Source organism: Dromiciops gliroides, chromosome 4, assembly GCF_019393635.1.
Source record: "Dromiciops gliroides isolate mDroGli1 chromosome 4, mDroGli1.pri, whole genome shotgun sequence".
Classification (NCBI taxonomy): Eukaryota; Metazoa; Chordata; class Mammalia; order Microbiotheria; family Microbiotheriidae; genus Dromiciops; species Dromiciops gliroides.
This window is the reverse complement of record NC_057864.1, coordinates 432,279,264-432,423,442: the sequence shown is the minus strand read 5'-3', so window position 1 is coordinate 432,423,442 and position 144,179 is coordinate 432,279,264.

The following is a 144,179-nucleotide window of genomic DNA, read 5'->3' as shown; positions in this document are numbered from 1 at the left end:
GGAAGCTGTGGGCCACAGCTGAGCAACTGAGGTGCCTGGATCCTGGCTCAACAAGCTGCTGGCACAGCAGGACGGTAAAGAACTCCACCTGCACCAGCCTAGAGGGCAGGTTGCCAGCTGGAGTGCCACTGACAGGATAGGTACGACTAGGCCCACTGATCCCAACGTGCTTAGACAGGAAGTCCAGGGCAGGGGAAATCCACACACCATAGAGACCTCAGTGTAAAAAGCCTGTGATACAGCCCCTATATCCCAGCACAAGAAGCTCAAAACAGGGACCCTGGTGCCCCCAGAGCAGACCTCAAATTTAAAAATAAAAATAAATAAATAAATAAATTTCAATATGAGCAAGAAGCAGAAAAGAACCCTCACCATTGAGAGCTTCTGTATCACAACGGAAGAGGCAAACACAAACTCAGATGAGGACAATACTCTCAAATTGCCTACATGTAAAGCCTCAAGAGGGAAGGTGAATTGGTCTCAAGAACAAAAAGCCTTCCTGGAAGAGCTCAAAAAGGATTTTAAAAATCAGTTGAGGGAGGTAGAAGAAAAAATGGGGAGAGAAATGAAAGCAAAACAAGAAAATTACAAAAAAAGAATCAGCAGCTTGGAAAAGGAAGAACAAAGATTGATTGAAGAAAACAATTCCTTAAAAAATTCATCTGGCCAAATGGAACAAAAAAAAAGGTGCATAATCTCACTGAAGAAAACAATGCCTTAAAAAATTCATTTGGCCAAATGGAAAAAAAAGGTACATAATCTCATCGAAGAAAACAATGCCTTAAAAATTAAAATTGGACAGTTGGAAGATAAGGAATCCATGAGACACCAGGAATCAGTCAAGCAGAATCAAAAGAATGAAAAAATAGAAGAAAATGTGAAATAGGTCATTGGAAAGACAACTGATATGAAAAACAGATCCAGGAGAGACAATTTGATAATCATTGGACTACCTGAATGCCATGATCAGAAAAAGAGTCTAGATAGCATATTCCAGGAAATTATTAAGGAGAATTGCCCTGCTATTATAGAAACAGAGGATAAAATCATCATTGAAAGAGTCCACCAATCACCTCCTGAGAGAGACCCCAAAAAGAAAGCCCCAAGGAATATTGTAGCCAAATTCCAGAATTATCAGGTGAAGGAGAAAATACTCTAAGCAGCCAGAAAGAAGCAATTTAAATATCATGGAGCCACAGTCAGGATTGCTCAGGACCTGGCAGCTTCAACATTAAAGGACCGCAAGGCTTGGAATATGATATTCCGGAAGGCAAAGGAGCTTGGCTTGCAGCCAAGAATCTATTACCCAGCAAAAATATTCATTATCTTTCAGGGGAAAAGATGGACATTCAATAATATTGGGGACTTTCAAGGTTTCCTGAGGAAAAGATCAGAACTGAATAGAAAATTCAATCTTAACATACAAGACTCAAAAGAAGTTTAAAAAGGTAAACAGAGGGAAAAAAGTTACTCAATTAAATTAAACTGTTTATATCCCTACATGGGAAGATAATACTTATAACTCTTGAGAACTGTAAATGTATTTGGGCAGACAGAAGGACTATACACAGAGGGCATAAATATAAATTGTCTTTGATGTGATGATACAAAGAAAATTAAGGGGTTAAAAAGGGAGTCTATGGGGAGAAGAGGAAAAGAGATGTGGAATGGAGTGAATTACATCATATGAAGAGGTGAAAAAAATTCATTACAATAGAGGGAAAGAAGGGAGGGGTGAACATTGTTTCAACCCAACTCTCACCAGATTTGATTCAAAGAGGTGTGGTAAAAAATGAAAGTTTTTAACTAACATTTAAGAGTTGGCTAACAATAACTGAAAGACCGCCAGTTTTTGAAGGACCATTCTTTCAGGGAGGAGACCGTGAGGAACAGCCGTGTGCCTGCTGATGCTCGGGAGAGCGTGACCAATCACTCCACTTCTGGGGTGCGAGCTTAAAAACAAGGAGAGAACGGAAGTGGTCTCTCTTGCTCTCACTCTCACTCTCGGCACATACAGGCTGACTCAGTTTTGACAGTGTGTTTCTGGTGATTGGCCCTGGTCCTCGGTGGCAACACGTGCTTAATGCTGGTTCTCAGCCTGAGGGGTAACTTTGGGATTCAGTGAGTTTTATAAGGAATTTAGACTAAGCTTAGATCTAAGACTATTTATTTGTATTTCTACTTTCCTATTTCCCTAATCAGCATCACCTTGTTTGTTGGCTAATTAATTCCCAAACAATAAAAGCTAAGTAATCCATCTCTAATTAAAGCTCAGAGGTTTCTTTCTCTTACTGGTCTGGGATATATATAAAGGAAAGGTTAAAGGGGAGTTTCATCCTCTTATATACAATTTTAAATCTCATAGAGGGAATAACATATACATTCATTAGGATAAAGAAACTTAGCTCATTCTTTAGGGAAGTAAAAGGGGAAGGGAAAGGGGGGACTGATAGAAGGGAGGGCAAAAGCAAGGGAGAAGAGAGTAAAGAAAAGGGAGGGGGTGACAAAAAGTGAGGGCAGATTGGGAGAGGCAGGGGTAAGAAGCAAAATGTCCGTGGGGAGGAATAGGGTGAAAGAAGGGGGGAAAAGTACAAAGGGTGTAAATAGAATGGAGGGGGAAAGACAGTAATAATAACTGTGAATGTGAATGGGATGAACTCTGCTATAAAAAGGAAGTGAATTGCAGAGTGGATTAAAAACCAGAATCCTACAATATGCTGTTTACAAGAAATACATCTGAAGCAGAGAGATACACGCAGAGTAAAGGTAAAAGGCTGGAGTAGAATATATTATGCTTCAGCTAAAGTAAAAAAAAAGCAGGGGTAGCAATCCTTATCTCAGACAAAGCACAGGCAAAAATAGATCTCACTGAAAGAGATAAGGATGGAAACTACATCTTGCTAAAAGGTACTATAGATAAGGAACTAATATCAATATTAAATATGTATGTGCCAAGTGGTATAACATCCAAATACTTAGAGGAGAAGTTAAATGAGTTACAAAAGGAATTACACAGTAATACTATACTAGTGGGGGATCTGAATCTCCCCCTCTCAGAATTAGATAAATCTAGCCAAAAAATAAATAAGAAAGAAGTGAAAGAGGTGAATAGATTACTAGGAAAGTTAGACATGATAGATGTCTGGAGAAAATTGAATGGGAATAGAAAGGAATATACCTTTTTCTCAGCAGTACATGGCCCATTTTCAAAAACTGACCATGTATTAGGGCACAAAAACATAATAGTCAAATGTAGAAAGGCAGAAATAGTAAATGCATCCTTCTCAGATCATGATGCAATAAAAACTACATGTAAGAAAGAGCCATGGAAAAGTAGACTGAAAATCAATTGGAAACTAAATAATTTCATTCTAAAGAATGAATGGGTCAAACAAACAACAAATCATAGAAACAATCAATAACTTTAACCAAGAGAATGACAATAATGAAACAACATACAAAAATCAATGGGATGCAGCCAAAGCAGTGCTTAGGGGAAAATATATAGCTCTGCTTACATGAATAAAAAAGAGAAAGAGGAGATTAATGAATTGGGCATGCAACTTAAAAAGCTAGAAAAAGAACAAATTAAACATCACCAATTAGATACTAAACTAGTGATCCTGAAAATTAAAAGAGAAATTAATAAAATTGAAAGCAAGAAAACTATAGAATTAATCAATAAAACTAAGAGCTGGTTTTATGAAAAAACCAATAAAATAGATAAAAAATGGTTAATTTGATTAAAAAAAAAGAAAGAAGAAAACTAAATTACCAATATCAAAAATGAAAGGGGTTGGGGCAGCTAGATGGTACAGTGGTTAAAGCACTGGCCCTGGATTCAGGAGTACCTGAGTTCAAATCTAGCCTCAGACACTTGACACTTACTAGCTGTGTGACCCTAGGCAAGTCACTTAACCCCCATTGCCAGCAAAGAAAAAAAAATGAAAGGGATGATGTTACCACCAATGAAGTGGAAATTAAATCAATAATTAGGAATTATTTTCCCAACTGTATGCCAATAAATTTGACAATCTAAATGAAATGGATAAGTATTTACAAAAATACAAACTGCCCAGGTTAACTGAAGAGAAAATAAAATCCTTAAATAAGCCCATATTAGAAAAAGAAATTGAACAAGCCATTAATGAACTCCCTAAGAAAAAATCCCCAGGGCCAGATGGGTTTACAGGTGAATTCTACCAAACATTTGAAGAACAACTAATTCCAATATTATACAAATTATTTGGAAAAATAGGTGAAGAAGGAGTTCCACCAAATTTGTTTTATGACACAAATATGGTGGTGATACCAAAACCAGGCAGAGCAAAAAGAGAGAAAGAAAATTATAGACCAATTTCCCTAATAAATATTGATGCTAAAATCTTAAATAAGATATCAGCAAGGAGATTACAGCAAGTGATCACCAGGATAATACACTATGACCAGGTAGGATTTATACCAGGAATGCAGGGCTGGTTCAACATTAGGAAAACTATTAACATAATCAACCACATCAATAAGAAAACTAACCAAAATCATATGATTATCTCAATAGATGCAGAGAAAGCTTTTAATAAAATACAGCACCCATTCCTAATAAAAACTCTAGAGAGCTTAGGAATAGGTGGAGCTTTCCTTAAAATAGTAAGCAGTGTCTACCTAAAACCATCAACAAGCATTATATGTAATAGAGATAAGTTAGAGGCCTTCCCAATAAGATCAGGGGTGAAACAGGGATGTCCATTATCACCTCTATTATTTAATATTGTACTAGAAATGTTAGCTTTAGCAATCAGAGAAGAAAAAGGAATTAAAGGAATTAGAATAGGCAAGGAGGAAACAAAACTATCACTCTTTGCAGATGAAATGATGGTATACTTAGAGAATCCTAGAGAATCAACTCAAAAATTACTTGAAACAATTAACAACTTTAGCAAAGTAGCAGGATATAAAATAAATCCACATAAATAATCAGCATTTCTATACATGACCAACAAAGTCCAGCAGCAAGAGATAGAAAGAGAAATTCCATTTAAAGTAACAGTAGGCAATATAAAATACTTGGGAATCTACTTGGCAAGACAAACCCAGAAACTCTATGAACACAATTACCAAGCACTCTTCACACAAATCATATCAGATCTAAATAATTGGAAAGATATCAATTGCTCATGGATAAGGTAGAGCTAATATAGTAAAAATGACAACTCTACCTAAATTAATTTACTTATTCAGTGCCATACCAATCAGACTACATAAAATTTTTTTATAGAGCTAGAAAAAATGATAACAAAATTCATCTGGAAAAACAAAAAGTGAAGAATATCAAGGGAAATAATGAAAAAAAAATGCACAGGAAGGTGGGTTAGATGTGCCTAATCTGGAGTGCTACTATAAAGCGGCAGTCATCAAAATTATCTTGTACTGGCTAAGAAACAGAGTGGAGGATCAGTGGAATAGGCTAGGCACAGGAAACACAGCAGTAAATTACATAAATAATGTAGTCTTTGATAAACCCAAAGACTCCAGCTTCTGGGATAGGAATTCAGTATTTGACAAAAACTGCTGGGAAAACTGGAAGATAGTATAGCAAAAATTAGGCATAGACCATTATCTTACACCTTATACTAAAATAAGGTCAAAATGGGTACATGATTTAGACATAAGAGGTGATACCATAGGTAAATTAGGAGAGGAAGGAATAGTCTACCTTTCAGATCTTTGGAAAGGAGAATAGTTTATGACCGAACAAGAGATAGAGAATATTATGAAATGCAAAATGGATGATTTTGATTACATTAAATTAAAAAGTATTTGAACAAACAGAAGCAAAGCTTCCAAAATTATTTGGGTGGCAGAAAGCTGGGAAACAATTTTTATGACCAGTACTTCTGATAAAGGCCTCATTTCTTTTTTTTTTATTGAATAGAATTTTATTTTCCAAAATATATGTAAAAACAAATTTTAACATCAATTTTTTTTAAATTGTGTTCCAACTTCTCTTCCTCCTCTATTCCCACCCCTTCACCCACTAGAACTCAAGCATTTCAAAATAAGTTATACATGAGTAGTCATGGAAAACATTCCCACATTAGCTAGGTTGTGAGAGAAAAACAGTCAAAAAACTCCCCAAACTTCAGACTGAGGAATTGTCAAAGAGAAAAAAATTTTTTTTTAAAATGTGTTTTCAGGGGCAGCTAGGTGGCGCAGAGGACAGAGCACCGGCCCTGGAACCAGGAGCACCTGAGCCCAAATCCGGCCCCAGATACCCAATACCCACCAGCCATGTGACCCCGTGCAAGCCACCCAACCCCAATTACCTCACCAAAAAAAAAAAAGGAAAAGAAAAAAAATGTGTTTCCATCTATTTTCAGATACTATCACTTCTTTCTCTGTAGATGGGTTAAAAGAGGTTTTATGTTGTTGTTGTTTGTTCTTGTTTTTTAGTGAGGCAATTGGGGTTAAGTGTTTTGCCCAGGGTCACACAGCTAGTAAGTGTTAAGTATCTAAGGACGGATTTGAACTCAGGTACTCCTGACTCCTGGGCCAGTGCTCTATCCACTGCACTATCTAGCTGCCCAAGGTCTCATTTCTAAAATATATAGGGAACTAAATCAAATTTATAATAATCCAAGTCATTCCCCAATTGAGAATTGGTCAAAGGATATGAACAGACAGTTTTCTAATGAAGAAATCAAAGCTATCTATTCCCATATGAAAAAATGCTCTAAATCACTATTGATTAGAGAGATGCAAATTAAAACAACTCTGAGGTACCACCTGACACCTATCAGATTGGCTAAAATGACAAAAAAGGAAAGTTGTGGAAAAATTGGAACACTAATGCATTGTTGGTGGAGCTGTGAACTGATCCAACCATTGTGGAGAGCAACTTGGAATTATGCCCAAAGGGCGATAAAGCTGTCCATACCCTTTGATCCAGCAATACCACCTTTGGGTCTTTTTCCCAAAGAGATCATGAAAAAGAGAAAAGGACCCACATGTACAAAAATATTTATAGCTGCTCTTTTTGTGGTAGCAAGGAATTGGGATTCTAGGGTATACCCATCAATTGGGGAATGGCTGGACAAGTTGTGGTATATGAATGTAATGGAATACTTTTGTGCTATAAGAAACGATGACCAGGAAGAGTTCAGAGAAACCTAGAGGGTCTTCCATGGACTGATGATGAGTGAGATGAGCAGAACCAGGATGACATTGTGCACAGTATCATCAACATAGTGTGTTGATCAACTGTGATAGACTAGATTCTTCTCACCAGTCCTATGGTACAAGAAAGTTCTAAAGGACTCATGATGGAAAAGGCTCTCCAAATCCAGAAAAAAAAAATAGAAACTGTGGAATATGGACGCTGATTGGACCATACTATCTCTTTTGTTTTTGGTGCTGTTGCTTTTCTTTTTTGAGGTTTTTCCTTCTTCCTCTGATTCTTCTTCTATAACATGACTAATGCAGAAATATGTTTAATATTATATATCAAATTACCAGCTGTCTAGGGGAGGGGGAGAGGGAGGGAGAAAAATTGGAAATTGGAAATTTTATCTAAACAAAGGTTGAAAACTTTAATTAATTAATTTTTTTTTTAATGAAGGGAGCACAGTTTCCACAAGATGACTTATATGATTAAATATAATTTAGATCTAATCAGAAAAGTTAAAGTTATATTTGGATTTAAGTTGAAAAAAATCATTTAATATTAGTCACTTGGCTTTCTGGCAACTCTTAACTAATTAATTATATTTGCACAAGGTAAACGATGAAGCCAAAAAGTCTTAAAGCTGCCAGTTTTCCTAATATGTAATCCAAGTGTATTCTCTACAGGGACAATTAACTTAAAGAGCAGTAAGAAATGGGTGCTCATAAACTGGGGCCAGCTAAGCAAATTGTGGTAGATAAGTTTGTCATATTATTGCCTCAGAAGGAATGGTGACTTTGAAGAATTCAAAGGAATGTGCAAGGATTTGTATAAAGTGACAGAAGAGAACAGAAACAGGAGAACAATGTACATTATAACTACACCAGTGTAAATGAAAACAACTCTAATTGATCTCAAATGAAATTCACTTCCTTTCTTCTGGTACTTAGCACTGTGCCTAGAAGACTGTAGGAGCTTAATAAATATTTATTGAATAACTGATTCCTTTCAGAAATAGAGGCTCCAAGGGGAAAATGTACGCTCAGATGTAGTCATTGTGTTGGTTAATTTTGCTTGATTGTTCTAAACAACTAGGGACCACACAGTGGTCCTGTGTGCTGTGCTGGGTGTGTGTGTGTGTGTGTGTGTGTGTGTGAGAGAGAGAGAGAGAGAGAGAGAGAGAGAGAGAGAGAGAGAGAGAGAGAGAGAGAGAGAGAGAGGGAGAGAGAGAGAGAGAGAGAGAGAGAGAGAGAGAGAGAGAGAGAGAGAGAGAGAGAGAGAGATGGGCTGATCAGGCGATGATGTGTAAAAAAAGAAAGAATAAAATATTAAAAATAAAAGTAGCAGGGGGCAGCTATGTGGTGCAGTGGATAAACACTGACCCTGGATTGAGGAGGACCTGAGTTCAAATCCAGCCTCAGACTCTTGACACTTACTAGCTGCATGACCCTGGGCAAGTCACTTAACCCTCATTGCCTCACAAAAAAATAAAATAAAATAAAAGTAGCAATTCAGAAATGTATAGCATTTGTAACACCTTATCACTCTCACCTAACCTTTGGACTTGTGGCTTTCCATCTGTTAAACAATGAATGAACACCCCAGTTAAAAAGAAATCAAATACTGGCATCATCCAAGCATTCCAACATTTTTCCCTTGTCAATTATACATATCGAATAGGCCTGCCTGACTCCATTAATATTTAGTCAGCTATGTAAGTTCCCTACTTCCAGAATCAGAAAATGATTTGAGAACACAGCTGCCATAGTAAGCAAAGGGCACATAAATAATTTGTATACCTTGTTAACTGGATGATCACTTTGCTGGGTCTCCCTGGAAGCCATAGAATCACTGTAGAGTATGTCTGGCTCTAATAATATTCTTTTTGCATGGCCTCTTCTTGTGATTGAAGAGGAATGTTAGGGGTCAAGGGGGCAGAGTTAACATACTATTGCAGAGAGGATTTTAAACAAACACAAAAGAATAGAAAATTAAGTCTTTGAATAAGTGTTCCTCCAGTCTGGGGCCTATTGAATACATATGCCACAGCTGAGTGAACATGCATTAGACCCATTTATGATGGATACTGCTCTGTGTGCTCCTTGCAGGAGAGTATGATGATGGGTTAATTGGATGATAGCAGGGCAAGTAATCAGGGTTACCTATGATGACTGGTAGGATACTGGCTATAGACAGTACTTCATTATTAGAAGTCTTTTCTTCTACAAGCAAAATCAGAAATGGTCTGTTTCTTGGGGAAAGAAAAGCAGTAGTGTTGGTTCAGAAATGGTCAGTGTCTTATAAATGAGAGATCTTTCTTTCAGGATAAGTTGATCGATTTTTTTGTTTGTTTTTTTCTTCATCCTTTTTATTAACATCATGGGTTATAGCATCAGGTAATTCAACCTTGCCCTCTCCTAATATTATGTAAAGATTCACTTTAAAAAGCTGTCTCAAATCATCAGCCTGATTGAATAATGTCTAGTCTCACTTTGTTTCTTTAGTACATTGTTTCTACATAAAAATTTTAAACATGTAGAAAAAAGCTAAACAATCCTACATCTTCTGTGCTACCTTTAAATATTTGGAAATATCTGGATTTTGTTTTTAGTTTCAATCCAGATGTTAGGCACTGTGATAACAGAGTGACCATGTCTTTCAATGAATTTTTGAAAAATGCTGTTTCAAGGCCACTGTGAAAACAGAGAAAGATTTATGTGCCACCATCATAAATTCTCCCTTATCTAGATTTTGTCTCTTACTAGTCACCCCATTTAGCCTTCATCTTCTTGCATCAAAAGGATAAATACATTTAATCTTTGTATCCATTTCCCCTTGACATCAATTTAACTGCTTTTAGGATGTTGGTTTTTTGAGTCAGAATATTTTACCTGACTGCTTTCCCTTAAAGGTAGGTCTTTTCTTTTTCTTTCTAGCGAAGAAAATTAGTTCTGCTTAATCTTCCCACATACCATCTGTCCATTCCCTAAAAGTGTTTTTTTTTTCTCCCAGCTATTTTGCTTGTCCCAAAGAACCAAAGGAAAAATGAAAAGAAGAGAAATAGACTCAAGTTACTATTTAAAAAAACAAGCACATTGCTACTTGGGAGAATAAGTCGTAGGAAGAGTTTCCTTTAGCTGCAAAAGAGCGCTTGCTATAAAGATACATTACCAGTGGTCACAGAATTTAAAGCTGGAAGGAACCATAGAGATCCCTCGGCCAGTCTAAGCCAGCAAAGTGCTAACTGTGTCAGCTATGTCAATCCCGATGGACTTTTATTCAAGATGTGGGCTTGAGCCAAGGTAGGAGTCTGCAGTCACCACTTGGTTGATCAAGAAATATTAACCAACAATGGTTTTTCTTTTAATTTTTATTTTTTCTATCTTTTCTTTTATATCACATTAATCTCTGAATATATAGTCCTCCTTTTCCCCTTCATAGTCACAAATCCCTTATAAAAAGGATTTTAAAATGAAAAAAAAATGCAGTTCAGAAATAATAGCTAAATACATCAACAATATTTGACAGTATATGTGATTTTGCACACACATAGCCCCTTCCCTCTGTAAGGAAGGAACAAGGGGGAGAAGTGAATTATATAGTATTTATTGCACTGTCTCTCCTCCTTCCTAACTTCCATTTATATTGTTTTATTTGCTGAATATATTATGGTTGTAGGTTTACTAAATTTACTATGTAGAGCTTTCAACTATTTTGTGTATTTTTATATTTATTCACTTTACATTTTTTGCTTCATATATTTGTGTATGAATTTCTTGCCTTCCCAATTAGAATCCAACCTCTTTGCCAATAAGGATTGTTTCACTCCTTGTATTTTTGTCCCCAGAGCTTACGACAGAGTAGGGACTTAAAAAATACTTGTTGATTAATTGATTGATAGGAGGATATTTAGAATCTGTTACTTGGTCATAGAGTCACTCAACAAAACTCATCAAGAATTTATTGCTATATGTAGAACACCAGTAAAGGACATGAGGGGCTTAGGGAAAGGAAAAATCAATTATTAAGTGTCTACTATGTGCCAGGTGCTATGCTAAGTGCTTTACAAATATTATCCCATTTGATTCTCATAATAACCCTGCAAGGTAGGTGCACATGTTTTATCCATTTCTATAGTTGAGGGGAAAATTGGCAGACAGTGGTTAAATGACTTGCATAGAATCAAATAGCTAGTAAACATCTGATGCTAAATTTGAACTGAAATCTTCCTGATACCAGGCACAGCACTCTATCCACTCTGTCACCTAGTTGTGAGCTAAGAAAGGAAAAGGAAGGATCCTACTCTCAGTCAATCAACAAACATTAAAGCACTTGCAATATACAAGTTATTCTGCTGAGCACTACAGATATAAATATAGAATGAAACATACTGTGCAGAAATTGATAGTCTGATAAAGAAGTTTATCATCTATACAGTTTAGCAAGGCTTTTTTTAAAGCAAGGCTTTTGCAAAAAGAAAGTATCTTAATGCTTATCTGAGTATCTTAATGTAGTAATTTTGATGTTCCATATTTTGACTCTTTCCCAACACATTCCTTCCTTGTAATCTAGGAGTCTTCCCTCCATTTCAGTAATAACAGTAGTTCTTGATCCAAAGCTTCAATCTAGGAGATTAATTCTGTAACATATCTTTTGTCACTCTCAAAAGTTATTACAAAATTGATGAAGAATTCTAAAAATATATTTAATTTTAATTAATAAATGCCAAATGAAAAATATACATATATTTATTTGGAGGTTCTGTATACAAAAAGATGCACTCTCTGAAATATGGCTGAGAATGAGAAAGTAAGCAGAAATAGCTTCTGGAAGCTAAAGATGTCACAGTGGCCATGCACTTGTGACATGAAATTTAACCCACCACATTCATACAACTTTTGGACCTTGAGTGATTCATTTTGAATATGTAGGACATCCCTTTGAAACTTCTCATGGTATAAGGTTAATCTTTAGGCACCATCCTAACAAACTTATTATTTTGATACTGCTTAGAGGAATAGCTAAAATACCAGATCACAGATTTAAAGGGTGGGTAGAGGGAACCTTAAGGAACAAATGATAACCTAAATTTAATAAGCAATTAATTTACACTACTTTTGATGGATTCCTGGTCTCAATTCTAATACTTCAGATTACAATCCATCAGTGCCTTCTCATTCATTCTGTGTGATACTTTTCCCTCATTTCCTATAACTTCCATTATATAGTTATATACCCAGTGCTGTAATTAGGTTTCCTGGCCTCAGGAGAGAAATCAACTGCATGTAGGATAGAGCTTCTTCTATGGGTCAAAGGTCATGGGTGTCAAAGAAGTTGTAGAAATGGAGTGCAGGTGTTTGAAGGAGCTGATGGCTGAAATTGAAAAGATAATAATGAGTCAGGTATTTAACTTTTTAGGGAGGTAGGAGAATGATCTGGAGTTGAATAGATGACAAGAGCAACAATCTAGATTTAATGGGATTAAGGTTAAAGCATGAGAGTAATTAGAGTGGTGGTGGGAATTGTTGTTCAGTGGTTTTTTCAATTGTGTTCAATTCTTCATGACCCCATTTGAGATTTTCTTGGTGAAGTTACTAAAGTGGTTTGCTGTTTCCTTCTTCAGCCCATTTTACAGATGAGGAAACTGAGGCAAACAGTATTAAGTGACTTGCCTAGGGTCATGAGGCTAGTAAGCATCTAAAGCAAAATTTGAACTCAGGAAAAGAAGTCTTCCAGGCCTGGTACTCTGGTACTCTGACACTCTCACCTAGCTGCCGAATGGTGGGAGAGGGAGGTGTCAAAAGTAATAAGGAATTATTATTATTGTTATTGTTACTATTATTATTAATGTCTGTATTTGTCAAGGGCTATGAGAGAAGCACCAGGCAGTCTTCAGGATTTGAGTGGTAGGATTACCATGAGTGTTGGACAGTGGAAGAAATGTGAGAAGATGAGTTCTAGGATAAAGTCTGTTAAGTCCCTGGAAAAAAAGTTACACAGGACAAATGGAATGCAAATGGAGGTCAGCAGAGGATAGGGACCTGGAATGCCATGGGTTGAGAAGATTAGTAATGAGATTGTGGGAAAGAGTAACAGAGAAAAACTTTCAACCAGACATCAGGTAATGGAGGAGTATACCCCAGATCACAGGGTTGAAAGGAAGTGGTTGTAGAAATTTGCTAGTCATAATGTAGATCCTCTCTGATATTTCCTTGTGACATCTTGATGATCCCAGATTCTCAAAGGCTATATATACCAATGAAGTGCAAGCTCTGTCAGAATAATCCTACCTTGTTAGAAAAATTTTACGTATGTTCCCAACAATAGACTATGTCTGAATTCGAAAGACTTATGTGCAGAGGATCATAACTAAGTACGAAAATTTCACAAACCAAAGAAATATACAAAATGGTACTGAGTGCTCCTCAGTTGTTTCTTCAGAGACAGTGGCAGAGTAGAAGAAAAGGAATTGTATTTTGCAAAGAATAACATAGTTTTTTTTTTTATCCCATATTAACATTACTTGAGTTCTTACTGTGTTTAATTTAAGATCCCTGTCTAGTGTCCTTCAAATTGACAAATTGACATATTGACAAAGTATATTATTTCAGTTGTGACATTCTTACCATAAATGAAAGCAGTAGAAAATAGGATGTTGTCACTAAAAGATAAGGTGGTATATATCCATGGAGAGACAAATAAAAGAGTTTGGTAGAGTTAGTTTTATATGGTATCTAAATAAAACAAGAAACTTGATTTCATGACACATTTAGTCATTGTATATTTCAATACTTTTGTGTTAGCAAAATGATCACCATAAACAATCTTAGTTTATGAACTAATACCAGTTTGGAGAGGATGAGGACATAGTAAATTCTATGAAAAACTCAGTAAGATGTTATAAATTAAATCAGAATACATTGTGATATTTGGTGATATCCATGCAAAAGTAGGCATGAAAGAAGATGGCAAAAAGGTGTTAAAAACATGGCTCATGTCTAAGGAATAAAAGAGACCAAAGGTGTGTAGATTAAAGAGAAGCCTACCACCTATCATGAATACTGTCTTTGAGAAAAGAATTGGAAGGTGCTATACATGGGTATCCCCAAATAGCATTACCACAAATTAAATTTATTTTATTCTAATTGAAAAATAATGACTTCTTAATAATGCAGATGTCATTTCTGACTTAATCAAAATATGAAATTAGAGGAAAATCAGAATTAACTCAAAACTAGAACAAAACCTAAATGTGAAAAAATGGATGATGCCCAATTAAAACAACTCCAATTTGACCTTTTCACACCAGGTATTAATGCTGATTTAAAAAATGCAAAAGAAAGAGTAGACACCAACACTAATTATAGCATTTTTCATCAAAATTTGATCAAAGACATAATGAGATGAATAAAAAGATACAAAGACTTAGAAATCTATACCGTAATTATAAAGGAGGTGCATGCTAGAGAGCCTAAACAAGTTTGGAATTACTGAGTATCCATGTATATGTAGATTCCAAAGTTGTGGGTGTTCTATTATTTTTATTTATTTATTATTTATTATTTTACATTTTTCCATATAAATATTTTTTCATTTTCCAGTTACATTTAGAGATAGTTTTCAACATTTGTTTTTATAAGATTTCTGGTTTCAATTTTTTCTCCCTCCTTCCCCTACTCCCTCCCCAAGACAGCAAGCAATCTGATATAGGTTATATGTGTATAATCACATTAAACATATTTCTTCATTAGTCATGTTATGAGAGAAAAATCCGAGCAAAAAAGGAAAAACCTCAAAAAAGAAAAACAACAAAAACAATAGAAATACTATGGTTCAATCTGCATTCAGATTCAACAGTTCTTTTTTTTTTTTTCTGAATTTGGAGAGCTTTTTTCTATCATGAGTCCTTTGGAACTATCTTGGACCATTGTATTGCTGAGAAAAATCAAGTCTATCACAGTTGATCAACACACAATGTTGTTGATACTGTGTATAATGTTCTCCTGGTTCTGCTCATCTCACTCATCATCAGTTGATTCAAGTGCTTCCAGGTTTCTCTGAAATCTTCTTGTTCATCGTTTCTAATAGCACAATAGTATTTCATTACATTCGTATACCACAACTTGTTCAGCCATTCCCCATTTGAAGGGAATCCACTCAATTTCCAATCCCTTGCCACCACAAAAAGAGCAGCTATAAATAAGTTTGTGCATATAGGCCCTTTTCCCTTTTTTATGATCTCTTTGGGGAAAAGACATAATAGTTATTTTCCATTAAAAAAACATAACCCAGAATAATTAATTTTGGAGGGGCTGTCATGTGGCAGAGCAATTTTGTTCCAGGTGGCAGAGCAATTTACAAGTGATGGGTATTGCAAAAAGGAAGATTTGGGTTTTTTATAAGTAAAAAAAATCTAAAACTTCCTGACAGAAAAAGTGCCCAGAAATGCAATGCCCTGAATCTGGAAGTAGAGAGATTTCTCCCATTAAAGAGTTTCAAGGGAAGGTTGGATAGTTACTTAGTGGAGATACATAAAAGATGTTCATGGTAAAGAGTTCCCATCATACACACAGATTCTGTTATTGTCAGATCTAATGGACTCTATCATTCCCAGTTGATTCTTAGTCTACCTCATTATCTATCTGGAGTTCGTATCTTGTATTACTTCAATAGACCACCTAGTCAATGTCATGTCCTTCCATTTTTGATAAATCTGGTTTGTGTTTTTTTTTCCTTTGTTGACTCTCAGCTTGTTCTTTTTAAAAGTGACTGGATTCACTGAAGAAGCTTAATGCAAGAAGGGCAATGCCCTTTAAAAATGGGAACAGCTGGAGGACTTCACTATCCATCTATCCATATCAGGGTTTCTTTAGCTTTTTGTTTTCATGGACCCCTTTCACTTCCTGGTAAATAGAGGGAAAAGAAATGGAACCAGTGTCAGGTTTTATATTCTTGGGCCTAAGGATCACTGCAGACAGGAACTGTAGCCATGAAATTAAAAGATGCTTGCTTATTGGAATGAAAGGTATGGCAAAGCTGGACAGCATACTAAAAAGCAGAGACATCAGTCCTTGTTCTGACCTCCTGAATCAAGCAAAACAAATATAATTATTGTTCTACATCATAGCCTCTCAAATATTTTAAGATAACTATCATAGTCCATCCCCAGGATAAACATTCCAGTGCCCTTCAATTGACTCTTTTTTTAATTTAATTTTTTTATTTTTGGGGAGGGTAATGAGGGTTAAGTAACTTGCCCAGGGTCACACAGCTATTAAGAGTCAAGTGTCTGAGGCCGAATTCAAACTCAGGTCTTTCTGAATCCAGGGCTGGTGCTTTATCCACTGTGCCACCTACATGCCCTATCAATTGACTCTTATATGGAATGATTTCATGTCTCATCATTCTAGGTGTCTTTCGTTGGACACCTCATGACATATCAATGCCCTTCCTAAAATGTGCTGTCCAGAGCTGAACTTAGTAAGTCAGCTATAGTTTAAACAGGGTAGAGTTTAGAAAGGCTATACTGTCTGTTCTTTTGTCTTTCTATTAATGCAATATATGAGATGGTATAGTCTTTTATTTTTGGGTTGGCATATTATACTTTTGACGTATTAAGTTATATATAGCCCACTAGGTCCTTTTCTTGTGAACTATTCTTTAAATACAGCATTGAGCCTTGGATCTGAGAACTTGATTTCTTGAAATCTAGTATAGGGCATTATGTTTATCCTTATTAAAATTGATAAACAGCCCTGCCCCACAAAATAGTGGGGGGGGGAGGGAAAATGAGTCTGCATAAATCTCATCCAAAGATATAATCAATAATAGCAATCCTTTCAATAGCATTTAAAACTTTGTAAAGCACTTTACATATGTTATCTCACTTGATCTTCACAACAACCCCTAGAGCTAGGTACTTTCATCAATTCCATTTTACAAATGAGGGGAAAAAACAAATAATCTGAGATAGTTTAAGCGAATTGCCCAGGGCTGTGAAGATTCAAGTGTTTGAGGCAAGATAGGAAGTTAGCTTTTCCTGATTATAAAACCATTACTCTCTCCAATATACTCCCCAGCCCTCTCAATGAAACCAGAATAAAAGCCCCAAACGCTTAGAGATACAACCAGAGGGAGTATACTCAATGCCACCTTTGAAGTCTAATACTGCAGTACCCCAACTTGTTATGAAATAAGTCTGAAATGGCAAAAAACAAACAAACCCTAAAACTAAAACTAAACCATTCAAATGAGGGACTGGACCTGAAACAAGGTCATATAGAAAATTACATCAGTAATGGAGTTGACAATTGTGAAATTGTTAAGGGATGTGTTTTCAAGATATTTCAAAAATGAGAAGAAAACCAAATAAGTTTAAAAACAGTAGTCATATTATCATGATGAGAGAGAGAGAGAGAGAGAGAGAGAGAGAGAGAGAGAGAGAGAGAGAGAGAGAGAGAGAGAGAGAGAGAGAGAGAGAGAGAGAGAGAGAGAGTATGGGGGCAATGGGCAGGGCTAATTACAAGGAGCAAACACACTTTAGATGTAATTAACAGCTAACTGACAGTGTTTTCCTCTCTAATTCCACACTTTCCTCATTCTGGATAAGTGGCTCTCCAGTTTAGTTGCACTGTTCCCTGCCCCTATACTCTACCCTACGCAGTTTCCTACCCAAGAACAGGGATTCTTAACCACTTTTGTGTCATAGTGTTATCTTTAAACCACCATGAGTGGTTTATCTTTTTTTGTTTATCTTTCATTTTGTGAAGTTGAGTTCCAACTTCTTGTAAATCATCTGATAATACGAAAGTCATAAGACTACCTCTACTCTCTCTCCTCAATGACTCCTGATTCTCTGGACAATAAGGAACAAGGTGGATCAACTCCTACATCCTGTTAATTGCTCCTTTAACTGTATGTTAACTGTGTAGAAACCAGTGTTTTCCTTGGACTGGATTTGTTTCTGCAACCACATGCACTGCTAAATAATTTGCTTTTGTGAATATAAATACTCTATATGTTTATTCCACCATAACAAAAGACCCCTTTGGCATTTTGATGAAGCTTAAAAACAATCATGTCTTTAAATGCATAAAAAACTAAATAGACTTTGAAAAGAAACAAATCTTACTGTAATAGTTATTAAAGTATTTTTTAAATTTCATAAACCCCAAGTTATAACCCCCGTCCTAGAATCTTGGGCTCCCCAAATGTTTGCCTCTGGTCACTGAATTAAAGGCACAGTTTGTAATGCATGGCACAGGAGCAAAAAATAATAATAATAATAATAAGCTATAGCTAGGGTGTACCAGAGCTAACTCACTGGCTTATGACCCCAATGATTAAAATTTTAGTGTGAATAGTCACACCTGGGAAATTAGCTACCGATAAGGGATATATATATATATGTATGTATATATATATATATGTATGTATGTATGTATGTATGTATATAAATTGTCTACACTTAAGAAAGTAAGGAAGAAATGGTAATAATGGAGATTAAACTTAAAAGTATGTTGTTCATACTTTATTTCCCCCCACCCCCAGAGAGCTGATTGTTAAATATATTTACCTTTGATTATAGTTATAATGCATTGGCTCTGATATCATTCTTTAGTCTATAAGTAACTCATTATCCATATGGTCTGAGTGCTTTTTTGATTTTTGGAACCCAGATTCTAGTGAAGTATTCCTTACCCTCAGAGAAGCCTGACATGTCACTACATTTGTGACCTTTGCAAGAAGGTTCGTTTTAAGAAGAAAAGATGTTGTCATAGACAATAGACTTTGTTTCACTCTCTTAGTGGCAACTGTGATTTGTCTTTATGATTTTTTTCCCCTTCCAATCCATTCAAATTTTCCATTTAGATGACTAGGAGATGTTCATTTGATTTGCATATCAAGCCAGAAGCATTGCTGGCAAACCTGATGAGTTGCTCAGAATGCCTCAGTGAAGAAAGGGACCTTAGAGACACAACAAATGGGGGTGCATATCAAAGGCCGATAAACAAATGCTATTAGAACACTGCCTGCTGTTTAGTAGGGAACACTCATCTTATAGGGTGGGGCTATTTCCTCTGTAATACCAGCTGTTGCACCCGCCATCAGCCCACCCTTGTGGCCCCACATGCATTACATTGAGACAATGTTAATTTCTTTATATTTGCTTTTCCTTGCCTCTACCCTCTCCTTAGATTCCACACCTCCCAGTTGAACAATCTAAAGTGATACAGTTGCACTATCAGAGGAGGTTTAATGAACAGCAAGCCTATTGAATTTAATTAATTCCTGTGCATGGTAAGCTCTTTGCTGCCATCATCCCCTCCCCTTTCAAGAACATATTATGGAACTGAAGAATGAGTAGCATGCACACTATTTTTAATAAGGCCCTTGGTGAGTAATTTGAAAATAATAAAGTTTGCATATATAAAGGTGATTGTAATTAAAACTAAAGCCAGGAGAGAGCCTCACTTGTTTCCCATTTGCAGAGTCTTAAGAACACTCCTGTGTCAGTTTTAATTCATTTGGTTTCATTGAATTTGGCTTACCAATTTGGTTTTCTAAAATGTGAATTGGTTATAATGACCAAATGCCTTGAAAGGAGTTTTGATCTATTTTAATATGCTCCTTCCTGTTTCATTCCAAACCTGAGTGGGATCAGGGACCCATCCTAATTGTAGGATAAAATGATGCAGCTCTTTCTCTACAGCTGGGATTAATGTGAGCCAGATAGTCTGAAGTGTTTCCAGCCCCCTGATGACATGTTACTGTGAGCCTGAGATGTAGTGACAGGTGGGGAAATCTGGCTGCTAGTATTGCAGGGAGGAGTCCATGAGGAAGAGAAGATACTGCCAAGCAAATGTGTTAGAGTCCTTAGGGATGCTACCTCTGCTTTGTGAATGTCAGGGGGAGACAGACAGGAGATTGGGGTTTAAATGATCTTCAAAGCCACTTGGGCCTGCAAGCATCCTTACCCAAGTCCTCGGAATACTGAAAATAGAGAATGACTCCATATCTTCATCATCATCACCACCACCATCATTAAAAATTGAGTATCTACTGAATGCAGCTTATTGAGGTTGTAGCTAACATTTTGGGGGGGAAGGGCAGGGGAGAGCAGAATAGTGATTTCATTTTGTCTCGAATGGAGTCAATACGTGTTGGGCAGCATGGTAGTTTTAGAAAGGGGACTGGGGCACTGAAATGTTAAATGTTTTTATCATAGGTCCATAGGCAATATGTGTCAGAGGTAGGGCTTAAAAGTAGGGCTTCCTAACTCTGAGGCAGACATCCTATCCACTACTACATACTTCCTTTCATGGCTATTATTTCTGTAAGCTCAAATATTTTAACTAAAAATACAAGACAATCAAAAGACTTTTCTATAACATCTTAAAATCTCTAGAATGATCTCCATCATTTACCAGAGAGCCATCACATTAGGACTCCTCCAATAGAACACCTGTTCCTTGAGATTTTGAACCCAAGTCCTCTGACAAAACCAGTGCTCTATCCACTACATGAGAGCTCTAAATATTTGAGTGCACTTGTATAGGGAGAATTTTAATTTCTGTCCTTATATCCCCAGTGTCTAGTAGTATAGTTTTTATATAGTATTGCTTAATAGATATTTGTTGGATTGAATTCTATATTTTCCTATATACTGCATAAAGAAATAGAAATGATTATCCTAAAGCAAACAAAACTTAAAAAGCTGTACATATTGTTGCTTTTTTCTTTTTGTTCTTCATTTTTTAAGAGGATCAATAACATCACAGGGTAAAGTCTTGACTCATGGGTGAGTTGGCTTTAAGTGAGGCAGAGTTACACAAAGTCATCAGCCTCACTTGCTCTTCCAAAGTCCAGTGGTAAGACAAAAGTCAGGACAAATGGCCATGACCCAGAATGCAGTGGATGACATTAGCTTCTTAGATGTCTGATCAAGCTCTAAACGACTCACAAAACCTGCTTCGGCCACCTTCATGGCTGTTGGAACAAATTGTTCAAATCTGCCCATTCTTCCAGAGAAAGTCTTCCCATGTTTGGGGTAGATGCTCCCCTAACTCATACGATGGACTTGAGGCCTATTGGTTATCTTCAACCTGGTTTAGTCCATCTACTAAGATGATTTCTGGGGTGTGGCCACTGTGTGCTACAACTTCTTGGAGTCACAGGTGAAAGTCAGGTGGCAGGTAGCAGCCCTGAAAAGGATTCAGCAAGCCCTCACACCAGAGGTGAGAGTCCTCCTTGGGCACTCCTTATAACGTTAGATTAGACTGAATATAAAGAGAAGAGATCCATGCTGGAAGTAAAACAATTTTGAGGGATTGAAGAATTGATTCTCAAGATACCTCAAGAGGGGAAGACACTAAAGGTTTACAAAGATATTATATATATTATTTTTGCTCCCTAAAAAGACTATGAATGAAATAATAATATTTTTTACCTATCTGCTTACTTTCCCCATGCCTTGCATATGATAAATGCTTAATGATGCTTGTGATTTGAGTTATTGTTCCTATCTCCATAAAATATTTTTGAAAATAAAATATACACGTATCAAGGATATCCTTGCTGAGGCATGAGAGAGGAATAAGCAGACACATTTCATCTTTTCCATCACATAATTCATGGAAAAGTATAGAAAGTATAGAGAATGGAAATTCTACTCTACTGACTCTTCTTGATTTTTTTTAAAAAGCACTCTAATTTGGTAGTGAAAGATGTTTTCTGAAAGGTTTTTCTCCAAGTTATCTTATGTACTTTATAATTTGACAGTTTAAAGCATGCCATTCCTATATTTATCTATCATCACCTCATGTCCAACTATGCAGATTCCACCCTATCCATGCCTTTCTCTCCTGTGTGACTTTCATCCAAGTCTTCTAATAAGTCTTCCATAGGGATCTTATGCTTGAATTCTTCCATCTATTTTCCTGACAGTCATGCATTTGGGATGAGAGGAACATATATTTGGAGCCAGAAGAGACCTTGGAGAACATCTAGGTGTGGAATCCCTTCTTTTTATAAATGAGGAAACTGAAGCCAAATGATATTAAGAAAACAAGTCAACAAACTAACAAGCATTTATTAATGGCTTATTATGTGCCAAGAAAAAATGACTAGGCCAAGTTCAAACAGCTAGTAAGTGACAAATCAGGATGTTAATTCAGGTCCTATACCTCTCTCTGAGGACATCTTTGGGGCAGTTTTTCTTTTATAATATGCTGCTTCCCTTTCATTGTCCTTTGTGTGACCCTCAAATTGAATTCTTTGGAAACTGAAATGATTCATGACTTGGAGCCAAAGAATATCAATAGTAGAATATTAGTATTTTAAAAAATGGATGTAGTACAGTTTTTTACAAAGGCAATCCAGCCCTCTCTCCTCTCTTGTTTATTTCAGGTTCGTTGTCCACTTTCAATGCCTTTGCAATATTTTCATACTAATGAACACATTCTATGGGGAGCCCATCCAAATGTATATCCTTGTCTTGAAAAGAAGCACTCCTGCATTTTTAATAGATTGATCAAAATCTTTTGAGTAGCAGTGAATTTCATTTAGGAGACTCTTTGGTGTAGAGTTTGTATTAATTAACACATGAATTGAAACATCTGGATGACTTTATCTTCTTGACTTGGACTATGCTCTAGGCATTCATCATAACAAAGGCTAATGCCTCTGACAATCATGAGTTTCCCTGCTTCATGCCTGAATTGATATTTATAAACAGGGACATCACACAAAGTTAGGTTTAATATATTTCAAGGAAACTTGTATGAATTTGACATAAGCATAGGAGGCAGCTTGTTGGAAGAGAGCCTTCAATGTGGCAATTTGTTCAAGATCAATTAAACTCTTCTTGATAGGAAACAAAAAATAAATATAGGAAGATGAATCCATCAATCAACAAGTATTAGGTACCTACTGTGTGCAAGGCACAGTAGTATGTGTTGGGGATTCAAGTACAAAAAAAAAAAAAAGAAAGAAATGATCCATACTCTCAGATACCTTATATCTACTGAAGGAGAAAAGGGCATATAAAATACATTCAATATCAATACAAAGTGAATATATAAATATATGCAAAGTAGTTAAATACAGGATATTTGGGGAGTGAAGGTGCTAGCAGTTGGTAAGATCAAAAAATACTTCATAAAGAAGATGGTGCTTGAGCTGTGTATTAAAGAAAGAAGGAGACTCTATGAAGAGGAGGGAAGGAGGAAGTGCATTATACACATATGAAACAAACAGTAGAAAGAGACTGAGATGGGATATATAATGCCCTTTATGAATACCAGAGAGCAGGCTTGCTTGGCTGCATCACAGAGGAAAGACAGTATTGTCCAATGAAGATGGAAAGGCAGAATGAGACTAGGTTTTGTAGAGCTTTAAAAGGTAAATCTGGGGAGTAGATGTTTGTTTTTATTTTAAATAATATAGGAAGCCACTGTAGTAGATTGAGGATGGGAGTGATGTGGTCAGATCTGCACTTGAGAAAAAGTTACTTTGGCAACAGTGTGCAAGATGGATTGGATTGGGGAATTAAATTGAGACAGGAAGATCAATTAAGAGTCTGTTGTAATAATCTAGGTGAGAGGAGACAACTGATTAAAATCATGTGTGAGTGGAAAGAGTCAGATGGGAGAGATGCTATAGAGGTAGATATGTGTAGTAAGGGAGAGTGAGGAATCAAAGATAATGCAAGCCTGGGAAGCTGGAAAGATGTTTGTGCTTTTGAAAGAAATAGGGAATTTTATAAGAGGGGAGGATTTATAGGAAAAGATAATGGGTTTATTTTTAGATGTTGAATTTAAGATGCTTTGAGAAAACCTATTTTGAAACAAACAGAAGACAATTAGAAGACTCTGCAGAAACTGGGTTTCTGTATAAAGATTGGAAAATTGTCTACACAGAGAAAATAGGCTTAAATAATCTGATGAGGTTACCAGAAGAGCATAGAAGACCAAGGACAAAACCTTGCAAAATATCTATAGTTAAAGGATATGGACTGGATGATAAGCCAGTCAAACAGACTGGGAAGAAGCCATCAAGTAGATAGCATGTGAATGAGACTAAAGTCACAATAACTAAGAGAGTCTCTAGGAAGAAAAGGTGATAATTAACAGTGTTGAATGTGACAGATTGGTTGAGAAAGATTAGTACTGAGAAAAGGCTCTGATTTGGCAATCAAGGGATTATGGATAACTATTAACTCTAGAATAAAAAAAAAACAGACTCCACTTAGCTTTTTTTTGGGGGGAGGGGTGGGACAATGAGGGTGAAGTGACTTGCCTAGGGTCACACAGCTACTAAGTGTCAAGGGTCTGGGGCCGGATTTAAATTCAGGTCCTCCTGCATCCAGGGCCAGTGCTGTATCCACTGTCCTACCTAGCTGCCCCTCCAGTTAGCTTTTAAGGCCCTACAGAGCTTGGCTCTGAGCCAGCTTCACTGGCTACTACTCTCCTTCTCATACTCTTTAATTCACTCAAATGGCCTTCTCTTGATTTCTCAGTCATGACACTTCATCTCCAAGTCAAGGACTTTTCACCAGCTATTGAACATGCTAGAGATATAATCCTCCTTCCCTCCTCCTCAGAGATTTTTTAAAAATCTAATTCTAAGATATAAATCAAGCACTATCCTCTGCATGGTCTTTCTTAATTCCCCTAACAGCTAGTGCCCTCCATTTCAAAATATATTTAATTATTTTGCATATGTTCATATTTATCAATTCATAATATATATTTATACATACATGTATATATGTATGTAGAAGTCCAAATGTGTGTACATATGTATGTGTGTGTATATGTGTATACATGTATGAATGTATATGCATATCTATCTCTATATTTATCTATTTATCCATATCTATCTATCATCTATCTATACAAGGGGTCCCAAAAGTCTTTTGTATTTGTCTCTCCTTTTAGAATGCAACCTTTTTTGTGAGAAGGGACTATTTCGGTTGAATGATGAGGTGAGAAACCAGATTACAAATCAATAAGGAGAGAATGAATGAAGAAACAAGAGGAAAAAAAGTTTGGAAAATTCTTTCAAGGAGTTTGACAGAGATGGAGAGGTGATATACAAGAGTAGCTTGAGGAAGACTATAGGATACAGAGAAGGGTTTTTTTTGTTTTATTTTGTTTTTAAGGATGGAGGAAAATTGAATATATTTGAGAATACTAAAGAAGGAACCAGTTGATATGAAAAAGCTGAAAAATCAAGCTTCTTAGGGGAATGAAAGGTTTACCTAGCTGCAGTGTCATTAATTTTTAATGTACCTACTCAGTTTGGTTGTGACACTTCCTGCAGCATCTTTCAGTGACTAAAGAGTAAAAGCAGGGCCAACAGATATTAAGAGTAATCGAAGTTCTAGGTTTGAAAAGAGAATTTTAATAGAAAATTATTATAAAGGATTCAGGGCCCGATATTTGATATTTTCTATAACTTTTGGCCAATTGTTTAATTTACTATCCCACTCACCAAAATAGCTCTTCCAAACCATCCGTTATGAAATCATGATTCCCATTCCTTCCACTCAGCTAAGAACCCTGCCGTGTTGTACTGAAAAAAAAAAAATGAGGCTGTTATCCAAGAGTTTTCCCTTTTTCTCTTCTTATGTCATGGAGATTCTTTCTGCCACCATCTCTTCCTTCTATTCTATCTCATTTGAAGAGGTGACCCTTTTCTTTGCTGAGGTAAACCCTACTAGCTACATAAGTAATGTGATTCTATCTCATCTCCTTCAGTGAATTGCCCCCTCTATCATTGCCATTCTTTCTATTACATTACATCTCTTTTTCAACTGGCTGCTCCTCTACTCTGTATAAACATTCCCCTGTCTTCCTCTTCCTCAAAAAACCCCCACAAAAACCCTCATATGATTCTTTCATTTCAGGTACTTGTCATTATATATCTCTCCTATCTTTTTTGGCTGAACTCCAAGAGAAGTTCCTCTACAATAGATGGCTATACTTTGTCTCTTTTCATTCTTAATTTTCTGCAATCTGTCTTCTGACCTCATCATTCAACCAAAATTGCTCTATCCAAAGTTACCAATGATCTGCTAATTGTCAAATCCAATGACCTTTTCACAATCACCATTCTTCTTTACATTTTTGCAGCCTTTGATATTTTCATTCACCCGCTTCTCCGTGATATTTTCTTCTCTTTAGTTTGCAAGGGAGTCACTTTGCCTTCCTACCTCTCTGACCATTCTTTCTCAGTCTCTTTACTGAATCCTCATCCAAGTCACTCTTGCTAACCTGGATGAGTATCCCAAAGACCTCTATCCTGAACCCTCTTCTCTGCTTTCTCTATAATTTCAGTCTATGATCCCATCAGCTTACATGGAGCTGAGTTGATATTTCTCAAATCTACTTATCCAGCCCTAATCTCTCTGCTGATCTTTAGTCTCAGAAATCCAATTACCTATTGGATATTTCAAAGTGGATATCCTTCTGCACAATTGGAATATGAATCCACGTCAGTTATATCATATTCTAATCAATGTAATCAATCAACAAACTTTTACTAATTGCTTAGATAGATAGAAGGGGTTTCTGGGGTGTTAAAGGAGGACTATCACCTCTGGTGTGAAGGCTTGCCAAACCTTTTTCAGGCTGCTTATCCACTTTGGTGTCCAGTTGGTACCCAGCTCTGACCCAAAAGCAGCAGCTACACCTTAGCAAAACTGTCTTGACACAAAGAGAAAAGGCCCCACATGTACAAAAATATTTATAGCTGCTCTTTTTGTGGTGGCAAGGAATTGAAAACTGAGGGGATGCCCATCCCTTGGGGAATGGCTGAACAAGTTGAGGTATATGAATATAATGGGATACTATTGTGCTGTTAGAAACAATGAAGAGGCAGATTTCAGAGAAATCTGGAAGGACTTACATGAACTGATGCTAAGTGAGATGAGCAGAACCAGGAGAACGTTGTACATGGTATCAACAATATTGTGTGTTGATCTGTGATAGACTTGATTCTTCTCAGCAATACAATGGTCCAAGATAGTTCCAAAGGATTCATGATGGAAAATGCTCTCCAAATCCAGAAAAAAAAAAAAAAAACAACGCAAAACAACCTGGGGAATCTAGGTGCAGATTGAACCATACTATTTCTCCTTCTTTTGTTTTTCTTTTTTGAGTTTTTTCCTTTTTTTTCTGATTCTTCTTTCACAGTATGACTAATACAGAAATATGTTTAATGTGATTGTACATATATAACCTATATCAGAAGATTGCTTGCTGTCTTGGGGAGGGCAGGAGGAAGGAGAGGGAGCAAGAAAAATTTGGTACTAGAAATCTTATAAAAACAAATGTTGAAAACTATTTCTACATGTAACTAGAAAATAATAAAATCCTTTATGATTAAAAAAACAACAACAACCTGTTTTGACAGACTGGTTAAACCAGATTAAGGGTAATTAGCAGGCCAAAAACCTGTTGTTAAGTTAGGGGGATGACCACCCCAAATGTGAAAACTTCCCCAGGTGCAATAGGCAGATGAGAGCAATTTGTTTCAATAGGCATGAAGATGGCTGAAGCAGCTGCTGTAGAGCACTCAGAACTTGGTCAGACACCGAAAATACCAAAATTATCCACTACATCCTAGGCCATCCACAGTGTGTAATTTAAGATTCTAAATGTGGATTCTAATCTGTTCCCCCAGTTTTGGGGGAAACTGACTAAAAATCACTGATAAAACGAGTTTAGGTTTTTAAGGGTTTATTGGAAAATAGAAAGAAAAAGATTGAGAACAGAATTCCAACAGCCTGGCATTCCTATCTTTCCTCAAATTTCCTGTGAAGTCCTCTGCCACCACCACCATCAAGTCAGGAAGCCAAAAAACCCCAGCGCTCTCTGCGCAGGCTCCCTTTCCTCCTTCCTGTCTCCACCCAGACCATAGGAGGCTCCTGAAGTTGATTGGCTGGTAGCCTTGATCGACAGCACCCATGAGCAAACGTCATTTCCTGACGCCAAGGAAAAGCCACAATGCCTCTGAGGCATTTTCCTCATGGTGGAGCTTTCCCACAGCAAGTCTCCAGTAGGTGGCGTCATTCCAATCATTACAACAGTCATCTTGACTTTTGTCTTGCCCCTGGATTTTATTGACTCTGAAAGAGAGAGTGAAGTTGAAGATTAGGCAACTCTCCTTTCCTTTCATCTAATTCATGCATAAGTGACCCCATGATACCATTGATCCTCTTCTAAAACAAAGGACAAACAACAGCAATAGATAGATCAATAGATAGAAAGAGAATTAATTTGTTCAATGCTTTTTTCTGTGCCACTCAAGAAGTGTGCTAGGAATACAAATACCAGCAAAAAGAAAGACAATCCTTGCCCTCAAGGAAATTATATTTTAATGGAAGAGGACAACACAAAGGAGGGAGCTGAAAAGCAAGGGAAGGAAGAAGGAATCAGAAGGTAAAGAACTCAAAAAGTCAGGAGTGGAATGAAAAGAGAATAAGCGTATGCTCACTATGTGCTAAAAACTTTGGTAAGTTCTGGAGATGATTAAAAAACAAAACAAAAAATAAAAAACACCAAAAACCAAAACAAACCAAAATACCCCCCACACACACATTTTAAAATTGGAAACAAGTGAATAAATAAGTAGATGAATAAACAAATAGACTATATATGTATATATATATACATACACATGTACACACATTATATATGTGTGTATATCTATATCTATATATACATATTACATACATATTATACAGAGAGAGAGAGAGAGAGAGAGAGTAGATAAATGGTAACCTGAAAGGAGAAGGTTCTAGCAACTTGGGAGTTCAAGGCAGGAAAGGTTTCCTGCCAAAGGTGGTTTCTGAGCTAATGAAATTCTAAGAGCTTAGGAGGCAAAGGTATTAAAATATTAAAACAATCCATTAAACTTGTTCCACTATTATTTACATTTAAATCAAAGAATTTTAGCACCAAAAATATCAGAGAATCATCAGAGACAGTGACAGACTGTTGGTTGTTGCTTTATGTTAGGAGTCTGTGAGAGGTCGGCTGAGTTCTGGGAGACAGTTTTGTGTGGGGAAAGTGGTTGTCACCTCTTTAATCACTAACATTCTATGGCAAGTTGGCAGGTTAGCAGAGAGGAGAGGCAAGACTAAGTGGGAGTAAATGCAGCATTTCCCAGAATCACGGAGATTTAAGAACAACCTGAACAATGTCTATGTAACCTCAAACGTTCCAGTGATGTAGAAACCAAAAAGGATGACACAATCAGCAAAATGATTTCAGTTTTAAAAGAAGACACATATAATAGAGAAGAAATTATGCACATTCACGGACAAATTCAGAAGTATGACATGAGCTTTTTAAACTTGTTTTGGGAGGGCAGCTAGGTGGCACAGTAGATAAAGCACTGGCCCTGGATTCAGGAGGACCTGAGTTCAAAATCGACCTCTGACACTTGACAATAGCTGTGTGATCTTGGGCAAGTCACTTAACCTTCATTGCCCTGAAAAAAAAAAAAAGTGTATTAGGAAGCTTCCTTTCTCCCTCCACCCACATATTTTTGGAGTGGACCTGTGATTACATCAGTATAGGGAGTGTCCAGTGACAAAACCGCCTCTGCCAATACACATTGGCATATGCTCTGTAACTGCTGGTCTTAGAGTAGTTCTGGTGGGCGGTGGAGAGGGGGAGGTTAAGGTTGAGCAGCTTGTTTATGATCACAAGGCTAATATGTTTCTGAGAAAGAACTTGAACCCAGATCTCCCCTCTTCTGAAGTCAACTCAGTAGCCATTACCCAATAGTTGGGTCTGGCAGCAGATAGGTTAAAGCCTAGAATGAACTGACATGGTTCTCATGAAACTTCCATTCTTTTTGAACAATGTGACATGTTGGCAAAGATAATTGTACAAATGACATATGATAAATACATAGACAACCACAAAATTTCACTAAGACAAGAGCAGGTGAACCAGGGAGAGTAAATACAGAAAAACATTTTATTGTTTACAATATTTTGAAAGAATTAAGAATTTATTTCTTTTTTTAAAGTTTTATTGTTGTCTTTTGTTTTTTATGCCCCCATCCTTTTGACTCAGTGAGTTAATTAGCATTTATTAAGTACCTACTATGGGCCAGTGTGCCAAGCCTGGGGATACAAAAAGTGGTAAAAGGGAGTCCCTCCCTTCAAGGACCTTACAACGTAATGAAAGAAGACAACACATAGAAAGAAACTGAAAAGGGTTGAGAGTTGGAGAGACTGCCTTGAATTGAGGCATGATGATGTCCTACAACCAGGGAGGGAAATAATGTGAGGAGATGAGAGTTTTAGAGTTGATATTACCTTGCAGAATGATGAGTTTCTAGAGATCATGATATCCAGAAAAACAATAGGGTGGGAAATGATGAGGAAAGATATTTTGGGGCCATAAATCCTAGATTGTGAGAGACCCTTAATTCAAAACAAAAGTACCTGAAATTTACTGGATTGGCCACAGGAAGAATTTGAAATCAAAAGAGTGATATGATTAGACCTATACTAAGGAAGATTTTAATATCAAAAGACATTGTTTACTGTCTTTTAAGTTTAACCTTGAACTCAATTATTCTATAATCAATGATCTAAAAAATGTTTTGCCCCTAATCAGTTATTGTTCTCTCATATATTTTAATAAGTGACAGTTTAGTATTCCTAGTGGAATTCTTCCCCAATTTCCTTCCCCTGCTCCCCCATACCTTTTGACTTGTGATTTCAACTCCCAGTGAGGAAGTTCCTTTTGCCAATACAGATCAACAAAAGATATGCAATTTATGGACACAGAGAATTACCTAGAGACACCAAGTGATTTACAGGCCACACAAACAGAATATATCAGAAGAAGAACTTGAACCCTGGTCTTTTTTTAACTCTAAAGACAACTCTCTAACTACTATGCACTATTTCCTTTCTATAACACCATACCATTTGTAAAATAAATATCTCAAACTCACTTTTTCTAATTGTAAAGAATGGAGTTCTACTATTTTTTCTCTAAAATGTATTTGTATTTATAGAGTAAATGAGCACATACATATTGCATATTGAAATCTTTGCTATTGGAGTTTCATTTTAAAACAAACAAAATACAAAAACAACAACAACAAAACACTTTTCCTTAACACAGTTGTTCTATATATATATATAAAATAATGTGCATTTTGATGTGTAATCATGAATGTGTATTTGAATAGTTCTTTCAAGGATCACTAAGGTCTCTTTTAGCTATAATTCCTATGATATCAAGATCACTTTTTTCTTTTTTCTTTCTTTTTCTTTTTCTTTTTTTTTTCTTTCTTTCTTTCTTTTTTTTTTTTTTGGCTACTGAAGATCCTAAGTACAGTACAGAACTGTACTGTGTATTCCAATGTTTGTAGCACAGTTAGGGTGCCAATCTGGTTAAGCAAAAACAAAAACCAAACAAACAAACAAATAAACAAAAATCTGGTATCCACAAAGCCTATATATTTTTTAAAAATTTACAATTTAGGTTGAAATGTCTCTTGGAATCTGACAGATCTCTGTCTTTCTAGATAAAACAATTTATCTTACAAACTAAGGTTATTTACAAGCCTGAATTCACTTTCAAGTAAGACTTAGCCATAGACATTTTGAATACTGTGAGCAATAGATCCAAACCAGGTGTTTTTTGAATGGCTTTTTGTTTCCCAGGGAAAGTCCCACACAGCTTAAATTAAATGTGTGCTGCATTTTTCACAGTTCAGTCCTCAGGATGTTGAACATACTGTGTACTCGGCATAACCTTGAGAATCAATCTGAACAGTTAAATGTCAAATTGTTGAATTACTTGGTCTTATTATCCTCCAACCATCACACATTCTCTTAATTGATTTGATGTTGTAGAGATAAATGCCTTGGGTTACATAGAACACAGAACCCAGCCCTACATAATGCAATTTCATAAAGGATCTTCCATAATTGCTTATCACACACGGCTGTGCATGATAGATAGAAACAATAAAGGAATAAATGAAAAATATTTAAGCCAAACCACATTATTGAAATGGTGCAGGGGAATGTCCTGAAATACTTTTTGTTGCATTTTGTTCAGATGTGAACAGGAAGCAACCGGAAGCTTTCAGATCTCCCTGGGTGTGCATTAGAAGCCATGGGAAGTAACTGATAAAGAGCCTTACCTTCCAAGTAATTAAGATGGATGTGGGAGTTTGAGGAAGACAAACAGCTTATTCAAAGAAAAATGTGGTACATATAGAGTAAGAGCTCATTAGAGAGCTTGTAACCAGGACACCACTTGGTAAAGTAAAATATCAAATATGACCCTACCATTAATATGAAGTCAGTGTAAAAGCTCTAATATGAGAAAAAATGTCAGTCTTTTAAAATGGAAATGAGTACATATGTGACTCAGTTTTCAGTCATGCAGAGCCAAGGTTTTGAAAAAGTGATATAAGATATTTATTTAGGTTGATTTGAAGAGTCAACTGTCTGTGTATGTTTCAGAGACACCTTGAGATCTGATGAACAAGTGGATAGAGAACTGGGTCTGGCATCTTGAAGACTTGGGTTCAAATCCAGCCTCAGATATTTATTAGCTGTGTGAGCCTGGGCAAGTCACTTAACCTCCTTTTGCCTCAGTTTTCTCAACTGTAAAATGGTTATAATAATAGAATCTACCCCACAAGGTAATATTATGAAGAATAAATGATAATTTTTGTAAAAGCTCTTAGTATAGCCTAATAGGTTTCTCCCTTTTTCCTCTCCAGTCTCATTTTCCCACAGATGGACTATAAACTCCACTAAGAAAGGGACCGCCGTGTATTAGCTATCTTTTTTGTCCATGTCAGTGTATATCATACTTCTCTGAACATAGTAGAAATTTAATATATGTTGTTAAAGGAACCTTCAAATTGATCCTACAATACATTTCTAAGCTACTGCTGAACTGTAAGGATGATTGTCTTCAACATTTGTCAGTTCAGTAATGAATAGATATGGAGAGAGCATTCATCAACATTCATTTTGTCATGTTGCATTATCTGGGTCCTCAAATCTACAGGACTAGAGATTCATTTAGAGAGAATATATTTGTAGACAGCTAAATGCAAGAATTAGTAAGGAGCAGGGGCTAGAGAGCTGGCCTCTATCAGGAAGACCAAGGCTTAAATCCTTTCTCTGGCAGTTCCCTCCCCCCCCCCCAAGTCTGTTGGATTTGGGAAATTAAGTCACTTAGCCTCTAATACCCTGAGTCATTGTCTAAGACTATAATTTAAAGAAATGGTGTATATCTGCCTTGGTAGAAGAATTTTCTCATGGAGAGCCCCCTAAACCGATGCAATTACAGGTCTTGTGATAAAAATAAGTAAATAAGAGGTTTACCGCAGTTGTTTAAATACCTACCTCCTGTTTTGCTGATGGATCATGAAAATCACAAGCAAAAAAACTATCTTCCTTCTTGTAGGGCATAGCAGATGGAGGGAGACTTGAATCCTTTAATTCTTGTAACAATTGATGAGAAGATCAGAAGTGTGAAAGAGTGAGGATGGTGTGTATGGCATTGGCCATGTAAAACCTTGGCATCCAAGCTATTAAAGGAACTTCACTGGTGTAAGTCAATCAAACAATCAACAAGTATTTATTACATGTATACCATGTGCCAGATATTGTATTAGGCATAGGGAATATAATGACAAAAATTACACAATTCCTGCCCTTGACCGGTTTACATTTATAAGGAAAGACATTTACTCATTAAAGATTCATAAGGTAATTTTTTTGGTAAGTCTTTTAGCAGCTGGAAAAAACCAGAAAACACATCATCTAAGAGGGGGTATTTGGTATCTAAAATTAACATTGAAGGAAGCTAGGGATTCAAAGAGGGAAAAAGAAGATAATAAAAAATTAAGTAAAAAATTTTTTAAAAGAAGATAATACATTCACGGCATGGGAGGTCAGTTTTTTCAAAGCTATGGGTATAAAGAAATGGTTCACAGGAGCCTGATTAATGATTGAAATATGCAGATGAGTCTTTGAACCTTCTGGGCCATGGATGCACCATACTCTGATCACCCACTCGTGGGGTTTACAAACAACCAGAAGAATAAAAGAATTCATTGTAAGGGGCACACTCTCAGTTTCAAGATCCTCATATCTCTAACATCCTCTCTGAAAAACAATTTTTTTTTTATTATTTTCCACCATGGATGGAAAACGTAAAAACTAACATAATGGTATAAAGAAGAAGTACTCTTAAACAGCATCAGTGCTGATGTGGGTTGTTTTATGTGCCATGTAATGCTTTGGTTTTATTTTAAGCAAGGTAGTGCTCTTCCTTGCAGTTTTCTTTACTCTATTAAGTGCTTGATAAGTACATTTTTTTTCTTCATAGATAGAGAAAATTATAAATCAGATGGTATTGTTTATTATATCTGGTGATATTGCCTGCTACAAATGATTCAAATGGCCTTTTAAGTATCCCTTTCTCTTAGATTCCTATCACACTCCCATAATCCTCTTAGTATGTGATGAGGGAATTAAGAAGAACCTAGCATTCTGAGAACTTGAAATCCTACCAAAAAGCCTACTGTGTTCTATAAAGTGTACCATGTGTGATCTGTCCTGAATTCAACATTCATAGCTTTTCCTATGATAGGAATTCTGGGAGGTATTTTGCATAACAAATTGGAAAAAAATGAATAATATCCAGTTTGATGGTATGTTTGTATATCATATTTTTATAGTTTTCCATAATTACATCATTAACAACAAACAGCAAGAGAGATAGACATGGATGAGTTGTGATGTATGATTTATTGGACAGATCATCCAAATGGCTTGAAATTATATGAACCAGTGCTTGGTATTTTTGTATGTTTCAAGTTTTACCAAAGCAACCAAAGAAAAAGGTGTTAAAATGTTGATAAACAGAATTCTTACCTCATCAATTTCAGAGAATTTATATATATATATATATATATATATATATATATATATGTGTGTGTGTGTATTTGTGTATACATGTATGTATATATACACACATACATACATACATATATATAGTTGTTGCTAAAATTGTCAATTTAAGGAAGGGTCTGTGGTTATTATCAACATGGAAAATGGCATTGTGGGAATTCTCTTCACAAAGGTAGATTGTGACTCAGTTATGATTTTATAGATAATAAGTCTTAGAATGTTTTTTGAGGCATTTTGAGGTTAAATGATTGTCCCTCTATCACTTCCATATCTACTTAGTGCCTGTGTCTAGATTTGAACCTGTCTTCCAGGCCCAATTCTATCACTTCTAGCACCATGAAGGCTACCTAATAATAGCATTATAGTGCTTTATGATTTGCAAGGCACTTTAAAAATGCTATCTTATTTGATTCTCACAATAACCATGTGAAGAGGGTGTTATTATTAATCCCTATTTTTATAGAAGAAACTGTGCCTGAGAGGTATTAAGTGACTCTCCCAGGGTAAAAAAACTAGAAAATGTCTGAAGCAGAATTCAAACATGGGTCTTCTTATTTCCAAGTCCAAAACTTTTACCAACTATAAAGATTTACCTGCCTAAGAATTATGAAAGAGATGCAAACATGTCCCCTCTCTAGTTCTCATTGATCTATACTTCGTGTCCGAGAAGTTTTATACAAATAGCTGAACGGGAGAGGACATTGATGAGGAACAGGAGTAGATATGTTCAATAACCTCTTAGCTCCCACACCACTCCAAGATTCTCCGATTTTATAAGAATGACTCACTCCAATTTATAGGAATCTCAGCAAATCTGAGTGTTTCAATAGAGAACATCTGTACCCTACATCCTTCCTAGTTTACTCCTTCTCTACTGAATCACAAGTGATACCTTTTTAAAATATTTATTTTTAATACTACAAACATTCTATTTGTCTGGCTGGCTCCAGCCCTGGCTGCCAAGTACAAAGTGCCTGCTGATTCTCTAAGCTAACACTTTCTCCAAATCTATTCTCAGTTGTAGAAAAAGAAACTGTCAAGAAATCAGCTCTCATCATTATGGCAAGAAATCAAATTCGTGTTATTATTGTGAAAGTATAATTTAATGTACCAGTAGTTTTACAAAAACTGAAAAAAACAGGTGCAGACTCACTGTTTTGATATGGGACCCAGCCCATTAAAGGATTGAATGATGAAATGTTCTGGTAAAAGTGAAAACGAAAATATTTCAGAATAGGGGATTAAATATTTCCCTGCTTTGAGATGTAGTAAATCCAAATCATTAAATTCTGCTGTTATAAACATTAACTTGTTAATCTTCATGACACTTTAACATATATCAGTCCTTTCCATTCCATTCTCATTGTCAGGATCTCAATTCAACTCTGTATCCCTTCATACCTGAACTAGTACTGCTACTTTTAAAGGAATTCCTCCTTTGCTGTTTCTGATTAACTCAGTAGGACTCAAACATTTTGGTCTCAATATCCCTTTACAATATTAAAAAAAATGAAGATTGCAAAGAGCTTTTGTTAATGTGATTATGGCTATCAATATTTACCCTATTCAAAATTAAAATATCCTATCATTATTATGAAAATAGTTTTGACATGTAGAGGACTTTCTGAAATCTCACACTTTGAAATCTCATGGACTAGTTCTGTTTTTTATATCATACTCTAATTAGAAGACATCAGAGAATCTCCATTATAAGAATATCACAATTCCTCTACCTAGCATTTGAGGTCCTTGGATTTAATTTTACATAATTTCTTCTCAGTCTCAGGACTGAGAAGAACCACAAATGTCACCTGTCCCAACCTGTACCTGAATCAAATGCTTCCTCTGTAACATCCTTTATTACTTGACAGTCAGCCTCCACATGAAAATCCTCAACAAAATGAAAGCATCCAAATTATAAAGGAACCTATTCCACATCTGGGGCGGCGGGGGGGGGGGGGGGGGGGGGAGGAAACAAAGCACAGTCCTGCTTTAATAAAACAGTCCTTAAAATATTTAAAATACCCCGTCCCCGTTTCTCTCTGTGTTTTGTCTGCTATAGGCTAAAATAGTTGTTTACAAAGTGTACTCCATAAATTTCTGAGAGTGTCTTCAAAACATTTTCAGAGGGTGCATGAGATGAAAACATTTTGTGAGAAAATTGTTAATAATAGGGGTTTTGGAACTCCCAGAGGCCCCTGCTGAGAGAGCCTGGCCTGACCTGACCTTTCTTAAGGCCAGCCCAGAGTCAGGAAGTTACCTCATTCAAAACCACACCCACCAGAAAGTCTTGTTCCTGCCAGAGAATCTGTTCTCTGGGCTCTGACATCAGCATGCACTGCATTGAGCCACCCTCAAATCCAGTGAACCAATAGATTTGAATGATGCTAGCCAATTAGCTTTAAGCTGTGTGTAAGGGCTGCCTCTTGTCCTTCCCTCAGGGAGCTTACCCTAGCTGATGGCTCTCTTGACCCTGGGACACTCAAGGAGGCAGGACACAAATGATTCTCTCCCCTAGATCCTAGCTAGGTTTTTGTAACTTCCAGGGCCATGTTCTCTATCTTTACTAATACTTAATATGCTTTAATAAATGCTCAATGCCTCAAAACTGGTGCAGTAGCCTCTAATTTCTAAGTAAAAAAATATATAATAAACTTGGGACAGTAATGAGATGACCACATTTCATTTTACTCACCACAATTTTTATAATAATATTATGACATTTTAGTTTCTAATATGGCAAATATCCATAGATATATTCCTCATAAACAAAAGCACATTTGGGGTTTACAAAGATTTTTAAGTTCTTAAAAGCCTCCTGAAATTAAAAAAAAAAAGTTGTGAATCTTTGGGTTAAAACATGAAGTTCCTTCAACTAAGGATGGTTTTCAGTCCTTATGCTATCCTTGTCCCTTTCCAGTTCATCAATGTTGAGTCTTAAATTGTTCTCCCAGAACAGGAAACAATGTTCCACTTATAGTTTGATGTGGAAACTACAAAAGGAACGTTCAACTCTCTCTCTCTCTCTCTCTCTCTCTCTCTCTCTCTCTCTCTCTCTCTCTCTCTCTCTCTTTCTTTCTCTCTAATTAGATACATCTATTGCTTTTTCCTAAGATCTTAGCTTTATTGCCAAGTCCTGCTGATTCTATCACCTCATCTTGTCTGTCTATCCTTTTTCCTTCACTCACATGACCATTACTCTAGACAAGACTTTCATCATATCAATTCTCAGATGAACTATTGTAATATTCCTCTAATTATTCCTCCTTACATCATTATCTCCTCTCTAAAATCAGTCCTTCATACAACTGCCCAAATAATCTTCATTTAACCACAAAATTGACCATGTGGCTTTCTCAGAAACTTCAGTGGCTCCCTATTGCCTAGAAGATTAAATAAAAAAACAATTGCCTGGTATATCAGATCTCTTTACAGCCTAGTTCCAAACTATATCTCCAGACCTATTTTGTTTACCTGTACTTCATCCACTCATTGATCCAGCAAAATTGAATTACTATTTCCTAAATTCAACATCTCTTAGTTCTGTACTTCCATAGAAATTGCTGCCTATCTCTGAGAGATACATCATTGACTTTCTCAACCAATTCATGTCTCAATAGAACCCCATCATCCCCTAACCTTTATCTCAACTGATATTCTTCATAAGTGCTTACTTGAAGAGTACTGGTGAGGGAGAACTCATTCCCAACAGAAACAAGTTTCTAGATCTAAATTTTTTCAGTTCCCCCCCTTTCAACAATCCTACCTTTCCCCCTCTTCATTCAATCCATCATTCTTTTGGTTTGCCTTCTGATGTGAAGTAAAGCAAGTGAAATGAAAAAAAAACTTAGAAGCAGCAATCATACGTTCCCCTCCACTAAGACTTATTTTCTCCAGGCTGTGGTTGTTCAGCCATGTCTGAATCTTAGTGACGCCGTTTGGGGTTTTCTTGGCAAGGCTAACAGAATGATCTGCCATTTCCTTCTCCAGCTCATTTTACAGATGAGGAAACTGAAGCAAACAGGGTTAAATTATTTGACCAGAGTCATACAGACAGTACGTTTCTGAAGTCAAATTTGAACACATTAAGAAGAGTCTTTCTGACTCTAGGTTTGGCGCTCTATTCACCTAGCCACCCTGGCTAAAAATCACTAATTCCTTTAATTGATCTTCTTAGGATAGTCTTGAATTTCTGTGGTTATTCTGCTCTGAAAGAGCTACAGCTTGTCAGTCTCTTTCCCCAAATATAATAACCACAATACTTCCAATGAGATTTAATCACAGCAGACAGAAACCGGTGGTTGTGTCCCTTCCCTTTTTCTGAATGTTTTCACCCCGTTAACAGTGCTCATGCTTTTGAATATTTTTGTCCATGCAGCAAGAATCGGGGGTTCTTATGATGATTCTTTTCTCACTGTATAGTTATTTTCTGACCCCAAATCCAACATTTTTCATTGCATACCCAGGACTAAGCACGGTGCCCTGACATGTCCTGATGGCATTTTGTTTTGAAAGTGAATTTATTAACAATATCAAACTAAAAATGAATAAACTTTTTGGGGGGGGCAATGAAGGTTAAGTGACTTACCCAGGGTCACACAGCTAGTAAGTGTCATGTGTCTGTGACCAGATTTGAACTCAGGTCCTCCTGAATCTAGGGCTAGTGCTTTGTCCATTGCTCTACCTAGCTGCCCCGAATAAACTTTTAAAAAGACAAAATAAAAAACTGATCTCATAGCCAAGTAATGACTTTGTAAGAAACCAAGATGTGTTCAAAAAATTTTATTTTTACATTAGTTAGACCAGGATGCTAATTCAGGAATTAAAGTTTTGACCCCCTCCACCTGTCTTGCTCTTTCATCTTTATTTTCTTTTATATTTATTTCTCCTTGCTGGACTAACTTTCCAGAATCTTCTAATTTATTAAAAAAAAAAAAAAACTTTTCTGTCATAGAAATACTTTCATCCTGAGACCAACTCTCATGATTAGTGAATCCTAAGTCTGGATCCCCATTTCATGAGGGACCCTAGAAACGCATGCTTAACATCCAGGTTAACTACTTGTCTGGATTTCTCCACCTCTGGGACAACAGCTTTTGTTCTGCCTGGCTCCCTCTCATCACACAGTCCCTTTACATATTGCCTTTATGTTATTTTCCTTGCATTTATATCTCTAGTTTTTAGTAATTCTCTTTCCCTCCCTCCCACCCCCCCAAACCTCCCACCCCTCTTTCTTTTTCTCTCTGTCTCTCTCATATTAATGAAAGAATATAGGTGTCCTATATAGTTACTGCCACCATCTTGTTAGATAGGAATTGAATGATCAATTAAACACCTTTAGTCAATGGCAAGTGGGATCTCATGGCATGTGAAATATCACAAACAAGTCTGTTAAACTCTGAGAGTGAAAGAGGTAGAGCCCCAGAGCTGGGAATGATAGCAGAAAATATGTCACACGTTGCTAAGTGTTGCTTGGTGATATCCAAGTGTGCAGGGAATTTGGGGCTTGTAGAAGAAGAATTGGAGGTTAGAAGGAGAACAATTATTATGACTATTGTTATTATAATACATTTATTCATTGAGTATGCCGAAAAGTATGGAAATGAAAGGAGATAAGATAATAGTCTTAGGGGGAATGGATTTAGAAGAAGGTATTTAATTCTTGAATAAAAGAAAATAAAACAAACCTTTTCAGGAGAGGGGAGAATTACTTGTTTTAAAATGAACCCAAACCACTATTTCCAACTTAACAAAGCTGAGGACATATAGAAGTAAAAATGATTCTAGGTCTTTGGATCTAATACTCTGGGGAGAATTGCATAAAAGTAGAAATCATACTAGAATGACAACAATTTGAAATTTTAAAAATATATATTCTTACTTGTTTTTTTTCTTCATATGATGAGCTTTACGCTATATCCCGCCCCCCCTCCAAAAAAATGTGAGGTCATACCAAAGATTACAGATTTAGAAATAGAAGAGGCCTTCAAGGTCATAAATCCAATCCCTACATTGGACAAATAAGGAAGCAGAAGCCTCAAGAGACAAAGGACCTGACTCTATGTTATATAAGGAGTAAAGCCAGAATTCGAACCAAGGTCCTTTGATTCTTGCCTTACCACATATTCCACTGACTGCAAGGAGAAACTGGTAGAAAGAATATAGTTGTTAAGAGTCTACAGAAAGAAAAACAATAAAGGAGAAGGGAAAGAAGAAATTTAAAAATAATAAATCTCAGGATGAAACCACAGAGCATCAAAGTTACTCCTCAAATGAGAGTAGACACCTCAATATCGGCTGTAAAAGGTAAAGGTAATTTCAGGATTTCTAAACATGCAGTGGTGCTGTTAGGAACAAAATGAGGGAAATCCATATCAGTGGTGTGGTTGAAGCACTGTCTTTTTCTTTTCTTTCTTGCCTTTTTTTTTTCTTTCCAAAAACACGTTGATCCAAACAAGACCTGCCAAGCTATTTACAGTCTCTGTTCCACGGGTGTCACTTTGAGAAGGCAGAAGTGGCACCTAGAGGGTTTAGTTTCAGAACACTATTTATATGGGAATTATCAGCTAACCTATTTTTTTTTCCTTTTTCTTTACTGTTTTAGAAAGGATGCTCAGTAGGAAGTCAAAGAAAGGAGGGGAAGAAGGGATGCACTCTGTTACTCACAGGAGAGGTGCATTAAAATTAGTTCCACAGCTTATCCTTTGATCTGTCCTTATACTGTAGCCAGTAATATTGTTGGTTTCAGTATTAATTTCTAAATAGTGTGTGTTTAACCACTTTGCTCTTCCCTTTAAATGGTCTTTAAAGAGGAACACAACATTTTAACTAGTCCATGGCATGCATGCCAGCTATCTGGTTGAGATCATTAAAATAGCTAGTAGTCTAAACACAACCAAGAATTATTGAACTTCTGTAGAGTGCAGAATATTCAATGTACTTTCATGTACAGTTCTGAATGGAATTCAATCATGACTTTATTTACATACTTTTAAATCTTTCACAGTAAGGTGCAGCAGACTGTTTTGTGAATATTTTCCTTTAAATGGTTGCTTGAATTCTACTCAACCATTAATTTTAGGGAATTCCTCCATCAATCTCGGATAAAACAAGTGGCATTTCTGCAACCATACCCTAAGGAATATACAAACTTTGGAAAAAAGCCCAGGCACCTTCCTGATCTGAGTAATGAAACACATTAGTGAGTTAGAGAGAGTTTCCACAAAAGGGAAGAAACTCAAAACACTCAAGGACAGCCATGCCTTCCCTGGCTTGCAAACTTCATCCAATGTCTCTCATAATTACACATGATCCTACAGAATGAGGCTGCCTAATCTAGATAAAGTCAGAAGCTTAAAACTGTCTTTAACTAACCTGAGGAATACCAAAAGTGAGCAGACCTAGCTTAACAGGGATCCTGAGGAGAAGCAAACAATGGAAATCAAGTCACAATATATCATTTTACTGATTTTTTTAGACTTAAGAAAATGATGGAGAAAAATGTGATTGATGGAAATTAAACTTTAAAGTGTGTTTTACTTACCCTTTTCTCCCCTTTAGTTCTTATTGTTAAACATTTGCCAGCAAACTCCTGATCGCAACTCTCATATTCTCCATAACATAGGACTGGTATCCAGTGCTATATAAAGTCAGTGCTGACCTCCAATTATACCACCACTACCCCTTCCTCTCCCCCCACCCCATACTTCCTACTTGTGTCAAACAATTTCTTTTTCTGTCTGCTGTTGCCACTCTTGTGCTTTTGCACTGACTGTTCTCCATGCCTAGAATGTTCTGTCCTATAACCTGTACCTTTTAGCTTCCCAGTCTTCATTCAGGACTCACCTTAAATCCTAATTTCTATAAGAGAAATTTCTAGGTCTTTACCTAATTTTTGCCCTTGCCCCCAGCCCCAACTTCTAATGTCTTCCTCATTTAAATTATCTGTTTATACTCTCTTATATTATTATAATCCTATTATATTATACCTCATAGTGTTGATTCCCTTTTAAAACAGGAGCTCTTGGGGGCAGCTAGGTGGCCCAATGGATAAAGCACTAGTCCTGGATTCAGGAGCATCTGAGTTCAAACCCAACCTCAGACACTAGACACTTACTAGCTGTGTGACCCTGGGCAAGTCACTTAACCCTTATTGCCCCCCCCCCCCATGCAAAAGGAGCTCTTTGAAGGTAGAGAATGCTTTATTTTTATTTGGTTGTTTTTTGTCTTTCTTTGTATCCTCAGACTTTGGACACTGTCTGGTAAATAATAAATGTTTAGTAAATTCTTGTTGTATGACTGACATAGTGAAGCAGCACTCCTAGAATGGGTTAACTTAAATTAGGGGGAGAAGGCTGGCAGGAAATGACACAGAAGAAGCAAGACAAAAGGAGATTTGGCACAGTCCTCTTGGTGTGCCCTGAGACTATTATTGTCATTCTGAAGGCTTGAAAGTGACCATGAAAAGATGGTTAATTGGCCACTGATTGTAGCATTTCAATGTGATACCACTTCTCCCAAGAGAAAAAGGGGAAAAAAGATGGGGCAGCACAGGGTTGCAGGCTAACCTGATTTCAAGAGCATTGTGGAGGATAGTGGCATGAGTTGTGTCTCTAAGCGTTCTGATACCACAAGAAGGCAAGATTAGAATGAATCAGTAATACCAGAACCACTCCTGATGGTTATATTTGAATATGGGTGTGGCTGGCCACTAAAATGAGTGAAACACAAGTGCACATCAAGTGGGATGAATACTGGATAGCTTTCATTATACACCAACACTACATTATAGCAAAATCAGAGGCACCTTTATTTATTTATTTATTCATTCATCCATTTATTTATTTATTGTGGGGCAATGAGGGTTAAGTGATTTGCCCAGGGTCACACAGCTTGTTAAGTGTCAAGTGCCTGAGGTCGGATTTGAATTCAGGACCTTGTGACTCCAGGGCCCAAGCTTTATCCACTGCACCACCTAGCTGCCACATGGAGGCAGTTTTAAACCATTATTATTTTGTCTGACACTAATTAATTCATTATCACCTCTCCTAAGTGGGATCATGGTTTAAGATTAAAGGATTTAAACCAAGACATCTAATTAACCAACCATTTTATGCTAATGGATGCACATGGGTAACATCAAGCTGTATGAGTCCACTATAAAATAATGAAATGCCTCCTTCCCAGACACATACATATGCACATACATGTGGGTGTATATTTGTTTACATGTTGTCTCATCTGTCAGATTGTAAGCTTGTGAGCATTTGCCTCTTTTTATATCTCTAGCACTTAGCATAGTGCCTGACATATAGAAGACATTTAATAAATATTGATTGATTGATTGATTCTTCTCATGAAATCTTTTTTAAATAGTGGTTGGGGGGCAGTTAGGTGACACAGTGGATAAAGCATCAGCCCTGGATTCTTGAGGACTTGATTTCAAATCTGCCCTCAGACACTTGACACTTACTAGCTGTGTGGCCCTGAGAAAGTCACTTAACCCTCATTGCCCCATAAAAAGTAAAATTAAGGGGGCAGCTAGGTGGCGCAGTGGATAGAGTACTGGCCCTGGAGTCAGGAGTACCTGAGTTCAAAATCCGGCCTCAGACACTTAACACTTACTAGCTGTGTGACCCTGGGCAAGTCACTTAACCCCAATCGCCTCACCAAAAAAAAAAAAAAAGTAAAATTAAAAAAAATTTAATAGCAGTTAATAGGCTTGATAAGTATAAAATTCTTAAAATATATCAAGGGAAGAGTACTGAGAGGTTAAATTCAGAGATAGTATTGACCCCATAAAAAAAGGTGATACATATCAAAATCTTGGTCTTTTTCAGGCAAGTCACATTTAGAACAAAGATATGTGGGGGGGGGGGGCGGCTAGGTGGCGCAGTGGATAAAGCACCGGCCCTGGATTCAGGAGTACCTGAGTTCAAATCCGGCCTCAGACACTTGACACTTACCAGCTGTGTGACCCTGGGCAAGTCACTTAACCCCAATCGCCTCACCAAAAAAAAAAAAAAAGTAAAATTAAAAAAAATTTAATAGCAGTTAATAGGCTTGATAAGTATAAAATTCTTAAAATATATCAAGGGAAGAGTACTGAGAGGTTAAATTCAGAGATAGTATTGACCCCATAAAAAAAGGTGATACATATCAAAATCTTGGTCTTTTTCAGGCAAGTCACATTTAGAACAAAGATATGTGGGGGGGGGGGGGCGGCTAGGTGGCGCAGTGGATAAAGCACCGGCCCTGGATTCAGGAGTACCTGAGTTCAAATCCGGCCTCAGACACTTGACACTTACCAGCTGTGTGACCCTGGGCAAGTCACTTAACCCCCATTGCCCTGCAAAAAAAAAAAAAAAAAAAAAAAGATATGTAGGAAAAAAGGCGAATCCCATCCAACTTCCAGTCAGCTATTAAAATGATCTTTCTCGGGATGCCCATCAATTGGAGAATGGCTAAACAAACTGTGGTATGTGAAGATAATGGAATATTACTGTGCAGTAAGAAATGACAAACAGGATGAATTCAAAAAAGCTTGGAAAGACATGTATGAAATGATGTATTGGGAAGTGAGCAGAACCAAGAGAACACTGTCCACAGAGACAGCGATATTGTTTGATGAAGAACTGTGAATGACTTGACTTTTCTCAACAGTTACAATAATCCAAGACAATTCCAAAAGAATATTGATGAAATACATTATCTGCCTCCAAAGAAAGATCTGATATTGATGGAACAGACTGAAGCATGCTATTTTCACATTCTTTCATTAAGTGACAAATATGGTGATGTTTTGCATGATAATATATGTATAACCCATATTGGATTGTTTGCCACCTCAGGAAGGGGGAGGGGTGGGAGGGAAGAAGGGATAGAGATTGGAACAGAAAAATAGAAATAAAAATATTTAACCTGAAAAAAAATGATCTTTCTAAAGTACAGGACTGATCATATCACTCCCCTACAGTGATTTCCTGTTGCTGTCAGGATCAATTATAAAATCATCTGCTTGGATTTTTAAGCCATTCATAAACTGTCCTATTCCTAACTTTCTAATCTTATCTCTTACTTTCTTCCACATTCTCTGGGATCCAGTGACTCTGGGCTTCTTGCTGTTCTTCCAGTAAGACTCTTCATATATTTTCACTGGCTATCCTCATGCCTAGATTTCCCTTCTTTCCACCTCTGCCTCCTGGCTCCCTGATTTCCTTCAAGTCTTGGCTAAAATATTACATTCTGCCAGAAGCTTTCCTTAGTCCTTAATCTTACTGTTTTCTCTCCAAGATTTTCTCAAATTTATCTTCTCTCTATATATATTGTTATTACTCATTTATTTGCATGTTGTCTCCTCCCATTAAATTATGAGCTCTTTGAGTACAGGGACTGTTTTTTACCTTTCTTTTGAATTTCAGCACATAGCACAATGCCTGGTAGATTGAAGGTATTCAATAAATGCATGTTGACTTGATTTGACTTGACTATGAATAAATATGTTAAGAGACTTACTGGCACCCTAAAATCAAAGCCAAATAGAAAGAATATATTTAAATTGACAGACACATATATACTATCAGTCAACGTACAACTTTGTAATTGTGAAGTGAATCAAAGCATATTTGGAAAATATTCTAACAAACCTATACAACTTTAATGAAATATGGATCTTGTTGTCCCAAGGAAGCTATAGGAAGACAAGCATTTACACACACACACACACACACACACACACACACACACACACACACACACGGAAGAAGATTAAAATATATTCTTTGAGCAAAAGGAAAATATAATAATAATAAAATTCATATAATACTTTACATTAACCAAATATTTTTCTTATGTTGTCTAATTTGATCCTCATAACAATCCTATAAATTATATGCAATTATCTTAATTTTATAGATAAGGAAACCAAAGCTAAATGATGTTGAGGGCATTGCCTAAAATCACACAGTAAAATCCCTAACTCCAAGTCTAACACTATATCCACTGTATAACCTAGCTGCTATCTACAGAAGTATATTAACAATATGTAGATTACCCTTTGCTAAGCAATAATAAGTGTTTATAATGGCTATATATGATTAGATTTCTCAAATATAGCCCAAAGTGGTTTACCTCCAGATGATGCCTATGAAATATTGAAGATTCAAGCATGGGATTAAAGCTCCCACTCCACCCAATGGGTGATAACTACATGAATTTAGTTAACAATATATTGTAAAAGGAACATTGACCAAATGGATGAATCATACAGATTTTCTATATTTCTTTCCTTCTTTCTTTCTTTCTAAACAATGGAATTTATGATAGCAATTTAAGACCAGGTCATTCCCACCAGAAGATGAAGACATACTTCAAGGAACCTAGATTTAGTATTCAATGTTGATTATTCAAAGAAGAAAATAAACAAGCATTTATTATGCCTCTATTATGTGCCAAGTCCTGTGTTATATGCTTTACAAATATTATCTCACTTAATTCTTCAACAACCATGGGAAGTATGTGCAATTAATATTTTTATTTTACGGTTGAGGAAATCGAGGCAAACAAGTTTAAGTGACTTGCCCAGGGTCATACAGCTAGTAAATGTCTGAGGTTGGATTTCAATTCTCAGCCTCCTGATTTGAGGCCCAGGGCTCTAATTCCCTACCACCTAAGTGCCAAAAGAAATGGTAGACATTGTGCAAAACATTATTGCAGGCTTTAAAAATGAAGCATGCATCAAGTACTTAGAAAGTAATTAGTTGATTAGAATTTTATATCAGAAGTCTGTGATCTTTCATGGACTGAGAGAAACCAAATTCCTGTACAAATAATAGACACCAGAAAAGGTCTAGGAGACCTAAACCAATATCTTTGAACCAGATTGTTATTGCAAATTGAACTTCTGGCCATAACTGTCCAGATATCATACTAATCCAAAATACTTAAAAACAATATTCTCATAGATACTGTCAGCCCACATATTCATAATTTCCAAACTACATGGAATGAAAAACTTTCAAAATATAGAGGCCTAGAGGAAGAGATTAAAATTATGTATCATCTTGTCTATCACTCAAGTTTTCTCAAAGGTATTTTCAGACAGTCTATAGAAGATAAGCTTATATCCCATTAATCTTGGTCAATTACATAAAGCAGTCATTTATTTTATCTGTCTACATAATAGTCACAGAACATGAAATATGTAAGAATATTACCAGAATAACAACTTGTCCTCTGACTGATTCTATCTTAACTCCATAAAAATATGAGAACAAGAAAACTATGATAATAATAAAAGTCTATTGCTCCAAGGCAGCTTTAGGAAGATTAACACTCCTTGTCAAAAAAAGGAGAAAGAAAATTGATTGATGCTATCAGACCACACAATAAACAAGTTAAAAATTTACAGAAATTCTTTTGGAATAAAAAGATCTCCTTTCACAGAACAATAGTAGAGGCTAACAACAGGTATAAGCCACTGGATTTGTTGAATGGAATGGAAGGTGGTTTAACCCAGAATGGGGCCTGTGAAAACAGCAAAGATTGAATAGTGTTATCAAAAGGTGCTTCACAGGCAATATCTGCATGGAATAGCCAAGCAATATGTGGGAAAAGAAGCAATGGAGAAATATTTGAATCATACATAGGTATGTGTTTCTAGAAATGGAGGGTTTATGATAGCAATTCTGGATCTGATCACTAAGACCAGAAATTATGAAAAAAAGATTTCTCCTTCATGAGCCTAGGCTTATTGATTGAGTCAAGAACCTGGTGCATGCTGTCCTTTTATGGCTGGTTGCAGAAATTTAAAATCTACTGGATTACTAGAGTGATGTGATCGGGTGTCTAGTATTAGTCATTGGAAATTATTTATAAAAGGATAAACGAAACATCACCTTATTACAAATATAAAATCCACAGCATTCCTAAGAACTGAGCAAATAAATTGTGCTGGAAGCAGACATAATTTTAGACTGAACTGTTACCCACAGCCACCCAAATATAGCATTGATATTTTTTCTTCTTCTTTATTCATTCTTTTCTTTTAAATTTTTGAGTTCCAAATTCTCTCCTCCCATACTCTCCACCACTCACTGAGAAGGAAAGCAATTGATCAATTGTACATGTGAAATCATGCAAAACAAATTTTCATATTACCCATATTTTGTTTTCAAAATAAAGAAAAATAAAGAGACAAAATTATATTTCAATTTGAACTCAAAGTTCATTACTTCTCTCTCTCTCTCTCTCTCTCTCTCTCTCTCTCTCTCTCTGGAGGTGGATGGCATTTTTTCATTTTGAGAACTTTGGAATTGTCTTGGATAATTATATTAATCAGAGTACTAAAGCCTTTCATCATTCTTACAACATTGCTATTACTGTACACAATGATCTCCCTTTTCTCACTTCACTTTGCATCAGTTCATGTAGATCTTACCATGGTTTTCAGAAACCATGCCCTGATCATTTCCAAGACTACTGATAATGACAGTTAAGAGCTATGATATAATCTTAACACTCTAACACCTTATGTGGCAGGTGAGCAAGTGCAAATGGCACTAAATAAATAAAACATGCAATTGGATCTGACCATATCTACACAGACTAAACCAATGGAGAGAGCCACACAAATTTAAAGGCACTTGGGGGAATATTACTGCAATATTAAAAGAAGATATTTTAAAAGTGGGGAAGAACACAGATGGTATTTTTGCTAATAAAAAAAAAAGTATCTGGAAAACTATCAAAACACATGCTGACTTTTTAATTTTGCTAAAAAAAACTCCATAAAACCAAAAAACCCACAACATTTTGTGAATGATCTGTAAACTACCTGAGGCATCTTTGATGGAATTTTTTCTCAAGGATCCTATATACTGTCACAAAACCTATCAAAAAACAAAACTTTATATTCAGATGATTGCCAAAGAGGTGCAAAGAATGTAGGAAGTGACTGTGTGTATAATTTCATATGGTAGAACAAAGCATAATCTTAAAACCCCTCCTTATTTTAATTGTCCCTTGTTTGTCTATGTTAATGTTATTTAAGGCAATCAAAATAGATGCAACTGCTCAAATAGCTTAATTCAATGAGCTTCTGATTATGAAGGAAGTTAAACATGGTAAATAAGACTTTTCAAGTCACTCTGTACCCAGAGAAAATTATTAGTTTTGCTTCTCCCCCATTAGATTGTGTCAACCCTGAACACAAATAACCAAAGGGTCACAGAGGCTTGACAACTGCTGTTAACTCTAAAAATACCAAAGAGCTCAAACAAGTTAATTCTGAAAAAAAACAAAAGCAAACAAACAAAAAACCCCAAAGAGATGATAGTCTGTGTCGTTTGAATTATTGGGGGGACTAGTCCTTTTCTGCCCAGATTATTGGGGAGCCAGAATGGAGTTTCTAAGATATTGCTACTTACAAATTAGAGGCTATCTCACCAGTTTTGGCAGCAAGCATTTATTATTAATTTGACCTTGTTTCTGGAAAACTTCCTCAGTAATAATACACCCAGGGGGCAGCTAGGTGTCACAGTGGATAAAGCACCGGCCCTGGATTCAGGAGTACCTGAGTTCAAATCTGGCCTCGGACACTTGATACTTACTAGCTGTGTGACCCTGGGCAAGTAACTTAACCCTCATTGCCCTGCAAAAAAATAAACAAACAAACAAAAGAATAATACACCCAGCATAGAGCTCCAGGAAGGGGGGCTGGGGAGAGCTAGCCCCATGGTAAGAGAAACTTATAGGAGCATAAGAGAGGCAAGAGCCCATGCGTCGTTCATGCAGGTCCCTGGTACAAGAGAGCGAGTTTAGCTACCACAGTCTTCCTCGCCTCCTGTGTCCCCCAGAATGGTGTTCACCTCTTGACTTCAGTTTCTTTTCCTCTTCCTATAGAGGTGGCCCTTACACACAGCTCAAAGCTAATAGGCTAGAATCATTCAATTCAACTGATTGACCTGACCTCTGGGTGGTCCATTACCTATGACCTAATAATGTAATGACTTAATGGGGAAGTGTGCAAAAAAGAAAATCCCTGAAGGGCAAAGCAGGTGAAGTCTAGGTGTGGTTTCTATATCTACTTGACTGAGTCAGTCTAATTTCCATGGGCTCCTGGGCTGGTCCCAGAAGAGATTAACTAAAGTTTCTGAGCCAAGCCTTCAAGTGGGGGGTCCCTGTGTCCCCCAAAAGTCCATTATTCATAATTATTTTCACATGTCATAAGCAAAAAGCTTTCTTTATTCTGTAATTTATTTTTTGTAATTTATTATTTATTTATTCTTATTTTATTTATTTATTCTTTATTATTTATTCTTTCTTCATTCTATGCAGTAAGCTGTAGCCCCCACAATGAATAGTAACAACAACAATAAGAGAGATTTGATTCATAGTTGGACTTCATGACCAGAACATGAGTACTACAGGTGTTTATAGAAGCTTAGAGAACACCTGGTGCTGTGTGAAACAATTCTGGCATTTTGTTGTGGCTGAGATCATCCAGACGGTGTGTGCAAAGGATTGTTGTTATGCCAAGATCAGGGCATAGCTTGCTTGCTGGGCCTTAGCTCTGGAAAACAGGGATTCTCCTAATTATAAAAAGAGGAATAAAAAGAGGGGTGGTCTTGGCATGGGGATCCTGACATTTGTAAGGTGCTTGTAGTCTAGTACTACTTTTTTGGTTCTTTTTGTATCCTTAATGAAGTACCTGGCTCATAATAAGTGCTTAATAATTTTTTGATTGATTAAATGAAAACTGAGTATAAAATGAAATGTTCAACTAAGTTCATCAGGGTCATTAATATCTTTAAATGTCCATCTTTAGGTCAAATATTAAAGAGCATGTCTCACATTTTGATGCATTTGCATGTCTGCTTTGTCTTAATGAAGTCTAGAAAAGTAGAACATTCACCTAATGTCATTTATCTTTTTTTAATGCTGAAATATATCATAACAATCATAGGTATTTGATTCAAAGGATAGTAATTAGTATTACCAATCAGTCAAGTAGTCAATCAAGAAACGTTTATTAAGAATTTAGTATTTAGGGGCGGCTAGGTGGCGCAGTGGATAAAGCACCGGCCCTGAAGTCAGGAGTACCTGAGTTCAAATCCGGCTTCAGACACTTAATACTTACTAGCTGTGTGACCTTGGGCAAGTCACTTAACCCCAATTGCATCACTAAAAAAAAAAAAAAAAACAAAAGAATTTAGTATTTACCAGGCAACAAATGATTCTTACTTATAAGAAGCTTATCTTCCAAAGAGGAAGATAATATGCAAAATAATGAGATACATTCCATTTGTATGCAATATCAATGAGAGGTAATCTAAGAGGGAATACAGTAGTAGTGGGAGGTCATGTGGATGAAACCTATTGCAGAAGATAAGTTACCAGTTGAGTGATAAAGGAAGTCACATCAGAGGAAAGGAAAAAATATTCCAGGCAACAGAAATAGTGAATTAAAAAGTGTGGAATCAAGAGAGAGAGTCATATGAGATGACAGAAAGTAGACAAGTGTTGCTGGATCACAGAGTACATGAAAATATAAAAGATGGAAAGCTATGAGGGCAAATAGCTTTAAATTCCAAATGATTTTTTTAAAAAATCTTATCCTAGAGGTAATAAGAAACCATTGGAACTTATTAAGGGGGAAGGGGTAACAGTCACGTCTGCACTTTAGGAACATTGCTTTGGGAGTTGGTAATGATTTTTTTTTTGATTGGGGATTTATGGCAAGAAAATTAGTCAGAAAACTAGTGAAATCATACAGTCATGGAGTGATGAGAGAAGTCTACCAGGGCAGCAGCTGGGAGTGGAGAAAAGAGGAGATTCTCTGTCTTTCTGTCTCTGTCTTTTTTTTTTTTTTTTTGGTGAGGCAATTGGGGTTAAGTGATTTGCCTAGGGTCACACAGCTACTAAGTGTTAAGTGTCTGAGAACAAATTTAAACTCAGGTCCTCCTGACTTCAGGGCCTGTGTTCTATCCACTGCACCACCTAACTGCCCCACTGTCTCTCTCTTTTTAAAGACAGAAACAATAAGATAGAAATAGATTGGACTAGAAGGCAGTAGATGTTGAGAATAATTATTCATCACAGTAAACTATTAGTTTGTTTGTTTGTTTATAGTTTTCAGGAAAAAAAATCCAATTAATAAGCATGTTATTTGGAAGGACTTTTTTTAGAAGTGACTTTTATCCAAGGAATTTCTTGAAACTTTCAAAACTGGGTGTGACCAGGAATTATGAAAAAGAAAATTCAAGAAAACAGCTACCATACGGATGCCGGTCCAGAAATGCTTCAAAACAGAACTCTTATTTTGGAAGCTCTGTCTTGTTTCATTGCTCTGGGATAAATGAGGATCTATTGCAGAGATGCCGAAGGAATAAATAGTTTATTACTTCTTGAGTGCTGGTTGAGCGCCTACAGTGTGCTCATGAATTGATGGGGGGTGGAGAGCAGTGGATACTGCTCTGTCTGCTGTTACATTTTTCTAGGGGCAAGGTGTGATGCCAGCCAGGGAATCTTTGATGCAGCTGGCAGAGGAAGTAAAGATAGTTTGGGACAGAAAGAAATTCTGCTGGCTGCCGTTATTCTCCACTGGTTCAGAACAAGAGGAAATCTGCTAGGAGTCACAGAAGGAAATTGAACTACTAAATTTCATTTGGTTTTGGAGTTGAAAAATATAAACTGTTAGTCACACACAGAGAAGAAAAGTATATGAGAAAGAGCATACAGAATTCTGAGTGATCCTTAAAAATAGCACTTTTTCTTTCTTTCCCTCTCCCCCAAGACTTTAGAGGTTGACACTGATATTGAATGGCCACTGGAAAGTGATGGTATAAGCGACAGAAATATTTTTTCCATCCAGGAAGGTCCCATCAATTTAATTGATTTAGAGATTATGATCAAATTTAAGCTACTTGAAGCTTATTCACTCTGAGTCAAATGTGAATTTTTGGCTCAAAGATAGAAGGCTTCCTGAACATAAAATGACTCATATAACATTTGAATGCTATAATAGTAAATGAATCAGAAACATATGGACACATTTTTTCTGTGAACATGTGGGTTTATGAATTAGTAAAGAAATGGTTTGAAAAAATTTTATATATATAAATTATATATATAATACATACATACACACTCATACACATACATACATACATACATACATACACACACATGCACATTTCTCCTCTATCTCAGCTCTATCTTTGGGTGCCTTAGAAGATGATGCTCTGAACTTTGCTCATTAATTGCTGCCATCTTCATTTCCACTACATGCTAAGTGCTCAATGTCTGCAGCAGGATGTGCTATACTTGAAATTGACTGGCCTCTCCCAGGGTCTCAGAGTTGAAAGAAACAACAGAAGCCCTTTGATCCAACACAGATTTAATCAAATAAATTTTCTACATCAAGTGGTCAACCAATCTCCATGTGAAGATCTGTACTGAAGAATACTCTGCCTATTGAGTAAACTATCACATTTCTGGATAACTCTCATCGATGGTCAGGTTTTCCAAGGACTAAGCCTGTGGCCTGTTTCTCTGTCATTCCTACCAGTTATGTTGTTCACCCCCCTAGCCTCCTCAAACCTTCTGAAGAGAAACAAATCAAGTCTAATCTTTCTTGTATATATCAAATCCTTCAAATACTTGAAGGCAGATATTATTCTAGCCATGCACCTCTCATCAAGAGTTCACTTCTCTGGAATAAGTATCCCCAGGCTAGGTGAGGAATTGAAAGCTCTCTGCATTTTAGCTTCCCTTTTCTGGATTTATAGAAATGGGCACAGTATTCTAGATGTAGTATGCTAAAAGGAAGGTATAAAAAGACTATCGTCTTTTTATTTCTAAATCTTATTCCTCTCTTAATATACTCTAAGGTCTCATTATGCTTGTTGACTGCTGTAGCACACTGTTGCCTAATGAGAACACGTGGTTCACTAAAGCCCCATTTTTTTTTTACATACAAATACTTGTTGAACTATACCTCCCCTAACTTGGATTTGTGAATATTTTCCCCATGTAAGATGCCTATTTAATTTTATCTTATTTTATTTACCTAATTTTCTAGCCTAAAATATTTCTGAAAACTGTTTTTCATCATGTCAGTTATCGCTCCTATTCTTCCAGATGTAAATATTCAATGGGTCTTTACTCTTTCCTCTATCTCACTTCTTCACAGTCAACTAATCAACAAGTCCTATCAACTCTGCCCCTGAAATTCTCTTAGATTTGTCTCCTCTTTTCCACTCAGTAGTTCAGTTTTCACTGCCCCTCACCTGAACTATCAGGAGTCCGTGCCCTATGCTTGTTTTTTTTTCTTCTCTAATTCATTCTTTGCACTGCATATAATCTTCTGAAATATGGCTGATCATATTACTATTCATATATATTTTGGTTTGTATACCATGCCACTACCTCTCTTTGAAATTCTCATTCCTCCTTCAATGCATCACACCCAGTAATTTCTTGGCTATTCTTTTTGGAATTGGAAAAATCGAACATTCACCATGATTGATCACTGATACATTACTGATTCAATCTGGTTATACCTCCTCATTTTGCTCATATTAAAGGACACATGGTGAATCAAACACATACAACAAACAAGGCTTAACGTAGACCTTAAGCCATCTATGAGCATGAAACCAGATGTTGTCCTCTTGAATCAGAAATTGAAGGTTCATTTCTTTACTTATTGTTGTTGTGACTGCCAGTGAGTGAAATACCTTCTAGTGATAAAGATTGTCAGTTCTGTTAATTTGTGGTTTTAGACAAGTTGTCTGGGGGCACTGAGAGAAGTGAGAAGGGAAAGGAATCAGCATTTATAAAGTCCTTACAATATGCTAGGGCAGCTAGGTGGTGCAATGGATATAACACTGGCTCTGGAGTCAAGAGGACTTGAGTTCAAATCTTACCTTAGATACTTACCAGCTGTGTGACCCTTGGCTTAATCCCAATTGCCTTAAATATCCAGGGCCATCTCCAGTCATCCTGATATATATCTTGACACTGGACCCAGAAGGCTCTGGAGGAGAGAGTAATTTGGTGACCTTGCATAGTCCTGTCTCACTTTATTCCAATTCAGTGCAAGTCATGACATCACCCTAATGTTGATGTCATAGTCCTCTTCAAGCACAAAGGACAAACAACGATGACAATGTGCTGTGTTTTTATAAATATTTTTCTCATTTGATTCTCACTAAAATCCTATAAGGTAGGTGATATTATTTTTCCCATTTGATCATAGAGAAAACTGAGGCAGACAGAGGCCAAGTGATTTGCTAGAGTCACATACCTAGTAAGTGTCTATAGATAGATTTGAACTGGTCTTCTTGACTCTAGGCCCAGGTCTCTATTTCCTACATCACTAATTATTTTCCCAATGTCACATAGCCAGTATGTGACAGAGTTAAAGCTTGAACTTTTTTTCTTTGTTTCCAAAGCCAACTTTCTATAAACTACACATCCTGTCACCACAAATAAGAATATGTTTTTTTTAAAATTAAGATCTAATATTGGGATCTACAGATATGGCCTTTCTTCCTATTGCACTTAATGTATAATTAATAATGTATATTAATATAATAATATTTATTATATATGATATATAATTATAATTAATATAATAATGTATATTAAGTATAATGAAAGAACTACTTAAAGCCCAGTTGTTACTGGCAAAGAAAACATGTTATAACTACATCCTGATTAGTGCAGATAATGAATTCTGTGAAGGGGTCATATGTATTTGAATTCATACTGATTATAGATATAATTATATAAAGTATAGTAACTGGTTCCAGCTCAATGGAAATAATCATTTTGAATTCAAATAATGCAACCACTTCATAGAATTCATTATTCACACTAATCGGGACCCAGTTATATAAAATCATGTGAAATTGCCTTTTCAACTTTTTATGCTGGTTGTAGCAGATCAAGAATTATAATGAATTTTCCTTTGAATTCTTCATTTTGGTTTCCTATAATTTTCATCTTTCCTTAAATCGTTCTTGAATGGTTATAACATTATCATAGACTTCCTTCTTTTTGTCACTCCCCATTTATACTGATTTTATGTTAATAACTTTGAAGATAATCATAAGTTGTAATACCTTCAATATTGTGCTTTTTATTCTAAATATTTAAATATATTCCTATAACTTTTTGCTATTTATTTTCCTTTTTGGGGCTTCATTACAGTGAATCCCAGCATAAATATCATGTGATAAGTATACTATAAATATTTACCTTTTTTCATGTTAATGGGAAATGCAAGGCTAAGTACCTATGCATTGTACTAAATATTTACTCTTCTATATAGTTAAATCTATTCAAGGACAAAAACAATCTTCTCAGTGTTCACAAACAATAAAAGTGTTTGATTACTCAAGAAAAACATGCTTATTTTAGTGCTACAGTAAGAGCTTGGGAAAAAAAAAAAAGATAATGAAGTACCCTAGAGACTGTCGATATTTTTATAATACAAATTTAGAAGTTGTTGTGACACAACTATTTGTAACGCTGGTAGTGCCCTGTATGCCTCTTAATCTTGACCTCCAGAAAGAAATCTCAGTTATAAGGACTCTTTCTATTAGTTCCTGTATTGTAAATCACAATTAATGAACCTCAACTACTATTTCTTTAGCTGTGTAACCCTTGGCAAATCCACTTAACACTGCCTAAGTTTCCTCATGTGGAGGTTGAATTGGAGAAGGAAAAGGAAAACCACTTCAGTATGTTTACCAATAAAACCAAGAAGACCCAGGCATGATTGAAATAATAATAACAACAAACTTTCTTCAACCAGGTCAATAGAGGACATATATTAACTCATCTAATAGACATGGGATGGTAATTTAGAGTTGTTTTAATTTACATTTTTCTAGTCCATAGAGACTTAGAGCATTTTTTTCACATCACTATAAATAGCTTTCATTACTTCATCTGAAACCTGTCTGTTTATATCCTTTTAGTTGAGTCACTTCTCTCTATATTTGAGAAATAAGGCCTTTTATCAGAGAAACTTGCTTATATTTGGGGTGGGGTGGGGTGGGGTGGAGCAATGAGAGTTAAGTGACTTGCCCAGGGTCACACAGCTAGTGTCAAGTGTCTGAGGCTGGATTTGAACTCAGGTCCTCCTGAATTCAGGGCCAGTGCTTTATCTACTGTGCCACCTAGCTGCCCCCCTTCGCCACCTAGCTGCCCCTCTTTGCCATCTAGCTGCCCCCCTAGAAACCTGCTATATTTTCACTGTTATTATTGCTGTGTATTTCCCTCCATCATATTCCCCCCACCATTTATAAAACTCTCTCTCCTTTCACCCTGTCCATGTTGAAAAGTGTTTTGCTTCTAACTAATATTTCTATCAATCTGCCTTTCTTTCTGTCAGTCCCTTCTTTTATCCCCTTCCCCTCCTACTTTCTTGTAGGGTAAGATAGATATTTATACCCAACTGTGTATGTTATTAATTCTTTGAGCTAATTCTGATGAGATTGAGTACATCCCCTCCACCTCCCCCAAATTGCTTTCCATTCTAAAAGCTCTTTTGTTATTCTTTTATGTGAAACAATTTATCATATCCTACCTCTACCTTCCTCCTTATTTCAGTGATTTCTTTTTTTTCACTCCTTAAATTTATATTTTTAAGATATCTCAACATATTCAATTCATACTTACACCCACTATTTATATTCCTTCTAATTGCCCTAATAAGCATAAAGTTCTTAGGTGTTACAAGTATTATCTTCACATGTAGGAAGTAAATAGTATCCAGTTCAATCTTACTGAATCCTTATGATTTCCCTTTCCTGATTATATTTTTATGTTTGTCTTTTGTATTTGAAAGTCAATTTTTTTGTTCAGCTTTGGTCTTTTTTATTAGGAATGCTTGAAAGTACTTTATTTTATTGAATATCATTTTCCCTGAAGAATTAGATTCAGTTTTCCTGGATGGTGATTCTTGATTGTAAATCTAGCCCCCTTGTCCACTAGAATATCATATTCCAAGCCCTCCAATCTTTTAATATAGAAACTACTAAATATTGTGTTATTCTGTTTGTGGCTCCTTGATATTTTAGTTGTTTCTTTCTGGCTGCTTGCAATGTTTTCTCTTGACCTGAGAGCTCTGGAACTTGGCTACAATGTTCCCAGAAGTTTTAATTTTGGGATCTCTTTTAGGAAATGATTGGTGAATTCCTTCAATGTGTATTTTTTTTACTCTGGTTTTAAAATATTAGAGCAGTTTTCCTTGATAATTTTTTGAAAGATGATGTCTAGGTTCTTTTCTTGATCATGGCTTTTAAGTAGTCCGATAATTCTTGAATTATTTTGCCTTGGTCAACTTTCCAGGTCAGTTTTACATAATGGTATATTTCATATTTTCTTCAATTTTCTCTTTCTTTTGAATTGATTTAATTTTTTCTTCATGTCTCATGGATGCCTAATTTTAAGGAATTATTTTCTTCAGTGAAGTTTTGTAACTCCTTTTTTCATTTGACCAATTCTACTTCTGGAGTATTTTTTTCAGTGAATTTTTTGTATGTTTTTTTCCCATTTGATCAATTCTGCTTTTTAAAATTCTTCTCTTCAATGAATTTTGTACATTTTTTCCCATATGGTTAATTATCCTTTTTAAGGCATTCTGCTTTTCAATATCTTTTGTGCTTCTTTTAACAAACCGTTGACTCTTTTTTCCAGAATTTATTGTATCACTCTCATCTCTTTCCCTATTTATTCCTCTGTGTCTCTAATGTGATTTTTTTTTGAGATATTTTATTTTTTCCGTTACATGTAAAGATAGTTCTCAACTTTTGTTTATACATGCTTTACAATTTCAGATTTTTCTCCCTCCCTCCCTCCCCTCCCTCCCCCCTCCCCTAGACAGCAGGTAATCTGATATAGGTTATATCTATATATATCTATACATATACATATAGATATATATATACACACACATATATATACACATAATAACATTAATCCTATTTCTGCATTAATCCTGTTACAAGAGAAAGAATCAGAGCAGTGATGCAAAACCTCAAAATAGAAAAAAAAACAACAGCACCCAAAACAAAAGAAATAATATGGTTCAATCAGCATCTATACTCCACAGTTCTTTCTTTCTTTTTTTTTCTTGGATTTGGAGATCCTCTTCTATCATGAGTTCCCTGGAACTCTTCTGTACCATTGCATTGGTGAGAAGAATATAGTCCATCACAGTAGGTCAACACTCAATGTTGATGATACTGTGTACAATGTTCTTCTGGTTCTGCTCATCTCACTCATCATCAGCTCACGTAAGACCCTCCAGGTTTCTCTGAACTCTTCCTGCTCATCATTTCTTACAGCACAATAGTATTCCATTGTATTCATATACCACAACTTGTCCAGCCATTCCCCAATTGATGGGCACCCCCTCAACTTCCAATTCCTTGCTACCACGTAAAGAGCAGCTATAAATATTTTTGTACATGTGGGTCCCTTTCCCCCTTCCATGATTTCTTTGGGCAAAAGACCTAAAAGTGGGATTGCTGGGTCAAAGGGTATGCACAGCTTTATTGCCCTTTGGGCATAATTCCAAATTGCTCTCCAGAATGGTTGGATCAGCTCACAGCTCCACCAACAATGCATTAGTGTTCCAATTTTCCCACAGCCTCTCCAACATTTATTATCTTCCTTTTTTGTCATTTTAGCCAATCTGATAGGTGTCAGGTGGTACCTCAGAGTTGTTTTAATTTGCATCTCTCTAATCATTAGAGATTTAGAGCATTTTTTCTTATGGGAATAGATAGCTTTGGTTTCTTCATCAGAAAACTGCCTGTTCATATCCTTTGACCATTTCTCAATTGGGGAATGACTTGGATTCTTATAAATTTGATTTAATTCCCTATATATTTTAGAGATGAGGCCTTTATCAGAAGCACTGGCCTCAAAAATTGTTTCCCAGCTTTCTGCCTCCCTTCTAATTTTGGATGCATTGCTTCTGTTTGTACAAAAATTTTTTAATTTAATATAATCAAAATCATCCACTTTGCATTTTATAATATACTCTATCTCATGTTTGGTCAAAAACTGTTCTCCTTTCCAAAGATCTGATAGGTACACTATTCCTTTCTCTCCTAATTTACCTATGGTATCACCTCTTATGTCTAAATCATGTATCCATTTTGACCTTATTTTAGTATAAGGTGTAAGATGTTGGTCTAAGCCTAATTTCTGCCATACTATCTTCCAGTTTTCCCAGCAGTTTTTGTCAAATACTGAGTTCCTATCCCAGAAGCTGGAGTCTTTGGGTTTATCAAACACTACATTACTAGTGTCATTTACTACTGCATTTCCTGAGCCTAGCCTATTCCATTGATCTACCACTCTATTTTTTAGCCAGTACCAGATAGTTTTGATGACTGCCGCTTTATAGTAAAGCTCCAGGTTTGGTACCGCTAACCCACCTTCCTGTGAATTTTTTTTCATTATTTCCCTGGATATTCTTGATTTTTTGTTTTTCCAGATGAATTTTGTTATTATTTTTTCTAGCTGTATAAAATAATTTTTAGGTAGCCTGATTGGTATGGCACTGAATAAGTAAATTAATTTAGGCAGTATTGTCATTTTTACTATATTAGCTCTGCCTATCCATGAGCAATTGATATCTTTCCAATTATTTAGATCTGATTTGATTTGTGTGAAGAGTGTTTGGTAGTTGTGTTCATAGAGTTCCTGGGTTTGTCTTGGCAAGTAGACTCCCAAGTATTTTATATTACCTACCGTTACTTTAAATGGAATTTCTCTATCTCTTGCTGCTGGACTTTGTTGGTCATGTATAGAAATGCTGATGATTTATGTGGATTTATTTTATATCCTGCTACTTTGCTAAAGTTGTTAATTGTTTCAAGTAATTTTTGACTTGATTCTCGAGGATTCCTTAAGTATACCATCATATCATCTGCAAAGAGTGATAGTTTTGTTTCCTCCTTGCCTATTCTAATTCCTTTAATTCCTTTCTCTTCTCTGATTGCTAAAGCTAACATTTCTAGGACAATATTAAATAATAGGGGTGATAATGGACATCCCTGTTTCACCCCTGATCTTATTGGGAAGGCCTCTAATTTATCTCCATTGCATATAATACTTGCTGATGGCTTTAGGTAGATACTGTTTATTATTCTAAGGAAAGCTCCCCCTATTCCTAAACTCTCTAGTGTTTTTATTAGGAATGGGTGCTGTACTTTGTCAAAAGCTTTCTCTGCATCTATTGAGATAATCATATGATTTTGGTTGGTTTTCTTATTGATGTGGTTGATTATGTTAATAGTTTTCCTAATGTTGAACCAGCCCTGCATTCCTGGTATAAATCCCACCTGGTCATAGTGTATTATCCTGGTGATCACTTGCTGTAATCTCCTTGCTAATATCTTATTTAAGATTTTAGCATCAATATTCATTAGGGAGATTGGTCTATAATTTTCTTTCTCTGTTTTTGCTTTGCCTGGTTTTGGTATCACCACCATATTTGTGTCATAAAACGAATTTGGTAGAACTCCTTCTTCACCTATTTTTCCAAATAATTTGTATAATATTGGAATTAATTGTTCTTCAAATGTTTGGTAGAATTCACCCGTAAACCCATCTGGCCCTGGGGATTTTTTCTTAGGGAGTTCATTAATAGCTTGTTCAATTTCTTTTTCTAATATGGGTTTATTTAAGGATTTTATTTCCTCTTCAGTTAACCTGGGCAGTTTGTATTTTTGTAAATATTCATCCATTTCATTTAGATTGTCAAATTTATTGGCATACAGTTGGGCAAAATATTTCCTAATTATTGCTTTAATTTCCACTTCATTGGTGGTAACATCACCCTTTTCATTTTTGATACTGGTAATTTGGTTTTCTTCTTTCTTTTTTTTAATCAAATTAACCAGTATTTTATCTATTTTATTGGTTTTTTCATAAAACCAGCTCTTAGTTTTATTGATTAGTTCTATAGTTTTTTTGCTTTCAATCTTATTGATTTCTCCTTTAATTTTCAGGATCTCTAATTTAGTGTCTAATTGGGGATTTCTAATTTGTTCTTTTTCTAGCTTTTTAAGTTGCATGCCCAATTCATTAATCTCCTCTTTCTCTTTTTTATTCATGTAAGCATTTAGAGCTATAAATTTTCCCCTAAGCACTGCTTTGGCTGCATCCCATAGATTTTGGTATGTTGTCTCATTATTGTCATTCTCTTGGATAAAGTTATTGATTGTTTCTATGATTTCTTGTTTGGCCCATTCATTCTTTAGAATGAAAGTATTTAGTTTCCAATTGATTTTCATTCTACTTTTCCCTGGCTCTTTCTTACATGTAATTTTTATTGCATCATGATCTGAGAAGGATGCATTTACTATTTCTGCCTTTCTACATTTGACTATGATATTTTTGTGCCCTAATACATGGTCAATTTTTGAAAATGTGCCATGTACTGCTGAGAAAAAGGTATATTCCTTTCTATCCCCATTCAATTTTCTCCAGACATCTATCATGTCTAACTTTTCTAGTAATCTATTCACCTCTTTCACTTCTTTCTTATTTATTTTTTGGCTAGATTTATCTAATTCTGAGAGGGGGAGATTCAGATCCCCCACTAGTATAGTATTACTATCTAATTCCTCTTGTAACTCATTTAACTTCTCCTCTAAGAACTTGGATGCTATACCACTTGGCGCATACATATTCAATATTGATATTACTTCATTATCTATAGTACCTTTAAGTAAGATGTAATTTCCTTCCTTATCTCTTTTAATGAGATCTATTTTTGCCTGCACTTTGTCTGAGATAAGGATTGCTACCCCTGCCTTTTTTACTTTAGCTGAGGCATAATATATTCTGCTCCAGCCTTTTACCTTTACTCTGTGTGTATCTCTCTGCTTCAAATGTGTTTCTTGTAAACAGCATATTGTAGGGTTCTGGTTTTAATCCACTCTGCAATTCGCTTCCATTTTATAGCAGAGTTCATCCCATTCACATTCACAGTTATTATTACTGACTGTCTATTCCCCTCCATTCTATTTACCCCCTTTGTACTTTTCCCCCCTTCTTTCACCCTATTCCTCCTCACCGACGTTTTACTTCTTACCCCTGCCTCCCCCAATCTGCCCTCCCTTTTTATCACCCCCCTCTCTTTTCTTTACCCTTTTCTCCCTTGCTTTTGTCCTCCCTTCTCAGTCCCCCCCTTTCCCTTCCCCTTTTGTTTCCCTAAAGAGTGAGTTAAGTTTCTTTATCCCAATGAACGTATATGTTATTCCCTCTTTGAGTCAAATCTAATGAGAATAGGGTTGAAACCATGTTCCCCCCTCCTTTCTTTCCCTCTATTATAATAGGTTTTTTTCCACCTCTTCATATGATATAATTCATCCCATTCCACCTCCCCTTTCCTCTCCTCCCCATAGACTCCCTTTTTATCTCCTTAATTCTTTTGTATCATCACATCAAAGACAATTTATATTTATACACTCTATATAAAGTCCTTCTCTCTGCCCAAATACATTTACAGTTCTTATGAGTTATGAGTATTATCTTCCTGTGTAGGGATATAAACAGTTTAACCTAATAGGGTAACTTTTTTTTTCCCCCTCTGTTTACCTTTTTAAACTTCTCTTGAGTCTTGTATGTTGAGATCAAATTTTCTATTCAGTTCTGGTCTTTTCACCAGGAAAGATTGAAAGTCCCCAATGTCATTAAATGTCCATCTTTTCCCCTGAAAGAAAATGCACATTTTTGCTGGGTAATAGATTCTCGGCTGCAATCCAATCTCCTTTGCCTTCCGGAATATCATATTCCAAGCCTTGCGGTCCTTTAATGTTGAAGCTGCCAGGTCCTGAGCAATCCTGACTGTGGCTCCATGATATTTAAATTGCTTCTTTCTGGCTGCTTGGAGTATTTTCTCCTTCACCTGATAATTCTGGAATTTGGCTACAATATTCCTTGGAGTTTTCCTTTTGGGGTCTCTTTCAGGAGGTGATCGATGGATTCTTTCAATGATGATTTTATCCTCTGATTCTATGATATCAGGGCAGTTCTCCTTAATAATTTCCTGGAATATGGTATCTAGATTCTTTTTCTGGTCATGGCTTTCAGGCAGTCCAATGATTCTCAAATTGTCTCTCCTCGATCTGTTTTCCAGATCAGTTGTCTTTCCAATGAGGTATTTCACATTTTCTTCTATTTTTTCATTTTTTTTTATTCTGCTTGACCGATTCTTGGTGTCTCATGGATTCCTTTTCTTCCAACTGTCCCACTTTAATTTTTAAGGCATTGTTTTCTTCAGTGAGATTATGCACCTTTTTTTCCATTTGGCTAAGTGAATTTTTTAAGGTATTGTTTTCTTCAGTGAGATTATGTACCTTTTTTTCCGTTTGGCTAAGTGAATTTTTTAAGGTATTGTTTTCTTCAGTGAGATTATGCAGCTTTTTTTCCATTTGGCCAAGTGAATTTTTTAAGGCTTTGTTTTCTTCAGCTTCCTTTTCTAAGCTGCTGATTCTTTTTTCATAGTTTTTTTGTGTTGCTTTCATTTCTCTCCCCATTTTTTCTTCTACCTCTTGCAATTGATTTTTAAAATCCTTTTTGAGCTCTTCCAGGAAGGCTTTTTGTTCTTGCGACCAATTCACCTTCCCTTGTGAGGCTTCAGATGTAGACAATTTGAGGCTATTGTCCTCATCTGAGTTTGTGTTGGCTTCTTCCCTATTGATATAGAAGCTCTCAATGGAGAGGGCTCTTTTTTGCTTCTTACTCATTATTGCAGCTTATTTATTTATTCTTTAAGTTGAGGTCTGCTCTGGGGGCACCAGGGTCCCTGTTTTGGGCTTCTTGTGCAGGTGTATAGGTGCTGTGTGACCGGGCTTTTACTCTGAGGCCTTTATGGTGTGTGGAGATCCCCTGTCCTGCACTTCCTGTCTGATTGTGCTCGGCCAGCCAGGCGCCAGACCCCGGCGTCTGATCCTGCCGTTCGTGGCCCTCTCGGCCGGTGCAGGTAAGTTTTTCCACTGTCCTTCTTGGCCACCAGATTTTTGAACCAGGTTCCGGGAGCCTCAGTTGTTCGGCTGTGACCCGCAGCTCCTGCTGATTTGCCCCGACCCCCTCGGCGCTGGGTTGCTGCCCTGCGCTGGGCCTCCCTCTTGCCCGAGTCAGACCGACCTTTTCCTGAAGTCTTCTAAATTATCTCTGGTTGGAGGACTGTGTCTCTCTGTCTCTTTGCAGGTTCTGTAGTTTCAGAATCCGTCCAGAGGCTTGATTTAATGTTCGTTTTGAGGGAACAGAAGGAGAGCTCAGGCAGCTTGCTGCTTCCTCTCCGCCATCTTGGCTCCGCCCTCTAATGTGATTTTAAATATCCTTTTTGAGTTTTGTGCTGGAGGAATTCTTTATGGGCCTGAGACAAATTTATATTTTTCTTTGAATATAGTACTGTACCTGTTTTGACTGTTTTCTTCTGAGTTTGTGTTTTGATCTTCCTTGTAACCATAGTAACTTTCTATGCTCAAGTTCTTTTTTTCTTCTTCTTTGCTCATTTTCAGCCTATTTACTAACTTTTAACTTGATGCTAAAATTAGGCTCTGGTCCTGTGGTAGAGGGGGTGCTTTCTTAGGCTTCTTCTTTTTTTTTTCAACACCTGATTTTAGAGCTATTTCTGACAGTCTGTAAGTTTTTAATTCTTCCAAGGTTGTATGATCTAAGAAGAAGTGTGCTTACTACTCTCCTGGCCTGTTCTCTGGGGTGTGAGAGATCACAATTACTATTTTCTGCCCTGGACTGTGATCAGGGTTTCTGCTGCCCTTCAGACTCAAGCTTTGATGTTCTAGTGTTCTTCCTTGCTCTGGGACTGAAATGTAAGACTGTGACTTAGAATCACATCTGGGTAATGCAAGAGTCTTGAACCAAATGCCAGAAAAGTGATCTGGTAATTTCTTTCTGAACAACTGTCTCACCCCCTTACCATCTGTGTCCTGAAGGCTGCGGCTGCACATTTAGTAGCCCCCAAAGGCTTGCTACTGGCTTGCTGAGGCATTGCCTGCACTGGACCATGCTCCTCTCTCACCCCAGTAAGATAACCCTTTCCTTCATGGAAAAAAAAAATTCAACCCATTATTTTGTAAGTTCTACTGCTCCAGAATTAATTTTAAAGTATTATTTTAAAATTGTTTAGAGGAGATTTGGGAATGATCACATAAGTTTCTGCCTTTTGTCTGCTATCTTGGTTCTGTTCTCCCCCCTATACACATACCATTTCATCTTCTCATAAGCATACCTAACAAGATGAAAAGCAAGTCAAAGGCTTAAGGAAAAGAATATTCAGTTCTATGTGATTAGACTAAAGAGCAGCTTCTTGTACAAAACAAACCAGAATTTCTTTACTCTCTACTGACCTTTTTTCCCTTGAAATGAACAGTATACCATCTTCCCAAAATTAAAAATGAATTTTTTTTGAACATAGACATAACTGATGGAAGTATTAAGTATGGCAAGAAAGAACAATCTTCTCTCACAATCTAAAAGAGCATCTAGAAAATAAACAAATCAAAAGAATAGGGGTACTTTGGTCACCTTTTTATACTTTTACTTTCTCACTGCTTATTGACATCAAAAGATAATGTAATGATTTGTGACCTTTGGTCAGTCATTATGCTGCCTGAGTAATATGACTGTTAATAAACCATGAAGTATAATCTTTGCAAGGAATGAAGTCAGTAGGAGAATTGAAGATTGGATTGGTCTAAAAAACTGGATAATATAAGAATCTCTGAGGTCCTTGAGATCAAGAACTGCCTTTTGTTTTTCTGTGTATCCCTAGAACTTAGTATATCCCCAGCCTGGCACAAAATAGGCACCTAATAAATACTTAAGGACTGATTGAGTTAGTGAAGTCATAGAGACCAACAAATGGAACTCATTCCATATCAAGAATTTCTACAACATACTCAATCATACTCTGCTTGAATCTAACTTTTCTTTTTTCTCATTCCATTAAGTAGAGCAATGATAGGTTATCTCCTTTTCAGAGGGCATTTTTTTTTTTTAGGGAATATGGGCAACCAAATCTATTTGGGAAAATGGCTCTGTGGTATCTTACATTTTTTCTAGATTTCTTCTATCTTACTGACATTTCTCTGATGCTTCCTATCACTCTTGGAAAAGAAAGAATCACTTAGATATTCAGGAGGGATGACAATTCTGATACAACCCCTATAGAATTCCTAAAGATACAGAGTCTAAACCTCAAAGATGGGTAGCTACAGAAGCAGGTGTGTGAAGAGAGATGCTAAAGCCTACTGCTTCAGCTGCTGAGTTCTTGAAGAAATAAGCCTTCTGCAAATAAAAAGAAAATCTATTATACATGGGGGAAAAACCCAACACAACAATTAATAGACAGCCCAAATATGGCACACTGCCAGAATTATGGGTCTATATCATGGGAAGGATCTGGAGAGAATTATTAGTGTACTTTGAATGAGTCTTTTATGTGCAATTGACATTATTCTCAAAAGATATGGATCCCAGAAAGGAAAGAAGACATTTGAACCATGATAAGTATGTGGCATTGAAGTGATATTAGAGGAACATTTATCAGACACAGAAAAGTGAAGATGACTAGGCGGTAGTCTTAGCAGATGGGGATTTCATTTGTTGGGTATTATAAAAATGTATAACACTTCTATTTTGGCTCATGATTGCTTGAGGGCAATGTATCATCACTTTGGGTGCATGGGGAGTGCTGAGGACCTCTATGTCAGGTTCTCAAATACAATATAGAAAGTGGGTTTAAATGCTTCTAGCTATGTTAGGAAGGACCTTAGGGTCTGCAAACTATATTAAGCTTACTCAAGAGCTTTAGGGGACCTTGGATGATAAAAGGCTTTTGTGGCAGCTCTAACTGACCCAAAACATGACCCATCTCCCAATTTTTTCCAATTGATAAACATAATCAGGGAATAAGAGGAATAGTAACCAGTTAGAATGAACTGGTTTTGGAATCAAAAGGTAACTGTGGCATTCAGAAAGGGATAACAGAGCACTAATGGTCTACCATGTCAGTCCAGTAGGGCTTTTACCTAGAGTTTTGGTCCAAGCTAAGGGAAGAGTCCTTAGGAACCACTCAAAGCTATTTATTGGCAGGGATATTTTGCAGGAACATGTATATTTCTATAGTTGCCTCTGAACTCCAGAATAACAAACATATTTGGATACATCTTAACACAGTACATATTTTGAATAGAAGCTAATAATCTCCCACAGAAGGGGAAAGTACAATAATGGATCGAGTAGAAGAGATTCCGATCATCCTAAGACAAAGTTATAGTTCTCAGTAGTTTGTCTGTCCCTGCCCCCCCCCCCCCCAAAAAAAAACCCAAACAATTTCCCTCCAACCAAGTCAAATATTCTTTTCTGATCTTGACTTAGATCAAGGAGGAACCTGCCCTGCAATGGAATCCATTTTCTCATATTCTAATGGAATAGAATATCTGGTAGCATGTATTGCCATGGGTTAAACAGATTGCGGTTGCAGTTAGGATCATTGTGGAAACTCATAATAAATATTCTAGCTTGGCCAAGAATGATGTATACCTGGCAATCAATGTCATTGTGGTTGAACATTTACACACCCTGCTTCCTCAGCCACATACTGCATGTTTCCACCCATGTACTCCTTAGGTGGTTTCAGTCAAGTTACATAAATAATGTAAGGGCCAAGCCTTTCTATGGACTTCCATGACTATGCCCTACTTGCTTGCTGTCTATTTCAGAGTGCTAACTGCAGGGGGCTCCTGTAAGTAAATCCCCTAATAAAGTTTAGGCTGATCACCCTGGATCTGTGTGCTCTTTTGTCAGAATTCCTGCTGCTTAGTCTGCAACAATCAGCAAACCAGTCTTTGACATTCCAATCCTATTCCAATTCAAAGCATTATAAAGAGTTTCAAAAAAGGAACTTCTACTATGAAATTCTCTGACGAGGTCTCTTCTAAGAGGGCATGTTTCTGATGTCATATCATATGAGGTGATTATAGCATAAAATACACATGAGGTAGAGAAGATAATATATCAAATATCATCATGGTAGCTAGGAGGCACAATGGATAGAGGTCATATACTTCATAGCTACATGACATTGAGCAAGTCAGGTAATTTCTACTTGCCTCTGTTTCCTCACCTATAAAACGTAGATAATAATGGCATCAACCTCACAGGGCTATCATGGGGTAAATGAGATATTTGTAAGATGTTTTGAAAACCTTAAATCCCTATATAAATACTAGCTGCTATTATCATTATGATGATGATGATGTTCTCAGGGAACATATTAAGCTAGAGGCTACCTCTCCCAAGAAATTCATTGACAAATGTCATTTATTCTGAGATTTTTTCAAATTTGAGGATTACCTACTATCTCAATAGGTTGTAGAGTATTGACACTGAGAAGAAAAAAGCACCAAATATCTGATCATGTCCTCACTTGGAAGACCTGAGAAGAAATTTAATAGAGATTAATTTAAGATTCTGACATTTTCTAATCATTGCTCCGTATACAAAGCATTTATTTAACAAAACTTTCTATAATTTTACTAGGAATGAAATTAAATTTATTGGCCTTTATGTTCAGTCATTTTTCAGTCATGTCCAACTCTTCATGACCCTGTTTGAGTATTTCTTATCAAAAATAGTGGAATGGGGGCAGCTAGGTGGCGCAGTGGGTAAAGCACTGGCCTTGGATTCAGGAGGACCTGCGTTCAAATCCGGCCTCAGACACTTGGCACTTACCAGCTGTGTGATCTTGGGCAAGTCACTTAACCCGCCATTGCCCTGCCCCCCCCCCAAAAAAAAAATACTGGAATAGTTTGTCATTTCTTTCTCCAGCTTATTTCACAAAGGAAGAAACTAAAGCAAACAGGGTTAAATGACTTGCCCAGGGTTACATATCTAGTAAGTATCTGAACTCAGGAAGATGTCTTCCAGACTCCAGGCTGGCACTCTAATGAACCATCTAGCCACCCCTTTTCTGCCTTATATGGTTTGCATAATCCATCATATCCCATTTTTTTCTTTTTGAGAATTTAAACAATTTTTGTCATTCCCTAATGCTGTGACAACTTTCCTCTTCTCTAGGGGCTTTTAAAGTCCTTGGATAGTGAGTGGCTGAGCAGTCACATCTTCCACTTTTTTCAGTGTATTCTAGTTCATTAGTTTATCTAGAACTTTTTGAATGCAGCCATCAGAGGTGCTTATCCCTCCTTTTCTTTCAGTGCCTACATCATGTCGATTTTAGTTCTTCAACCTGTCTCTCATTTGTTTACTAGAATCTCTTCAGATTCCTTCATTTCTCACCTAGTCAATGAAATAAGCTCCTAATTTATTTCTCTGATTACATATCTTCCTTATGCAATCCTTTCAAATCATAGCTATGAAAATGCTCCTTTGTATTAGGCTATGTGAGTGGACAGGAGACCAATGTGTAAGATTATGTGAAGGGAGTATTGACATTTGTATGTTGGGGACTGGTGAGGAAAAAAAAAAGAGATCAGAGTGATTAAGTGATTGAGAGGATGACATGAACGGAGAAATTTGGTGCAGCTGAAAATTTAGAGGGGATGATTAGTTCCATTTTGGGTCCTTTGACTTTGAGATGGTAATGGGATGCCAAAGTGGAAGAATTCAATGAATAGGTAACAATGTAGACCTGAGTTTTAGTGGAGAGATTGGTATGGATGAATAGATATGGCAATTGTATGCATCACATTTGTTTTTTATTCTTCACTCTCAAAGGGGAGTGATGTCATGACTTGCCCCAAATTAGATTTAAGTGAGGGAAGGCAGTACAAGGTCACCAACCTCACTCCTCCAGAGTCATCTGAGTCCAGTGCCAAGATGTACATCAGGAAGACTAGAGATGGCCCCTGGATGTTTTGGGGTTAATTGACTTGCCCAGGGTCACACAGCTCATAAGTGTCTGAAGTGAGACTTGAACTCAGGTCCTGCCAACTTCAGAGCCAGTGATCTATCCTTTGTACCACCTAGCTGCCCCCAATGAATCAAAGGAATAGATGAGATTATCAAAGGAGAGTGTTTAGATAAAGAAAAAAAAAATGGCCCAGAATAAAGCCTTCTTACTTAAGGAAAAAGAAAATGGATGATCATCTTTCAAATGAAATTGAGAAGGACTGGACAGACTGGTAGGAGGAGAACCAGGAAGAATTATGATGGGAAAGCTAGAAGCCTTCCATTGTTCTACAGCTTCTGAATAGTCAAAAATCTAGTTTCTGATAGAGACCACAAATCTTGACTTTCTTTTCCCTTATGAATCCTGGGAGGGATGTCTCCCACCCAGAGAAACAGCCTCATTTAGAAACAAACAAAGCAACCTAATGGCTCCCAATTAGCTTTTTAATAGCATAGGTGGGATTAGTCAAACCACCTAAGGCTGTCAATAAATTCTGCTTTTACAAACTCTGCTTAAACTAGGGCCAGTGCTATTAGCAGCCCTCAGGCATGCATGCCCTCAGGCAGGCACCATTTTCCCTAGTTAGTCAGATCCAGAGAAAGGGAAAGGCAGAAAGATTCCTGTACCAGCTCTATTAAGTTATGTTGAATTAACACTGTTTTAAAGATTTCTATTAATACTGCAACCTCCCAGCTCAAGATCACTTTCAACTGGCTGACTTCATTAATATGTCACTAGAATGTGTCTCCAATTTCATATAGGCAGCAAGGCTCCAGCAATGGCTTATCTACAGTGGAAAAATGTAAACTACCTAGAAATTCTGACTTGAACTGTGATAATTCACAAACAGAGGTCTCCTTTTATTCATCAGAAGACAGAGAGAGTTTAAAGAGGATTCTCCTTCACTCTCAACCTCCCCCAACTCATCTCTTCAGTATCATAATTGAGTTAAGCCACATTCTTCAGGAATATGTGAGACTGGCTGTAAGAGGACACTTACTGGCCCAGACATAGCATTCCACTACTCATAGAATGTGGTGTGTGGGATAGCTCAATGTCTCTACTGTAGGAGGAATGGGTAATGTCAGATCTATGGTTCTGCTTTACATTATCACTCCCCACTGTTTTGTGTGTGTGTGTGTGTGTGTGTGTGTGTGTGTGTGTGTGTTTTGTTTTGTTTTTTTGTGGGGCAATGAGGGTTAATTGACTTGCCCAGGGTCACACAGCTAGTGTCAAATGTCTGAGGTCTGATTTGAACTCAGGTCCTCCTGAATCCAGGGCCGGTGCTTTATCCACTGTGCCACCTAGCTGCCCTACTCCCCACCGTTAATATGAATGTATGGATCACCTGGATTTGATGGAGGTGCCTTATTATCCAAAAGTATTTTTTTAATGAAACCCTGGGTTAATAGGCACAAGTTGTCCTTCAACTGAACTGCAAACTGAACCCAGATAGCTAGCAGATAAAAGTCCCTACCTGGTGACTTCTTTCCTAAGGATAGTAAGTACCTTATGGGGGCAGCTGGGTGTCCTCATCCTTGCCTAAATCCTTTTTGGAATCCTGTAATCTTATCCTGGTGTTTCTGTATTTCCTCCATACTTGTTATAACTCAAATTGTTAAAACTGTTTTGCATTACATCCATTCTTGTTATAGTATTGATTTGCATCATGCTAATGAAACTGACTACACCCTGTAATCAGTGAACAGAAAAAAAAAATCCCTTGTATACCCTCAGAAAGAGGCTGTCCCCAGCTCCTTCTGAGGAAAGAGTTTCTTTCTTCTTGGGACAAATAAAATGGTATTATGTTTTTCCTTGTCTGTCTCTGATCTGGTTTTTAGACATATTCTCTGATCTATTGTTGTTGTTTTTTTTTAATTTTTTTGGTAGGAGGACAGGTATGGAAACATTGTAGGAGATATTTATATTAATTTCTCTGATCTGTTTATTAATTTTTCTGTAGGAGAGAAGCAAATAAAACTATTTATTATTATTACTATTATTATTATTATTTTGCAGGGCAATGAGGGTTAAGTGACTTGCTCATGGTCATACCGCTAGTAAGCATCAAGCATCTGAGTCTGGATTTGAACTCAGGCCCTCCTGAATCCAGGGCCCGTGTTTTATCCACTGTGCCAACAGCTGCCCCCTATATTTAATTTTCAACACCACAATCCTTAAACTTGCTCTGTTAATTTCCCTATAGTTTGAACCAATCTCTCTGTGATGGGAACAGTATCTTAATCTCTGCTCTGATGAAAACTAGAATGGTTGTTTATTTTTCCCCTTATAAGTTATTGAGAAAAAGAGAAAATGGATGATTTAAAAAAAAAATTATAGCAGCTCTTTTTCTGGTGACTAAGAATTGGAAATCAAAGAGAGGTCCTTCAGTTCAGGAGTGGCTAAACAAACTGTGGCATATGATTGTAATGGAATATTATTGTGCTATAAGAAATCACAAGCAGGAGAATTTCAGAAAGGCCTGGAAAGATTTATACGAACTGATGTTTAGTGAAGTGAGCAGAACCAGGAGAGCATTATGCACAGTGACAGCAATATTGTATGATGAAAAATTGTAAATGACTTAATTTTTCTCACCAATACAATGATCCAAGACAATCTCAAAGGACTAATGATAAAGCATACTACCCACCTCCAAGGGCAGCTAGGCCCTGCAGTCTGGAAGATCTGAGTTCAAATATCACTTAGATACTTACTAGCTGTTTGACCCTGAGCAAGTCACTTAACCCCCATTTCCTTAAACATCTGAGGCTATCTCCAATTGTCCTGATATGTTTTTTGCCACTGGACCCAGATAGCTCTGGAGGAGAGAGTGAGGTTGGTGATCTTGCACAACCCTCCCTCACTTCAATTCAGTCCAAGTCATGACATCACCTCCAGATGTCAAGGTCCTTTTTGAGAATGAAGAACAAATCCATCTCCAAAGAAGAATTATATTGATTGAACATGCTATTTTTCACTTTCTTTCATTTTTTTCTTTTATTTGACTCTTCTATACAAAATGACTTATATGGTAACGTTTTACATAATTTCACATGTATAATCTATATCTACTTGCTTACTGCCTCAGGGAGGAAAGGAAGGGTGGGAGGAATAGAATATGGAATTCCAAACTTTAAAGAAAGATATTTATTTAAAAATATATATTTTTGAGATCTTACTCCAGAGTTGGTTGGCTCATAGTTAACAGCATTTCCTGGTTGTCTGAATACAAAACTGCCATGAGAAACTCCAGGGACATTCTGATGTTTGCCTGGTAGATCTTTAATGGGTCACTCTGACATGGTAGCTTTGTTGAATTGAAAAAGCACAAAGTGTCTTCAATGCACATCCTTATTGAATAGCCTTCTGTTTTGGCTAATCAGTACTTTTTGTGTAAACCAATGAATGACCTTCAAGCATCTGATTTTGTTCCATTATCAATCTAAAATACAGGAAATGGGCTCATGTCAAGTCCATCCTAGAAAAATTGGTGATATCTTGAAGAACTGGAATATAGCAAATTCTTTGAAGCAAGGGATGTATAGTGAAGAGGAAGTTCAGCCAGGATTGGCTTTCCTGATTCAGGGGGGTGCTTTTGGAGATGATTCTAGAGATGGTAGTTGCTTCTAGGGAGGTAGCCCTCACTCCTGAGAAAATTAGAGAGTAAACTACCTGTCCCCTATCAGTAAAAAAAAAAAAAAAAAAAAAAAAATATAAGCCTTTTGAATATTCTCTGTGTCTTTAAGAACATGTACCTTGAAGGTAATTATAGTAAATTGTGTTTTAATCCCTACAACTGTTCTGCACCTTCCTTGTAATTTAAGCATCTTTCAAGTTCTACTAAGAAATTTCAGAACTCATTTTAGCTACAAAGTAGCCTGGAGGTACTGATTTTTTAGGCATTGTGGTAAAATAATGGAATTTGGCAGACTGATTGGGATGGGCCACACCTGGCCTATCCTGAGTGATGTATGCTGCTGATGTCAGCAGGAGAAACCACTCTCCACAGGAAGTTTGAAGGACCTCCCCTGTTGAGTGAGGGTCTCTTTCGGGTGTGAGCTACAGGAACAGGCAGAAAGAGGCTTTTTCCTGACAGTTTGTCCTGTGAGCCCTGATTACAAAGCTGTTTCCCATTGAAGCTACGGACCCCCCAGGTGGTGAGTTAACATATGAGCCCTGCTCTTTTGAATTAGCTGAACTGGAAGGGAGTTTGGGAATTGTATAGACTTAAGTTAGAGTTAGGGGGATTATCCATTTTTCTTTTTCCCTATTCCCTTGTCTTTGATTTTATTAATTTCACCTTTGCTGTTTATTTGATTCCCATTAATAAAACTGGATTCATTTGTGGAAAAGAGGCTGTTAGGCTCCTTTCTTATTAGCCTGGGAGAAATATCTAAAAAGGGAGTTTAGAGGGGAGGAAGCTTTGGGCCTAGAGGACCCTCATTATTTTCTGAACCCCAATATTACAGCAAGCCATTCAATTAACTCTCCCTATATCAAATTTGGCCCCAACAGCATCAAAAATAGACTTTTACTTTTATTAGAAATGTCAAATTCAGAAGAACTAGCTGTGCTTAAACTTTGCTGGGACTGTTGTATTACATATATATTTGTATACCTTATGTCTTTGTACTACATAATAGACAGTTGATGGCTCAGTAAATAGAGCACTGGGCCTGAATTCAAGAAGACCTGAGTTCAAATATGACCTCAGACAATTTTCTCTGTTTCAATTTCTTCAACTGCAAAATGGGGAAGATAATAGCACCTACCTCTCAGAGTTGTGAGCTTCAAATGATATATTTTTTAAAAATTGCTTGGTATTTGGAACATTGTAGACACTTTCAAATGTTTATCCCTCCCCCTACTTTATATTGCCAAGACTTAACATCACTACTTGGAGGAAACCTGTAGAAAAGAATGCCTTCTTTACTTTGAGGGAATTTGATTTTAATGGATTGTTTTGAAATGAAAATTTAATAGACATTCTGTTCTATAGTTGTATGTGGATAAAGCTATTCATTGGGGGGAGGGGGGCGATATGAGGTACCTCAACCATGAAGAAAATGCAAATCAAATAAGATTCCTTAAGTTTTGTTTTGTTTTGTTTTTGCTTTTGTTTGTTTTTTTAGTGAGGCAATTGGGGTTATGTGACTTGCCCAGGGTCACACAGCTAGTAAGTGTTAAGTGTCTGAGGCCGGATTTGAACTCGGGTACTCCTGACTCCAGGGCCGGTGCTCTATCCACTGTGCCACCTAGCTGCCCCTTCCTTAAGTTTTTTTTTTTTTTTAATTTTTTTTTAAATTTTTTAGTGAGGCATTTGGGGTTAAGTGACTTGCCCAAGGTCACACAGCTAGTAAGTGTTAAGTGTCTGAGCCTGGATTTGAACTCAGGTACTCCTGACTCCAGGGCCGGTGCTCTATCCACTGCACCACCTAGCTGCCCCTCCTTCCTTAAGTTTTAGTATCATTTAATAACTATGTGGAATAAACTATTTTGTTTGTCATAATTTGTAATTGTAAGGCTAACTGATATTTGCCTCTTGCATTTTGTTGTAATTATTTAGTACAAGGCATTGGAGAAGTACTTGAAAGAACAATGTCAAATTCTTCCCAGAAGCCCAGAGACATTTCTGGAAATGGGAATATGATAAAAATTTGCCACTTACATATCCATTTAATTATCAGAGAGCAAGGAGGAATGTTACATCAATTACTAGTTATCTGCATCACCTTCTTGTTATGTACCACATTACAAGCATCTGTCTATACTCCTACAAAGGAAATTAGTAATTTAGAAATGCTATCAAGGATATAACTTTCACTGGGCTTGTGACACATATACATCTTACTTAATTTTCGTCAGCTCCTCTCCATGCCTAAAGTCTGTGATTATTAAAAAGTTAAAAGACATAATTTATGGGTAATTTAATAATTTGATTAATAAGGCCAGCTGATTATTAATAAAAGGATGGTCATTTGGACGTTTCTCTTGAAACAAAGACCCCTAATGGTGGTGGGGTGACAGTTTATATACCCTTTAAAAAGGAGGTGTTCCAGAGAGTGCCTACTCAACTCTGATTGGTTAATCAAATGGCAGGTGGACTATCTTGGCATATATGACTTAGTCCATTCATATCTTATTCAGAGACAACAATTTCCATATCACTGCCTTGATAATAGGGAGAATCAACATTTTCCCAGGACCTGTCTGAGAGAACACAAAAAGCAGGGATATACCCATTAGACTGAAATTGGAATTTATTTTACTGTCTGATTAGATCTTGGCCTAGGTAAATCTCTAAGAAAAATTTCCCACACAGATTGGTTTCTGGATGAGGAAAGAGAAAAGAGGAAAAACCTTGGTCCTAACACAATGATTAGCTATTAAGTATATGACAGAAAATTTCATTTCTCATAAGCAAGTTAAATAACTCATAGATGGAAATATGAGATTCAGCAGGGACAAACACCTAAAACATACTTTTTGGGGAGCTTTGGTCATTAAATAGCCATCAGAACAAATCATAACATAGACTTTTGGGGAAACACAGAGAATCCTTTGACCACTATAACCTTAGAGCCTAAGTTAAAATACCAGTTTCAATATTGTGCCTGAGTGTAGTTTTCCCTAAAGCAAACTCCAGAAAAAAATTATATAAGAAACTTGCTGCTTCTACCCTTGCATTTTAGCTGCCCTACCTTCCTTACTGAGGTAACATTAATGGCTTACTGAAACTATCCTTGGCCAGGTCATTCAAAATTAACAGGGAATCTTGGGAAGATATAATCCCCATAAATCCTATTTCTGTATTTGTGTTTGGTGCATCTAGAATTTTTTCTTTTAGACATAATTCTTATATAAGTATATTTTCTAGTAGATTATGATATTATTTTTTGAATTAAAATTACTCAATATTATTGATTGAATATCAAGAGATCTAGAAGAAGGCCTTTGATGGGATGGATGGATTATAGCATATTTGTAGGAGGACATTGCCAAGAGTTATAGCACCTCCCTAACCTTCATCTATGTCCAAGTGAGATTGGTGAACATTTCATCTTATCTTGCCTGGTTTTACTCCAACCATGGGACCTCTCTGACATCTCCATGAGAGAACATACTCATATAACCTCCCTTCGGAAAATTGGTTTTAGACTATCCTAAGGTATAGGTGTGATTAAAGACAAACTAGCAGAAAGTTAACAAACACAAAACATTGGAGATATTTTTATAATTTTAAAAAGAAATATTTTTTCATCAATCATTGTAAAACTGACACATTTGAATTCTAACAGCTCAATCTTTGATATATTGTATGAGGAAATAGAAATAAGAAGAAAAACAATGACAATAACATCAATAGGGATGGGAAATACAGTTGTCGCGGGGAAAGTATATTCAAAGGTGGGAAATCTTTCCTTTTGGAGACATAACTTGGGGGGCATTGAAGGACAGATTATCAAGATGTCTTAAAGAAAAAAAAATAGAAAAGTTGCTAAATAATTTATCAGTATATAGATCTTTCTGGAGAGAAAGATAGAGATGAGAGTGAGCGACCAAGCGAGAGAGAGAGAGAGAGAGAGAGAGAGAGAGAGAGAGAGAGAGAGAGAGAGAGAGAGAGAGAGACTTGATTAGATCTGTGATTTCATTAGTTTATGGATCTCTCTCTCTCTCTCTCTCTCTCTCTCTCTCTCTCTCTCTCTCTCTCTCTTTTTTGCAGGACAATGAGGGTTAAGTGTCTTGCCCGAGGTCACACAGCTAGCAAGTGTCAACTGTCTGAGGATTGATTTGAACTGAGGTTCTCTTGAATCTAGGGCTGGTGCTTTTTTCACTGCCCCATTTAGCTGCCCCCAGAACTCTCAATAAAACACAATAAAACAAACAAAAACTTCTAGCAATACAAATTAACACCTTTTCTATAACTTATACTCTTAGAGGGTGAGGGGCACTGAGCTTAGGTGATTTGTCTAAGGTCCCAAAACCAGTCTTTTTGGCTCTGAAGTTCAGGTCTCTAATATCAGAAGCACTGTGGCTGCTACTGATATTAGATGACATCACTAACGGGGAAAAAACAAAACAAAAAGAACAACAGATAGAGAAAGACATTAATAACAACTGGCCCTTAAGCCTATACTTTCTCCTCTATACATTTTTAATGGAAATGAACTATGAAAATGAGCTTGATAAAATATGAGAAGGGAACCAATAGGTTTTTGTTTGTTTGCTTTTTGCAAACAATATTCTCTAGGAGACTGCATCTTTGCAATCACATATAAATGGATTGAAAAGTATAGAAAATATCAGATCTCACTCTGTTTACTGGTTATTGACTATTGTATATATGTATATGTGCATCTCTCTGTACATATGTATGTATACATACAGGTACACACATACACACACACATATATATATATATACATATATATATATGTGTGTGTATGTGTATATCTACATACACACATATATCACCAACACAGAAATGCTCCAAGGCGAGCAACTTCCGAGCATCTACACGCTACTGAAACAAAGACAGCTGCGCTGGCTTGGTCATGTGCACCTCATGCAAGACGGGCGCATTCCTAAAGACCTACTCTTTGGCGAGTTAGCCTCAGGCCAAAGACCTGCTGGATGCCCCCAGATTTGCTACAGAGATGTATGCAAGCAAGACTTGAGGGCTCTGGGAATAGACATTGGCAGCTGGGAGGAGATGGCCAAGGACAGCGCCTGATGGAGGTCGGTACTCAGGAGCAGCTTTCGCGTAGCTGAGATGGGCCTTCAAGCTTAGGAGGAAGAAAAATGAATGAGACGCAGGAACCGACGGGCACCAGAGAGAGCAGTTTTCCAATGTTCTCATTGCGGCAGGAGCTGTGGCTCCCGTATAGGATTGCACAGCCACACTGTGGCTCTTCAAGGCGCTGGTCGTCCGGGACTGGTGGAAGCCTACTATATATATACATATATAGTGAGAATTTTACTCTCTCTCTCTCTCTCTCTCTCTCTCTCTCTCTCTTTTTTTTTTTTAGTGAGGCAATTGGGGTTAAGTGACTTGTCCAGGGTCACACAGCTAGTAAGTGTTAAGTGTCTGAGGTCAGATTTGAACTCAGGTCCTCCTGAATCCAGGGCCGGTGCTCTATCCACTGTGCCACCTAGCTGCCCCTTGAGAATTTTACTCTCTTCAAGGCCCCCTGCTGAGAAAGCATGAGATGACCTTTCTGAGGTCAAATCAGCTTCCTGGAAGTTACCTCACAATTCATGGACTGCCTTTAAGTCATGCCAGTCAATGGACTTGAATGCTACCAGTCAATTAGCTTGGAGCTGTGTGGGGGACCTCCCCTCTTCCGGTCCCACAGGGAGACAGGAAATAGGAAGTGTGGTGGACTCTTTCTTTCATTCCCAAGTCCTGTTGATGGCAGAAAGGAAAGGAGAAGAAGGAGGCCAGACTGAAACCTAGGGTAAATAGGTTTCTTTATTAACTTTCTGAATTCCACGTATTCTCTCTTTACTCTTTAATAAATGCTTAATGCCAAAAACTGGTGCTGAAGCTTCTAACATAAGTAAACCCTAGCTAGTTCTACCCCCACACTGGGAGTAGAAACAAGGCAACCACACATTAGATTTTAAATGTCACAATACACAAACACACACACATATATTTGGAAGAGCAAATATGACACGTTAAAAGCTCTTCTCCAAGTATAGGTATCCTCTGTATACATTAAATTATAAGGACAACTAGATAGCACACTGGATAGAGCACTGGCCCTGGAGTCAGGATGACATGAATACAAATCTAACCTCAGACATTTGACACTTATTAGCTGTGTGACCCTGGGTAAGTCACTTAACCCTGGTTGCCTCAGACATCCAGGTGCATCTCTAGTCATCCTGATGTATGTCTTACCACTGGACCCAGATAGCTCTGAGGAGAGAGCAAGGCTAGGGATGTTGCACAGTCCTGCCTCATTTAAATCTAATTCACTGAAAGTCATGCCATCACCTCCCTGATGTCACAGTCCTCTTTGAAAATGAAGGACAAACAACAATAAAGTCATTATCCTGCCTCGATAGATGTCAAAGCAGCTAATGTTTAATTAGAGTGTTATAGGTTTAGAGCTGAAAGTGATTTTAGAGGTAATCAAGTACACTCTTCTCATTTTTTAAATCATAAGAAAATGATCTCACATTAATATTAAGTGAAACATAAAATTTGAAGACATATGCTATCCAAAGTTGTTTTCCTTTGTTATGGGGAATTTCCAAATCAGACTCCAAATGGTAGAAGTATTCCTACATATGATGAAGTCCTTCATATGCTTCTCTTGATGCATGATATCTTAAAGAGAAAAAAAAAAAACAAACCTCTAAAATTACATAGTCTATTGGGGGGGGGGCGGAGCAGGGCAATGAGGGTTAAATGACTTGCCCAGGGTCACACAGTTAGTAAGTGTCAAGTGTCTGAGGCTGGATTTGAACTCGGGTCCTCCTGAATCCAGGACTGGTGCTTTATCCGCTGTGCCACCTAGATGCCCCCAAATTATATAGTCTCTTAATTGAAAATCATAACCTCTCAAGGTATATCTAGCTAATCACTTGCAGAAGAAAATTCAGAACATGAAGAATTACTCTTCTCTGATGTGAAGAAAGCTAATCCATCTCTATCTCTTTATCTCTGTCTCTCATCTATCTACCTACCTATCTAATCTTAGATATACTCTTCTGATACAGATTGAATTCGATCTATAATTAAAAAGGAGGAAGAAAACGTGTTGGATTACATTTGGGAAATGGTAGAAAACTTTCATTAACTCTAAGATTTTTTTTCTGTGAATCAAAAAAAAAAAAAAACCCTCTACATTGTATCAATATCCCTCTGGTATTTCTATGTAGCTACAAATCACATAATATTACAGGCTCCAAGGAATCAAAATTGTGGAACCCAAAAGGGCAACAAACAGATGTATTGTGGGTGCCGGTATGTTGGAGCGTGTGACCAATGTGCATATACCTAACAATGACTTGCACACAAGAAGTTGTCAAAAAGATTTCATATAAAAATGTGATTACAAAAGTATATTTGTTATTTATGTAGCAAGAATAAATAACAACAACAACAACAACGAATAAATAACAGGTAGAAAATGCACAAAACAAACTGGTACTCCTAATATTAAAAGATTCAAAGGAATGTACTCATTTCAGTAGTTGCACTCTTGGAGGATTTATGGAAGTATATTGACAATAAATGCATTGGATGAGAAGGCATGGATGGCTTTCATCTCTACTTTGGTTTGTAGTTGTAGTATCTTCCTGAATGAAATACTAATAATAGTAATAAATGATAATAGCATAATAACTCTAATGTTATACTAGTTACCATATTAATATTATTCATTATATTAAATACATTAATAGTGACATTATGTTATATCGTCAACATACTATTATGTTGTTGATGATGGTGATATTACTGGTTATATAGCACTTTAAAGTAAGCAAAGTACTTTAAATAAGTTACCTTATTTGATCCTCATAGCAACTCTGGAGGAGGGGGTTATGTGCTATTATTATCTCTATTTTATAGATGGGGGAACTGAAACAGGCAGAGATTAAGTAACTTGCCCAGGGACACACAGCTGATAAATGTTTGAATCTGGATTTGAACTCAGGTCTTTTTGACTCCTAACCTAGGGCTCTATTAACTGTGACACCTAACTGCCTCAAATCAAATCCACTGAAGTGTTCAAGTCTCATATACATTGCTAATTCATATATAACATTATGATTAAATAAGTAAATTGGGTTATGGCATTTATCAAAGAATAATGCATGTGTTTATATATGTATGTAAACTTCTGATGTGAAGAAAAACATACATGCTATACTGGAGGTAAGTGAGTGCTTACCCATCTGTAATGCATTTCTTGATCTAGACAGCCAAAATAAACTGTTGCCAGCATCACGACATCTCTGAGTTTAGAACAATAGTTTTTTACACTAGAGAGTCTAGGGAACAGTCTTGTTAACAATTCTTTTGGAAAATATAGGCAACCTTGGAAGAATTAAAATTAAATTAAAAATTAAATTAAATTTAAATTAAATTAAAAAATTCTGACTACTAAATTTTCTGCTCTCTGGTACTTGCAGTTGGGGGTCTGCCTTTTGTTAGTTAGAGTATACAGAAATCTGTATTCTGTAATTTGAGGTTGTGGCACAGGTCACCAAATGTGTATTCTTTTATTAGTTCAGCTAAAAAGAAATACCATAGCAATGGTGGTAAGGTAGGGGAAACATTACCTAAACTTAAATTACCTTAATTTTACAAGAAATCGGGAGCATGCATATGAAGAAGCATGCATACCAAATATTTTAAACTGAAAAGAATGTAAGCTCTCAAAGACAGTTATTTCATCTTTCACAGAATTTGAGATTTAGAAGGGACATTATCCTTACCAAGTCCAATCCATAGTTGAAAGGAATCTCTGCCATAACATATCCAACAAAGGGTCATCCAGCCTCAACTTGAGGGGAGAAACCTTTACCAGCGAGACAAACTCTTTCTCTAACTGCAATCTTAATTATTCCTGGTACATAGCAGATGCTTAATAAATGATTATTGAATTAGGAATCATAGGTAGACAGGATTCTTCTAAAATAAGTCAGGGTTGCTTTCTGCCTTAACTAACCTTACTGACCACTATTTTGCCAGTCTAGTTTCATTCTTTTGATGCTTGAATCTTTTTATTTCTCAAAAGCGTTTTTTTTTTTTTTTTGAAAGGCAATGGGGATTAAGTGACTTGCCCAGGGTCACATGTCTGAGGCTGGCTTTGAACTCCGGTCCTCCTGAATCCAGGGCCAGTGCTTTATCCACTGCGCCACCTAGCTGCCCCTCCTCAAAAGCTTTTAACAAGACATCACACTCAACATTGTTTTTGACCATCTTCTTCAAGATTTTTCTCTCCTGCCTAGGATTTTGTGATATTGTGGTTCTCTTTGTCCTGTTCAATTCTTTTCAATCTCCTTTGAAGGATTATTATCCATGTCTCATGCTCTCCTGATATAGTTTTACTCTTGAGGCATATTTTATGCTCTTTTGTCTTTTCTCTTCCACTTTTGCAAAAATATTATCAGCTCCTATAGATTCCATTACCATCTCAAGTAGCTAAGTGGCCCAGTCTTATAGTCAGACAGCTTGATAGTCAGAGTGATATGAGTTCACATCATTCCTTAGACACTAGCTGTATGACTCTGACAAGTCACGTCTCAGGCTCAGTGTCCTTGTCTGTAAATTGGGGATAATAATAGAACCTACTTTGCAGGTTTGTTGTGAAGACCAAATGAGAGAACATATGTAAAGCATTTTGCAAACCTTAAAGTACAGTGTAGATACTCATTATTATTATCGTCATCATCTCTTTTAAGATGAATCAAACCATATAACCAATGGTCATTTCTCTCCCAAATATCATTTTCACACTTTCAATTTGTCTGTTTGATTTCCCCACCTCATTAACCTTTAGGTATCTCAAACTCAGCATCTCCAAAAATGAATAATCTTTCCCTTAGATATACTTGGCTTAGAAACACCTACTCCCTTTTTCCCCCCCTCAAAGGCACGGTCATTTTTACTGTTACACAGGTTCAAAACATGTGATTCACTCACTGATAGTCATTCATTTTGATAACTAGATATTATATCAGTTCTATCTCCATAACACCCAACTCATCTGTCCTTTTTCCCTTTCTTTCTTTCTTTCTTTCTTTCTTTCTTTCTTTCTTTCTTTCTTTCTTTCTTTCTTTCTTTCTTTCTTTCTTTCTTTCTTTCTTTCTTTCTTCTTTCTTTCTTTCTTTCTTTCTTTCTTTTTTCTTCCTTCCTTCCTTCCTTCCGAATGACTGGCCCAATGTCACCTAGCTAGTAAGTGTCAAGTGTCTGAGGTCAGATTTGAACTCAGGTCCTCCTGAATCCAGAGCCAGTGTTTCATCCACTGTGTCACCTACCTGCCCCCTGTCCCTTTTTCTATAGTCATATAGTCATCAACATAGTAGACACTTATTATTCCTGCCTGGACTATGGAAATACCCTCCAAATTGGGTTCTCTACTCCCTTTATAACCAAATTAATATACCTACAGCTTTAACTATGCATAACTTGATTATTTTTTAATCCTTTTATACTTTTTCTGCCTTACAGAGTTTACATTCCAGAAAAGCTAACTTGCTTTTTCCTTATACAAGGCATTCTATCTCTACCCTCCTTGCTTTTGCATTTTAGGAATGTTTTCCCTCTTTCCCTCTTTTCTTCTCTCTTTTGGAACACCCTTAAAGGCTCAGATTAATGTCTACACTATTCAAGGTATCTTTTTGGATATCCCTAATTTATATCCCCCCCACCCCCCCCACCCCCGCCCCCAAAACCCAATCACTTTTTTTTTTTTTCAGGGCAATGGGGGTTAAGTGACTTGCTCAGGGTCACACAGCTAGTAAGTGTTAAGTATCTGATGTCAGATTTGAACTCAGGTCCTCCTGAATCCAGGGCCAGTGCTCTATCCACTGCCACCTAGCTGCTCCCCCAATCACTTTTAAATGATGTAAACTCTATGAGGGCAGACTTTTACTTTTGTATTTACATCCCTTCCAGGGACTAGCATAGCACATGGCAAGTAGTGGGCACTCAATAAATTCTTATTTATTTCCTGGCTAGTTAACACTAAATCTGTAGTCAAAATCAATCAATACTTTAATAGGGCTTGGCAGGATTGGGCTAGAGACAGGGACCTGGAATATTTCACCTACTCACAATTTTGCCCTGGAATAGCCCTATCTTTAGCTATATTGAGAAAAAAAGAGGAAAATTCTAACTAGTTCTACATCCTCCTAAAACTGTTTAACTGGTGGGTGATATGCCATTCTATCTTGTATCTCAGCAAACTAGCGTACCAAGCAGGTTTTCAATCCTTTGAGAGCCAGAATAGCTACATTGGCCTTTCAGGTTTCTTAGGTAGCTTGGGGGAGGTTGTGTTCTCTCCCCCCCCCCCCCACCTCAGTGAGGAGAAGTCAGTTGGTGAAAGTGTATTTTCTCTATTGGCATTGAATTGAGCCTTCTCTGTGTGACCCTCTGGCTAATTACCCACAGTCAGTCAGGTGTTAGTGATTAAGGCCCCAGTGACTTAACCACTTAAACTTCAATGAGCCTTTAAAAAGGTATACTTACTTTAAAGATATAGTAAAATCAAAGTTCATGCATTTTTTCTCCAAAATGTCAGGGACACACAGCTCAATTCCTACATAATGTTGTTCCCACTAAGTTTACATGCAGATGAATAATGGCATCCTTCTCTCAGGTACCACCCCACTGAGGTTCCAAAATTCATTCCCATAGAGTCACCTCTTGCTCTTCAAAGGATCAACACTGTTATGGATGCAAAACCAGACTCTGAGATACTGGGATGCCAATATGTCCTACTGACCTTTCTAAACTTATAAAATCAGAGATTCTACCCTCTTAAACTAGAACCTAAAGAAAGCTGAAAGAACAAAAGCAATAGACATGAATATAGTCCCTTTCACAGAACCACATGTCCTCAGAGGAAAGAAGCTTCAAGTATTCTCTCCTAATCACATTTATGACTGTGTGCAATGAGTGAAGAATTCAACAAGATCTCCCAAGGATCTAGGCTGAAGAAAGTGAGGCCAAGACTAGGCCAAAGCAAATTCAGCCTTTCTGAAAACTCCCTGAGAGCCATTTATACAGCCAATTGAAATAGGCTGTTCTTAAAGAGTTAGTCAACAGCCAGGCACCAGCCACAGGATGCATACATGTGTTCAGGGCTTCACTGATGACAGCTCAAACCAGCTCTCAGGATCTGATGACTAAATTTTGGTGTGAACATTTACACCTTGGATATTGGCAAAGAAGGATACAAATTAAGGCTTGATTTATTGTTTTGTTGATTTTATAGACCACAAAAAATTGATGGAGTAAATGTTATTAATTCAAAGTAAAATTAAAACTGTAGTGCATACATTTTCCCCAAGAAAGCTAGTCAATAAATATCACCTGCATAGCCCTACTTATGTACTACTGTTTCTACAAGTCACTTCCATATTGTATTATAACAATTCTTATGGAAGAAGGCTGTGTACCTAAGGAAGCTGATTTATCCAAGCACTCTGTACATGTACATGCTGTTAGCATCTGCTCACAGCCCCTTGCTTATTCTCATGCTGCTTAACATGTGTGTATATACATATATATATACATACATAAATACAAATACATATACACACTGCTATATATGTGTATATGTAATATATGATATATTATACATGACCTTATTTACACACACACACTTATATATATAATATATTTAATATTTCCTTTTCTTCATAGCTTTGATAATAGAATCTACAAATATCTTTTGTCAGTTGTAGTCTTTTAAGAAGTAAAGGATTTTGGGAAAATTGGCTTTGACCCTTGATGGTTCCTCATAGTTGACCTAAGCAAGTAATTGGAAAAAATGACCAATACCTTTTAAAGTCCAATAAAGAATATTAAGGGCTCAATTTATTTTAGCTTGGTATCATTTGAACATAGAAATTTTACAAATTAAATTAATGTCTCTCATACTGTTTTTACCACTCTGTTGAAAACAAACAAAAACCAATAAAACAACAACAAAACCTACAAGAAATTTACTCTGTATTTATTCTGACTATATGTTTTTATCACTACATATCTAGATGTCTACTCCCTTTCCACAAAAGAATGTAAGCTTCTTTAGGACAGATACCATTCACTTCAGTTTGTGAATCGGTAGTATCTGAAACAGTCCTTGACATATAGTAGGAATTTAATGAATGCTTATTGATTTCTTTTGGTGTTCAGCTAAATGAACCTGAATAGAATAGTTCAAAGTATTAGATTCGGTGACTTCCTTGTTGTTTTAGTTCCAGGATCATATATTTAGAGTTGTACAAGACTTGAGAGTTCATTGAGTCAAAATGTATCATTTTATAGATGAAGAAAATAAGGCCATGTGAGATCACAAAACATGTTTGAAGTTTCATATGTGACAGAATAAGATTCAAAGAGAGGTCCTCTATTTCTCAATCTATTGTGTTTTCCATTGTTTCATCGAACTTCAGTAATAAGTGCTGCCTATAGTTTAAAAAAATCATGTAATAAAGTTCTTTGCTTAGTTTGTCATTGTTGAAATCACCAACTCTGAAAGAATATAGTTTCCCCATCCATCAAACTATCTTTCCTCTATTGAACTAGTTAGTACCTTTTTTTTTTTTTAAGTGATGTCCTACTGTCCTGACAAAGTTCCTGAGGTATTTTTTCTCTAAGATGCAAAACATCTTAAAACATCAGGTACTCCAATACCAGATATGGCTAATAAATATTAATGAATTTTTCTCAAATAGAAGGTGGCTGGAGAAGTGGTGATGAATTTGGAATAAACACACACACACACAGAAGCTAAGGCAGAACATTCTAGCCTTTGAAATCATTGCTGTCATTATTTCTTCTTTTAAAAAAATCTTTATTGTATCCTGAACTTCAGAAATAAAACAAGCATTTCCATAACATGGTAGAAAAGGGAAAAAAAGATTATTGTAGGTGAAATTGAAAATTTATCATGTACTACTTGCTATTCCCTTTAAATATATAATAACCATTTCCCCCTCCCTTTTTACCCTCCCTTTCACCCTAGCAATGACTAACATTAGACACACATATTTGCGTGTGTATTTGTGTGTGCTTGTGTTAGTGCATGTAAAAGCATTCTATACATGCTTCTATTTATCAGTTCTTTCTCTGGACACAGATAGCATCTTCTTTCACTGGTCCTTTTTTGGGTTATTTATAATAGTTAAAATGACTCAGTCACTCAAAGTTGTTCTTAAAACAATATTGTTGTTTATGCCATTTAATGTTCTCTTAGTTCTGCTCATTTCACTCTTCATTATTTTGTGCAAGTCTATCCAAGTTTTTCCAAGAATACCCAATTCATCATTTCTTATAGCATAGTAATGTTACATCTCAATCATACATCACAACTTGTTCAGCCATTCCCCAAATGACATTCCTTCCTATAAGATAACATTACATGCAATTACATGTAAGAGTAAAATGAATACTAGGAAGATCAAGAAATTGTAGGTCCTTCAGTTTCAAATGGTAGCCCACTCACTGAAAGCATAATGGGTAATCTAGGAATGGTGTGAATTCTTGACGGTATGGAAGATTTAGGAGGATGAACAATGGGCCAGCAGAGTAGAGAAATGACAGGCCTGCTAAATACATATATTCAGTAGGACAATTATCATCTATCTTTTACTGACAATTAGGAAGATTAATTTAAATACCATGAAGAAAGAACCCTGCCCTCTAGTGGTGGTTATCAAACCTCAATTTATGCTTCTACTTCTTTTACATCAAACCTTATAACCAAATCAAATCAAAATATGACACTCAAAATAAATTACAATATTTTTGATATGGTCTGGCCGAGGCAGTTTACTTATCAATGATCACAATGCTTGTTTTACATACTGTATTTCGATTAACAAAGTCTAAGATCACATTAGCTTGTTTTTGCTTTTGTTATCACATTTTTGTCTATATTAAGCTAACTTCCCTCAAATTAAAAAAACAGTCATTTTTTTTCTATCTTGAATTTGCCTTTTTTAGCCTAGTGTAGTGTTTAATATCTAACCATATTAAATTTGATCTAAATTGAGTTTTACCCATTTTTTTTAACAATTTGAGTTTGAAAAAATTTATTATACTTCTTAATGTGTTTTAGTGATTGCTTAGTCAAATTCCTTAATTTTATAGATGAGTAAATGAAGAGCCTTTAAAAGGTGACTTGCCTATAGTTACACATCCTTCCAGTGGCATACTTGGCATTAGAAGTCATATCTTTGCTCTCTTAGTCCCAGTTTACCCTTCTATACCAGTGGTGTCAGACTCAAACAGAAACATGGCCTCTAAACCATACATAAGGATACCCATGGGCCTATACTGGATAGGAAAACTACATTTAACATTATTTATATTTTATGGCCCAGAGTGGCTAGGAAAACTACATTTAACATTATTTATATTTTATTTTATTTTTATATAGTCTGTTAAACATTTCCAAATTACTTTTTAAATTGCTGCAGGTCACAATGGTGGGGTTGGGAGAGCAGTATTCTGTGAGCTTTGACATCTCTGCATAATACCAAACTATCTATCAAAATCTTATTAAAATCTGCATCATATACATTACAATTCTAAAAATACAAAGAGAAATCTAATGCATGCTTACTATTACAAAGAGTTTTCCATATACTAGAGATATTTATTTATTTCATTTTGGAAACCTGCCTTTATACAAAGACCTTAATCTTATTATCAATTGCCACAATTTCTACTAGAGATTTTAACCATATTAAGAGATTTAAAGGGCAGCTAGGTGGCACAGTGGATAAAGCACCGGCCCTGGATTTAGAAAGATCTGAGTTCGAATTCGGACTCAGACACTTGACACTTACTAGCTGTTTGACAGTGGGCAAGTCACTTAATCCTCACTGCCCTGCAAAAACAACAACAGCAACAACTAAAAAATATCCCAGAAGATGTAAAATGAGATTTCCCCCCTCAAATAATTTTAAATGCAAATCAATATGAATAGGTGTGCTATTGTGTGTGTGTGTGTGTGTGTGTGTGTGTGTGTGTGTGTACCCATGTTTACATGTGTTTGTGAAGTAGTAAGGAACAGTGGAAAGAACTCCGCTTCTAGATTTGGAGGACTTGGGTTCAAATTACCTCTTTTACACAATACCTGGGACTTTATGAAAGATGTTACTTGAGCCCCCATTTCCTCATCATAAAATGAAGGAGTTGGACTAGATAGAACTTAAGATTCATTCTAACTTTTTAAAAATTATGGTCCTTTATTCTTTAACAGAGGTACCATTTTGTAGGAGAGAACCAACTTTGGAACCAAGAAGTCCTGCCTTTGATATGTATGGACTAGGTCATCATGGTCAAGTAACTTAGCCTCTCATTGCTCTAGGCAACTGTCTAGGACAATATGAGTTGAAAAAAGGGTGCCAATTTACATTAGTAGAAAGATTTTTCCTTAGCTAGGGAGTTTGCTATACTGATATGATCACAAGTGTAATCCTATATATATATATATGTGTGTGTGTGTGTGTGTATATGTATATATGTGTGTATATGTATGTATATATACATACATGTATATATACATATATATATACTTTAGACTAATATTTTGTTTATATCTGCTGTCCTTACATTTTTTTCTCTGTTTTATGAACTGATATTGAGGATGTATTTCTTATAGTTTTCCATTACTTTCCTCCCTTACGTAGATTGAAAAAGCCCACTGGAATATAGTCATGTTTCTGGAGCAGTTTCAATGATAGTTGGTAAAATACTGTACATTCAGAGCATGAATAATTCATTGAATGCTTGTCCTCAGTCTAGGGTATAGGTGCTTAACCTGAGGCCCACAAACTTACTGTAAAATTATTTTGACAACTGTATTTCAGTATAATTGGCTTCTTTTGTTACCCTATGTACTTTATTTTATACATTTAAAAGTTATTATGAATATGGGTTCATAAATTATATCAGATAGCCAGAAGAATGCAAGACATTCCAAAAAGTTAAGAACCTCTAGTCTAGAAGCTAAGCAATTGATAGTGTTCACTATACTATTTTTCAACAAGCTATCAACCTTCAGTGTGGAGGTGGAAGCATGTCTCACAGGACTGAATAGTATTTTGTATTTTTTGTGCATTACAAGTATAGGGAAATCACTACCTATCTACCTATTTCTCTCTCTAACTCTCTCACTCTCACTCTCACTCTCTCCCTCTCTCCCTCTTTCTCTTTCTCAGTAGATTAGATAGATGATAGATAGATAGATAGATGATGGGTTTATTTATTATGTGTGCATGTGTATTGTGTGTGTATGTTTGTGTGTGTGTGTGTGTCTCCAGTGGGAATGTAAAAGGATCTAGGATCAAAGTCACATGTTCTTTTATTCTAGTCCCAAATTGATCTATAGGGTAAGTAGGGGAACTAGAATTATATAAAAACAACCTCGTCACCCAAACTCCACAGCATTCCTCAGCAGTTTTACTAGATGGAGCCACTGGCATGTTTCAAAAATATGCAAAAGAATGACCAAGAATATTACAGAAGTTGAAAGGAATTTTCTGTTTCCACATCAACTAAAAGACAGATCTGGAATCCAAATATGAGAGGAGAGAAAAGCAGTTCATAGGGCAGAAAATCATCCTGAGAACTTATGTTGACCATCACCACTGGCAGCCTGATTTAATAGTCAGTCCTGAACTGTGGCTCTAAGAAATTTTTCACTGTTACTACAGCCAGAGTCTGCCTAGTAGCTGCACTCCAGCAGATTATAGCAAAGAGTAGCAGAGGACCCAAAGAGGTCAGATAGATGAAGATCAGCAGGCAGAATCCAAGCACAATTTAGTAGACCTCTCAGGAACACTGGAAGTGTCCAGAGATGTTAAGCAATAACATCACCTAATACTGAAAATGTCCAGTAGAGTAGCAGAGGACTCTGGCTCAGCCAGGAAAGCAACTTGCTCAATAACAACTTCAGAGAACATCTGAAGCTCGGCAACATTGCTGATGTGAGTTGTACCAGCCACAGGGGACATCCTTATGCTCTGTTCGCCCAAGTTTCTCCATGTGTTTTCCCTCTATGTTTTTCTTCCTCTTCTGAATCTTCTATTTCAGATTCACATGAGGGGCCCCCTCTGCTAAAAAGCTTTCCATGTTGAACTGGACCTCTCTCTAGCTTAAAGTGAATTTTTCCTACTTGGATTTTCCTCAAGCACTATGTTTGGATCTCTTCTTTACCCCTAACTGATATTATATTTATTTAGGTGTAATTTTGGAGCATCCTTAGGAATATTCCCTTTGATTCTCCAATTTATAAGTGTCTAATACATGCCTTTTGAATTTGTTAGATTGATCTTGAAGATGACTTTGGAAGATTAAGTTAATACACAATTCAATTCAGTTTAAGAAATACCTTTAAGGTACATACTAGGGGCAAAACACTGACCATTTTTGAGATTCATATATCTGGAGTTGGAAAGGACATTTGGAGACCACTTTCATTTTCACAGGTGAGGAAATTAAGTCATGGGAAGGTCAAGAGATTGCCAGAAGTCCAAACAGCTAATAAATATCAGGATTGGAATGAGGAAGCTGGGCATCAGGGAGGACAAGATATTTACTGAAGTCTACATAATTAATAAGTAGATGAGTATTTGAAACAAGTTCTTTTCCACTCCCAAGTCAGTGCTGTTTTCACTGGTCAATGATGTCTCCTCAACATAGAACATTGAAAGCTAGAAATCAAAAGCTAATGATTTTGATTAAATGATAATATAAAGAAAGAGGATGAGTAGCAGTATGATATTGAAAAAAGTATCACAGCTCAGTAATAGAATAACTATGTTTGAGAAACAGGGCCAAATATATTATTTCAAATGTAGAATTCACTATGATTATACACATTTTTGCACTGTATTGCAATGCCAGCTTCACACATTTCACAAAGAATAAGTCAAGGTACATAGTCTATTTTTGTTATAGTGAATCATTCCATTCATATATTACTCTTCATGATGCCTTTGACAATTAAAAATATGAGACATAATTTCAGGGTAATTTAATACTTTTTCTTAATAATGCCAGCAGATTATTAATATAAGAATGGTCACTGGCCATCTCTCTCTGACTAAAGACCAAAATGATGGTGGACTCACAGATTACATACCCTTCTAACTGTCAGTGGTCCTCCAACTAGCAATCAAATATAAGTGGTTGACTTGTTTGGAGGTGGGCTATATTAAAATGAAGAACTGAGTGTCACCTGGATGGGGGAAATATGTCTATATAAGGTCATCAATTAAAAGAATGTTGACCCAAGCTGAGCTGAGAACAATAGCTTCCACCTGGATGTGTTCTGGTTCAAGAAAGATAGTCCAAATCTCATCAATAAAGGCTTTTAGGGGAAAAAAAAGGAAAACAAACAAAAAATAATTGAAGGACTTAAACAATGGGTGTCTGTGTCACAATTTCCCCAACATAACAGTTATTAATAATTATTTATCACACCCCATTTAGAGTTTACTTGACAGAGAGGCTGGAGTGGTTTGCCATTTCCTTCTTCAGCTCAATTTACAGGTAGAAACTGAGGCAAACATGGTTAAGTAACTTGCCCAGGGTCACCCAGCTAGTAAATGTCTGAGGCCATATTTAAACTCAGGAAGATGAGTCTTCCCGACTTCAGGCCCAGCACTATATCTATCCACTGTCCCATCTAGCTGACCCTAAGAGCAAGTATTATTATCCCTATTTTTCCTATAAGGAAAGTGAGGCTCAGGCATTTAAACTAACTTGTTCACTGTCACATAGCCAACGAGTGGACAGTCCAATGATCTTTCCACATTTTTTTCAACTACTCTCAGAAGCTAAACTTAAGTAATTCAGCATGAAAATCAAATTTAAAACTAGGTTCTAAGATAAATATTCTTGCCCTTTTGATATTGGTTTCACTAAAGAAATGTAAAAAATTGCTGTATTTAGCTCTTATTTTATTAAAAGTTATTAGTCTACAAACATTGATTATGAGCTTATTATCTGAGAAGCACAAAAATCTTGATCACTGTAAATGGGACTTCTGTAAAATAGACCTGATATGGGGGGTGAGTTTAATTAATCAAATTGATCGTGAGGTGTCCCAAAGAATTACAAGACTCAGTGACTCAGTTTCCCAAGTTTTATTGAAAGGCTGTGATGACCACAGGCAAACCCCAAGGAGAAAAACTGTCTTGAATAGGGAAATGAAAATGCTTATATTTATAGTGGGGGAAAGTAGGTTATCTCCTCATTATCTTAATCTCCTCCTTAAGGAGGTACATGGGAGGTCTTATCCTAATTTGAACTTCCTGGGGTCCTAAGACAACCTCTGAGGTGGGTACCTTTTCCATTGGAGGTGTTTTTTGGGGGGCTTACGTGTCATAAGGTGAACCTAAGGACACATTTGGCTTTTCTGCTCATGTTCCCAAAGACATGCTTAAACTTGTCAAAGCCAAAGGGTCTCTGTTTATGAGATCTCTTTACTTAAGATCTGGTTTCTGGGCATCCTGTCTTCTAGGAATATTAATGGCTATTAATGGCTAATGATCCCTGGTTACTGTCTCTGTTGATGGTGAGGGTTGATGGGGACAAACCCTCTTGGTTACTGTAAGAACACAAATCTTAGTTTCCCTCTTAACCCTTTGGGGTACTATTAATAAGTATTCAAACCTCAGTTGATCTGTTAACCCATTTTTCCCTCCTCCATTCAGACCTTTTACATGAAGGTTTTTGTTTTTTTTAATCACATGTCATATGCCATTTTGTTCTTGATTTCTGCTTCTGGGAGATAGTGTTGCAAGTAGGTCTAGTCAGCTTTCAGTCTGGAATGTCTAAGTTAAAGTTACTTCAGTCACATACTCCTTGTGAGGCGGCAAGCATATTCCTTAGCCACTTTGTGCCTTAGTTTTCTAAGTTGTAAAATGGGAATAATAATAATAGTATCTACCTAACTGAGATATTATAGAGGATCAAATGAGATTGTATAGATAAATGATCTTTGGAATTTAAAGTCCTATTAAGAACTTTTCCAATCATAATTCATGATTGCCTTCATTATCTGGCTGACAAAAACACTTGTTCAGATAGGCAAAATTCTCTGTAGATTTCAGGTTACTCTATAAATATTAGGTATTATTACTTTTTTAGAAAATCCTTTAATAAAGAAAACATATCATCAATACCATCATCTAAGAGAAGTTATTATTTTGCTATTATTCGCAAATGATTGTTAAATTAGCAGTTAAGGTTTTATTTTTTCCTCTTTATTTCCTCATTCAGGGACCATTCTCTGTAGTTCAGTCAGCCTATCTCTGAAGGACATGGCTGATAGATGAGATTGCCCTAATCCTTGGAGAACATGCTCCTTATTCTTGGCAGGCCCCCACCTAACTAGGTGTTAACTTCTGTTTAGAGTGTAAATGGAATCTAATCGAGGTGAATTCCTACCTCAAATCAATGAGCCCATACCCCTGCACCAGTCCATTAGAGTTTACGGCAACCCAGCTCACAAAGGAGAAAACCAAGTATAGTGGTCTGGGAGGAGATGTTTTCCTCTGTCCAGATTTCTGCAGGTGGCTGAATCTCATGATCATTCCATGTTCTCAGCAGGAGGAGATAAAGACTTTGAGCCTACCCCCTCATTAATTACTCACCAATCAGGGTTTATTTTCACCTGTCTGGGGAACCCCTTTTTCAAAAAGTATGTTAAGGCTTCTCATCTCTTCATGTCTTTCTTATTACTGAAAGAAACCACTGATCGCCGAGTAACTAACTTAATTAATATGCTGATTATTAATTAACCAGAAACTATCTCTTGGGTTTTTAATTTGTCACACATCATTATCTGCTTCCTTATAAATTAATAAGTGGTTTTAATCAATAGTCCTTTTGATGAGCATTATACATTAAATTTAGGAATTTACATAAAAATATAAACAGGTGATTTATTTTTTAATTTAAATATACACATAAATTCATATTTATAGCATTATGAAGATATAAAAAGTCATGTTAATTTTCTTTCCAAAAAAGGAAAATAAAGTTAAGAACCTCTTATTATTTATTAAGAATCCATGAGAACAGTTATTATTGTTAGACATTATAAATACCATCCTATATTTTTATCTAGTTTTAGAAGAATTCCTTCTCTTTTGAAATATATATGTATATGTATAGGTATAGAGGTATATATGATGTGTGCATATATGTATCCATAATACACATATGCATACATATCCATATATGTTTGTGTGTATATATATACATATATATATACACACATATATTTTTATACACACATATATACCCCAAAATTTCTAAGCAAAAGGTATATATACATGCATACATACATACATACATACACATACCTCATAGTAGGAATAGTAATTTTTGGCTATAGCATGGAGAGGAAGATGGATTTAAATTCAGAAGGGATAGTTTCAGTTTTGTTTTTGTTTTTTGGTGGGGCAATGAGGGTTAAGTGACTTGCCCAAGGTCACAAAGCTAGTAAGTGTCAAGGGTCTTGAGCTCGGATTTGAACTCAGGTCCTCCTGAATCCAAGGCTCGTGCTTTATCCACTGTGCCACCTAGCTGCCCCAGAAGGGCTAGGTTTTAATACTTGCTTTGCCATTTACTACCTATGTAACTTTGGGTAAGTCATTTTTCCTCTGTGGGCCTCAGTTTCCTCCATGGTATGAAAGGGTTTGACCAGATGACATTTAAGAATCCTTCCAATTAAGGATCTGAAATGGTAATATTAATTACTTTGCTGTATTCACATTTTTGTTTGACTGGTTTTGAATACTAGATAACTCAATAAGCATTATCTCTGTCTTTGAAGATTTAGGTGTCTTCAAGCCACATACGTGTACACACACACACACACACACACACATCATTTTCTCTTTCACCTCAAGGGATCTGGATGTTAATACTTCTACTTTTGAGATAGAACAATATTGGTATAGTTTTGAAGCATTGTGGTTTTCAACAATTATTAAAAACAATCTTCATACTTAAATATAACACCACTATAAATATATATTTATATGTATTATAACTATAACTAACTACAACAAAAATAACAACAAAAACAACAACTACAACTACAACTACAACAACTATAACTTTCATTTTACTTGCCCAGATTGTTTGTAGAAGTGGAAATCAGCAAGGTAAGGCATTTGTTAGATTTCTGTGCTAGGTCAGGTACAATGCTGAGCATTCTAAATACAAAAAAAGAAAGTGAAAAAGTGAAATGATTCTTGTTCTCAAAGAACTTACATATTTATGCAGTAAAGACAATAAACACTTAAGGGTGAAGTTCTATTGATTAATCCATTCCACTTAAAAAATATATTTACTTACTTTGGGCAAGAACCTTCTTGATTGAATCAGTCAATTAGAACTTCTGAGCAAGTCAATACATCTGCTTGAATCAAAGGCATCGGGTGAAGGACACAGGCAAAATCTAAGAAACCTGTATTAAAGGAGGACCAGGTAGAGATTTGGAGCTTCTGGCAGCAAAAAGTTAGAGAGGGGGCATCATGAGTTGGTCTGGAAAGAATAGTTTGCCTAGGAGCAACCATCAAAAGGATTAAAAGATCAGATTGAGCTGTGGGGAAAAAACAAACAAAAAAAAAAACAAAATGAAAAAAAAAATAGGGTTTCAACAGAGGGACCTTAACCCTACAGCATCTTAGGCAGAAAGATATGGTTGACTCTACTGATATATGAACTGAGGGAAATTTCAAAATCTACTCTTTTCCTAACTTTCTCTCCCAGGTGCCTGTGTATTAAAGAATATTATAATGTAATCTGCTTCATTTCCTAAAATGTTTCCTGTAGCTGAAACTTTATTTCAATCACAAAGAGACTAAGGGTTAACCAAAAATAGATATAAATGTAAATTAAGGTAAAGAGTGAAACCTCTGTTTGAATATTAGGAATTGTACCAACAGGGGGCTTAGAACAATTGTAATTGTACTCCTCCTGATTTTTTCATTTAAAATAAGCTCCCTAAAGTAACAGAGGATAAAAATAATGTGGACCCGTGGGAACATTTTTTCTCAGTGCTTAAAACAAACTAATAATTGTAACAGTGGGTAACATAAACATATATGCACACATGCACACATACACACATACACAAACACACACATACATAGAGAGAGGTAGGTAGGTATAGGTATACGTCTATATATATGTCTATATGTATATACATGTATGTGCATATGCATATGCATATGTGTTTATGTATATATGTTTATAAATGTGTTTGTGTGTGTGTTTGTATAATTCAATCATGTTAAGTCTTTGGCGAATTCTCTGACACAGGAACAAATAGGAGATTTCTGACATTATTTAGTTCATCTTGTCTTAGATATTCCACAGTTCTGTATCGTACAAATGACCAAAGGCAAAAAGGTCCATAGTTTAGTGTAAATGAGGTTGATCTTAAGAGAATTAAGAATAGATTATAAAGACTAGGAAAACAAAAATGATCAATAGGCAGGTATAAGCTATTGAACAAACAGTCCCTAAAAGCCTTCAAAAGGGCCAAGAGTCTGAAGAGGTCATGATAGAACAACCTAAAAAATAGAAAAGCTTGTTATTTTACCAAAAAAAAATATTCCTTCTCTATACCAGGGCTTATTAGACTTTTTCCAATAAACGTTTTCCCCCCCAGGGCCATGAAGGTTAAGTGATTTGCCCAGGGTAACACACCTAGTAAATGTCAAGTGTCTGAGGCTGTATTTGAATTCAGGTCTTCCTGAATTGAGGGCAGGTGCTTTATCTACTATGCCACCTAGCTTCCCCCTCACCCAATAAACTTTTCCATGACCCTGGTATATAGAAATATTAAATAGTTATACATAACCTTTTACTGTTGCCAAATTTTTCATGACCCCAAATTGAGGTATGTGACCACATATGGGGTCATGACCCATAGTTTAAGAAGCTAGGCTCCATATAATATGCAGCTGGGGCTAGATGATCTTTGTAGTGACTTCCAGATTTAAATTTGTGATCCTATGAGCAAGATTGCCTCTGACACTGAGATATTATGCTTATTTGGGTTCAGAGTGATGCCTAAAAGGAATTTGGATCAATGAGGAACTGAAGTATTTATTACTTGCCATATTTTGCTTATCCACACTCTTCCACCTGCCCAATTCTTCTACTCCTTTAGTTTCATTTGCTGACTACAATGTACCACCTTACTTTCTGCTCACAAATCTGACATGGGTTCTCTCACTAAAGTGTATTCAAAATATGTATCTAATTCATTTTTGTCTTCATCTATGTAGATTTGATTTTAGAATATCTCAACTTTAATTACTTCTTCCCTCTTTCCCTCCCTCTTCCTTCCTTCCTTCCTTCCTTCCTTCCTTCCTTCCTTCCTTCCTTCCTTCCTTCCTTCCTTCCTTCCTTCCTTCCTTCCTTCCTTCCTTCCTTCCTTCCTTCCTTCCTTCCTTCCTTCCTTCCTTCCTTCCTTCCTTCCTTCCTTCCTTCCTTCCTTCCTTCCTTTCCTATGTTTCCCAGGCTAGAAAGTCATTGGCTATTCATGGGCCTGATCCTACTGCTGATAAGTATAGAAGCTTTGACCTGTTTCCTTTCTAACAAGGTATAGTCCACCACTCCTTAGACATCCTGGTTCCTCATTTCCTCACCTCTAGTTCCCTTTCCTGCTCCCAGGGACACATTGTATTTTTGCTCCATTTGGTGTGGCCAAGTCAACATCTTTAATCCTATTGTATCTCAAAACTCCTGCATTCAAAGCAATGCACTTGCCTCAACCTGCCAGTGTCAGGCCCAACTTTCTTTCATAAATTTTTTTTTATAAGTTCATTAGCAGGGCAGCTAGGTGGCACAGTGGATAAAGTACTGGCTCTGGATTCAGGAGGACCTGAGTTCAAATCTGGCCTCAGACACTTGACACACACTAGCTGTGTGACCCTGGGCAAGTCACATTGCCTGCCCCCCCCCCCCCAAAAAAAAAGAAGAAGTTCATTAGCTGTCAGCTTTAATGTTGGGAACACCATCGAAACCATGTTTCCATTATTTTTGTTAAATCTATTTTAAGTTTCTAGAAATTCTCTTTGTGGTCTGAGTATACATTCCTCTAGAGAATTCTTTTCTAAATTCTTTTTTGGCACTGAATTAGCTTAAAACTATACCCTAGTAAAGCCCTGTGCTTCTGAATTTCAGAGAAAGTCATGAAATGAGAGATCATACAGATGTAGATATCTTCAATAATGGAGAAGAATTTCAAATAACCACCTAACTTCATTACAATTCTCTGTTCTGAAACAAATCTGATTCTTAGTATTGAGCACCCATTCTAGAAAATGTTTCCACAAAAGATTTGCAAACTACATGTAGGAAATTCATTACAACCATAGACAAAACTGGAAAGGACTTTGCTGGTAATGTATATAAACACCCTACATTTACAAATGAGGAAAATGAGGCCCAAATATGCAAAGTAACTAGCCAAGGATTTACACCTCCTGTGTGGCAGAGGTGGGATTTAATCCAAGGTTATTTTAGACAGCAGTATTCTGCTTCCCTTGATGTGAAGATTCTGCTTGGTGATGGGAGGGAACAAACAATGGTGGACATTCAAGGGTAAAGGCAGAATCAAAATCTCCTGGAAGGCAAAAGCTATTTCTCTGTACATTGTGGTAAAGACTCTATTTGCTAGGTTTCCCAATTAATTTAAGAAAATAGTATCATCCTAGGCAGCAAAAGGGGAAAATTCAAAACAGAAATGATAAAGGGATACCACCTGAGGGTATTCAGAAGCTACAGTCTTTCAGGTAGGAAAAAAAAATAAAAAGAGCGGTTTTGATACCTGAAAATAATTCTAAACTCTAACGAGCAAATATTGTACATGTGAAACTCATTCAAACTTTGAAAAAGTTGGCCTGAGAAACAGTCAGCAGGATAGTCTCAGGAGTCAAAGCTTCCTCTTTAGAGAAACAGAAGGGCTTCGTGGTGCCTTGAAGTTGGGTGGCTTTTAACACAGAGATGAAACATAGGCTTTGATTCTCAAATCTGCCAACTGCATGGGTAGAAAATTAATGTATCAAGCTATTTGAGCAAATTTTCTTGGAATTTATTCAACTTAATGTAATGCTATTGTTAGGACTCGTTTTAATTTTCACTAGAAATGAGTACATGAAGTCTTTAAGGGTTGTGTCTTTTGTATTTTGGATATGCAGATGAATACATTGTTGGCACTAATCAAATTCTAATTGATAGTTATTCAGAAGACTAGAATTTTCATTTTTATTCAATCCCTGAGGGAAAATATTCCTTTGCAAGTATGTGAAGGACAAATCTAACTATATGCGATCTATATATCTTTATCTCTATCTATATATCTATGTGTGTGTTTATATATGCACATGCATATATATGTATATAATATTTATAACATATATGTGTGCCTACTATAATCCCAAATGGATTAAAGGTACAGTCGTTCTCTCAGATAAAAATATAAACTTTATAATTATAAATATAGACTACAGTTTTCTGAAAGAGATCTGGGATTTTAGCAGACTATAAACTCACTATGAGTTAGCAGTTGATGTGGCAGCCAAAAGAACATTAGTCCAATATGAGGTTCCTTTAAGAGAAGCATTGCTTCCAGGAAGAGAAAGGTGATAGCTGAACTCTACTCTGTTCTTTTCAGACCTCATATGGTGTATTGTGTCTAGTTTTGGGTGCCATGACTTAAAAGGGACATTGTTAAGCTTGGGAGTGTCCAGACAGGGCAATGAGGATGGTGAAATGGCTAGAGTCCTTTTCATGTGAGGATTTATAGAAGGAAGAGGGGGTATTTACCATGGACAATAGAAGACTGTCAGAATATGACAGTTAACTTCGAGAATCTGAAATGTTATTTAGAAGAGGGAATAGAGATACATTTATAGATTAAGGGTTAGAAGGGACCTTAAAGATCATTGAGTGTATTTCCCTATTTTACAGATGAGGAAAAGAAAGTCTGGTTAGGGCAAGTGACTTCCAGGCACTTAGTGGTAGAGCTGGGATTAGATCTCAAGTTTTTTGATTCCCAATCTGGCACCATATTAGAGGACAGAGCCAGGAACAAAAGGTACAAGTAGCAGAGGCAAATTTAGGCTTGATTCCAAGGGGAAGAAATAAACACACAAAAAAATCACCTCCAAACAATTACAGCAAATTGCAAAGGTAGGATGGGAAGGAAGAAAATGTGCATTTATTAAGTGTCTCCTATGTGCCAGGCACTGTGCTAAGTATTTTATGGATATCTCATTTTATCCTTATAATGACACTATGAGTTAAATGCTGCTAATATATCCCAATTTTCTAGTTAAGGAAACTGAGAGATTATGTTACTAGCCCAGAGTTTCACAGCTAATAAGTGCATGAATTTGAATTATGGTCTTCCTGACTCTGAATCTTCTGTTATATCCACTGTGCCACCTTGTTGACTCAGGCAGGGACACAATCATCATTTTATATTATGTTTCCTGTTGCTTCTCCTTTGACTGAAACCCATTCCTAGTCAATGCAGTGGTGGCAGAATGGAGGTCCCCTTTTTGCTTCTTGGAAAATTTCAGCCCTCCAGTAAAGATTACTTTCTATCAGTAAGGGACAGTGCATATCCAGAGACATATTGATTAGATCAGAATGTTAGAGAGGATTTTTGTTTTGTTCTGTGTCATTCATCTCAGTTTTTCTCCAACTGCTCAGGCTAAAAAGACTTTGCTATCTGTAAAATAAGCCCATGGTAGCTGTAGATGGCCTCTGTGGATTCCTTCTAGCCCTAATTTATGATCATATGATTTATGATCCTATGTCATTTATTGCTGAGCTAATAGTTCAATTGATGGAGACCATTTCATGCATATTTCACCTTACACTACATCCTTATGTAGGAATAAATAAAGTGAATTTATCTTCAGCACCTATGTGAATTGTGGGGGGAGGGGAGTCACCAAAATGTGTCTGTTCTCTTTGTGGTTCAAATGCTTGGAGCTTACACTTTAGGATTACAAAGTGTAGGTTACTCACATATTTTGTTTACCCTAACAAATTCTTTAATCCATAAAAATCTCATTTGTCATATATAGGAAATTTTTCTGCACAGCCTCACTCTGTCTCAAATCCTTCCAAGCTTTGACACCTTTCTCCTGTTTAAACTTCTAGTTTTTCATATTGTCGATGTTGGTGCAGAGTATTTTTGCATTATTTTATGTCTCAAAATCTCTAATTAGATTATAAGCTCCTGGTGGGAAAGAGGGAGAAGAGAAGAAGTATTTATTAAATTATTTCTATTTTTTCCAAGTGTTAATAAATATCATCTCATTTGTTCCTCAAAATAATCCAGAGAGGTAGGTACTATTATTATGATTATTTTACACTTGAGGAAATTGAGGCAAACAGAGGTTAAGTGACTTTTTTCTTGGTCACATAGTTAGTACATTTCTGAGGCTGGGTTTGAATTCAGGTCTTCCAGATGTCAGGCCTGGTGCTCTGTGTACTATGGTGCCACTTGGCAGCCAACTTCTTGATTTTCTTTCTTCTAAATCACTTTTGACATTTGAATATCATGAACTTGCTGTTTAATAAAGATATTGAATAAAGGAATGAACTTAAGATATGTTTGTATCCATCACCCCACTTTCCATTTGTGGTTCTGTTTGATTTCAATGCTGTGGAACCAAATGCCCCTTCCAGGATAAATTGATTGCTCCATCTCACATCACCATGCTGCTAACTCAAGCTTTGGATACTCAACAGTTTCCCACCACCCTTAGCCTCCTCTACCCTCTGATCAGAAAGATGAAAGGTAAATGACTAAACTCCTTCCAAACCTTACATTTACAGAAGGCAAAAATTGAACCTCTAGCTAATTCCACTTTCTACAACTCTGGTTTCAATTCTATGGGACAACTTGTGCCTCCATGCTGTTTATTCATTACTGCCTGCCAAATGCCACCCCTCTCCCGCAATTCGTTTTGTGTGTCCTCCTCCTGTTCTCCTCCTCCTCCTCCTCCTTCTTCTTCAGATTAAGTCACACAACCAGATGTGAACTGAGGTCTTCCTTACTCCAGAACATACTCTATTCACTGCACTGCCTAAGTGTTCCTTCAGTCTTCCTTCTGCTGGAAAACAGACACTACTTCTCTTTAAGACACATGGTCCTACATGTGTATGCATATAATCATACTGTACTATACTATATAATTTCCTTGAAAACTATGGTCAGATAAAGTGACAATTGTATGGTATCATGAAACTTAAGTATCCTAAACTCTTCATGATATAGCAAAGATTTTCATTTTTGATGCTCACAAGTATTATATTTTTGTTATTAGTTGTTTCAGTTGTGTTTGACTCTTTGTGACCCTATTTGGGTTTTTCTTGGCAAAGCCACTAGATTTATTTGTCATTTCCTCTTCCATCTCATTGTACAGATGAAGAAAATGAGGAAAACAGTGTTGTGACTTGCCCAGGGTCACAGAGCTAGTATTTGAGGCCAGATCTGAATTCATGAAGATGAGTATTTATGACTCCAGGCCCAGCACTCTATCCACTGCTTCATTTACCTGCCCAATACAATTGACACTTCATAATTTTAATTATGACTCATAAAGACATGTTCCATAAGTAAATGCCCAATTATTTGATCTATTAACTCAGGATACTGCATATGTTCTTTTGCAAATTAAGCATAAGTAGATTTTTCTTTCTCTCTCTTTTAAAATTTATACTATACTTATCTTCAAAGGTATCCTATTTCACTTATTTGACTATATTATAAAACTTTAAAAATTATATCCTAAAATGGTTTCTCCTTCAGTGACTTCTTTAAGAATCCAAGAATTTATACTACTTCTAATTTTAAAACCTATTTCTACCCCTAATATTGACTCTAATTACAAAACTAACCCTATAAATGGGTAATGCACTTACTCTCTTCCTAGGATTTATTGCACAAAAATTATACTTAAATTTATATTTTTTCACATGATAAAATACAACATCTCAAATAATTATTGTGTCTATTTTGTACAAGTCATTATAATTAGTGTTGGGATTACAAAACCAAAAATTATTAATGTCATCCTTTAAGGAACTAACTTTATATTGAAATAATGTAACATGAAAAAATAAATACACAATAACTGCAAAATAAAGTAATGAATTTCAAGAAAAAGGTACCACAAACTGGATATCAGGAAACGTTTCATGGAGACAGCAATACTAAGGTTGTCTTTTAAAGGAAGCAATGGATTTTTATCAGGCAAATATGGGACGGGAGTATATTCCAAACCCAAGATTCATGCTTGCAAAGGCACAGAAGTAGGAGATAGGATTTTTTTTTTTAATACAAGAAAAGCCTAAAGAGTAGAACAAAAGAGGGAATAATGTGACATAAAATTGGAAAGATAGGTGCATGCTATGTTGTAAAGGGCTATAAATGTTTTGTTTTGTTTTGGCTTTGTGAGGCAATTGGGGTTAAGTGACTTGCCCAGGGTCACACAGCTAGTAAGTTTCAAGCATCTGAGGCTGATTTTTAACTCAGGTCCTCCTGACTTCACGGCCAATTCTTTATCCACTGTACCCGCTTATGTGCCTCAAGGGCTATAAATGTTAAACTATGGATTATGCATTTATTCTATTAAGAAATGAGAAACAACTGAAGATTCTGTGAAAGTAAGCGGCATAGTCAGACCTGTCTTAGAAATATCAATGTAGCAACTTTATGGGAAAAGAATTTTAGACGGTCCCCATATTAGTTCAGATAATAACCCAAAACATGTCAGAGACTGAGCAAAAGGGAGTGAAAAAGAATCATATAGAGGATAAATTTGCAAGATATGACAAATGATTGCTTGTAGGTGGTGTGGTGAGAGAGAAGGAAGAGTCAAACTTTACTCCTTTTTTTTCCAATTTCTTCAGATTAAATTCAGTTCACTTGCATTTTCAGCTCACTTTTTTCTAGTTTCCTAATGTATGTATTCATCATCACCCTCTTAGTGGTTCCCTTTCTTGTTACTGTCTTGAGGGACTACTTATTTAAATTTGGAAAGCATTCAAATTTGATGCTACTTTAGTAGTTGGAAAAGATTCTACTAATTATTCATTCATTAATAATTTACATGGTGCCTTTTACATGAATAATATTGCTCCTTGATGCCTTGGGAGATACAAGGCATATAAGATCTCTTCCCAGCCTTTGAAAATCTCAAAATCTCATTGAGGAGACCAAACATACACATATGTAAGTAAGTTATATAACACTACAAAACATGTGAGTAGTAGAAGAAGCATTGAACTTAGAATGAGAAAAGATCTAGATTCAAATACTGCTTTGGAAACTTACTAGATATATACCCATGAGCAAGTTATTTAAGTTTCTAGCCTTCAGCTTCTTCACTTATAAAATGGGCATAACAATAGCTATATTACAAATACCATAAGGTTTTTGTAAGGCTCAAATACGATAAGTAATAGCTAAATATAAATGTTTATAATGAAATACTAATACTACTACTACTATTACTACTACTACTACCATCACTACCACCACCACCATCACCACCACCACTACTACTACTACAGAATTCAACTCAGGTCTCCTTAACTCTAAGTATGCTTACATACCAACATGATTGTTGCCTTCAGTCTCTGTCTCACTAAAGGATATAGGCAATTTGAGGTTGTTAAAGTTATTGTCAACAAGATAAAGTTTCTGTTATGTTTTACCAAGAAAAGAACACTTTGAATACCAGTCTAGCAATGGATGATGTTTATCACTGTACATAGACCAGCACAGATATACTAATAAAAATCCATAAATTGCTTGTGCTTTGGGGTATGAGGAAAACAACTTATATAACCATCTACTAAGGAAGTAATGTCTTTCAGTGGAGGGAGTATCCAGAGAAGTGAAGTTATAGATTATTGAAGCTTCATATTATAAATAGCATATAATGTGTAAGAATTGATTGTGATTTGGGGGACCCCATCTTTGGCTAAAATTGGAAAGCCTCGGGCACGCTCTGGCTCCTTCCACCCAGCAGGGGTACACAAGGGAACCCTATCCCCCAGCCGGCCTTGGGCACCTCCCCTAGGGATGCCAGTGAATTAGCTTGGGGTGTGTGGGTGGTCGGCCCGGGTTTCCTGTGAGAGAAGGGTTTTTTTTATTCTGGGGGGTAGAGAAGAGGGAGGAGGAGACAAGGAGGAGGAGGAGGAGGAGGAGGGAGAGGGAGAGGGAGGGAGGGAGAGAAAGAGAGAGAGAGAGAAAGAGAGAGAGAGAGAGAGAGAGAGAGAGAGAGAGAGAGAGAGAGAGAGAGTGAGAGAGAGAGTGAGAGAGAGTGAGAGAGAGAGTGAGAGAGAGTGAGAGAGTGAGTTAGTTCACAGCAGCAGGTGAGAAAGTTAACCGCAGCAGGGGGATAGAGAGAGTTAAACGTGAAGCAGCTGAGTCAGGTGGACAAGTTTACAGGTCATATTTCCTTCTTGTCTTTGTCCTTATTCCTAAATTTTTTCTCATCAATAAACCCTGTTTATTTTTTTTTGTTTTGTTTTGTTTTGTTTGAAAAGAGGCTTTTTAATCTCGTTTCTTATCAGTCTGGGAGAAACAATTGGAGGGGCAGTGTGGAAGAGAGGAGGCTCAGGACCTAGAGGTCCCCCGTTGTTTTCTGAGTCCCAATATTGCAGCTAGCCTCCCAATTAACTCTTCCCATATTAAATTTGGCCCTTACAGATTGGTGGCCCATGTGAGGATTAATGAACCTGGGGGATCTTTTAAAATCCCTTCTTGCAGATGATAGTGAATTTAAGGGGTAAGGTGAGATGAGGAAAATAAATAAGGTGACAAAATTACTTAGTTCAAAATAATAAGCAATTCACAGTAACTTTTAAAATATCCCTAATGGTTTGTCAATGAGTCTGTTTTGAGTTCCCCATTGTGACTTAACATTCTACTTGGGGTAAAGGCAGAGGCTAGTTCTCCTTTAGTCCTCTTCCAGTCTGTTTTGGACTCCCCTGACCACCACCCTGATTCAGTGAACATCTTATCCTAGAAATTGCCTCAGCAGTTGGGGCTATCTTAGCTTGGACCATTCCTTTATTAAACTGGCTCCATTCTTCCATTGGTTGGCTCTCCTGGGGCCCTCACTTTGGGAAGCAGTCCATACTAGTTATCCTTCATTTCCCTTATAGCTGATCTTTTGACTTGATTGACTTTACTGCCATGACTCAGCTGAGTTCTCATTCTAGAATTTTCCTCAGTGCCTGTGACCTTCTTATTTTGGAATACAGAATTGCCATGCTATCTCATTTTCTTACAAGTGAGTCCCATCTGGGGCCTCCATTTTGGGAATAGGTCATGATAGCTGGTGGTAATCAAGATAGGTATTGTGTAGGAGGTGGAATTTTGGCTGAGCTTTTTAAAATAAATGATTCTAAATGATGGAGGTGGGGAGGAAGTGGATTCTAGATATGAGACTCAGCCTCTTCACAGGCCTAGACATGAGAGATAGAATGTTAAATGTGGGAAACAGCAGTTAGGCTAATTTGACTAGAATATAAATCATGCAAAGGAGAATAAGATGCAAAAATTCTAGGAAGGTAGGCTGGTGTTAGATCATGGAAAAATTAAATCCTAAATGGAGGAGTTTTCATTCTATCTTAGAGATAAGGATTCAGTGTAACTTTTGAATCAGAAACAACTTGTATAAGCAAAAAAATATAGGCTGCATGTCATATGTTTTTTTAAAATAAATATCAATTTTGCAGATGAATGGAGGGTGGGTTAGAAAGAGTAGAGATTAGATTAAAGGAGACCAATTAGGAAGATCTGAACATCCAAGTGCTTTCATGTCCTCATCATCTTTTATCTGGATTATGCCATTCCTTTGACAAAAACTATTCATTATCACCTGGTGATGATAACCTCCTGTTAAGGGCTAAAATTCTAGCTAAACTGTCTAAAATATCTAATGAGTGGTCGCCAATAAATTATAAGCTTTAGCAAGAGTTAGACTTTTAAGCATTTATTAAGGAGAATAAGAATTTGGTAAAGAGAGAGAAAAAGGCCTAGATTTCTATCTATTAAAGGGAGAGCACATTTCTAGCTCCCTTCTCCACCAGAGTCCAGAGGAAAAGAGAGACTGAGCGCCAGTCTCTTCCTTCCTCCTCCCACTAGCCCGCGTCACTTCCTGACTCCTGGTCTTGCCCTCAAAGACCTTCCCTTCATGGGCAGAACTCCTCTACAGTAAGTATCCAGCAGGTGGCGTTATTCCAATCGTTACAGTCCCCCCTGTTGTTCCTCAAGAAACAAAATGTTTCCTTGACGGAACAGTAAAAACAATATGATAACTATTGCTAACTAATAATATGTGAACAACAATATAGAAAAGGAAGAGAGGAAAGTTTTGTCCAGAGGGGCGATTTTTTTTGTCCTCATGAACCGACGCTTTGACATTAGTCTTGCAAAGGGAGGGCCTCTGCAGAGAATACATGTTACAGATGGTGTATATTATAACAGAAAGAGAAAAAAACCAACAAAAAGAACAAATCAAAACTGTTCATTTAAAGTCTCTGAAAGTCTTTTCTCAGATGTCCTCTAGGTGTAGTCGTGGAATGGAAGTCTTTTCAAAAACATGTCTAAGGGAATTCAGAATCTTAGTTGTTACACATGAAACATATAATAAAACAAAAATTGAACCATTCTTTAAAATTATAATATTACTATAGTCCCCCCCTTATGGAGGGTAATTGAGAAGACAATTGCTGCGATATTAATTATTAAAAATAATTTTTTATCTTTGTTTCATCACTTTTTGCATCATCTGCCTAATTATCCTCATGCCATTATGAGAAATTAAAAAATCTAATATAATTGGTAACAGGTGTCAAGGCCAAATTCAACACTGTATTTATCATGACACCTGAGATAATTATGGGGGTTACCATAAAAGAACAGAGAAATGATGGGATATGAGCATTCCCACACTTGAGCAATATGTACTGCCCATACAGTATGCCAGGCTTAAAATAGGTGGATGGAATATATGTCCATGCCACCGAACATATTGGAAGAAACTGAGTCAGACTTAATCAGATGCATGGGATTGAGATGTCCATGGCATCAGGCATATAGGAGGGAGCATAGAAGCCAGGTGTAGAAGTGAGATGGGTGGGATGAATACTTCCAGCCATCTGTACAATATTGTGGGGAAAAAGAGAATAAAATATTAAACCAAGAGAATCCAACCTCAACATTTGTCAAAAGCCGTTCCCTCGGCCATACCTTGACTTCATGCATGTCTCCCCTCATGTGACAGTTCAGTGTCTGCTCTTGCATGTATTCCTCTTGTGATTGGATGGCATCTTGGCCAACTGGCATCTGATAACTCAGAATAAAGGCAATTAATGTCTTAAATGATAAGTTCCCATAATCCAAGTCTCATATGGATTTAAAATTGAGGATAATAAATGATTGCAAAAAATGTGAATACATCTTGACTCAAAATATAATATATAATTATGCAACAATTTCAAATAATACCCTTTTTTTACTTAGTATACAATTACTTTTGTGAAAAATCAGAACATACTTAAATACAAGTTAAAGCACAACAGAATCTCAAAGAACTTTTTTTTTTTTGAAAAAAGAAAACTTTTACAAATGTTCCCCTCTTTTTTTTTTTTTTTGGGAATATGCTTATCAAAAATAATACTTCTAGAATCAATTTACACTTGCCATGGCAACCAATTTGCCAGGGAAATGCTTTAAAGAGTTTGATCAAATAATCAGTTGAGGAAAAAAAAATAACAAAAACAAACAACTCAGAATATGGGAGCACAATACTCCTAGAATTAACATTGTATTATGAAATCAAAACCATGTTTCAAAATTAGATAGATGAATGAATAGAAGAAAATACACGTGGAATAATAAAAGACAATGAAATTCAAACTAGGGAAATCTAAATGAATATGAATTTAATATTAATATAAACTTGATCACATGACTATAAAAAGCTTTTACAAATATTCTCCTTGTTTTAAAAACTAAGTATAAGACACAATCTCAAAAGCATGAAAATCTCTATGAAAATAAACCCATACCATTAATTTCAAAATGTATATATAATAGCATAGAAATCCTATGTAACCTCTGAACTGACATTAATACTCTGAGTGAATTCAGAACACTTTTGATTCTGATATCTAAAATCCCCAACACTCATATCAATACCTTGCTGCTTACTTCTACATTTCTCTAAAATATATACCCTTCCATGGCAAAAGAAGCAGAGTCTTGAACTATGTTGATGGTTGTCATTCTTATTCAGCTTAAGTTTTTCTTCTTTAACCCCTTTATATTGTCTGTCAGTCTTTTCACCATACAAATGCTTTATAAGATTACTAATTAAAGACAAAAGCAGCTTAGCAAAATTATGAACAAAACAAGCATATCTGGAATTTAAAGAGTTTTCTAAGATTGTCTCAAAAGCACAGCCAGGCCGGGGAAGGGCTGAGCCTGAAGCTGCAAATGCAGGTAGAAAAAGTTGAGCATGCGCATCAGATCTCTGGACTTCCCAGGCAGGGGAAGCTGTGGGCTTGGCCATAGGAGGAGTAGAGGGTGGGGTCTGGAGAGGAGGGGAGGGACCAGAGCAATTTGAATCAGACTTGATTTTGAACTCAGGCCTGGATTCCTCTTCCCCCACTTTGCCTCCAGGTGCTAGGGGATTAAAAGCTTCTAGAGGGTGGGTCATTGCCTCCAGGCATGCAAAATTAGAGCAACAATTAGTGTTGGAACTGGGAAAAGCAGCAGGAATCTCTTCAGGTTTCTCTGAAAAAGCATGGTTGGGAGAGGGAGAGATATTTCCTCCTGTGAGTAAGTTACTGGCTCTTTTAACAAAAATAAAAAGAAAAATAGAAAATCCACAAAAACAAAGCATTAACATGATCTTATCTCCCATTTGTCTGGTTAAACAGACTAAAATAAAAAATGGGGTAATTAGGGAGTTTAAAAGGTCCATTTGAAAAAATTTAAAGGAAAACACAGCCAGTGCGCCAGTACTTAGCAATTTAAAGGGTAGGGGAAATTTCTTACCCAACCAGAAGATCAGAAGACTGAGGGTTAGCTTTCCTCTTCGTGGTCAGCCATCTGTTAAGGGCTAAAATTCTAGCTAAACTGTCTAAAATATCTAATGAGTGGTCGCCAATAAATTATAAGCTTTAGCAAGAGTTAGACTTTTAAGCATTTATTAAGGAGAATAAGAATTTGGTAAAGAGAGAGAAAAAGGCCTAGATTTCTATCTATTAAAGGGAGAGCACATTTCTAGCTCCCTTCTCCACCAGAGTCCAGAGGAAAAGAGAGACTGAGCGCCAGTCTCTTCCTTCCTCCTCCCACTAGCCCGCGTCACTTCCTGACTCCTGGTCTTGCCCTCAAAGACCTTCCCTTCATGGGCAGAACTCCTCTACAGTAAGTATCCAGCAGGTGGCGTTATTCCAATCGTTACACTCCTATCACCGACAGGTTAAAAATACAAACTTCTCAACAAACTACTTAGAGCTCCCACAATCTGGCTCTAACTTAACTTTGAAAACATTTCATATTATGTATGTACTCTACTTTCTAGGCAAAGTGGCCTATGAGTCTTAACTTGGCTATTTACTCTCCCTGAAAGATTTTCCCTCCTCACCTCTGAGAATCCTGAATTTCCTTCAGTGATCACTTCATGTGTCATCTTCTCTGTGAAGTGGTCCTTGTGTTCCCTTGGTTTAATGTTCTTTCTCAAGATTATTAATTTGCACAAGCAATAGAATATTAGCACTCTCTCTCTCTCTCTCAGTGGTGAAAGGAATTGTTTTTCATTTATGTCTTTGTATCCCGAGTTCATAACACAGTGCCTTTTACTTAATAAAAATCTCATAAATTTTTTAATTAAATTAATTAAATCATGGAAATAGTTTTAAAAGAAAGTCTCTGAATCTTTGGTGAAATCTTCAAATATGACAAATCAAATATTATTCAAAATATTATTCATTTTAATAGCAAGATTTTTATTAAGTTTTATAGGTATGAGTGATTCTATATTCTCTGAAATGATTGTTCCTTAGAGGTCAATGGAGTGTGTAAGCACATAACAAGGGAATATATCTATATCTATATATACATATATACATATGTATGTGTGGATATGTATGGATATATACATATATGTATATACACATGTGTATAGTTGGTGTTGTATATATATATAATATACATATGTATATGTATATGCATATGTATGTGTGTATGTCTAATCTTTATCTATATAAAATGTAAGCTCCTTGTGAGTAGAGATGGTTTCATTGTTGGTATTTGTGTATTTAGTACCTTGGGCAGTGATTGGCACACAGTAGGGACTTATTACTTAATGAATGAAGAACAAGAATGAAGGAGACCATAAAAAATGAATAATTTAAAAAGGAAATGGTCACATGAAGAGAATGATGGATAACAGATTGAAAACCCATATTTTCATTGCTATCCTCAGTATGTCAAGAAAAAGCAAGAGAAGTCTATAGTATTGGGGGTAGACTCTCTGTAGTAATCTTTAGAAGAACATGGATGAGTCTCAGGGAACGAACACTCATGGAGACAATCTGTATAGTTGGAAGGGACAACCATATTGATAAGACCACATGCATTTCAATATTTGACTATTTAAAATATATTCATTTGCTGCATATATGTATGTATTTCTGTGTGTGTGTGTGTGTGTATGTGTGTGTGTGTGTGTTAGAGAGAGAGAGAAATGCTAGTGATATAAAAATAGGGAGTGATTTGTGAATTGTTTGGTGCAGTGAATCCCCAATGAGGAACTTTTTCTGCAACTTACAGTCTTAAAGAATTGTTAAGAGCACTACTAATTTAAGAGACTGGTTCTGATTCACACAACCAGTATGGGTCAATGATAAGATCTAGGTCATCCTAGTAATGTGGCCAGATTTTTATTTATTATGCCATATTGCCTCTCAATATGAGAGGATCCATATGAAATTATGTATAATATATGTATGTTTATATATGCATGTATGTATGTGTGTATGTGTATAATCTCACCTGTGGATCCAAGAAGCTGTATCATGAGAAGTAGCCATAACATATTAAAGTCATCTCAGCAGTAGGGCTAAACTACGTTGACAGTAACTGATGGGCCTCAGACCCACTGGGGAATGAGGTGGATGTCAACCCAAAATATGTGAAAACTTCCCTCCCAGTGGAATTGGGAGATGAGAAAATTTTGTTCCAATGGCCATGAAGGGGGCTGAAGCAGGCACTGTGGAGAACTTAAAGCTTGGTCAGGAATCAAAGATCATCCACTGAATCCTGGGCCATCACCAGTCATCTTGACTTTTGTCTTCCCATTGGACCCTGATGACTACAGAAGATTCAATTCACATATATGTCACGATTTCATCCTGTTTTGTTATTGGTCCTCTTCAAAAATGAAAGACAAACAACAACAATATGTTCCATACACACAATGCCCTGATGGTGCTCCACATACACACATATATATATACATACATACATACACACATATATACATATGCATGCATGTATACATGTATATATGCTCAGATTGTGTTCCCTATTTCTATGTGTGTGTATGCATATGGAGAAAGTACTCAAGGAAATAGTAGATGGATACTAGTCTTTGAAAACAGTTATGAAAGTGTTAGCAATATCCATTAACAACAAATGTTTACTTTGCTTTGAAGATGGAAACACATACTGGCATTTGAAAACCTTTACCAGTGAAATAAGCACTTGTCTTTGAAATCTGTATTTGGGTCGTTAGGATGCTGCCAAATAAAACGCTTTTTTGCAGAAACATGTTTTATCTGGAAAATTGCTCTTCCCTGTAGATATTCCCCAAGACACAGTTTTAAAATGAAGGGAAATGATCATTACTTTGATTATCAACCAAGAGCATATTTTCTGCTTAGTCTAGTACAGATTGAAGTAGATGGGAACATTGGAAGCCTGGACTTGAATCCCACTTCCAACAATTACTAGTCCTATGAATTTTAACCTCTAGTTGAGTGTCTGATTCCTTACCTATTGAATATTCACAATTTACAAACTGTAGTGAGGGAAATGGGTCAAGACAAATCAAGTAAATAAACATTTATTAAAGTCTCTATTTTTCAGGCACCATACTAAGTGCTAGGGATATAAAGAAACCAAAACAGTCCCTACCCTGAAGGAACTTACAGTCTAATGGGGGAGATAGCAATATAATGCAAGCAATACATACAAATAAAATGTAAAAACAAGATTTAGACTAGATAAATTGGAGAAAATCTCAGAAGAAAGTCACTAATATTAAGGATGATCAGGAAAGAATTATTTGAGAGAGGACGAGTTTATCTAACCCTTGAAGGCAGCCAGTGATGCCAATAAGCTGAGGTGAGAAGGGAGATAATTGCAAGTTTTGGGAGCAGTCTGAAAATATGGTTATGGAGTTTCTAGCAGGGAGATATTTATTACTGGATTATAAAGTAAATGAAGGGGATTAAGGTATAAGGAGACTGAAAAAGTAGTTTAGATTATGAAGGATTTTAAAAGCCAAACAGAGGATTTTATATTTATTTTTGGAGGTAATAGGGAGCCAATAAAGGTCGATGAATATGGAAGTGATGTGGTCAGACCTGAATTTTAGGAAGAACGCTTTTTTAGGTGAGTGAAGGATGGACTCTACTACACGTTTATTCTGGTTTCTCTGTCGCTGGTTAATTTCCTTGTAATAAACCTAGGCCAAGGATATTGATGATATATTTTCTGAGTCCCTTCCAGTAAATCTTATGAGATTACAAGGTATGGGTCTTGTTATCTGAATGAGAGTTTCCCAAAGAGGAACTAGGCAAAAGCTCATCATGAAAGGCTGAGAGATTCATTTCCCCCTGCTTCTTGACTTGGTTTTGACTCCATGAACTTCCCTCAGGATAAGCCTTTCACCAGAAATCTCATCATCACTTCCTTACTCTCCCCAGTTTCTTCCCTCTTCTGATTGGAAAGCCAGAGGGCAGAGCAGAAATAAATTCCAAAACATTCTCTTTCTAGAGGGCCCTCCAGTTGAAAAGGGATTATCTTGATGGTTCTCTTTAGCCCAGAAAAACACTCGGTTAAGGAAACTTTCTTGTTGTAGACTATTGTCCCCACACCAGTCACCCTCTGGTGCTCTCCTCTTTCAGCTTCCTGTTGTGCAGATACTGTCTTCCCTAATGAGATCCTTGAGGTTAGGACTGTTTTTCTTCTCACATAGTGTGACACAGAGTAGTAACTTAATCAATGTTTATTGACTATTGGCTATTTAGATTTTGCTCTTGCCAACCCCTCAAAGCATTTCTGTGAGATGCTCAGATGATTCAACTCCAAGGTAAAAGGGAAGCATTTTTTTCAGTAGTCACATAAAGTATGTTAAATGTTCAGAGTAAGTCTAATGGATATTATCATTTATAAGAATGTCTTATTTTTTAGAAAAAAATGTTTCCTATGAATCTTTTGAGTCATGCATTTTCTGCAATCAAAATAAAATCCCAGACTCAATTGGTGTATTGGGCACTTTTGATGATGGAAACTCCTTATCCATGCTTATGGAGACCTAGAAGTTAACCATACATAAAATTTATTTTAAAACTTTGCTCAGAATTCTTAGAGGGCAAAGAATGAAATATGCTGAGCTCTTGAATTGAGGATCTATTACTCTCATGTTTCAGTTGGAAGACGAAAGAGAGGAGAATTTAGTTAGTTCCTGAGAGGGTTTTTTGTTTGTATAGACTTTGAATTGAATGAAGTATCATTTGTTATGATAAAAGAGGTAAATATTTCAATTTTTACCATTCTATCTAATCTAATTGCTTGCTTGCTCAAGTATGACGTTGAGTGAGTGTTTGACTCAACTTTCAGGATCTAGAAAGGAACTGAGAGTGGCTGGTAGTGGAGAATGACAAGACACTAATGGAAGACTAACTGTAGCTAAAAGAGCTCAGCATGAAAGAAGAGGAAAAGTGCTGGGTGATGAATAAACATATATTCCATGAAAAACTTCTGATTGCTGAGAGGAATGAATTCTCTCCCTCTCCCTCTCTTTCTCACTCTTCCTCTCCCTCTCTCCCTTTTCTCTTTCTCTCTGAGGCAGACAGACAGAATGAGAATGAAACAGAGAAAAAGAATCAGAGACAGAGAAATAGAGACTATATATGTGTGTATAATTATATATACACATGCACATGCACATGCACACGCACACACACACACACACACACACACATATATATAATGCAGGGTTTTTTTGAAATCCTTAAAGAACAAGTTATTACAGTGACTTTTATCATTATATTTTACTATTACTAACCCTAGTCCAAGGCCCATTGGTAAGGTCCTCTCTCCTCATTTGTGGAGATGAATGTCCTGCTCTGTGTGAGGGTTAGAGGAAGATTTGGCAAGAGTGAGAACTTCATTCTTTTCAGTCTTCTTCCAGCTTCCAGAGGAGAGATGAACAATCCTACTTCAGGGTGCCGCAGAAAAAGATTCAGGGAAGACATGAGAGGAAATGACAGTCTCCTTCTTGTCCCTATCCCCATCTTTATATAGTAGACTTGAGGGAACACCCCCATTGGTGATATCTTGGACTCTTGCTCTTTGTTTGAGCTGAATTATCTCTCTCCCATGGGAGAAATTCTTCACTCTGTATTGATTGGTTTATTTTCTCCTATAATTTATCTTATTTCAGTTTTGCTACTGATTTGTATTAATTAGATTTCTTTGATAATTGCTATATGGGTGTTCATTGTGGAACTGGTATTTGATGAAGAAGGGCTTAAGCCTTGGATATAAAATTGATGTCCTGCTTCCCTCTTGACAATGAAGCAACAGTCAAAAGTTAAATCTTATCCAATCACATCTAGACTAACAGTATTTAAGGGAGCAAATAGATATAATTCTAGCTTGGTACCCTCTTTCCCTGGGGTGAGAACAATTTTGGTTTCTGGCTTCAAGCAAATTAAAGTTTCCTTTGGTGAAATGTGGGTGAAGAAGAAGCTAGAGATAGCTAATCAGCCTCTTTTAAGGCTCGCAGTAACTCCCTCATGCCACATGTTGGGAATGGCCCTTGACACACATGAGGGATTTATTAAACATGAGGCCTCATCATCACCAACTACTACTGATGTCACTACAACTGCTACTCCTACTAGTAATACTGCTACTATTACATTAGGATTATTAATATTGCTACTATTCCTACTACTGCCTTTCTACTACAAGTGCTGCTGCTACCACTACTAGTATTAATAGTACTACTGCTATTACTACTACTACTACTACTACTACTACTATTTTTATGATAACTGTTAATGCTACAACTATTATTATAACTGGGACTTCTATTACTACTTTTGCTGCTGCTACTGTTCCTCTTACTACTCTTACTACTTCTACCTGTTACTACTATTTCTGCTACTGCTGCTACTGCTAGGTGGCACAGTGGATAAAGAACTGGCCCTGAAGTTGGGAGGACATGGGTTCAAATCTTAGCTCAGATATTTTCTAGCTGTGTGACCCTGGGCAAGTCACTTAACCCCAATTTCCTTAAACATCTGGGGTCTCCAGTCATCCTGCTTTATATCTTGCCACTGGACCCAGATATCTCTAGATAAGAAAGTGACTTTGGAGACCTTGCACAGCCATCCCTCACTTAAATCCAATTCATTGCAAGTCATAATATCACCCTAATGTCATGGTCTTCTTTGAGAATGAAGGACAGACTACAGTACAATACAATACAATGCAATACTGCTACTACTATAACTGCTGCTTCTCTTCCTCTTCCTCCAATTAAAAAAATGTCTCACTTGGCCTTGACCCAGAAGCCTGTGTCATCTGTCTCCCTAAATTCCTTGAGACAAAAAAGGAATTTTGATAGTTTAGTAGCAGCATGCATGAAGCTGTATTTCCCTAGTAATGTTTATTCAGAAGGAAATACCACACTAAAAACCCATTGCCAGTTTCTTCTTGGTTATTTCCCCCCAACCCAAACATCTACCTCTTTACAGGGCACATGAATGTCTTCATTTGATCACAGAATAAGTATTCCTTTCCTCAAGAGAAATCAGTTCTTGAAGGCAAATATTTCAATTGGCATAGAAATGTCATTAAAAATACAGTTCCCTTGAGAAATATTAAACTAAAAGAGATTTTTATACCAGTTCATTTTCTAAAGTAGCTGTTTCTGATTGACCTGTACCCTGGGATGTCCTCAGTGGAGAATGGAGCACTTTTTATATTGATATAAGAAGTCACTGTTAATTAATCTCCACCCCACCCAAATCTAATAGCCCCAACACTGCATTTCATCAAAGGCAGTTTCACTAATTTTAAAATGCTACAAGTAAATTTTTTGCATTAAACTACTTCCCCTATAGTAATGACCTTTTCACTTGGGTGCTTCTGGAAAGTGTGATGAATTGGAAGCCATAGAATCTGAGTTTGAATCCCAACTCTACTTTTCGCTTCTTGTATGGTTTAATGCAAGTAAATTTAACTGTCTGGAACTGTTTCCTCCTCTGTAACTTGAAGGTCTTCAATTATTTATCCTGTAAGGTACTTCTTGAGCAACTAGATAGAGCAGTGGAGAGAGTGATGGGTCTGCAGTCATAAAGACCTGAGTTCAAATTTGGCCTCAGATATTTATTAGCTGTTTGACCCTGAGCAAGTTATTTAACCCTATATGTCTCAGTTTTCTCATCTGTAAGTTGAGCTAGAGAAGGATATGGCAAAACTCTTCAGTATCTTTGCTAAGAAAACCCCAAATGGGGTCATAAAGAGTCAGGTAAGATTGAAATGAATGAAGAACAAGGCACTTCTTGATCCTATTTAATCCTATGAATGCTTCTTCTTAAATGAAATTAATCAGTTTTGGTGGGAATAGAGTCTACATGCATTAATAATGAAAATCTGGAGAGAAAAAATTAACAGCCAGTCAGAAAAAATAGAATTAGAGAAAAAATGATGAAAATAGAACAGAGGAAACTTTGATAACTGTACTAAAGAAAAGAGTTTTCTAATTCTGAAGTCTTTTTTTGGGGGGGGGCAATGAGGGTTAAGGGACTTGCCCACAGTCACACAGCTAGTAAGTGTCAAGTGTCTGAGGCCGGATTTGAACTCAAGTCCTCCTGAATCCAGGGCCTGTGCTTTATCCACTGGGCCACCTAGCTGCCCCAGTCTTTTTTTTTTTTTTTAACAATTTTACTATATTCTGTACACCAGCATATATTTTGTAGTTGATGTAAATTGTAGTTTGTTCATTTCAGTGATTGCAATTTAAAGAAGCCTAGATCTGTCTGAAGTAAATTTATTCACTTTTTTGAGGGGAAGGATTATGGGTTTGGATCTTAGTTTCTTTGATGCTAGGAATTTTTGTTGTGCAAACTAGTTTCACCATTGCAGAACTGCCTCCTGTTTGTAACATATTTTCTTATAAAGTTCTTGGTGGCACTGAAAGAATAAGAGGCTTGCATAAAGACTCACAGTCAAAATATGTCAGAGTCAAGATTGAAACTTCGTTCTTGCCTTTTAGGCCAGCAGTCATTGACTATTCCATTCTTTCTACGCCATATACATATAATCACCATCATCATAACTAACATTTCTAAAGCATTTTATATAACCTCATTTAATCATCATTGAACAATTCTACCTATATTAAATAATTATAACTAATCAAGGTTGTGATAAAATAACGGGATTTGGCAGACACCCAGGGGTCCCCACCTGGGGATTGATTTAGGATTGTTTAAATTAGGTGAGGCTGAGAAACTAAATACCTACTTAAGGGTGATTGGATGGAGACCACACCTGGCTGGCCCTCAGTGACATGTTGTTCTCAGAGGTGGTGTACTACTGACATCAGCAAGAGACCACTCTCAACCAATCAGCTTGGACCTCCCCTTTCAGGGAGGGAGAGAGGAACTAGGAAGCAGAGGTTATTGAGCTACCTCTGTCTCTTTTTCATTGAGGAACCGGCATGGCAGCAAACTGGAGAAAAAGTAAGGCCCCCCTGGTCTTCCAGGATTTTTGGCGTGGTGAGGGATTTCACATGGGCTGCTAGGAAAGAAAAGGTTTTTTTCTCTCTGGTTATACTGAATAGATCCAAGCTAGGATTTCCATCCTATAAGGAATCTGTTCTCAATCTCTCTCTTCACTGACATGATATATTTTAATAAATCCTTAAAAGCCTAAACTCTTGCTGAATTTATCAGTGATTTTAGCCAGCTTCCCCCCCAAAACTGGTGGGGGCAGATTAGAATCCATATTTAGATTTTATACAACACAAGATGTAAACCCAGAAATCAAATTGGTGAATAAATATGACAATACAACACTATATTAAGCCAATAACTATGGGACTTCTTTTTTTTAAAGAAATGCCTCAATTAATGGATAATAGTAGATGATAAAGACAATTATTACTTTGAAAGCTACTTCCATTGGCAATGTGACTTTTAAATTTGACTCCCCTTCAAATGAAAGAAAACAGCAAATACTGAAAAATTCCATTCATATTAGTTTTTGTTTTCTTCACATTTCTAAATAACACATATCCTCCTTCTCAGCCTTCATGTTTCTAACTGTCCTTATGGAGCTTTGTAATAAACATTGGATACAATCAGAAAATCATATATACCGAGTCCCCAGTGAGACAGGCAAAATATTAACAATGTCCTCTACTGAAGGCTTGCAACTACATGCATAAACTCAACTAAGTTTAGCTATCATTTCCTCTTTGCCTCAAAACAGAAAGGAAATAAAATGAAGGGGGACGGAAATGTATTGCTTACTTTCATTTTGGGGGGGTTATTTGTTTATTCTTTCAATTTTTAGAGACTCCCTATTCATTTTAGTCCATTCATTTTTCTACTCTGCATATTCATATGCCAAAAGTTCATATAGAAAAATCAGTTTCTCAAAAGGGAGGGACATAATTTTATTCATACAAAATTTCACTATGACTACCCTGAAAGTTATCGTAATGTTTCATTTCCTTATAACCCATGTTGAAGCAGCAGCCCCTTGGTCACTCACTACCTCAGGGGAGTTGGAATTAAAAGCCCACTGCTAGGGATGGAATTGCCAGCACACTGTTTAGCCGCCAGCATATTATTTCATATTCCTGTCATTCTTCTATATTCAGTCTATTTAATTTTTACTCCTTTTTTCTCCCTCTCTCTCAGCCCGCACAATTCTGCATTTTTCCCTTCTTTCTGCTATTCCTTCCAGAAAGCATCGCTGAAATGTCATGTCAGTGCAATTTGATAACCTGAAACACCACAGGACCGAAGTGCCTCACCAGATTTGGAGCAAACACAGGCTAAAAATATGACCAGAATGGCAGGCATCTGAATTTTCATGGTTTTTTTTTTCATATTGGCGAAAAATATACATTAAAATCTATGTTCCTTTCTATTCAGACAAAGAAGAGCTGAACGGATGACCCCCTCTTCTGATTGTTCTAATTCAAAAGAGTTTGCAAAGATGCCGTAGCAATACATGCAATTACCTTCCCTCACTGACTACAACTATGGGGGAAATTATTTAGAAAATATCACTGTGCCCAGATGGCTTATATTTACATCTCACTCTCCTCAGTGGTTTCCGCCTTGTTAAATGTGTTAACACAAAGTGAATTTCACTTTACTAATGGAATCAAATGGGGAGAAATCAGAAATAATGGCCCTAAAATGTGCCAAAAAGACATCCCTGAATTATTCTACCTCCCGGATAGGCATCTACTTCTGTATCATATTTGGATGCCAAAGGGCTGTAAATCACTTCTATTGCTGTGTGAATTGCATTACTTATCTTTTCTGTAAAATATTGGTTGAATTGCTTAATTGGAGCTCTCTATCTTTCTGTTTAGCTGTAGTCAAGTAATTAAATGCATATTTTGTAGAGATTTTAATATTTTTAGATCTTTCAAATGAATTTCTTTTAAAAATAGAAAAAAAGTTTCTCAAATAATATTTATATTAATATAAAAAGTCAAAATTTTGCATTCATTGAAATAGGACTGAACAAAGTTATATTTATTTCATTAGGTTTTTAGATCAAATCACAAGCTAAACACATTAAAGCCAATTTTGTTTTTTTCTTTTAAGGATTGAATGCTATTTTTTTTTTTTGCCACTTCAAGTCAGAATATTAGGTTCGGGATTTCAAGTAATATTGAAAAATCAGATCTACCTCTAAATAACTACATATCATATTGTTCTTATACAAACCATTTAAAAACATAGGAAGAATAAGAAGACATGTATATCCCTGTCTCATTGCTACTCAAGGTCACTTCTTTGGTCTGATCTAGGGAAGTTAAGATACTAACATGTTGCTTAATCTCAGGCTATCACTTAAACTTGGGCTGCCAATTGCTTCCAGATAACCTGCAGATATTAGGGGATTATGGAGTTTTATGCTGAGACAAAGGGTGGTCCAATCATTTACCTTTAAATATTGCAGTCATGAGACATATCAAGCTAAATAAAAGGGATAATAGAATTCTTTTGGAGTTAGGAGCTGTTCACACAGATATTTACTAGTTATAGTCATCCCTAAATACATGTTCCTTCTTCCTCCTCTGGATAAAGGAACCATTTCTTGAATAACAATCAAACTGAAGAGAAGGGTGAGACACCATACATGAGTCTGAAATTTTGAAAATCATTGGAGGAAAAATAAAAATCCTATAATTCTTTAAAAGTTTCTTATGTTTGCATAAAAAGGTCAGTTCAACAAGGATGTGTCTGTGTGTGTATAAACACACAAACATTTCACTTCATTTTCTAATTTTTATGAGAGAATTAGAGAGTCCTTGGCCCATTTTGTTTTTCATTATGAGAGAGGGACATATGGATGCTAGCTTGATTATGATTATATTCCCATTTAAAGGTAGTAGCCAAATGATTGAATCTATTTTTCAAAGACCTCTGATAACTACAAAACATTCAGATACTGCAGAATCAGAGAATCTCAGAGTTTAAAGGGATCTCAGAAGTCATGTGGTCTAAATCATACCTTCCCAGGAATGCCTTGCACCCCATTCACAATGGACCAATATATATTTCTAATTACTATAATCCTAACTTCCAACATAGAAAAGAGAAGTGCAAAGTATCCAGGTGAAGGTAAGTAAAACTGCCTGGAAAAACATTTGTTCACCCTTTAGAAAACAACATTCAATATTATTCTATTCATTTAGACATTTTTTTTTGCATTTTAAATTTTCATTGTAACAAATTAAAATAATTATAAAATATATTTGACTTAAATTTTGCATAAATGATAAAATTCAGACTTTGATAAATTTTTTTTTTTGGTGAGGCAATTGGGGTTAAATGACACAGAGTCACACAGCTAGTAAGTGTTAAGTGTCTGAGGCTGGATTTGAACTCAGGTCCTTCCTCCTGACTCCAGGGCCAGTGCTCTATCCACTACACCACCTAGCTGCCCCATGAACTTGATTCTTTGGCCCAGTAGAATGTAAGGTCATTGGGAGCAGGGATTTTTTTTTTTGTCATTTTTTTCATCCTTACTTAACATAGGGCCTTATAGAGGGTGTGGAAATATGCTTTTGGAATGAATGAATGTATAAATTAAGACAAGTGTAGAAAAAGAAAAGAGAGATTGTCACATGACAAAAGCAAAGGATAATAGTCACATAGAACGAATTTTGTTCTCCATTAAATATTAAAAGGAAAAGCATAGACCCCAAGGACCACAGTCCAAGAGCAAGCATCAATAGTTCATGATATAATCTGCACCAGTGGAGGTTCTATCTATAGGGATGAGATAGTAACAGAAGCACTTTGCATTGTTCAGAGTTGAAGTGATAAAATGATTTTGTACAACATTTGCAATTGTTTGCATGGTAGTGATTTTTGTAGAGGGAAGCAAATGAAATTACCCCTTCATTAAGAAGTAGTTCAGATGATAATCTATTATTATCAGGCCCTCATCACTTCATAGCTGGATGTTGCAGTAGCCTGCTGGTTGTGCTCACAGCCTCAGGTTGCTTGCCATTCCAATCAATCCTCCATTCACTCGTCTGTCAAATTTGTCTTTCTGAAACAAATGCCTAACAATTACAAAGCACTTTAAACACTAATATAATCAAATCTAAACAACTTGAAAAATATAAAATGCTTATTGGGTAGGCTGCTCTAATATAATAAAATAACAATTCTTCCTAAAATAATTTGTTTATTCAGGGCCATATCAATCAAATTACCAAAAATATTGTCTTATAGGTCTAAATAAAACAATCACAAAATTCATATAGAAAAACTAGAGGTCAAAAATATCAAGGGAATTAATGGAAAAAAATCCAAAAGAAGGTGGCCTAGCCATACCAGTTCTAAAACTCTATTATAAAGTGGCAAACATCAAAATTATTTGGCAGTGGCTAAGAAATAGAGTAGTAGATCAGTGGAATAAGTTAGGTATGAAAGACACAGTAATAAATGACTATAGTCATCTACTGTTTGAAAAACCCAGACTCCAACCTCTGGGATAAAAACTCATTGTTTGACAAAAAACAAAACAAAACAAAAACAAAAACAAAAACAAAAACTGCTGGGAAAATTGAAAAATAGTATGACAGAAACTAGGCATCTTACACCATATACTAAAATAAGGTCAAAATGTGTATATGATTTAGGCATAAAGGGTGATACCATAGGCAAATTAGGAGAGTATAGAATGTTTACCACTCATATCTATGAAGAGGACAAGAATTTATGACCAAACAAGAGATAAACAACATTATGAAATACAAAATGGTTAATTTTGATTACATTAAATTAAAAAGTTTTTAGACAAACAAAACCAATGCAACCAAGATTAGAAAGAAAGCAGAAAGCTGGGAAATAATTTTCACAGCCAGTTTTTCTGATAAAGGCATCATTTCAAAAAATATATAAAGAATATATAATCTAATTTATAAGAATGCAAGTATTTTTACAATTGAGTCATTACCAAAGGATATCAACAGGCAATTTTCAGATGAAGAAATTAAAGCTATCTTATAGTCATAAGAAAAAAATGTTCTCAATCACTATTTATTAGAGAAATGCAAATTAAAACAACTCTGGTGTACTACATCATACCTATCATATTGACTAATATGACAAAAAAAAAAGGAAAATGGTAAATTTTGGAGATGTGGAAAAGTTGGGATTCTAATGTGCTGTTGGTGGAGTTGTAAAGTGATCCAACTATTCTGCAAAGTCTTTTTGAGCATGTCTATGGCCTGAGACTAATTCACATTTTTCTTGGAACCTTTGGATGTAGGAACCCTGACATTGCTATCCTTTCCTGAGGGGGCACCTCGATCTTCCTTGTCATTAAAGACATTTTCTATGGTCCTCATCTTTTATTTTATTTATTTTTTTGCGGGGCAATGGGGGTTAAGTGACTTGCCCAGGGTCACACAGCTAGTAAGTGTGAAGTGTCTGAGGCCAGATTTGAACTCAGGTCCTCCTGAATCCAGGGCTGGTGCTTTATCCACTGCACCACCTAGCCACCCCTATTTCTTGACTTTTAACTCCTTTTATTTATTTCTTTTATTTCTTTTTTTTTTTTTTTTTTAGTGAGGCAATTGGGGTTAAGTGACTTGCCCAGGTCACACAGCTAGTAAGTGTTAAGTGTCTGAGGCCAGATTTGAACTCAGGTACTCCTGACTCCAGGGCCAGTGCCCTATCCACTGCACCACCTAGCTGCCCCCTTATAACTCCTTCTTAAAGTGGGGCACTGCTCCCAGGCTGCACCATCCCAATCTTCAGGGGTCCAAGGTGGTATGATTTAAGGAGGGGAAGGTTCTTCACTTGCCCAGATTGTACTCTGGTTTTTAAATAACCCCAAGTTTACTTGCTATTCAACCAGACAGCAACATTTTTTTTACTGTGATGCATAGCTCCAGCAAGCCTGTGCCCCTCCCCTACCTGTCCTGCCCCTCAATATTGTTTCTTGGTTCTCAGCTGGGGTAGAACAACCAAATTCTGCCTCATATCCAGCAGATACCCCTGTAGTCTCCCCCTGGCCAAGTGCTCAACCCTCTCACCAGACCGTGAGCTTAGTTCCTGAAGATGCAGTTGCTGCAGCCGATTCAGAGGCTCCAGGGGTAAATTTCTCTGGTGCAGCCTGCCTGGGGCTGGATCTGTGTTGGCCTGTCCCAGGTCTGGTCTGCCAGACTGGAGCTGGATGCGTGTCAGTGTGATGCAACCACAGGGTTGGGCTCCAGTCCCACCCTGGCACAGCAACCCCCTCCTACTGAGCTTCTAAGCTGTCTTTTCCTGATCCAACCATTCTGGAGGATAATTTGGAACTATGCCCATAGGACTATAAAACTGTACATACACTTTAACCCAGCAATACTACTACTGGGTCTGTATCACAAAGATCATAAAAAGGTAAAAGGACCCACATGTACAAAAATATTTATAGCATCTCTTTTTGTGGTGGCAAAGAATTGGAAATTATAGGAATGCCCATCAATTGGGGAACGGCTGAACAAGTTGTGGTATATGAATGTAATGGGATACTATTGTGCTATAAAGAATGATGAACAGGCAGCTTTTAGAAAAAACCTGGAAAGATTTACATGAACTGATTCTGAGTGAAGTGAATAGATACAGTAGAGCATTGTACACAGTAATAGCAACATTGTGGGATGATCAACTATGATAGACTTAGCTCTTATCAGCAATACAATGATCCAAGACAATTCCAAAGAAATAATGATAGAAAATACTATGCATATCCAGATTAAGACCTATAGTGTCTAAATGAATATTGAGGCATAATATTTTTACTTTTTTTCATTTTTTTCTTTCTCATGGTTTTTCCCTTTTATTCTTACTTTTCTTTCCCAACATAACTAAAGTGGAGATATATTTAACATGATTGAACTTTATGACCGATATTAGAATACTTGCTGTCTTGGGAAGGAGAAAACTTTGTAACTCAAAATCTTACTAAATGAATGTTGAAAACTATCTTTACATATAATTGGGAAAAATAAAATACTATTAGAAAAAAAAATAAAATTTCTACCATTCCTCTTTTCTCCCACTATTAATAGACTCCAGTGGTTTCTTATTAACTGAGGGATCAGACAGGAATTCCTTTAATTGGCATATAAAACCTTTCCTAATCTGGCTTTTTCATTACTTGCCAGGGTCTTTACACCTTATTCCGCTCCATGTATTATTTTGTGATCCATTAACAGATGGACATTTTTCTCCATGAAGAGCCTCACATATAATACTCGATCCCCAGATGAAGGGAGAGGGTATGGGGAAAGAGAGAGAGAGAGAGAGAGAGAGAATGACTGAGCCTGAGTCTTATGTATCACATCAAGGACAAAATGACCTGCAAAGGATTAATGACCTATAATCCAATATTTTAGAAAACTTGAGTATTCTTGTGAGGTAGATTGACTTAAGTCTTATTGTCTGGTAGATTTAATAACAAATATAATAGATAAATATTTTATAAACATAAAATACTTATTTTTTTAAATAATATTTTATTGTCCTCAATTACATGTTTGTTTTTGTTTTTGTTTTTTTTGGTGAGGCAATTGGGGTTAAGTGACTTGCCCAGGGTCACACAGCTAGTAAGTGTTAAGTGTCTGAGGCCGGATTTGAACTCAGGTACTCCTGACTCCAGGGCCTGTGCTCTATCCACTGCACCACCTAGCTGCTCCCCATAAAATACTTCTAAGAGGACTGACTCAAGGCCCAGAACTCTATCCACCGTACCTTCTGGCTGCACTAAAAATAAATTAGTGCAATACATTAAGCACATAAAGAAGAAGCAAACAAATACAGCAGTCTTGCATTTGATAAATCCAAATATCATGACTCTTGGAATAAGGACTTATTTGTCAAAAACAAATGAATGAGGACACTTGAAAACAATCTGGCATAAAATGTACATGAAACAAACATTTCATAATAAATATTAAAATAAGCTCTAAATAGACACACAATTTAGGTAAAAAATGTTACTATAAGAAAGACAGAGTGGGAAACAAATACCTAACATAATTATGGATATGGAAATAGTTCCTGGCCAAGCAGGTAATATAGTGCATCACAGAAATGGACAAATTAAATGCTATAAAATTTAAATTTTTGCTCAAATAAAAATGATGAAATTAAAATTGTAAGGCCATTCTATAACTAGAAAAATAATTTGCATCAAGTTTATCTGATAAAAAGTCTCATATTGATTATATGTAAGAACTGATTCAAATATGTATGAAAAAGAAATTTTCTTCAAAAGATAAGTTGATTGGTGTCCTTCATATTTGAAGAGGACCAAAATCACACCAGTATGTCCGGGTCAAGGTATTGTGTGTTGAACTCTTACTGATCACACCAATATGAGCTCAGAAGGCTTTCCCACAGGTCCAGCACAATTGGTCCATGTGAACATTTGGAGTGAAAATGGCTCTAAATTTGTGTATCTCATGTTGCTTTTGAGTTACTGTACATCTACTTTTCTCATAAATCCCAGGGCCCTTTTGATGTGAGCATGTCATGTTAAGCAGTCTTGTGCCAGTGTCTCTCATGTCTCATAATAGATTCCAAAGTTTTTCAGAGAGACCTTGAGAATGTCCCTATATTGCTTCTCCTGACCTCTGTGTGAATATTTGCTTTGTGTGAGTTCTCCATAAAATAGTCTTTTAGGTAAATGTAGATTTGGCATTCAAACAATTTGGCCAACTCATTGAAGTTGTGCTCTTTCCAATAGAAATTGAGTTCTTGGCAGGTCATCTCAAGAAAGGACGTTAATGTCCAATATTCTTGTTAAGTGATCTTTAGTATCTTCCTAAGACAATTCAAAAGGAAATGACTGTTTCCTGGCATGGTGCTGGTAGACTTTCCAGTTTCACAGGCACATATCAATGAAGTCAGTACAATAGCTCTTTAGACCTTCAGTTTGGTAGACAACCTAATGCTTCTTATTTCCTATACCTTCCTCTAGAGCCTTTCAAACACTGAGCTAGCTTTGGCAGTGCTTGTGTCAATCTGACAGTCTATGTGTACATCCCTGGGAAGTATATTAACAAGGCAAGTTAGCTTATCCATAGCATTCAAAACACTCAATTTACTATAACTGGTGGTTCCACCTATGGATGGTGAGGTGCCGGCTGGTGGAGAAGCTCTGTTTTCTTGGTGTTAATTGTCAAGCCAAAATTAGGACAAGCAGCAGAGAATCAATCTGTACTCAGTTGCACATCTCAGCCTCAGTGGCTGCATTGAGTCCACAATCATCTGCTAACAAAAAGTCAAGTGTCAACTTTCCCTACCAACTTTCACTCCACTTTGGTCATGACTTGTAGCCTTTTGGAGATAAATAACTTACCATCAGTGAGGTAAGTGACCTTGATACCATTTTCATCCTTGTTGGAGGCATCTGACAACACAACTGAACATATCCTGCTAAACAGCATGAAAACAAGCACATAGCCCTGCTTCATTCCATTGGTGACTGGGGAAGCTCAAGATCATTGTCCATTGTCCAAAACCTATGCAAACGTGTCATCATGATACTGGTACACAGTACTGATGAACTCCACCCAACCAAATTTGGCCATGATCTTCCATGAACCCTCATGACTGAAGTATCAAAGGCCTTGGTTAGATCAATGAATGTTGTATACAGACCTCTGTTTTGCTCCTGGCATTTCTCATTAAGTTGTCAGGCATTCTTTGGTACTGACCATTCCGTGGCTCTTTCTGAAGCTACACTGGCTCTCAGGTAGATGACCATCTTGCAGATGAAGGATCAGTCAATTAAGGAGAACTTTGGCAAGAATCTTGCTAACGATGACTGAGAGAGACCCCTCTTTGATTGTCACAGGAGAGCCCATTTTATTTTCCTCTACAGAGAGGGGCAATGGAGGCATCCTTGAATTTTCTGGGGTAACCTTCTCTTGCCATATAAATCAAAAGATTTCTATGAACTTTTGTATGGGCACTGGATCCTCTGCTTTCTAAATCTCAGTTGGAATAGAATCAGCACCAGGTGTTTTGCTGTGAGGTTGCACCAACAAAGTTTTATTGCATTTAGGTAAACAGAAAACAGTTTTGGTAATAAGAAGATCATGTGACACACAAATTTTCAGTAGTAAATGACCACTGCTGTTGGTGTTTATGATTCCATTCCTACAAAGACTCCCTGCCATGTCTGATAGTCTGTACCTACTATGGAATTAAAGTCACACAAAACTACAAGCTTGTCCTCTTTTGATACATTAATGATGAGGGTCTCCAGGTCCTCATAAAATTTTTCCTTAACCTCACCAAGGTTCATCATGGTGGGAGCATACACCCTGATGATAGTGGCATGGCACTTTCTTGAAAGTGATAATCACATTACTATGAGCCTGTGGTTTTCTCCTTTTGGGAGACATAGAAGCTTGTTGATTAGATTCGATTAGATTGTCAAGCCTACACCAGTTTCACAGCACTCCTTATCACAATTACCACTCCTGAAAAATGTATATCTAGCTCTGACTTTGGTATGCTAGTTTTCATTTTCCAGACTTGTTTCAGTCAGGGATGCTATTTGGATATGATACTAGTTAAGTTCTCTTGTAACAAGATCTGTGCATCTTTCAGGTCTGTTGGATTTTGTGTTGTGCATAAGCATGCACATATTCCATGTGGCAGTGGTGAGTGGAATCATCTTTGCAAAATTTGCACATTTTTATTTTTGTATCTCAACCACAGAATAGGATTCTCACCTGCTGCAGTAAGCAGGCCTGTGTTAGATTAGGTGAAGCAGACGACTTCTTAGGACACATTTTCTATCCCTTTCCTTATGTCAAAAGGTAAGCAATGCAGTCCTTAAAAAGGCTGCTCAGAATCCCAGGGGGCTGCTGAGTCCCTCTGCTGCTTCATCCCAATGAAAAGGAAACCCTATGGCCTGGGCCACCTGTATACAGGGTTGTGACTACAGCTCCACATATATTTGTACCTGTTGCTTCACCACTTGCCCATCAACACAGGACTTTGTTCTAAGTAAAAATTGTAAAATTGTATGGGTGATGCCTTTGAATTAACTCACAAATTGAATTTGTCAGGTAGAATTGTTGGTCTAAATTTCTTGTCCAGAGTCACCAAAGTTCAGTGGCCCAAGTGAAATGACTGGCAATGGCTTGGGATGCAGTACATAACCATGCCATCTGCAGTGTCTAACCAAGCTCTAAGCAATCTACAGCATCTTCTTCAGCTGCCCTCATGGCCCTTGTAATAAATTGTTCATATCTGCTGATTCTGACAGGGAAGTCTTTACATACTTTGGGTAGCTACCCTTCTAATTCAATGATGGGTTTGAAGCCCTTAGTATGGTTTAACTCATATGGTGAAACAGTTTACTAGGGTGTGACTGTTAAGCATGCTAGAGCTTCTTGGAGCCACAGGCCAGAGTTAGGTGGCAGATAGACACCAAAGTGAACAGGAACCCTGAAAAAGTTATTGGCAGCACTCATACTACAGGTATTAGTTTTCCCTGAATACCCATACACTCCAAAAGATTAATAAATATTCAATGTACATGAGCAGGCAGTTTCCAAAGAAGAAATTCAATTTATTGATAACCAGAATTTAGAGAAATATAGGAAGACATGTATGAACTGAAAGGAGTAAAAAAAAAAAGGACCAGAAGAAGAATAAATATAATAATCTAAATGAATCTAAATGAATAATCTAACTAGTTACTGACTATCAACAGTGCTAAAGAACTGAAAAGTCCATTCTTAGTTGAGATGGAGGAAAGGCTCCAGAAATATATGGGGTGCTATATTGAACGTTACCACTGAATCTTTTGGTTTTGCTCACGTGTAGTTTTCTTTGTTATTTTTTTAAAGGAATAAGGATATTTGGAGAGCAGAATGCATTTATTCATGGAAATTTTCAATCAGAGTCTAATGATCTTTTCCCTTTATGTATCACACTGTGTTATTTGCAACCCTCTTATTCATTCATCATTTATTATTTTATTTGGATTTTCAAGAATCATTTTTCCCTGTATGTATCTTCTTCCCACAACTGATAGTAGGATCCATGAAAGTGGGGAATATACCTTTCAGCAAATGTATATTATTTTCCAAAGAGTTTCCTTAGTTTACAATGCAGAATAGGTACTTAATCCTTGTTGAAATGAATCAAATGAAACTGAATTAGAAACTCAGCTTTAATTAAGGCTTTCATGTAAGTGGCATATATACAGAACAGCCTTGTTCTGTTTGACCCTGGAGGGTGAACTTTGAAAAGAGACAAATTTAGACTTGATAAACAGTATAGCTACCTAGCAATTATCAACATGTCAAAGTGCAATGGACTCTTAGGAAGAAATAGGTTCTCAAGCAATCAATTAAAGAGCATTCTTAAATACTTCCTATGTAACAGGCACTAGACTAAATGCTTAAGTTTCAGAGAAATGGATAACATGGTCCCTTCCCTCAAGGAAGGAATTCAGTGACTCTAAGAGGCAGAAGTTTTGCAAGGACAGTATTCCAGGTATGGAGGACAATCAGTACAAAGGGGCATAAAAATGGGATGCAACATCTGTTCAATAAATGGGAGGAAAGCTAGTTCAATCTTATAAGTAAAAGAGAGTCAAAGAATTTAACAAGTAAGTGGGTAATGTGGTCACACTTTTGCTTTAGGAAAATACTAAGTAGCATTTATATGGAATTTTAAGATTTGTCTAATATTCATGTCCCCTTATTAGCTTCTACTAACATCTCTGTGAAATACATGCCATTATTGTCCCCATTTTAAAGATGATTAAATTGAAGCTCTGAGAGTTTAAGTGATTGGAAGTTATGTAGATGATGGACTGGAGTAGTGTGAATCTTGAAGCAGGTAGTAGTGAAGGAAACTGGTGTTGTGGGCCTAATGTAGAGTGGTGGCTATGTGGTGGGGGGAGGGTGTATATAATGGATATAGGTAGGTAGAGACATAATTTGGGAAAGAAACATGGATTTGGTGAGTGACGGTAATGATCTATACATTCAGTCCTAGTCTCCTGAATTCCAGTCCCTCGTTACTAACTGCCTTTTAGTCATCTCAATTTGGTTGTCCTACAAGAGTCTCAACCTGAATATGTTTGAAAAGAAGTTCACTATCTTTTCCACAAAATGTTTTAAACTCTACAACCTTTCAGTTACAGATAAGGTTAGCACCATTCTTCTCAGTCATCCAGGTTCACAAGTGTTATCCTTGACTCCAATCACACACATTCCAGTCTGTTCTACACACAGCTGCCAAAGTAATTTTATTAAATACTTATACGGCCATGTAATTGCTCTACCCATTCAACTGTAGTACCTTTTTTGTCACTGGGATAAAATATAAACTACTTATTTTTTGTATTCCCTACACAACATGGCTCCAACATATGTTTCCAGCCTAAATGATCATTATTTCCCATCCCAAATTCTGCAATGCAGCTATCTTGCTCACCTCTCTATTTCACAAATGATGCTCTATCTCCTGTCCCCATTCCTTTGTACTATTTATCCCTCCCATCCTTACCTCTGTTTCATGGAAAGGGATAGAGTCAAGATGGTGGAGTGAAGGATTTCAAGTGCCAAACTTCCCCAAAACCTTCTCATACAAGATGACCACAGAAAATAGCAAATCTAGTTCTGAGTGGAAAGACCAACAAAAAGTCAGGCTGATTCATAATACCAGCCTAGAGCAGCTTTAAAAGGTCTGTGAATACTGAGATGTAAATGGTCTGGAGCAGTGGAGGCAGAGTGGGATGAAGTGGCATTGAAAGTGCCTATAGACTTTGGAAACAGCAGCAGCAGCAGCAGCAGCAGCAGCAAGCATGCCCAGTTCACAGGGTCAGTAGAGTAAGGTGACCAAACAGCTGGCCAAAAAGAGATTAGGGCACCCTTATACTAGCAATGGGCTCAGGATCCAGAACAATTTGGCAGCTCCATAGCCTATTACTCAGTTTGGGGTAACAATTCCATGGAAGAAAAGATCAGTCACAGTCATGAAGGATCTGAGGACTTACCTGGGAAAGGGCCAGAGATCAGAGCAGGAAGGCAAAGACTAGACCACTCATGGATCACAGAACCTTGGAAGCACCAAATGAAGCATAGGTTGTCCACCCACTACCTCCCAGAGGTGAGAAAAGATCAACTCTAAAATAAATTCCAAACTCAAGAAATAGGGTGGAAAAATGACAAATAATAACAAAAGAACCTGATCATAAAAAGCTTCTATGGTAACAGAAGACAAGTTGAAAACGTGTATAAGCAAAACCTCAAAGAAAAATGCAGATTGGACACAACCCCCCCAAAAAGCACTAGAAGAGCTAAAAAAAGAGATAGAAAAGAGCAAAAATTATTTAAAAAATTAAATGAATAGTAGTGTAAAACTTGGGAAAAGAAATGAGAGCAATGAAAGAAAATTATATAAAAATAATTAATAGCTTTATAAAATCTTGCTGAAGAAAATTATATTTAAAAATGAGAATTATTGAAGTGGATGCTAATACCTCCATGATACATGAAGAAACAATGAAACAGAATCAAAAGAAGGAAAAAAAAGAAGGAAATGTGAAAGATCTCATTGGAAAAAAAAAACAACTGAATTGAAACATGGATCATGGAAAGATAATATAAGAATTGTTGGACTATCTGAAGGTTAACAAGAGTCTAGACATCAGATTTCAAGCAATTATGAAGGAAAACATTTGCCTCATAGAGTGCAACCTCTTCTTTAAGGTGTAGCTCAAGCATCATCTCAATGAAACCTTTCCTTATCCTCTTCCTCACCCCTCTTTGTTAGTGTCTTTTATCCCAAACTACCATGTATTTATCTATTTTAAAAATATTTTTATTTATTCATTTTATATTTTGCTCTATACTTATATACCAATTTGCCATCACCTCCATTTTAATTGAAGCTCTTTTCAAGAATATATTGCTTTATTCCTTGAACTTGCATCCCTAGTGGCTACCACAATGCCTCAAAGGATAAAATTTCAATAAATATTTGTTGATAAATTAATTGACTAATGAAAAGATCATGGATAAATTATCTACAATATTTGCTGTTGAGTATGAAAAAATATTTTAATATCAAAACACAACACTATTGCTTCAGCTGTTACCAAGCTGAGGAATATAGAAAAAGTGAATCTATCTAGGAACATTTTTTTTTTTGGGTTGGGGATTGAGGGTTAAGTGACTTGCCCAGGGTTACATAGCTAGTAAGTGTCAAGTATCTGAGGTTGGATTTGAACTCAGGTCCTCCTGAATCTGGGGCTGCTGCTTTATCCATTACGCCACCTAGCTGAGCCTAGGAACACTTTTAAGAATAAGCATCAAATACCATTATGGCAGCTTGAGAAAATTATTAACTCCCTAGGGAAAGACAATGGCAGATTCTACCAATTCCTAACTCTTTACATGTAAATAGAAACTCATTCATTTCTGGATTAAAGGCAACAAAAAAGAAATTTATATGATACAACCTGAGAAATAAGAATAAATCAACAAGTTTTATATTCCCTACCAATATTTAAAACAGAAAAAAAGCAACTGTATAAAGTAACAGGAACCAAAGCCATACAAAGAACAAAGTGTGCAATTTTATATAAATTAAATTTTAAATTAAGATGAGAAAGTGACTAAAATATTCATACAATTTGAATCAATGCTCTCACTGCTAGGCATATAGCCCAAGGAGTCAATTATAAAAAGACAACTTTATATTCACCAACATGTTCATAGCAGATGGTAATGGGCTGGAACCAGATTATATTGGCTTTGGAAAGCCAATTGTTAAATTTTTAAGAATTTAGTGATCTGGTTGTTAAATACAGCCATATGTATAGTTCAATAAGCTTTCACTCTGCTAACATCGCTTGTTCTACAAGTATTCATACCAACTATAACAGAGTTTATTTTTGATACATTGTGATCTGTTTAAATGATTATGACTTTAATAATGAATATTTCAAGACAAACTTGATTACATGTTGTTCTGATGGTGATAATTCAGTGCTTGGTAGAAAGACTGGAGTACCTTCGAAGTTAGAAAAATTTCCTAAAATCATAATTTGCATTGTTGAAATAATCAATTGCAGTTATCTTTTGATGATTCAAGATCAAAAATGAACTATAAATCATTTAAATATTTATGTATAAAATTATTCCCTTTATAACCAATCTAATAAAAATCATTCCTACTTAGAAAATTTATCTGAAGAATTTGAAATTAAAATGATTAAAATTGGTTCGGTACCAGGAACAAGAAGGGCAGTATGTAATTTTATGTGTTGCTGTTACATAAGACACATATCAGCAATTATGTATGAATTTTTCTCATTCTTCTTATTCATTTGGCACATAAATCAGTTAATGTTAATTTCTTGTAAGAACTTATTTTAATTATTGGAATTCTAACAGAATATTCATTACTTTCAATTGCATTGGAGTCAGGATAAACTAACATGCAAAAAGCATAAAAATTAGCCAAATGCATGAGAAGAGCTTAGCAAAATTTAGGTTGCTACTGAAAAGTGTGGATCTCAAGTTGAAAATCTAGTTGTCTCATGTGTCAAGACATTCTATGTACAAAAATGCTCTTTCTAATAATATATTAGTAGAAAATATAATTCAGCATATGAACTTACATCTTCTAAGGGATAGAAACAATAATTAAAACATTTTTAATGATTTTTATTTGTTAGAACCATGTACTTGGTCTTAAAAATAACTAGCTTCGCCACAATAGCTGGTGAAAAAAAATATTTCAATGAAATTGTGAAACAGAAAGTTAATTTGAATGATTTTGGGGATTTTATAGAAATATCAATGTTCCAATCTCTGAAACTATACAAAAAGCTAAAAAAGATAGCACTTGTGCAAACTACAGTGTTGAAATTGAAAGAAATTTCATTTTAATGAATATAATCAATACAAGGATTAACAGCAGATCACACTTCAGATTTCATGACTATAATTTTTTTGGGGAGAAGAGTTAGATTATGATGCAATTCTATTTGTCTAATCATAGTTGATTTATAATCAAAGGTTGACTAGTGGTACAAGAATTTTTCAAGAATTAGTGAAAGAATTCTATGAGAATCAACCAGCTATATGGAATTTAAAATAAAGAGTATTGTATATTTTATTATTTCTAAATTGCTTTCTTTATATCCTTGATATAAGTATAATTTATAATATATATATATGTATATACATATATATAGTCTTCCTTCCTTCCTTCTTTCTTTGTTTTCTTCCTCTTCCCTCCCTTCCTCCTTCTGTTTGCTTCCTTTTTTCTTTCCTTCCTTACTCCCTTGCTTCTTTCTCTTTCTTTCTCTCTTTCTTTCTCTCTCATTCCCCCCCCCCACCACTATTGATACTTAACACTGAAGATAATGAAATACTTTTTAAAAAAAGTTTTGTAGAACTATTTAAATTTTGGGGGGTTATTTGTTATAAAGTATTAATGTAAGACAGGGTGGGGAGAGATATATTGGGAAACAGGTGATATAAAAACAAAAGACTTCAATAAATTTAAAAAATAATTTTACACTAATTATGTCCAAGTGACATTTTAGAAATATTCTTAGAGATAAATTCCATAGATTAATTCCAGAGCTCTTTAGTGTGTTTTCTAGTAGTGTCATTTACAATGTCATCCATGAACATCAAATAATTAATAAAATATTTTGCAACAATTAATTATTTAACTTGGAAGTTATAAGAAGTTCTATTCAAGAAGGATGATTTAAGCATAGACAGATCCATAATAGGCTATTTCCATAGAAGATGCTACATTTTATATCAATTGTTCATGAAACAATGTAGTGGTGGAGTATAACAAAAACAAAAAACAAATTATGAGTGGGAATAAAATGTTCTAAGATTTTCGCTATTATTGCATCTGTTTTATATATTTACAATATAGAAGCAAGCCATAGAAACAGAACTGAGTCACGGTTTTGTGTTCATTGAGAAAGGCAGCATTAATGGTAATACTTTTTGGTGGTTTATACAATCATTGCCACATCAATAATGAGTTCCTCTTCATATCCTCAGGACTTTTTGTTATGCTCTTTTTGCATTTCAGTAATGTAGCACTTCTCTATGTTATAGATCTTTTAAATGATATAACTAGTAAATGGTTTGCATATAACAAACAGCTAATTAGCTTACAATTAAAGGGGCTGGGCAACTAGGTGTCACAGTGTATAGAGTACCAGCCTTAAATTCAGGAGGACCTGAGTTCAAATCCAGCCTCAGACACTTGACACTTACTAGCTGTGTGATCCTGGGCAAGCCACTTAACCCTCATTGCCACACAAACATTAATAAAGAAAGAAAGGAAGAAGGAAGGAAAGAAATGAATGAATGAATAAATAAATTAATAAATTAATTAAATAAATTAAAGGGGTCTCTGGTAATGCAACTTTTATTAATAAATATGTAATTGCTTTCTTTTAAGAAAGATGACAGGCTTTATAATTCATGTTATTAATAATTCATTTGACAGTGTTAAATATTTGGATTAATAATAATATATTTTATTCAGATCCTTAATTTTACAATTTTGTGAGAGAAGCTTGAGTTTCGGTCACTCCCCTTAAAGTAACATTAGCATTATTTAATTATTTAATGGTATACTCTTTTTTATTTGATCCAATTGTGTTTTCTTTCTTTTTTTCTTTTGTAATTTATTTTGATCATATAGGTGATCAGAAATTTTCTTTGTCCTATTTCTGGGAGTTTTCTACCTCCTATAATTGTATTTCTAAGCTTCTATTAGTGTACATGTATCACATTTATAAGCTCAACATTAAATTAGTGAATAAATTTTAGAGATAAATTTATGTAATATTTTGCCTGGATTATCTTTAACATTTTCCATACTTATATACGTATACACACACATACACATATATACAATATACTTATCTAATTTATCTAATTATATAAATATTATATATTTGTGCTATATATTCTATAAACACATATAAATATACATATACACATATATTAAAGTTTTATTTTCAGGATTTATTTATATATGCTTTTCTAGATACATTTATTTGTACTTTAAGGTTATCAATACTGTCTTTACATTGTGAATATATTTTCTTGTTGCTTCTCTCTACTTTGTCCACATCTGATAAATTTTGATATGCTGTCTCTTGGTCTATTTTTCAAAGATATCACATGGTTTTTTGAAATATGTATATTCTGTAAAGGTAATAAGTCAATAACATCAGGTTTTTAAAAAATATTTATTTATTTATTTTTTAGTGAGGCAATTGGGGTTAAGTGACTTGCCCAGGGTCACACAGCTAGTTAAGTGTTAAGTGTCTGAGGCCAGATTCAAACTCAGGTACTCCTGACTCCAGGGCTGGTACTCTATCCACTGTGCCACCTAGCTGCCCTTAACATCAGTTTTTAAAGGTTTCAAATTACCCTTTCAAATACTACACAGATACATACTGTACTTCTATTATATTCAATATACTATATCATTTAATGGTTCCCTTATACTATTTTAATATAAAATTCCCATTTTCGTTCAAACTATTAAAATATTTATGCTCTAATTTTGAAGAAGAGGCAACATGTTGTCATGTAAACAGATAGCTGGCCTCAGAACTAGGAAGACCTGTTTTTAGGTCCTACTTCTGAACAAATTGGCTGTCAACCTATGCAAGTCATTTGACTTTCAGGAAACTTTCTAATACCATAAACTTCAGAGCAGGCACAAATCTGCATTGATACTGACAGTTTTCTTATCTGGGATATCCTCAGACTCAAGAAATCATAGGTCTATCCCTTCTCTCTCTTTCTACCTATGATTACTGTCATTCTAAGAGTTATAATTATTCTTAGTGTCTACACAATCTCTCCCTGTAAATGTGAAAATAACCCTGAGTTTTTGAAGACATTACCAATGCAATTAAAGTTCTAGAACTTAATACCAACCTTTAAAGTTTAAATACCAGCCCCAGTGACAGTCTGTATTTCTGTTGCCCAAGAATCAGCCTCACTAAGTTTGTAGCAGATTATCACCATTTTAACCTCAGGGTAAAGCATTTTCTACCTATAGCAACTCTCAAAGATGTTCTAATAAGCCTTAGAGGAGTATACATGACAGGAGTAGACATATAACAAAATCAGAAGTCTTTAAAGTCTCTTCATAAAATAGTATAACTTCACTTCCTTCTGTATCTAGATTTGTAATTTATAAATGTGTATTAAATTGTATTATAGATTACTTATAATATTAAATTTTTTCTTTAATTGAGTGATGCATTACAACTTGGAACATTTTAATAACAATTTCAGCTTAAACTTTTCTAGTAAGAATAAAGTGTTCCCTTGAATATTATTTTAAACAGATCAGAAATATCAATTCATGAAATATATTATAAATCTAAAGCTATAGAAATAAAGTATTAGCAACAGTAGAATACAGACTATGAGCAAAACATCATTACCAGAAAAATTTATCTACATTGTCAGATGAATGTGTTTTTTTCCCCTTAGAATTGCTAAATGAATGTAATATGTTCATTTCACCCAGTTTCAGCTTAGTATTACATCCAAGTACTTACATGTGTGGCTGTTTATCATTTCCATTTCTAATATAGGTTTTCATTGCTTGGCTATTAGTATGGAATACTTACCCTTTCCCAATAGAACACCGAGGCTTGAATATGAATGAATCCTAGAGCATTCTCTTTTAAGTACAGGATCACTGGGTTAATCTGTACATGAAACAATTTGGTTCCAGAATGGAAGAGCTGCCATGTGCACTAAGGCTGGCAAAGTCAATATATTTTAGGGGATTTAGTATGACACTGTCTTCAGAAGGAACTTCATAAGAATACTGTGTGGTCTACAATAATCTAATGACTTTGAATTACTTTGATATCTAATTGAAACACAGCTGTATCTTGTAACCTTATGTTTGCTGGCAAACAAGGGCCTAAGGAAACCAGTCCCTTTGGACTACTTCTTTTGGCAATAAGGCAGATCAGAATAGAAGCTTGAACTCTACTTCATTGCTACAATCTATTTCTAAAAGCAACAATTGGTGAAGAAGTGCTTTAGTCAGTCTACATTGCCATTATTTGCTAAGAAGTATCAACAAATGATGAAAAAATATATCACTTCATTCCCATCTGGACGGGATTAATGAA